General features: G+C 44.8%; 1 long non-coding RNA gene across 1 annotated transcript; it reads right to left on the bottom strand.

Moving 5' to 3' along the window:
- Nucleotides 1-35,873: 35,873 nt before the first annotated feature.
- LOC141094614 (uncharacterized) lies at nt 35,874-106,227 on the bottom strand. The gene is made up of 3 exons (XR_012233127.1): nt 105,973-106,227; nt 88,181-88,218; nt 35,874-36,600 (listed from the first exon to the last, which is right to left on the bottom strand). It is a non-coding gene; the product is annotated as an uncharacterized lncRNA (long non-coding RNA).
- Between the last annotated feature and the right edge of the window lie 37,952 nt (nt 106,228-144,179).

The raw sequence follows: 144,179 nt of genomic DNA, 5'->3' as shown, positions 1-144,179 counted from the left end.
TATTTCCTGAGATAGAAAGATAAACATTTGAGAGCTATATTATGGGGAATAGATGAATACAGACCAATTACATCACATGAAAACCATGTGAAATTAGCCTCCCATTTGAAAGCTTGCATCATAGTAACCACTGCTTTCGTGTCTCGTATGTAGCTGGGAGTCAATGAAACTAGTGGTTGAAGATGTGCATCCACCCACTCACCCAGCCTTTCACCCAGTGCACCAATCCCTGCCACTATGGGTGTCATAGGAGGTGGAAATATATTCTTATGGATCTTTGGTAGGGAATGATACACTGGGATGACAGGATGGTCCAAATAGCAGTATTTTTTTATTTTTTTCATCCAAAGCTCCAATTGTTACACTTTCCTGGAGTAAATTTAGAAGTTCACCATTAAATCTCACAGTGGGATTCTCTTTTAATTCCAAGTAAACATCCGGATTCTCTAGATCTCTAAGGTTTAGAATTTTATACAATCCAGCATTAATCAAAACAACTGCCCCACCTTTGTCCGCATTTCTGATTAATAAATCCTTATTTTGTGTTAATTGGTCTAACGCTATTTTTTCTTGTCTGCTCAGGCTACCAATGGATTTTTTTATATTTTTACTCAATTCATTAAGTTCCAGTTCAATAACCTCCTGAAATGTATCCAGGACTGCTGGCCTTGATTTCAGCGGATAAAAATCCATGTTAGATGTCAGGAACTTAAAAGACTGATCCCCAGGTTCTTTGTCAGTCATTTCCAAATCATACAGATCCTTTAATGTCCTCTGTTCTTTAAACATCAGCAGTTCATCTTTTCTCCAGAAAAATTCCGTATTCAGCTCAGTTTCAGTTATTTCCAGAGTGCTGTTGTCATTAATGTAGTGACATTTTAAAGTTAAATTCTGTGCAAACCTATTAATGTCCGTAATGGTTTGATACAAATTGAAGTCCTTAGTAGGGGAGAAGCCCAATCCCTTACCCGCCCTGAAGCAAAGCTAGAGCGAAACGTACGACGGGGACTCACGCTTTACAAGGTTGTATGTTCTTTATATGTACTCTGCATTTTACTGCTAGTGGTCATGTCCGGCACAGGTCTGTTGGTAAAGGTAACTAGAATGGGTTAATGTTGGCTCCATTAGCTGGGGCATACTATACCTTAGTTATATAAGCCATATTTTGTTACCTTTTAATATACTATACTAGTCTATACACGTCATACTAGATCTGTGTATGTATTTTTGCACTTTCATTGGATATTCTGTATGCTCTATGAGGCTGTATGTCTCTTAGTAATATGCACTTTGCACTTTAAAGGTATATGCGTGCATTTTCTCCTTATGGGCACTGTCTTTATTCATGTAGGGGATATATGTGTCATAGGGCTGCATGTATTTCATTCATATGCACTTTGTATTTTTATTACAAGCGGCCACTCTTGTTTCCTGCCTACTGGCTATGATTATCAGCTAGGGTCATTGTTGACTGCACTTTATGATTTCCTACCTGGGTTGTATGAGTTACACTTTGGTTACACCCCCATATACTATATTGGTTTACATATACCATAACAGCCCTATGTAGGAACTCCCTTATCTTTGCACTATACATGTCTGTTATAACTCTAGTGACACAGCTTTTGCAGTAATATATATATATATATATATATATATATATATATATATATATATATATCTTTTTCTGGTCGTATGTGCAGAGTATGTGTAAGGCAACAATATAGAGCAGGTCACTAGTTTTGTATGGGTATTGTATTGTTATACTGTTTTGCACTTGTATATATGTTTTATGCTCTTGTATAGTGCTTTTCTGTCACATGGCAGTATATTTATATATTTACCTTGCAAGTGATCGTTGGACATGTATCTCCTTTTAAATTGTTTTTATTTTTTTATCATTTTGCAACAATAAAGGCTGCGTATTTTATGGCTTTACTTCTCTTGCCTTGTTGGGTGTTGTCATACATTATATAGAATCATTACAAAAAGGGTGATCTATTTCTAGTGCTAATTTCTGTAAATGCTGACGATTATTGCTTACAGCCAATGTAAAGCCAAAAGTCATTATCTCAGTAAATTAGAATAATTAGCAAACAACACCTGCAAAGACTTCCTAAGCATTTAACAAGTTCCCTTAGTCTGTTTCAGTAGGTTCCATGGGAAAGACTGCTGACTTGACAGATGTCCAGAAGGCAGTCATTGACACACTCCACCAGGAGTGTAAGCCACAAAAGATTATTGCTAAAGAAGCTGACTGTTCACAGAGTGCTGTATCCAAGCGTATTAATAGAAAGTTGAGTGGAAGGAAAAAGTGTGGTAGAAAAAGGTGCACAAGCAACCGGGATAACCATAGCCTTGAAAGGAGTGTTAAGAAAAAGAAAAAGCCATTAAAAAATTTGGGGGAAATTCACAAGGAATGGACTGCTGCTGGAGTCATTGCTTCCAGAGCCACTACACATAGAGGTATCCAGGTAATGGGCTACAAGTGTCGCATTCCTTGTATCTAGCCACTTATGACAAATTGACAATGCCAGAAGCGTCTCAACCGGGCGAAGAAGAAAAAGACCTGGACTGTTGCTCAGTGGTCCAAGGTGTTGTTTTCAGATTAAAGTAAATTTTGCATTTCATTTGGATATCAAGGTCCCAGAGTCTGGAGGAAGAGTGGACAGGCAAACAATCCAAGCTGCTTGAGATCTAGTGTGAAGTTTCCATGATCAGTAATTGTTTGAGGAGCCATGCCATCTCTTGGTGTAGGTCCACTGTGTTTTATCAAGAAAATAGTCAGAGCAGCCATCTACCAGGAAATTTTAGAGCACTTGATACTTCCCTCTGCCGACAAGATTTTTGGAGATGGAAATTTAATTCTCCAGCAGGACTTGACACCTGTCCACACTGCCAAAAGTGCCAGTACCTGGTTTAAAAACAACAGTATCACTATACTTGTATGGCCAGCAAACTTGCCTCACCTTAACCCCATAGAGAATCTATGGGGTATTGTCAAGAGGAAGATGAGAGACATCGGATCCAACAATGCAGACAAGCTGAAGGCTGCTATCAATTGAACATGTTCTTTCATAACACCTCAGCAGCCACAGACTTATCACCTCCATGCCATGCTGCATTTATGCAGAAATTGATGCAAAAGGTGCCCGAACCAAGTATTGAGTGTATTTACACAACAAACATTTCAGTAGACCAACATTTCAGATTTTAAAATCATTTTTCAAGCTGGTGTTATAAAGTATTCTATTTTCCCGAGATAATGACTTTTGTGTTTTCATTGTCTGTAAGTCATAATCATCAACATTAACTGGAATAAACACTTGAAATAGATAAATCTGTTTGTAATGACTGTGTATAATATATGAGTTTCAGTTTTTGTATTGAAGAACTGAAGCAAATTAACTTTTTGATGATATTCTAATTTTGTGAGACGCACATATTTTTCAAAACATCTGTAATGTGATCAAGAATCCACATTGTGGCCATAGTTTTGTCCAACTTTTAATATCAAGATAGGAAGGAGAGGGAGAGACATCAGAAAAGAGCAGAACTTCAGGAAAATAGGGGTCAAATTAAAAAGGTGAGGATAAAATAAAAAAATAAGAGAAAAATGGAGATTGAGAGAATCACCCCAATCCAGGCATCCATTCAAACAAAAACCCAAATGCCAATCAAGTTCGAGAGTCGAGTTGCACAAGGCTTCCACATTCAATAGAGTGCTTGAATTCCATCCAATAGAATCATGTTTTATAGAAGACTTCTTATCTACTTTAGAGAAATGCCATCAAAGCTTCTGTATACAATGATTCATTGACCCTAGAAATCTAGAAGGACAAGCTAGGTAGATGGGCTTTCTTCCATAACAACGGACTACAAGCTGCCATCACAAAGAATCCTAGTGGAGACCATTTCTATGAGGAAACGGAGGTCTCACAGAGGTGTAGAAGGAATAGTTCAGGACCCATTTCAGATGAATTGCCTGTAATCGACCTGACAGTGCTTTTCACTTTAGTCCAGAAGGGTTGTAAAACCCAGAAGATATGAAGGAAATCTCCCTTGCCTGATCCACATCTCTAAAACTTAGGGTCAATAAAGGCAAACATGTTGCTTAACTTAACTGTGACTCTGTACCACCTTCAAAGAAGTTTGAAATTCTCTTCCTAAAGCTGAGAACTTAGGGAAGATTTATGCACCATTGACAACACCTTTCTCTTTTTTCCATGGAAAGATTGATGCCCAATTCCTTTTCCCATTGTGTTAAAAATCTGGGAGGAGGCTGATCAATTGGATTAATTAGCATTGAGTGTACAAATGAAAGTGCATGACAATTCATCCCCTGACCCACAAAAAGAGTTTTAATCACTGGAGGGGATCGTGTATATTGGGAGTAATTTGGAAGGGAACAAACAAAGTGATGGTTTTGGAGAGAACATGATGGGCCTAGTGGTAAAGGGTCAGTAATAGGTTGAAGTGCCTCTAATCAATCATTATCTACACCAATCTGGAAAGCGCAGAACATGCCGTGAGAGATTCAAAGTCTGAAAACAGGGCCTGAGAGACCAGGAGAGAAGTCCTTAGAGATGATAATAGGCTATAAAGGAGATGGTATGGGAAGGAGATATTTGTATATCTCTGGTCAGGAGCAGCAATAGAGTAATGCACTAATTGTGGAATGAGATTTCAACAAAGATTGGGAGATGGAGAATATCCAAGGGAGAGCAACTAGAGTGGCCTCTGAAAAGCTTTGTTCTATTTGTACAAAGGCATGCCTACACTATCTATAGCTCTAGACATATGAGTAGACAAATAGTGTATTGTTACATCTGGGAGGCCCAAGCCATCCTGACTTTTTGGTCTACATAGGAGAGGTAACTGTGCTCTAGCTGGTTTATTAGCCCATAGGAAACCTATTTGCAGTGACACAATAAGTATTTAAAAGAAGCTAGGAACTTTAATGGGGAGAGTTTGAAAGAGATAGAGGGATGCACGCTACATTTCCATGATGGCACTGTGGAAGCTGGGACCCAGTCAGACCCTGGGATGCTACACAGGCTATTGACACCAAGGATGGTGGGCACTGGTTCAGTTAGAGTTTTCCCCATCTTCTACAGTAGTTCCTGCACCTCCTCCTCACCCTCCATCTCAGGAATGTCAGCATCAATCACAAACTGGGAGCACTGCAGCACTGCCACGGCTAAGGGACAACAGGATCTGCTGAAGCTAATCTGTTTAAGTGACAAACTGCATACCACCACAGAGTTCTTGAAAGGTCTAATATACCAGACTGACCTGTGAATGTCTCCCCAGAACCTACAACCAGGCATGGTCGTGTGTGACAGTGGCCGTAACTTAGTGGCAGCTATGAAGAATGGAAACTTTGCACATGTAATATACCTATCCAACATGCTCAACTTAGTGGTTCAGCAGTTTCTTAAAACTTACCTAGATCTGCCTAAGCTACTTGTGAAAGTATGTCACGTGTGTGCCTATTTCCGCAAGTCAGTTATAGCTGCCACCTCCTTGGCAGTCCTACAGCAGCATTTGCAACATCCAGTGTTGTGAATTCTCTTTCTTCTGAGTCGGGGCTCCCTCTGGTGGTTACTGTGGTTAGTGGAGCTGGCCGGATTGACAGTGGTCTGCCACCTGATGATGACTGGAGATCTGGGGTTACTGATTGGGAGTATTTAAGTGAGCAGGCTTCCCTGAATTGTTGTTGGTGATTAGTTCTTCCTGTGCAACTTGAGGTCTGCTGTCTCCTGCCCGATCCTGCATTTTTCAGATAAGTTGTTAATTTGCTAATCCTTTGCTTCTGATCTGGTTTTGCCTCTTTCTACTTTGCTTTGCGGGTTCAGTGTGCTCCCTGCTGGGGAATGTGCTGGACCCTGCTCCATATGTGACAGCTTGTGTCAGTTTGTTCAGTCCCCTGTTATATTAGTCTCTATTGCTTTGCTGCCAGTTTACACCAGAATGTTGATATAGTGGGGGAGAGGTCATGAGACCTCAGGGTTTTTGTACATCAGACGTGTTGGATTTTTTAGGGTTTTTGCGTGATTGCAGACAGCGTCTTTCCTTTCCTGTCCTATCTAGGCAGTTTGGGCCGCATCATTTGCTCAGTCTATTTTCTGCCTGTGTTTGTCCCTCATCTGGTCTCACCGACAATATATGTTTGGGGGCTATCTATTTCTTTGGGGTTGTACTCCGGGGCAGCTTAGATTTCATCTTTCTTGCTTTATGCCTAGTTAGTTCTCCGGCTGTGTCGAGGCATCTAGGGCATTGTAAGTACTCTCCACGGCTATTGTTAGTTGTGTTGTTAGGATTAGGGGTCTGCAATTTGCTAAGTGACCAATCTTTTTGGTTTCCTGGTGGCCTAGCCTATTCTTGCCATCCTCCTCGGTGACCTGTTCATAACATTCCAGCTCACTGACTGATGTGCAGTGACATCACATGATGGAACTCAACATTGCATATGTTGGCAAGGCTTTGTGAGCAGCAGAAGGCAGTAGTTAAATACCAGCTGCACATGCCTATTGTTATTCCAGTAAGACGCCTCACATAAGAGCTGATGAGTGGACATGGATGTCAGCAATCTGTGCAGTTCTCCAAAATGTTGAGGACTCGACCAAGATGGTGAGTGGCGATGACACTATAATCAGTAAAACCATCTAACTTCTCTGTCTACTTAAACTCTCACTGCTCACAATTAAAGAGGAGGCTATGTAGGTGGCGCAAGTTGAAATGGAGCAAGAAACTATAATGGGTGATGCTACAGCCCAGCCTCATCTCATCTCCTCAATGCGAATTGGGCGAAAATGAGGAGGAGGAGGAACAGGAGCTGGTTGCCTGCTACAGACGGTACTGCCCACACCCCCTTCATCCTGTCTGTTCAGTGTGAATGGTCTGTAGACAAGGAGGAGAGGGAGGACAAGGAGGAGGATGAGGTCGAGAAGGATAAGATGGTCAGTCATCTTGTTGGTGGGGACAGAGTAGTCTTGGCTGTTGGCACACATGGATGAGTTTATGTTCCGCTGCTTTTCCTGTGACCCTTGCAGTGTACACATTTTGTCCAACAATAATTAATGGCTGGTCACCATTTTAGACCCATGCTAAAAGGGAACTTTACATTTCCTTCCTGTGGCAGAGAAGTCTAGTAAAATGTTGCAGTAACAAATAACCCTAGTTGAAGATCTGCAATAATACAGATCTTATCTGCAATTGGGCTAGGGTGAGCCATCGCAGTAGCAGTAGCGTATTACAGGCATTTATTCACGGATTGCCTTATAAATTATAATGCTTGCTGCTTTTTACATACACTCATTGGCATATCTTTGTTTTTACAGTGATCTGTACTCAGAAATTCATCAAAGATGGCAGTGCTGCTTGTGTTCATCCAGAGTTTGTTGCTGCTGTGTACAAGAAAAAAATCCTTTCAGGGCTGGTTCCAGTTCCTCCTATATTCTGCAATAATACCACTCTTATATGCCATTCAGCTAAGGTGAGCAGTCACAGTAAGAATAGTTTATTACAGACATCTAGTCAAGTATTATAGCCTTATAGAGTATATTCTAATCCTTGCTGCTGCTACAACCTAAAGTAAAATATCAAGATAACATCTATTCTATTTCCTATTAATACTTCTGGTAGCTGTGTTTAGTTTAGGTGCTAGGTATCATCTGCTGGAAATGAGTGTTCATTCTGGCCACACACATATTTTCTACTTCTCTTGCCATCCACTGATTGACAGATTCATATTTTTTTCAATGATCTGTACTCAGAAATTTATCAAAGCAGGCAAAATTAACAGATTTAATGTGTCCATTCGTAGTTTCACTGTAGCAGCTGTATCAAAGAGGTAGTGGTGGAAGACTTTATTCTGCTGGAGCTGGAATTATCACTTCTGAATGCTCCACTACTTTTTTCCATCAATTTCTGGGTGCTTCTTGAAGTATGTTTGGGATCATTGTCCTTACCATGACCTAGGATGCAAACCAGGATTTCTGACACTGGACTCTACATTGTGACCAAAAAATCCTTTGGTAATAGAACCATCCAAAGTTTGGTTCAGTTCTACAAATGTCCCGATGTTTGCATGTTTGCCGAACAGTTCGACGAACTCACCCGAACCCTGTTAAATTCAATGGGAGGCAAAAAACACACCTTAAGGTGTAAAAAAAAGTCTTCCCAAACAGAAAAAAAATAGGGGCAGAAGCACACTCAGGTGACACAAACATTAGTTTAATGGAGTTCTATTGGTAGAAAAATGTAAGGAAACCATCACAGGTAGTTGACTGATCAATTGACCCACAGTAGAACATTTTATAATGGCACAGAGGCAGTCAGCCTTCGTCCATGCATGAGGTATCAGGTTTTGGGCCAGCAATTAGAGCTTTGAATTGAAGTTTCAATTAAGACCTAGTGATTAATGCAGCAGTGTTACCCTTCTTTGCTGGGAGCATTGATACCTCATTTAACAGCCCATTTTTTTCCCAGCCACATTCAGGTGGCACAAACATCAGTTTAATAGACTACTATTGATAGACAAATGTAATGAAAGTAACACATGTAGTTGACTGATCAATTGACCCACTGTAGAACAATTTATAATGGCACAGAAGCAGTCAGCTATGGACCATGTATGAGGTATCAGGGTCTGGGCCAGCATTTAAGCCCCTGTCACACATAGCGATCTCGCTAGCGAAATCATTGCTGAGTCATAAGTTTTGTGACGCAACAGCGATCTCACCAGCGAGATCGCTGTGTGTGACAGCTATCAGCGACCGGCCCCCCTGCCGGGTATCGCTGATCGCTGTGGAAACTTCTGGACATTTTTGGGGTCGATGGTCTCCCGCTGGCCAGCACGCATCGCTGCGTGTGACAGGCGGGAGACCAGCGAACAGGAGCTGGTAACTAGGGTAAACACAGGGTATCTAAGGGGCGCGCAGCACCTTGAAACCCGATGTGTACCTTAGTTACCAGTGCACCGATGCAGGGAGCTGGTAACCAAGGTACACATCGGGTTTCTAAGTGACACACGCCCCTTAGAAACCCAATGTGTACCTTAGTTACCAGCTCCCTGCATCAGCGCGCTGGTAACTAAAGTACACAGTGGTGCCGCGCGCTCGGCGCCGCTGGTGCTGATCGCTGGTGAAGCTGTCTGTTTGACAGCTCACCAGCGATCCTGACACGTTGATATCGTTGTCGGGATCGCTGGTGAGTCGCTATGTGTGACGGGGCCCTTAGAGCTTTGAATTAAAGTTTCAATTAAATCTTAGTTGTTAACCCCTTAACCCCAAGGGTGGTTTGCACATTAATGACCGGGCCAATTTTTACAATTCTGACCACTGTCCCTTTTTTGAAGTAATAACTCTGGAAAACTTCCATGGATCCCGGTGATTCTGACATTGTTTTCTCGTGACATATTGTACTTCATAACTCCTAATATTAGTGTGCGCTTGGAACACTCATAAAGAAGAGGGAAATCTAAATTAGGTGGCTATAGAAAAGAAAAAAAAAACCTCTTATAAGTGCTCTTTATGTAGCTGGATAATAGCGAGAAAATAGCAATTAGAAATCGACAATTGTAAGACCTCAGAAGAAGTGCTTAAGGAAAAAAAAATATATATATATAGATGCTGGTGGCAATCTTAGTTCCAACCAGAACAATCATTAAAAACTAAAAAGGCATGAGTGAGGGTAAAAACCTGAAATCACTGAACAGGTTATATACTGCAGGGTACTTCTCCCTGATAGCAGCTTAAAAAAAAAAGAAAACAAATGTTATGGTGGCATTTCAGGTCCCCTCTGATCTTAACAACTCTATGTCACTAGCCATTCAAATTGATCAACGTTTACATGAGCGTAAAAATATGTGAAAGGTGGTGCTGCCTTTTGAACAAACTTCTGAGCCCATGCAATGTGATAGGGTTTTGTCTAGGGTGCAACGGCAAGAGTTTAGAAGGTGTAATAAGTTATGCTTCTTTTGTGGGGACGCCTCTCATGATATTTCTGTTTGCCCTAAGCAGGAAAATGTTTTGCCCACTCATTTGCTATGGGCAGTGTACAGCCTAAATTCCTTTTGGTGGTTTCCTTGATCTGCTCCTTGTCTTCATTTTCTGCTAAAGCTTATGTTGATTCAGGAGCAGCTCTGAATCTGATGGATTTTGATTTTGCCAAACATTGTGGGTTTCCCATGATACCCCTGTGGACCCCAATTCCTTTGAGGGGTATTGATGCTACCCCCTTGGCAGAGAATAAACCCCAGTTTTGGACCCAGGTGATAATGTGGGTTGCCCCGGACCACCAAGAGAATTGTAAATTTTTGGTGTTGCATAATTTACATGACATTAAAGTACTGGGTTTTCCTTGGTTACAGACCCATAATCCTGTTTTGGATTGGAAATCTGTGTCTGTGGTGAGTTGGGATTGTCAATGTTTTCTTAATGACACTCCTGTTTTCTCCAACTCCCCAGTCTCATGATGTTCCTGATTATTTGGCTGATTTTTCTGAAGTATTTAGTGAGAGTAAGTCTGCGTCTTTGCCTCCTCATAGGAGTTATGATTGTGTGATTGACTTATTGCCCAGTTGTAAATTTCCCAAGGGTTGGCTTTTCAGCTTATCTGTACCTGAACATGATGCTATGCGATCTTATATCAAAGAGTCATTGGAGAAAGGTCATATCAGACCATCCTCTTCACCTTTAGGTGCTGGTTTTCTTTTGTGGCCAAGAAAGATGTTTCATTAAGGCCATGTATTAATTATCGCTCTCTTGATAAAATCACTGTTCTAAATCAGTATCCATTACCCCTGATTTCTGATTTATTTTGCAGAGTTAAAGGTGCTAGTTCGTTTACCAAGCTTGACCTTAGGGGGGGTGTATAATCTTATTCGCATCAAGCAAGGTGATGAAGACCGCTGTCTGCCATTCATCACCTTGCTTGATGCGAATAAGACACTTGATGGACATTTTGAGTACCTAGTGATGCCTTTTGGGCTCACTAATGCCCCTTTCATGAACGATATTTTCCAGGACTTTGTGGATGAGTTTTTGATCATTTCTTTGGACGATATTTTGATTTTTTCCAGTGATTAGGATTCTCATGTGGAACATGTTCGGGCTGTGTTCCGGATTTTGAGAGAAAACACTCTGTATGTTAAGGGATCGAAATGTGTCTCTTTGGGGTACAAATATTTCATTTTTGGGATTTATTTTGTCCCCATCTGCTATTGAAATGGACCCGGCCAAGGTACAGGCCATTTATGATTGGGTTCAGCCCACTTTCTTGAAAGCCCTCCAGAAGTTTTTGGGTTTTGCTAATTTCTACCATAAATTCAAAAGTCATTTTTCTGGTATTGTAAAACCACTGACGGATTTGACCAAAATGGCGCTGATGTGGTGAATTGGTCTCCAGAGGCAGTCTCGGTGTTCCAGGAGCTTAAGTGGAAATTCACTGCTGCTCCGGTCTTAGGGCAACCTGATGTTTCACTCCCATTTCAGGTGGAGATAGATGCTTCTGAGATTGGTGCAGGAGCCGTTTTGTCTCAAAGAGATCCAGTAACCTCTAAAATGAATCCTTGTGCCTTCTTTTCTCGAAAATTTTCCCCATCTGAACGTAACTATGATGTGGGGAATCGGGAATTGTTGGCCATGAAGTGGGCTTTTGAAGAGTGGAGACATTAGTTGGAGGGAGCCAGACATCAAGCTGTGGTCCTTACCGACCACAAGAACCTGATCTATCTCGAATCAGCCAAGCAATTGAACCCTAGACAGGCTAGGTGGGCCTTGTTTTTCACGCGTTTTAATTTTGTGGTCTCCTTTCTTCCGGGCACTAAGAATGTTAAGGCGGACAACCTCTCTAGGAGTTTCTTTGCTGATTCTCTTGATGTGACCGAACCTACTACCATTCTAAATGAGGGTGTGGTCCTTTCCACCATTTCACCCGATTTGAGACTTCCCCTGGAGGAATTTCAGGAGGACAAACCTGAACGATGCCCTATGGGGAAATTGTATGTCCCTAACCAGTGGAGGAGAAGAGTAATGTCTGAAATTCACTGCTCCGTGTGAGCTGGTCATCCTGGTATTTTTGGTACCAGAGACTTTGTGAGTCAGTTTTTTGGGTGGCCTTCTTTATCTCGTGATGTCAGGACTTTTGTGCAGTCCTGTGGGACTTGTTTTTGGGCCAAACCCTGTTCTCGGTCTAGTGGTTTGTTAAGGCCCCTGCCGGTGCCCAGGAGGCCATGGACCCATATTTCAATGGATTTTACTTCTGATCTCCCTGTTTCTCAGAGAATGACGGCTATCTGGGTGATCTGTGATAGATTTTCTAAGATGGTCCACCTCGTACCACTCCCAAAGTTGCCTTATTCTTCTGAGTTGGTGCCCTTGTTTTTACAACAGGTGGTTCGTTTGCACATTATTCCTGAGAACATTGTGTCGAACAGAGGAGTTCAGTTTGTTTCCAGACTTTGGAGAGCTTTTTGTTCTAAACTGGAAATTCAGTTGTCCTTTTCCTCAGCATTTCATCCTCAGAGCAATGGGCAAATGGAGAGAACAAACCAGACTTTGGAAACCTATTTGAGATGTTTTATATCTGCTGATCAAGATGACTGGGTCTCATTTTTGTCCCTGGCTGAATTTGCTCTAAATAATAGGGCTAGTTCTGCCACTTTGATGTCTCCTTTTTTCTGCAACTTTGGGTTTCATCCTCATTTTTCTTCAGGGCAGGTGGAGGCTTCGGCCTGCCCAGGTGTGGATTCTGTGGTAGAGAAAATGCAGCAGATTTGGGATCAAGTAGTGGATAAGTTGTCTCATTCTCAGGAAAAGGCCCAACGGTTTGCCAACCGGCATAGGACCACTAGTCCCCAGTTTAAAGTGGGTGACATGGTTTGGTTGTCTTCAAAAAATATTCCTGTGAAAATTGCATCTTCAAAATTCAAGCCAAGGTTCATTGGACCTTATAAGATTTTGGGAGTCCTTAATCCTGTTTCTTACCATTTGACTCTTCCAGGAACGTTTAGGCTATGTGCCCACGTCAGTGTTTTTAAATGCTCATGAAACGGGTCTCCTTCCCAGAAAATGCGCATTTTTTCCTCGCGTTTTTACCACTATTTTTGTGTGTGTTTTATGCAAAAAGTGCGCGTTTTTTATGCGTTTTTTGCGTGTTTTCTGGACTATAGGAAATAGCCAAAAACGCGGACCTAAGCGAAAATTAATGAACATGCTGCGTTTTTTACCGCTAAGCGTTTCCTTAGCGGTAAAAAACGCATCCATTGGCACAAAAAGGCCAAAATGCATTAAAATAAATGGGATGCTTCTTTTAAGCGTTTTTGATGCTGTTTGACCCCGAAAAATGCATAAAAAACTGCAACGTGGGCACACAGCCTTAAGGTTCACAAAGTTTTCCATAAATCTTTGCTGAAAAGGTTTGTGGAGCCCCATGATCCTGTATTGGTTGAGGGTAATCTGGAATATGAGGTAGAGAAGATATTGGACTCTCATATGGCTAGACAGAGACTCCAGTACTTGGTCAAATGGAAAGGTTATGGCCAGGAGGATAATTCTTTGGTCTCTGCTTCTGACATTCATGCCAAGAGATTGGTTCGTGCTTTTCATCGGGCCTTTCCTGATGGGCCTGGTGGCGTGGATGAGGGTTCGTGACCCCTCCTCAAGGGGAGGTACTGTTGTGAAATCTCTTGTTCTGACTTTTGAGTCGGGGCTCCCTCTGGTGGTTGCAGCGGGTAGTGGAGCTGGTCGTATTGACAGAAGTCTATCACCTGAAGATGATGATTGGAAGTCAGGGGTTACTGACTGGGAGGATTTAAGTGAGCAAGCTTCCTTCAGTTGCTGCTGGTGATTTGTTTGTCTTCCTGTGTCTGTTTTTTCCCCTCCTTGGTCTTGCATCATTCAGATGTTGTTTGTTTGCTGGAATCTTTTGCATTTGATATAGTTTTTGCATTTCTCTGCTTTCTGCTTTGCTGTGTGAGTTCAGCATTATTCCATGCTGGAATTTGTGCTGGACCCCGCTCATATGTCACAGCTTATGTCATTCTGTTCAGTATTGCTAATCCCCTGTTATATGAGTATCTTTTGCTTTTCTACCAGTTCACATCAGAATGCTGATCTAGCGGGTGAGAGGTTGTGTGGCCTTACTGTTTTTGCATATCAGACGTGTTGGATATTTTAGGGCTTTTGCATGATTGCAGACAGTATCTTTTCTGTCCTGTCATATCTAGACAATTTGGACCCCATCATTTGCTCACTCTATTTTCTGCCTGCGTTTGTGCCTCATCTTGTCTTACTGTCAAAATATGTTTGGGGGCTATTTCTTTGGGGTTCTACTAGTTGTGGGGTTGTGCTAGTTTGATTGTTAGGTTTAGGGGTCTACAATCTGCTAAGTTTTCCAACCTTTCTGGTTTCCTGGTTGCTTAGCTAATTTCCTGTAATCCTCCTCGGTGACCGAATCATAACAGGGGTCTATATGATAGAAAATACCCAAAAGTGAATCCATTCTAAAAACTGCACCCCTCAAGATGCTCAAAACCACATTCAAGAAGTTAACTAACCCTTGAATGTTTTAAAAAAAATGAACATTTAACTTTTTTTTCACAAAAAAATTAATTCAGGTCCAATTATTTTTATTTTACCAAGGGTAACAGGAAAAATTGAACTGCAAAAGATATTGTGCAATTTGTCCTTAGTACGCTGATACCTGATATGCGGGGGGAACCACTGTTTCGACGCATGGCAGCGCTCAGAAGGGAAGGAGCGCCGGTTAATTTTTTCAATGCAAAATTGGCTGGAATTCAAATCGGATGATATGTCAAGTTTAAAAAGCCCCTGATGTGCCAAACAGTGGAAACCCCCCACAAATGACACCATTTTGGAAACTATACTCCCCAAGGAACTTATCTAGATGTGTGGTGCGAACTTTGAACCTCCAAGGGCTTCACAGAAGTTTATAACGTACAGCCGTACAATTAAAAAATCATATTTTTTCCACAAAAATGATCTTTTCACCCCCAATTGCCCGAAAGTTATTATGCAACTTGTTCTGAGTACACTGATACCCCATATGTGGGGGAAAACAACTATTTGGGTGCATGGCAGAGCTCAGAAGGGAAGCAGCGCCAATTTACTTTTTTGGCTGGAATTGAGATCGGACACTTTGATGGAATGGTCTGCGGGTGTCATGTTGCCTTTGGAGAGCCCCTGATGTGCCAAAACATTGGAAACCCTCCACAAATGACCCCATTTTGAAAACCAGACCCCCCCAAGGAACTTATCTAGATGTGTGGTGAGCACTTTGAACCCCCCAGTGCTTCACACAAGTTTATAATGCCTACTGTATGGGCACACGTCAGGGCTCGGAAGGGAAGTAGTGACCTTTTTGGAATACAAACTTTGATGGAATGGCCTGTGGGTGTCATGTTGCCTTTGGAGAGCCCCTGATGTGCCTAAACTGTGGATACACCCCACATGTGACCCGATTTAGGAAACCTGACCCACCCAAGGAACTTATCTAGATGTGTGGTGAGCACTTTGAACCCCCAGTGCTTCACAGAAGTTTATAACGCCCGGGCGTGAAAATAAAAAAAAATCATATTTTTTCCACAAACATGATCTTTTAGTCCCCAATTTCTTTATTCTCCCAATGGTAACAGGAGAAATTGGACCCCAAAATTTGTTGTGCAATTTGTCCTGAGTAGGCTGATACCCCATATGTTGGGGTAAACCACTGTTTGGTCGCATGGCAGAACTTGGAAGGGAAGGGGCACCGCTTGACTTTTTGAACACAGAATTGGCTGGAATTGAGATTAGACGCCATGTTGCATTTGGAGAGCCCCTGATGTGCCCAAACAGTGGAAACCCCCCAATTGTAATTTCAACCCTAACCCCAACACACCCCTAACCCTAATCTCAGCCCTAACCCTAGCCCCAACCCTAAGGGTGTGTGTACATGTTGTGGATTCTGCAGCGGATCCACAGCGGATTTGGCCCTGCGGATCAGCGGCAGTTTCTGCTGCATTGTACACTATCTTTATATTAAATGGCAAATGAAAAACGCAGTGCACATGCTGCGGATTTTTCCACGTGTGTTTGCTGCGGATATAAATCCGCAGCATGACACTTCTTATACGGAATCTGCAGCAGTTTGACACCTGCTCCATTACCAGGTGTCAAAACGCAGGGGAAAACCGCAGGCTAATCCGCACTAAATCTGCAGGTAAAACGCATGTCATTTGACCTGCGGATTTACCTGCGGATTTAGCTAAATCTGCGTGGAAAAATCCACGGCAGAGTCCACATCGTGTGCACACAGCCTTGCCATAGCCCTCACCCTAGCCCTAACCCTAAGCCTAATGGTAAAATGGAAATAAATAATTTTTTTTAATGTTATTATTTTTCCCATACTAAGGGGGTGATAAAGGCGGATTTGATTTACTATTTGTGGCGGGTTTTTATGTTTGGCAGCTGTCGCACGCTAAAAGACGCTTTTTAAAAGTTTTTGCATCACCACATTTTTAGAGCTATAATTTTTCCATATTTTGACCCACAGAGTCATATGAGGTCTTATTTTTCGTGGGACGAGTTGGCGTTTTTGTTGGTAACATTTTCGGGCATGTGACTTTTTCTGATCGCTTTTTATTCTGATTTTTGGGACGCAGAATGAACAAAAACCAGCATTTCATGAATTTCTTTTTTGGGGGTGCTACTACACCGTTCCACGTGTGGTAAAAGTGTTTTTTTCTTTGGGTCAGTACGATTACAGCGATACCTCATTTCTGTCTTTTTTATGTTTTGGCGCTTTTATGCAATGAAAACAATTTTATATAAAAACAATTAGTTTTGCAACGCATTATTCTGTGAGCTATAATATTTTTATTTTTTCGCTGATGATGCTGTGTTGTGGCTCATTTTTTGCGGGACAAGATGATGTTTTCAGCGGTACCATGTTTATTTATATTCATCTTTTTGATCGCGCGTTATTGCACTTTTTGTTCGGCGGTATGATGATAAAACATTGTTTTTTGCTTCATTTTTTTGAAGGGGTTAGCTAAAGGGGTTAACTAGTGGGGCAGTTTTATAGGGCGGGTTATTACGGATGCGGCGATACTAAATATGTGCATTTTTATTTTTTTTATTTACAAAAAAAGAATTTATTGGGGAATTTTTTTTAATTTATTTGGGGATTTTTTATAAATTATTTTTACACTTGTTTTACACTTTTTTTTAACTTTATTATGTTGTCCCAGGTGGGGACATCACTAAGAGATGTCAGATCGCTGATCTGACAGGCGCTGCTGCAGGCTTCCTTGTTCCTGCTCTCAGCAGACACTGTGGAAGCCGCCTCTCTGCAGGCCCCCGAACTCCCCCGTGGCCATATTGGATCTGGGGGCCTGCAGAGAGGAGACCCTCAGAGCGACATAGCACATCACGTTGCTCCGAGGGTCACAAGGAAGCACGGAGGGAGACCCTCCCTGCGCGCTTCTCTCCTATGCCCCGGTACACTGCGATCATGTTTGATCGCAGTGTGCCAGGGGTTAATGTGCTAGGGGCGGTCCGTGACCACCCCTGACACATAGTGCCGGGTGTCAGCTGTGATAATCAGCTGACACCCAGCCGCAATCAGCGGCGCTCCCCCTGGGGGGTGTTGCTGATCTCTATCCCGTCCTTGGGAATTAAGTCCCAGGGCACATGGACGGGATAGTATGTCATATGTCATAAAAAGGGGTTAAGGGAGTGGTGTAATCCTTCTTTGCTGGGAGCCCTGATGCCTCATGAAACAGCCATTTTTTCCCAGCCACACTCAGGTGACACAAACATCAGTTTAGCCCCTTAACCCCCAAGGGTGGTTTGCACATTCATGACCGGGCCAATTTTTACAATTCTGACCACTGTCCCTTTATGAGGTCATAACTCTGGAAAACTTCCATGAATCCCGGTGATTCTGACAATGTTTTCTCGTGACGTATTGTACTTCATGTTAGTGGTAAAAGTTCATTCAAATAACTTGCGTTTATTTGTGAAAGAAATGGGAATTTGGCAAAAATTTTGAAAATTTTGCAATTTTCCAACTTTGAATTTTTATTCCCTTAAATCACAGAGATACGGCACACAAAAAAACTTAATAAGTAACATTTCACATATGTTTACTTTACATCAGCACAATTTTGGAACCAACATTTTTTTTGTTAGGAAGTTATAAGGGTTAAAAGTTGACCAGCGATTTCTCATTTTTGCAACACCATTTTATTTTTACGGACCACATCACATTTGAAGCCACTTTGAGGCATCTATATGATAGAAAATACCCAAAAGTGACACCATTCTAAAAACTGCACCCCTTAAGGTGCTCAAAACCACATTCAAGAAGTTTATTAACCCTTCACGTGCTTCACAGGAATTTTTTAAATATTTTAAAAATATGAACATTTAACTTTTTTTCACAAAAAAAATACTTCAGGTCCAATTTTTTTTATTTTACCAAGGGGAAAATGAGAAATTGGACTGCAAAAGTTATTGAGCAATTTGTCCTGAGTACGCTGATACCGATATGTGGGGGGAACCACTGTTTCGGCGCATGGCAGAGCTCAGAAGGGAAGGAGCGCCGTTTGTCTTTTTCAATGCATAATTGGCTGGAATTCAGATCGGGTGCCGTGTCACGTCTGGAGAGCCTCTGATGTACCAAAACAGTGGCAACCCCTCTCAAATTAAACCATTTTGGAAACTAGACCCCTAAGGAACTTACTTAGATGTGTGGTGAGAACTTTGAACCCCCAAGGGCTTCACAGAAGTTTATAACGTACAGCCGTACAATTAAAAAATCATATTTTTTCCACAAAAATGATCTTTTCACCCTCAATTCTTATTTTTCCAAGTGTAACAGGACCCTAAAAGTTATTGTGCAATTTGTCCTGAGTACGGTGATACCCCACATGTGGGTGTAAATGACTATTTGGGCTCATGACAGAGTTCAGAAGGGAAGCAGGGCCATTTGACTTTTTTGGCTGGAATTGAGATCTGACACCATGTCACGTTTGGAAATCCCCTGATGTACCAAAACAGTGGAAACCCCCCCACAAATGACACCATTTTGGAAACTAGACCCCCCAAGGAACTTACCTAGATGTGTGGTGAGAGCTTTGAACCCCCAAGTGCTTCACAGAAGTTTATAACGTACAGCCGTACAATTAAAAAATCATATTTTTTCCACAAAATTGATCTTTTCACCCTCAATTCTTACTTTTCCAAGGGTAACAGTTATTGTGCAATTTGTCCTGAGTACGCTGATACCCCATATGTGGGAGAAAACTACTGTATGGGCATACGTCGGGCTCGGAAGGGAAGTAGTGACATTTTGGAATGCAGACTTTGATGGAATGGTCAGCGGGTGTCATGTTGCCTTTGGAGAGATCCTGATGTGCCTAAACAGTGGAAACCCCCTCAAGTGACCCCATTTTGGAAACTAGACCCCCTAAGGAACTTATCTAGATGTGTGGTGAGCACTTTGAACCCCCAGTGATTCACAGAAGTTTATTATGCCCGGGCATGAAAATGAAAAAATCGTATTTTTTCCACAAGCATGAGCTTTTAGTCCCCAATTTTTTTATTTTCCCAAGGGTACCAGGAGAAATTGGACCCCGAAAGTTGTTGTCCAATTTGTCCTGAGTACGTTGATACCCCTTATGTGGGAGAAAACTACTGTATGGGCACACGTCGGGGCTTGGAAGGGAAGTAGTGACGTTTTGGAATGTAGACTTTGATGGAATGGTCTGCGGGTGTCATGTCGCGTTTGGAGAGCCTCTGATGTGCCTAAACTATTGAAACTCCCCACAAGTGACCCGATTTTGGAAACTACACCCCCCACGGAACTTATCTAGATGTGTGGTGAGCACTTTGAACCCCCAAGTGCTTCACAGAAGTTTATAACGTCCGGGCGTGAAAAAAAAATCATATTTTTTTCCACAAAAATGATATTTTTGCCCCCATTTTTTTATTTTCCTAAGGGTAACAGGAAAATTGGACCCCAACAGTTGTTTTGCAATTTGTTCTGAGTAGGCTGATACCCCATATGTGGGGGTAAAACACTGTTTGGGTGCATGAAAGAGCTTGGAAGGGAAGGAGCACCATTTGACTTTTTCAACGCAGAATTGGCTGGAATTGAGATCAGACGCCATGGTGCATTTGGAGAGCACCTGATGTGCCCAAACAGTTGAAACCCCCAATTCTAACTCCAACCCTAACCCCAACACACCCCTAACCCTAATCACAGCCCTAACCCTAATCTCAGCCCTAACCCTAGCCCTAGCCCAAACCCTAGCCCTAACCCTAATGGGAAAATGGAAATAAATATTTTTTTTTAATTTTGTTATTTTTCCCTAACTAAGGTGGTGATAAAGGGGGGTTTGATTTACTATTTATAGCAGGTTTTTATGTTTGGCAGCTGTCATACGCTAAAAGACGCTTTTTATTGTAAAAATAGTTTTTGCATCACCACATATTAAGAGCTATAATTTTTCCATATTTTTACCCACTGAGTCATATGAGGTTTTATTTTTTGTGGGACGAGTTGACATTTTTATCGATACCGTTTTCGGGCATGTGACAATTTTTGATTGCTTTTTATTCCGATTTTTGGGACGCAGAATGAACAAAAACCAGCGTTTCATGAATTTCTTTTAAGGGTGCATTTACACCATTCCGCGTGTGGTAAAATTGATTAGGCGGTTTTATTCTTCAGGTCAGTACAGTTACAGTGATACCCCATTTATGTCTTTTTTTATGTTTTGGCGCCTTTATGCAATGAAAACAATTTTATATAAAAAATAATTATTTTTGCAACGCTTTATTCTGCGAGCTATAACTTTTTTTCTGATGACGCTATGTGGCGGCTCGTTTGATGTTTTCAGCAGTTCCATGGATATTTATGTGCGTCTTTTTGATCGCGCGTTATTGCACTTTTAGTTTGGCGGTATGATGATAAATCATTGTTTTTTGCTTTGCTTTTTATTTTTATTTTTTAAGGGGTTCGCTAAAGGGGTTAACTAATGAGACAGTTTTATAGGGTAGGTCGTTACAGACGCGGTGATACCAAATATGTTTACTTTTATTGTTTTTTTATTTTCAAAAAATGATTTTATTAGGGAATATTTTTTTTTTATTTATTTAGAGATTTTTGTAAAAATTATTTTTACACTTTTTTGTAACTTTATTACATTAATCAGGGATCTGTCACAGGCACTGCACAGGTTTTCCTCATGCCTGCGCTTTGCAGGCAGTGAGGAAGCCAGCTCCCTGCAGGCCCCCGAAGGACCCCTTCACCATTTTGGATCCGGGGACCTGCAGGGAAGGCGTCCCCCCGCAGTAGTGCTGCATATTGCGCTGCTGTGGGGGTCTCAGGGAAGCACGGAGGGAGCCCCCTTCCTGCCAATGCTTCCTTTAACCCCCGGTACACCACGATCATGTTTGATCGCGGTGTGCCAGGGGTTAACGTGTAGGGGGCAGTCCGTGACCACCCCTGACACATTGTGCCAGGTGTCAGCTGTGATAATCAGCTGACACCCGGCCGCGATCAGCGGTGCTTACTCTGTGAGCACCGCTGATCGTTGTGACGTACTATCCCGTCCTTGGGGATTAAGTCCCAGGGCACATGGACGGGATAGTACGTCACATGGCAGAAAGGGGTTAATAGAGTACTATTGATAGAAAAATGTAATGAAAGTAACACAGGTAGTTGATTGATCAAATGACTCGCTATAGAACATTTTAAAAAGGCACTTAATCCCAGACTAAGGCATGGTGATCACGCGTGTGCCAGTTCATGTATGTAATAGTCAAATTATTGCAATTTTTGCCTCTACTGAATAGTTTTTTGCAAAGTTAGCAGATAATGTGATTTAGATTATCCTTTTTGGTCTCAAAAAAGGGCAAAGCTATGCAACCCTTGCTGTCCACGAAAAATTGCAACCTCGCGACCGGTGCTTGCAACAGTTGTGGCTCAGGATACAATGCTTATTGTGGTTATATCACTCTGTGTCTGTGCAGGAAGCTGCAACATAACCTCCTCATCTTCCTCCTCCTGATTTTCTCTTCTGAGCTACTCCACTTCATGCCTCTGGTTTCACAACAAGTGCGAGCTACAATCTTATCGTCAAGCTCTCTGTTCTCCCACTGCTCGCCCTGAGAGTCAGCCTCCTCGTCATCCTGCCATGACAGCACAATACAGTCCAAGTTTGCCTCAGATATCTTAGTCTCATCAGTATCCCCTCCACTCCTGGGGGTTAATGTCTGGTGATGAGTTCTGGATTCTGATCGAACTCTACTTTGTCCAGCTCCGAATCCAACAAGAAAAAATTTGGCGCATTGGTGCTTTCCTCCTCTGTATTCTCTTTGAAGCAGGCCTCTGATGCTCATAAAATAGATTGTGTGAAAAGCTCTGCAGATTGGCCCATTTGTGGATTCCGTTTGGAAAATTGTGACGTGAGGGAAACAAGGGTGATTGGGGTGCCATCCATTCTAAGGATTGCACTGTGTGTGATGTTAAGGTGGAGGAAGAGGAGGGTACATTTGATGAAGCACTTGCCATCCACTGGAGCACATCTTTCTGAGCCTCATCTACAAGGTGTATTGCTGTGCGACTGCCAAAGAAAGGGAGTCAAGTAGCTCATCCAGTAACAGATGTTGTCATTTGTTTTTGGATAGATGAGATGGTGATTGTACGGTTGAGCTTTCATTGACATTAACACCTTATTGGGCCTAACGATTTTGATCAGCAAATGGGGTCTCCTGATTCCTGACTGCAATACAGTTTTATCCCAAACTATTTGGATTAGCAAAAAGGGCCTCATGGATGAAGTCCTATGTTAGGACTAATGATTTTGAATACAAATGAGGCCTCCTGATTCCTCATTGCAACACTATTTTATCCCAAATGATATAGGTTAGCAAATAGAGCCTCATGTCTGAACCCCCTATATTAAGAATAACGATTTTGATGAGCAAATGGGGCCTCCTGATTCCTCTCTGCAATACAGTTTTAGCCCAAAAGATTTGGATTATTAAATTGGGCATCCTGACTGCAACACAGGTTAATCCCAAGTGATTTTGATTAGCAAATAGGGCCTCCTGGCTCAACTCAATTATTAAAGGGGGTTTTACACATAGCGATATCGCTAGCAATATCGCTAAAACGTCACTGGTTTTGTGACGTTATAGCGATATCGCTAGCGATATCGCTATGTGTGATACTTACCTCCGACCGGCTCCCCCGCTGTCCATCGCTGATCGCGCGAGAATGTCCGGCTCCATTTCTCGTCGTCAGCTGAGACTTCCTGCTGTGACGACGAGCGACACGTGGAGGCGGACGGGAGGACGCCAGGATCGCTGTGCGTGAAAGGTGAGTATCGTGCGCTGCGTCGCTGCTGCATCGCTGTGAGATCTTTCTGTGTGAAAGCTCACTAGCGATCATTTAGTGATGCACCAGCGATCCTGACCGGGTCGTATCACTGGTCGGATCGCTGGTGCATCGCTAAATGTAAAAGGGCCTAAAGTCTAACAATTTTGATTAACAAATGGGGCCTCCTGATTCCCCACTGCAGCACAGTTTTAACCTCAAATATTTGGATTAGCAAATAGGGTCACCTGGATGATCCCCAACATGGGGCCTAATGATTTTGATTAGCAAATTCCTGACTGCAAAACAGTTTTATCCCAAATGATTTTGATTATCAAAAAGGGCCTCATAGATAAACCTCTATATTAGGACTAATGATTTGGATGAGCAAATTCCTGATTCCTCACTGCAACACAGCTTCTGCTCAAGAAGAGATTTGGATTAGAACATGGGGCCTTCTGGCTGAACATTGGGACAAACGATTTTGATGAGAAAATGGGGCCTCCTGATTCCTCACTACAACACAGTTTTAGCCCAAAAATATTTGGAGTAGCAAATAGGGCCTCCTGGATGAACCTCTATACACTCCCTGTCAGAAGTTATGTTGCTCATCCATGTTATGTAAATAAAAGCTTATAACCTGTCGTTAAATTCATCCATTGGTTGTATAGCTCTAGTGTTAGGGTCGTGACCGACCCGTTTTAGGTTTTAAATGCATACAAATTCTACATACATTTGTTTATTGCATCAAGACTTTTTGACTTATTTTTAAACAAAATACAATAAAATAAAACTATTTTACTAAATTGTAAAATGCTCTTATTAAAATTATAACATTTGTGTTGTTGGGGTCAATTTCGACCCAGGTCTAATATAAGAGTAAAAAAACAATAATAAGTCCCAAAACTGCACTCATAAACACAATATAAACCAACAGCCCACAGCCAGCTCTACCTCCAACAACTTGAGTTAGGGACATGTCCAGGCATGTATGGCCAAATCAGCTTAGAGTTGGTACTTTGCAGAGTATACATCTCCAGTTTACACATGCAACAATGAGGAGAAGATTTGATGTAAGCCAAATTCTGGATTATATCTTAGATGATAATGAATCAGAGGTCACACAGCAGCAAACTGATACAGATGAACAGGTTTCTGAGGAGGAAGATGATGTGGAGTATCAACCGGAAGAGACAGACAGTTCTGATCAGTCTGATGAGGAGGTCACTGGTGCTGAAGCTGCTCCCGCTGAAAGATTCAAATCCAAAAGTGGCAAGATCAGTTGGAGCTCAGTATCTCCAGATGTACATGGCAGGGCAGATGCTGCAAATGTCATAAAAATGACCCCTGGGATCACAAGGTTTGCTGTGACAAGAGTAAGTGAGATCAAGACATGTTTTCATCTGTTTATGCCATTGTCAATAAAAAAGTCATTATTGCTAACCTTGAAGGAAAAAAGTCCATGGCAACATGTGGAATGACCTTCATGATGATGTACTGGATTCCTACATTGGTGTTGTTCTCGTTGCTGGAGTGTACAAATCCTGCAATGAGGCCACTGATAGTCTCTGGGACGCAACGACAGGCAGGAATATTTTCCGGGCAACAATGTCACTTCAAAAGTTTCAAATGATATCAAGAGTCCTCAGATTTGACAATAGAGACACCAGAACAAAATCAGACAAACTTGCTCCCATCAGGGATGGTTGGGAGAAATGGGTGAAGCTCCTTCCACTGATATTCAACCCAGGGCCAGAGGTGACAGTAGACGAACGTTTTCTCCCTTTCCGCGGAAAATGCCCCTTCCAGCAATACATGCCAAGTAAGCCAGGCAAATACGGCATAAAAATCTGGGCAGCCTGTGATGCAAAAACTAGCTATGCATGGAATCTACAGATTTACACTGGCAAGTCTGCAAGCGGCATCCCTGAAAAAAACAAGGAAAACGTGTAGTCCTCGATATGACTACTGGACTGCAGGGTCACAACATTACTTGTGACAATTTTTTTACCAGCTATGACCTTGGACAAGAACTTCTCAGGAGGAAAATCACCATGGTGGGCACAGTGAAAAAAAACAAACCTGAGCTGCCCGCTGAATTGTTGCAGATGAAGGACAGGGCTTCACTTTCCTCAAAGTTTGTTTTTACAGATGCCACCACTGCTGTTTCATACTGCCCCAAAAACGACGGAATGTGGTACTGATGTCCACACTTCACAAAGATGCAGCTGTGTCATCAGGAAGTGACAAAAAGCCCAGAATCATCCTGGACTATAACAAAAACAAAGGAGGAGTGGACAACCTGGACCAGCTGGCTGCCACCTACACTTGCCAGCGAATGACTAGGAGATGGCCAATGGTTGTATTTTACAACATCCTTGATGTGTCAGCATGCAATTCATTTGTGTCGTGGACCCACATTCACCAAGGATGGAATTCAAAGAAAAAAAAAACAAGCGGAGGATGTTTCTTGAGGAACTAGGAAGATCCCTTGTCAAGGCGCACAGTGACCAAATGGAATGAGTGCCCCGAGACCCAGCCGCTGCAGCCTTGGTCCGACAACTCCAGAGCTCAACAAGTGCTTCGTCCACACCCACAGCAACACAAAGAGCATCATCACCAGCAACCTCCTCAACCAGGCCTGCCTCAACATCAACCACAACCCCAGTGAGACCACCTGATTCTAAAAGAAAGAGGTGTCAGGTCTGCCCTAGCAAAAAGGACAGAAAGACAAACACTTCGTGCTTCGCCTGCAAAAAATACCTCTGCAAAGAACACACAAAAAGTGTCACTTTTTGCCACACATGCATCTAAATACTAATGCATCTAAAAACTAGTACTTGATTTCTGTTGATTTGATTTGCTTGATTGATTGTTGTTTGTTTGTGTGACCTAGAAAAGCTACTTTTTATTATTATTGCTATTAATGTTAGTATAATTTTCATCTTTTATTTGTATTAAAGTTCTTTAAAAAAAAAATCTGTTTTTTGCCTTTTTCATAAAGTAGTTAGATATGGGTCAAAATTCACCCGTAACACCATAGATGTTACTAGAGTTAATAATATAAAATATATATATGTATATTTTTTTACATTTAAGAAATGTGTTCTAAAACTCTTCAGTAATAGTCAGGTAATATAGCAAACTTCTTTAAGTTTATATTATTCTCTTGAGGTTCATTTGACAATATTTTTATATTGAAAATGAAGGGTATGCTCTCAAATGAAAGGCCCAGGGGGCCACAACAAAAATATTAAAATCAATCCTTCCATGGATGAGAAACCCTAACAAAGTAACTAAGAGGTAAGAAACAAATTGGATCATAAATAACTGTTTTTAGGGTATCCTAGGGGTGATTTAAGACACGGGTCAAAACCGACCCGTTAACATAAGAAAGAACAACAGAAAGCTAACACTAGAGGAAGGTTAAATTATTCTTTTGAAAACTGAAACCCTCGGAAATGTGGTTTAGGTTAAGAAAATAAATTGCCATCAATGCAGAAATATTGATCATTTAATGGACACAGAATGGTCAGATTTTGGCAAGACAAAAATTTTGTCGGCCACAGAAAGTAATGTGATATTCAAACATATAATTAGCGTAAAATACAAATATATGTTGCATAACATTGGTGAATGAAGTTGTGGTGCTATTAAAGTCATATTTAACCCCTTCACCCCCAAGGGTGGTTTGCACGTTCATGACCGGGCCAATTTTTACAATTCTGACCACTGTACCTTTATGAGGTCATAACTCTGGAACGCTTCCATGGATCCCGGTGATTCTGACATTGTTTTCTCGTGACATATTGTACTTCATGTTAGTGGTAAAATTTCATTCAAATAACTTGCGTTTATTTGTGGGAAAAACGGAAATTTGGCGAAAATTTTGAAAATTTCGCAATTTTCCAACTTTGAATTTTTATGCCCTTAAATCACAGAGATACGGCACACAAAAAACTTGATAACTAACATTTCCCACATGTTTACTTTACATCAGCACAATTTTGGAACCAAAATTTTTTTTTGTTAGGAAGTTATAAGGGTTAAAAGTTGACCAGCGATTTCTCATTTTTACAACACCTTTTTATTTTTAGGACCACATCACATTTGAGGTCACTTTGAGGGGTCTATATGATAGAAAATACCCAAAAGTGACACCATTCTAAAAACTGCACCCCTTAAGGTGCTCAAAACCACATTCAAGAAGTTTATTAACCCTTTAGGTGTGTCACAGGAATTTTTTTGAATATTTAAAAAAAATGAACATCTAACTTTTTTTCACAAAAAAAATACTTCAGGTTCAATTTTTTTTATTTTACCAAGGGTAACAGGAGAAATTGGACTGCAAAATTTATTGTGCAACTTGTCCTGAGTACGCTGATACCTGATATGTGGGGGGAAACGACTGTTTCGGCGCATGGCAGAGCTCAGAATGGAAGGAGCGCCGTTTGACTTTTTCAATGCAAAATTGGCTGGAATTCAGATCGGACGCCATGTCACGTTTGGAGAGTCCCTGATGTACCTAAACAGTGGAAACCCCCTACAAGTGACCCCATTTTGGAAACTAGACCCCCCAAGGAACTTATCTAGATATGTGGTGAGAACTTTGAACCCACAAGGGCTTTACAGAAGTTTATAACGTACAGCGGTACAATTAAAAAATCATATTTTTTCCACAAAAATGATCTTTTCACCCCAATTTTTATTTTCCCAAGGGTAACAGGACCCTAAAAGTTATTGTGCAATTTGTCCTGAGTACGCTGATACCCCACATGTGGGGGTAAACCACTATTTGGGCGCATGGCAGAGCTCGGAAGGGGAGCAGCGCCATTTGACGTTTTTGGCTGGAATTGAGATTGGACACCATGTCGCGATTGGAAAACCCCTGATGTACCTAAACAGTGGAAACCCCCCACAAATGACACCATTTTGGAAACTAGACCCCCCAAGGAACTTATCTAGATGTGTGGTGAGCACTTTGAACCCCCCAGTGCTTCACAGAAGTTTATGACGCCCGGGCGTGAAAATAAAAAATTTGTATTTTTTCCACAAACATGATCAATTAGTCGCCAATTTTTTTATTTTCCCAAGGGTAACAGGAGAAATTGAACCCCAAAAGTTGTTGTCCAATTTGTCCTGAGTACGCTGACACCCCATATGTGGGAGAAAACTACTGTATGGACACACGTCGGGGCTCGGAAGGGAAGCAGTGACATTTTGGAAAGCAGACTTTGATGGAATGGTCTGCGGGTGTCATGTGCATTTGGAGAGCCCCTGATGTACCTAAACTATTGAAACTCCCCACAAGTGACTCCATTTTGGACACTAGACCCCCCACGGAACTTATCTAGATGTGTGGTGAGCACTTTGAACCCCCAAGTGCTTCACAGAAGTTTATAACGCTCGGACGTGAAAATAAAAAAATCATTTTTTTCCACAAAAATGATATTTTTGCCCCCAATTTTTTATTTTCCTAAGGGTAACAGGAGAAATTGGACCCCAAAAATTGTTTTGCAATTTGACCTGAGTAGGCTGATACCCTACATGTGGGGGTAAACCACTGTTTGGGCGCATGGCAGAGCTTGGAAGGGAAGGAGCACCATTTGACTTTTTCAACTCAGAATTGGCTGGAATTGAGATCAGACGCCATGTTGCATTTGGAGAGCCCCTGATGTGCCCAAACAGTGGAAACCCCCAATTCTAACTAAAACCTGAACCCCAACACACCCCTAACCCTAATCTCAGCCCTAACCCTAACCTTAACCCTAGCCCTAACCCTAGCCCTAACCCTAACCCTAGCCCTAACCCTAACCCTAACCCTAATGGAAAAATGGAAATAAATACATTTTTTTTATTTTATTAATTTTCCCTAACTAAGGGGGTGATAACGGGGGGTTTGATTTACTATTTATGGCGGTTTTTATGTTTGGCAGCTGTCACACGCTAAAAGACGCTTTTTATTGTAAAAATAGTTTTTGCATCACCACATATTGAGAGCTCTAATTTTTCCGTATTTTGACCAACAGAGTCATGTGAGGTCTTATTTTTTGCGGGACGAGTTGATGTTTTTATTGGTACCATTTTCGGGCACGTGACATTTTTTGATCACTTTTTATTCCGATTTTTGGGATGCAGAATGAACAAAAACCAGTGTTTCATGAATTTCTTTTGGGGGGGTGCGTTTACACCGTTCCGCGTGCGATAAAATTGATAAAGCGGTTTTATTCTTCGGGTCAGTACGCTTACAGCGATACCTTATTTAGGTTTTTTTTTATGTTTTGTCGGTTTTATGCAATGAAAACTATTTTATATAAAAAATAATTATTTTTGCATCGCTTTATTCTGCGAGCTATAACTTTTTTATTTTTTCGCTGATGATGCTGTGTGGTGGTTCGTTTTTTGCGGGACAAGATGATGTTTTCAGTGGTACCATGGATATTTATATGCGTCTTTTTGATCGCGCGTTATTACACTTTTTGTTTGGCGGTATGATAATAAATCATTATTTTTTGCTTTGTTTTTTATTTTTATTTTTTACGGGGTTCGCTAAAGGGGTTAACTAATGGGACAGTTTTATAGGGCGGGTCGTTATGGACACGGCGATACCTAATATGTGTACTTTTATTTTTTTTTTTTTTTTTATTTCTAAAAAATGGATTTATTTGGGGGAATATTTTTTTTTTTCTAATTTATTTGGCGATTTTTTTTAATTTATTTTAACACTTTTTTTTATTTTTTTTTACTTTATTAAATAGTCCCAGGTGGGACATCACTGTCCTGTGACAGATCGCTGATCTGTCACATCACAGATCACTGTGACAGATCAGCAATCTGTCACAGGCACTGCAGAAGGCTTCCTCATGCCTGCGCTTTGCAGGCACTGAGGAAGCCAGCTTCCTGCAGGCCCCCGTCGCCATCTTGGATTCGGGGGCCTGCAGGAAAGGAGCCCCCCGCAGCAGCGCTGCACATTGCGCTGCCGTGGGGGGCTCAGGGAAGCACGGAGGGAGCCCCCTCCCTGCCGATGCTTCCCTTTAACCCCCGGTACACCGCGATCATGTTTGATCGCGGTGTGCAAGGGGTTAACGTGTTGGGGGCGGTCCGTGACTGCCCCTGACACATTGTGCCAGGTGTCAGCTGTGATAATCAGCTGACACCCGGCCGCGATCAGCGGCGCTCACCACGTGGGCGCCGCTGATCGTGGTAGACGTACTATCCCGTCCATGGGCATAGGGACCCGGGTCCCATGGACAGGATAGTACGTCTCATGTCAGGAAGGGGTTAATATTTTGTGTGACTTCCATGAGCTTGAAAGACTGCATCCAGGCGGTTCAACAATGATTCATACAATTTATTAATGATCTCATCAGGAATAGCAAAGAATGGAGTCTTACATGACTCCCAGAGTTCATCTAGATTATTTTGTTTTGTCTTCCAAGCTTCCTCTTTCATCCTACCCCAAACATGCTCAATGATGTTCATGTCTGGTGACTGGGCTGGCCAGTCCTTGAGCACCTTAATCTTTTTTGCCTGGAGGAACTTTGTTGTAGAGATGGATGTATGAGATGGATCACCATCCTGCTGCAGAATTTGACCCCTTTTATGATTTGGAATATAAGAGGTAGCTAATACTTTTTGATATTTTAGACTATTGATATTGCCTTCCACCTTGCAAATGTTTCGCACACCCCCATACTGAATGTAACCCCTGACCATGATCTTTCCACCACCAAATTTAACTGTTTTTTGGGTGTATTTTGGATCCATACAGGCTCCAGTAGGTCTCCTGCAGTATTTGCGGCAGCTGTGGTGTAATTCTACTGAAGATTCATCAAAGAAATCCACCTTCTGCCACTTTTCCAGCATCCATCTGTTTAGCAGGCTGTGGGACTTTGCAAGTGCCACACGGTTTTTATTTGCCTTTTGATTAGTGCTGGCTTCTGGGCACTGATTCGACCATGGAGGTCATTTCGAGACAGAATCCTACAAACTGTTCTAGTTGACACAGGGACTTGAGGTGACCAGGCCTGTTGAAGCTCTGCTGCAGTGGCAGAGGGGCTTGCTTTGTATTTTCTAACCAACAAACATTTCTCCCGAGCAGTTTTCTTGCGGGGTCTGCCAGACCTGGGCTTGTCAAACACATCTCCAGTCTCTTCAAATCTTTCTTTCTTTGTACATGACGCTGAAACACATTAATTCTTTGTACTTGACGCTAAAACTCATTAAAGGTGCCAGCCATCTCTGCAGTGGATCTCTTGATAATCCAGGCTTTGGTCGCCGGGTGGATTTTTGGCATGTTGTCAGAGCTCAAGTTGCACCTCAAGTGAAGATCTAGGGTACTGGGTTTCTTTTTATACACATCCACTAATTAACCGATCATTTACTGAGCACAGGTGAGGATTAGAGTTGAGCGATACCGTCCGATACTTCAAAGTATCGGATCGGAATGGATCGGCCGATCTTAAAAAAAAGTATCGGTATCGCCGATTCCGATACCGGAAGTCCCATTCAAGTCTATGGGACTTCCGGTATCGGAATAAGAAAAATCCTGTTTTTCCCTTGTACAGCCTCTCTGGGGTCTGTACGGGCCTTTCGGGGGGCTGTGCCAGCCTGCCGGGGGGTCTGTGCAGGCTCCGGTGGTCTGTGCCGGCCTGCCGGGGGGCTGTGCCGGCCTGCCAGGGGGGCTGTGCAGGCTCCGGTGGGCTGTGCAGGCTCCGGGGGGCTGTGCCGGCCTGCCGGGGGGCTGTGCAGGCTTCGGGTGTCTGTGACTACAAGTCCCATCGGGCGATGCCTGCTACCATGACAGTGATTGACACCTTAGCCAATGATGGGACAGTAGTAGTCCCATCATCCGGCTAATGTGTTGAATGTAAAAAAAAAAAATAAAAAAATTACATGCTACATACATACAACATGCATACTACATACATGCTACATTCATACTACATACTACATACATGCTACATTCATACTACATATATACTACATGCAACATACATACTACATACATACTACATGCAACATACATACTACATATATACTACATGCATGCAACATGCATACTGCATATATACTACATGCATGCTACATACATACTACATACATACTACATATATGCTACATACATACTACATGCTACATACATACTACATATATACTACATGCATGCTACATACATACTACATGCTACATACATACTACATATATACTACATGCATGCTACATACATACTACATACATACTACATGCTACATACATACTACATATATACTACATGCATGCTACATACATACTGCATGCTACATGCATGCTACATACATACTACATACATGCTACATTCATACTACATATATACTACATGCAACATACATACTACATACATACTACATGCAACATACATACTACATATATACTACATGCATGCAACATGCATACTACATATATACTACATGCATACTACATATATGCTACATACATACGTGGGAAATTCCCACGCAGCAATGGCATAAAGTGAGACTAGGGACTTTTTTTTTTTTAAGTGGCGGAGGAATACAGTGCGGAAGAATACCTACCTTCCGTCATTGGATTCCTGCAGCCCGTAGAGAACGGCAGCAACAGCTGATGCTGCAGTTCTCTACCAAAGATCGTCGTGGGACACACTCGTGGACTGCTTCGGATCGTGGGTGAGTATTTTTGTGGTTTGTTATGTTAATATTTATTCCGTAAAAGACAATGGCTTCGGGGAACAATGTGACAAGTATTGGTAAGTATGTTACTTTATGTTATATGTACTGTATGTCTATGTATGTATTGTATGAATGTATTGTATGTAGTATGTATGTAGTATATATGTGGTATGTATGTAGCATGTAGTATGTATGTAGTATGTATGTAGCATGCATGTAGCATGCAGTATGTATGTAGCATGCATGTAGTATATATGTAGTATGTATGTAGCATGTAGTATGTATGTAGCATGCATGTAGTATGTATGTAGTATGTATGTAGTATATATGTAGTATGTATGTAGCATGTAGTATGTATGTAGCATGCATGTAGTATATATGTAGTATGTATGTAGCATGTAGTATGTATGTAGCATGCATGTAGTATGTATGTAGTATGTATGTAGTATATATGTAGTATGTATGTAGCATGTAGTATGTATGTAGCATGCATGTAGTATATATGTAGTATGTATGTAGCATGTAGTATGTATGTAGCATGCATGTAGTATGTATGTAGTATGTATGTAGTATGTATGTAGCATGCATGTAGTATGTATGTAGTATGTATGTAGTATATATGTAGTATGTATGTAGCATGTAGTATGTATGTAGCATGCATGTAGTATATATGTAGTATGTATGTAGCATGTAGTATGTATGTAGCATGCATGTAGTATGTATGTAGTATGTATGTAGTATATATGTAGTATGTAGCATGTATTATGTATGTAGCATGCATGTAGTATATATGTAGTATGTATGTAGCATGTAGTATGTATGTAGCATGCATGTAGTATGTATGTAGTATGTATGTAGCATGTAGTATGTATGTAGCATGCATGTAGTAAATATGTAGTATGTATGTAGTATGTATGTAGTATGTATGTAGTATATATGTGGTATGTATGTTGTATGTATGTAGTATGTATGTAGTATGTATGTAGCATGTAGTATGTATGTAGCATGCATGTAGTATGTATGTAGTATTTTTTTTTTATTATTTTTTTTTTTTTTTAACATTTAACACATTAGCCGGATGATGGGACTGCTACTGTCCCATCATTGGCTAATGTGTTAATCACTGTCATGGTAGCAGGCATCACCAGATGGGACTTGTAGTCCCATCGGACGATGCTTGCACAGACCCCCGGACATCAGCACAGCCCCCCGGCAGGCCGGCACAGCCCCCCGGCAGGCCGGGACAGACCCCCACAGGGTGCACAGACCACCGGCAGGCCAGCACAGCCCCCCGGCAGGCCGGTACAGACCCCCACAGGGTGCACAGACCACCGGCAGGCCGGCACAGCCCCCCGGCAGGCCGGTACAGACCCCGGGCAGTCCACACAGCCCCCCGGCAGGCCGGCACAGCCCCCCGGCAGGCCGTCAGAGACCCCCGGAAGGCCCGAAATGACGGCGCATCATGATGCGCACACACCGCGCATCATGATGACGTCAGGCTGTCAATCAACTTTGAACTTCCGATTCCGATGCCGACTTCCGATATTGAAAAAATATCGGAAGTCGGTATCGGAATTCCGATACAGCAAGTATCGGCCGATACCCGATACTTGCGGTATCGGAATGCTCAACACTAGTGAGGATGTAAACTAGGATTGGGTGCATTATATGACCAAGCGACAAAACTTTTGTCTTGCCAAAATCTGACCATACTGTGTCCATTAAATGATCAATATTTCTGCTTTGATTCCAATTTATTTTCTTAACCTAAACCACATTTTGGGAGGGTTTCAGCTTTCAAAAGAATCATTTCAAAATTTCTACAACCAATGGATGAATTTAACGTCAGGTTATAAGCTTTTATTTACATAACATGGATAAGCAACATAACTTCTGTCAGAGAGTGTATTAGGAATTACAATTTTGATTATCAAATGGGGCCTCCTGATTAGCAATTTGCAAAACCGTTTCAACCAAAATGATTTGGATAGCTGAACATCCATATTAGGTCTTACAATTTTGATGAGGAAATGGGGCCTCCTGATTACTGATTGACATACATTTTACCTGAAAGGCTTTGGATTAGAAAATTAGGCAACCTAACTGTAACACAGCTTTATCCCAAGTGATTTGGATTAGCAAATAGGGCCTCCTTGCTTAACCCCTATATTAGAATGAATGATATTCATGAGCATATGGGGACTCATGATTTCTCACTGCAACACAGTTTTAGCCCCAGAATATGGACTAGCAAATGGAGCTTCCTGGCTGAACCACTATATTAGGACTAATGATTTTGATGAGCAAATGGGGCCTCCTGATTACTCACTGCAACAAAGTTTTAGCCCAAAATATTTGGACAATATTGCCCAATATATTTGGAATATCCTGGATGAACCACAATATTGGGCCTAACGATTTTGATTAGCAAATGTGGCTTCCTGATTCCTGACTGTAATACAGTTTTATCCCAAACTATTTGGATTAGCAAAAAGGGCCTCATAGATGAACCTCTATATTAGGACTAACAATTTTGATGAGCAAATGCAGCCTCTTGATTCCACACTGAAATACAGTTTTATCCCAAACGATTTGGATTAGCAATTAGGGCCTCCTTGCTGAACCCCTCTATTAGGACTAATGATTTTGATGAACAGCAGAAAAACCTCGGGAGTCGGCACACAAATTTTGAGGAATTCAATTTTTATTACTCCAAAAATGAAAAAATGGACCAAAAACTGTGTCATACAGATAATCAATAATCAATCAATGTTTTGGCCGTGAGGTCTTTATCAAGATATTATCTGAAATAAATCCAAAAAATAAAAATCATAATGTACAATTTATGCAATATAATGCTCTACTTAATAAGACTAAAGCAATTCTGATAAAATTATTTCAATACATATATCCTGATACAAAGTAAGTACCTTAGTTTTCCACCACAGAGATAAACCATAATCATCTCATATAAAACACTGATTTAGTGCCATACAAAAAACAAAAAAATAATCTGATACCTGTATGAATTATGGTCCTAACACGTCAAGTTTGGAATCCATCATTTGCTCATATCACATGGATGAATGTGGGTAAACTTTTACCAGAAAGATACAAACATGAGTGTCTATATGCTGAAAGATAGAGAACACCACGCTCTCCAGCTGGAAAGACTGCTTTTAAAGGTATACAGAGAAAGGGCAAATAATACATATACCACCAATAAGACTGTCCAAAAGACGCGCCCTTCAAGGGCCAGTGACCGGTGAGGTGTGCTCCGCAGACGCCCTGTAAATACCGGCTTCCTTATATGCCAGTAATGAAAGAAACTTCCGGGGTAAGTGTCGGCGTGCATGGAAACCGACTGCGCATGCACTGCCGAAGGCTGACGGAAACACCAGAGGTGCACAAGCGTCCATGTGAAGCCGCTGCCTGTGTTCAAGAAGATAAGGTGGGCAGACACCATCATCGATTCATGAAAAGAAAGGACTCATTTATCACGGGTGTTTTCAGTTTGTGACTGAAAAGAAGATGAAAAAAAGAGATTATTAGTGAAAGTCTATTAACTCCGATAAAAAAAAAAAATTTTGTCAAAGGAAAAAAAGTAAAAAGTAATAAAAAACATCGATCAGATTATTCATTTATAACAAAAGTATCAAAGTAACATCATACATTGTAGCAAAGCACACATTAGCAGTATACCATGAATAAGGTTGCGTTCACATTGGGCAATACCTAACAATGATAAAAATGCTGTGAAAACAGAAATAAAGGAAAAAGCCAGATATGGGTAACAAAACCTAACAATATACATGGGATCCTTTTATAGGGAAAAGGAATTATCCTACAACTTTAGCTAACCAATAATATCATACTCTCTGTTAAGCCCCAGTGGTGCTAGGGTCTGTAAAGTGTGGATCCAATAGGATTCACGTTCCTTTAATCTTTTTACCCTATCACCTCTTCTCCTAGCCAAAACTTGATCAATAACGTGATACTTCAATTGAGTGACAGAATGGCCGCAAGACACAAAGTGGGCTGGAATGGGCAATATTGTCCGCCCACGCCCAATTGTAGATTTGTGTTGTGAGATGCGGTCGCGGATATGTTGGATAGTTTCCCCAACATATCCGAGACCGCATGGGCACTTAGTAAAGTACACAACAAAAGAGGAATCGCATGTAAAATATCCATTGATTAGATAACGACGGCCCGTGCGGGGATGTGTGAAGGAATCCCCTTTTGTAATGTTAGAACATTGTAAACACCCCAGACACGGAAATGTACCTCTGCGGGAAGTAGCTAGTGTTTTTTGAATAAGCTCTTTCTTATTAGAGCCAACATCAGCCCTAACTAAAAAGTTTTGCGGAGCACACCTCACTGGTCACTGGCCCTTGTCGGCATGTCTTTTGGACTGTCTTATTGGTGGTATGTGTATATTGATTCCTTTGCCCTTTCTCTGTATCCCTTTAAAAGCGGTCTTTCCAGCTGGATCGCCTGGTGTACTCTACCTTTCAGCATATAGACACTCATGTTTGTATCTTTCTGGTGAAAGGTAACCCACATTCATCCTTGTGATATGAGCATATGATGGATTCCAAACTTGACGTGTTAGGACCATAATTCATACAGGTATCAGATTATTTTTTGTTTTTTTGTATGGCACTAAATCAGTGTTTTATATAAGATGGATATGATTTTTCATGAGATGATTATGGTTTATCTCTGTGGTGAAAACTGAGGTACTTACTTTGTATCAGTATATAGGTATTGAAATAATTTTATCAGAATTGCTTTAGTCTTATTAAGTAGAACATTATATTGCATAAATTGTATGTTATGATTTTTATTTTTTGGATTTATTTCAGATAAAATCTTGATAAAGGCCTCACGGCCGAAACGTTGATTGATTGATTATTGATTATCTGAATGACACAGTTTTTGGTCCATTTTTTAATTTATGGAGTAATAAAAATTGAATTAATCAAAATTTGTGTGCTGAGGTTTTTCTACTGTATAATATATGTTTTTTACCTCTGAGCACCTATATTGGCAGTGTGCACCCTGTTCTCTATAGTAACGATTTTGCTGAGCAAATAGGGCCTCCTGATTCCTCACTGCAACACAGTTTTAGCCCAAATGATTTTTATTAGCAAATAGGGCGTCCTCGCTGAACCCAAATATTAGACCTATCAATCTTGATGAGCAAATTGGCCCTCTTCGTTCCTCACTGCAACACAGTTTTAACCCAAACAATGTATTTTAGTAAATGGGGCCTCTTGACTACAACACAGTTTAGTTTTAACACAATCAAGTTACAAGCTGGAAGATCGATTTTGCACAGGACAGGATCCTGTCTAACTAAATGACAAGTTCACTTGCAACAGCAGCAGGAGAGGCCTCTCTGAGCTGTTAAACTGATCAAATGGCACCAGCAAAACAAGATGTATGCTTTTTATTTGGAGAGGGACATGTGACTTCAGCAACCAATCACAGAAGACCTTGTGTCATTACATTGTGGATGGTTTCTTCACCTTGATTGGCTACCAGAATGTACATACATTAAATTCTTGCTGAAAAAAAATTAAATTATGCCGCTTCTCTGACCTAGACACAACCCATCCCCTCAGAAAACTCATCCCCCACTCATCATACAGCACCACTATCCTAGACAAAGTCAAAACAAAAGCATTAGTGGAAACGCAATCATTTACAGATCTGTGACCAAATTTTGCCAATTCGATGAAAAATGCTAAGGAAACCTAACATGAATTTGAATGTGCTACGTTTGTGCCGAATTTGGGAATGTGTTGTGAGTTCATTTTCCCCTTCATTACTGAGGCCCGAGGAACTCCCTCTTCTGTTAAAGAAAGGTAGTGAGCCTGATTATCAAACACCTGAGGCTGATGATGATGACTGGCTGAGTGGAGTTACTGACTGGATATAAGGCTGCCGACGCCCTTCTGCCCTGCGGGTGATTTCTCTGTGGGATCCTTGGAGACCAGTCTGAATTCCTGCTCCTCTAAAGCTAAGTTTGCTGCTCGGCCTTTTGCTTTGGTGCTTTGACTTTGGTTTGCTTTGTTTTTCTGGATTTCTGCCATTCCCTGCTGGGGTGTGCTGAATTCATTTAGCTCTGTCTTCTGAAAATACCTGAGTGCTGATTTAATTTTTGAAGCCTAGCTGCTTCAGGGCCTTTTTCATATCAGCTTGTTGGCTTATGTCTTTGATAGGGTTTTGGCAGATTGCAGACAGCAGCCTTCCTGTCCTTTCCTATCTAGGTAGTTTTGGGCCCCGTCTTTGCTCAGTCTATCTATCTTTCTGTCTGTGTTAGTATTTTCATCTTGCTTCACCGTCATTATATGTTGGGGGCTGCCTATTGCTTTGGGGTCTGCTCTGGGGCAGTTTAGATTTCCCCTTTCTTTCTTTAGGCCTATGTAATTCTCCGGCTGTGATCGAGGGGTCTAGGGCATCGTAGGAACCCCCCATGGCTACTGCTAGTTGTGTTGATAGGTTCAGGGGTCTGCAATCTGATAGTTGCCAACTTCTCTAGTTTTCTGGACTTAGCTTGTATTTCTGCTTTTGCCTCCTACGGTGGCTCATTCATAACAGAATCACCCGCCATACTGCAGATCCTAGGGTACTCAATAGCAGGAAAGAATTGTAAAAAGAAAAAAAAAAAAAAAGTGTGTATATTTTTTCCTCTATATCTCTGAGGCCGTAGGGGGAATTTTTTTTTCTCTCAATGGAGATAAAGCAATTGTCTGATCGTGTGGAGCAGCTCGCTGCGGAAGTGCGGGGAATTTCCGCCTACCTTGCTCATTCACATGCTGCTGAACCAAAGATTCCTACACCTGATGTATTTTTTGGGGATCGGTCTAAATTTTTGAATTTCAAAAATAATTGTAAATTATTTTTTGCCTTGAAGCCTAACTCGTCAGGGAGCTCCGCGCAGCAGGTTAAAATTGTCATCTCTTTGCTGCGTGGCGATCCCCAGGATTGGGCGTTTTCTTTGAAACCAGATGATCCTATTCTGACTAATGTGAACGCATTCTTTCAAGCTTTGGGGTTGTTGTATGACGAACCTAATGCCATTGATCAGGCTGAAAAGACCCTGCTGGCATTGAGCCAGGGTCGTGATTCTGCAGAATTGTACTGTCAAAAATTCCGAAAGTGGGCAGTACTTACTACCTGGAATGATAATGCCTTGGCTGCTCTCTTTCGGAAGGGGTTGTCAGAAGCCGTAAAAGATACTATGGTGGGATTTCCTGTTCCCTCTGGTCTTGACGATTCTATGTCATTAGCCATTCAGGTTGATCGGCGTTTGCGCGAACGCAAAGCTGCACGAGAGGTGTTGCCACCTGTTGAACAAATGTCTGAACCTATGCAATGTGATAGAGTTTTTTCCAGAGAGCAGCGTCAGGAGTTCAGAAGGCGTAATAAGTTGTGTTTTTTCTGTGGAGATGCCTCGCATATTATTTCTGTCTGTCCTAAACGAGAGAAACGCTTTGTACACACGTTTTCTGTTGGGGTTGTTCAACCTAAGATTCTTCTGGCTATTACTCTGATCTGCTCCCTGTCCACATTTTCCGCCAAGGCTTTTGTGGATTCGGGAGCAGCCCTAAACCTAATGGACTTGGATTTTGCTAAACATTGTGGATTTCCGATGACACCTCTGCAGACGCCATTCCCTTTGAGGGGGATTGATGCTACTCCTTTGGCTAAAAATAAACCCCAGTTTTGGACCCAGGTGGTAATGCGGGTCCCCCCAGACCATCAAGAAAATTGCAGATTTTTGGTTTTGCATAATCTGCATGATACTATTGTTCTGGGGTTTCCCTGGTTACAGATTCATAATCCAGTTTTGGATTGGAAATCTGTGTCTGTGGTAAGTTGAGGTTGTCGGTGTGCCTTTAGTGAGGCTCCGGTGTTTTCCACCTCTCCTCAGTCGCATGATGTTCCTGATTATTTGGCGGACTTTGATGATGTATTTAGTGAGAATGAGTCTGCGTCTCTGCCTCCTCATAGGAGTTATGACTGTACAATTGAACTGAGCCCGGGGTGTAAATTTCCCAAGGGTCGGCTCTTCAATTTATCTGTACCCGAGCATGAGGCTATGCGATCCTATATTAAGGAGGCGTTGGAGAAGGGTCGGTCATATTAGACCATCCTCGTCACCCTTAGGTGCCGTTTTTTTTTTGTAGCCAAAAAGGATGGATCATTAAGACCTTGTATTGATTATCATGCCCTCAACAAAATTACTGTTAAATATCAGTATCCGTTACCCCTGATTTCTGATCTATTTTCCAGAGTTAAAGGTGCTTGCTGGTTTACCAAGCTTAACCTCAGGGGGGCGTATAATCTTATTCGCATTAAGCATGGGGATGAATGGAAGACGGCGTTTAATACTCCAGAGGGACATTTTGAGTACCTGGTGATGCCTTTTGGGCTCACTAATGCCCCTTCTGTCTTCCAGTGCTTCATGAACGATATTTTCCGAGATTTTGTCGATAAATTTTTGATTATCTATCTGGATGATATTTTGATCTTCTCCAAGGATTGGGATTCTCATGTGGAACATATTCGGAATGTGTTCCGGATCTTGAGGGAGAATTCCCTGTATGTCAAAGGATCTAAATGCCTTTTTGGAGTACAGAGGATTTCTTTTTTGGGATTTATTTTGTCCCCGTCAACTACTGAAATGGACCCGGCCAAGATACAGGCCATTCACGATTGGGTTCAGCCCACTTCTTTGAAGGCCCTCCAGAAGTTTTTGGGTTTTGCTAACTTTTATCGGAAATTTATAGCAAAATTTTCTAGTATTGCCAAGCCATTGACTGATTTGACTAAAAAGGGTGCTGATGTGTTAAATTGGTCTCCGGAGGCTGTTTCTTCCTTTCAGGAGCTGAAGCGAAGATTCACCTCCGCCCCGGTTTTGCGGCAACCTGATGTCTCACTTCCATTCCAGGTAGAGGTGGATGCTTCTGAGATTGGTTCAGGAGCTGTTTTGTCCCAAAAGGATCCGGTAACATCTAAAATGAATCCCTGTGCTTTCTTTTCCCGAAAGTTCTCTCCATCTGAACGTAACTATGATGTGGGGAATAGGGAACTGTTGGCCATGAAATGGGCATTTGAGGAGTGGAGACATTGGTTGGAGGGAGCTAAGCATCAAGTCGTGGTCCTCACTGACCACAAGAATTTGATTTACCTAGAGTCGGCAAAGCGCTTGAACCCTAGACAGGCTAGGTGGGCCTTGTTTTTTACACGTTTTGATTTTGTGGTTTCTTTTCTTCCTGGAACAAAGAATGTCAAGGCAGACGCCCTCTCTAGGAGCTTCTTTGCTGATTCTCCTGTGGTGACCAAGCCTGCTACCATCTTAGGCGAAGGGGTAGTTCTTTCTGCCATCTCGCCCGATTTAAGACGTGCTCTGGAAGAGTTCCAGGAAGACAAACCTGAGCGTTGTCCCAGTGGAAATTTGTATGTTCCTGACCAGTGGAAGAAGAGAGTGACGTCTGAAGTTCATTGCTCTGCTTTGGCTGGTCATCCAGGTATTTTTGGTACTAGAGATCTGGTGAGTCGGTTTTTTTGGTGGCCCTCCTTGTCTCGTGATGTCAGGAATTTTGTGCAGTCCTGTGGGACTTGCTCCCGGTCTAAATCGTGTTCTCGCTCTAGTGGGTTGTTGATGCCTTTGCCTGTCCCCAAGAGGCCATGGACCCATATTTCAATGGATTTCATCTCTGATATGCCTGTCTCTCAGAGGATGACTGTTATTTGGGTGATTTGTGATAGGTTCTCTAAGATGGTTCATCTTGTACCACTCCCTAAGTTGCCGTCTTCCTCTGAGTTGGTGCTCCTGTTTTTACAACAGGTGGTTCATTTGCATGGGATTCCGGAGAACATTGTATCTGACAGAGGAGTCCAGTTTGTGTCTAGATTTTGGAGAACTTTCTGTTCCAGCCTGGGAATTCAGTTGTCCTTCTCCTCTGCTTTTCACCCTCAGACCAATGGGCAGACAGAGAGAACAAACCAGACCTTGGAGTCATATTTGAGATGTTTTATTTCTGCTGATCAGGATGATTGGGTTTCATTTTTGCCCTTGGCCGAATTTGCTTTAAATAATGGAGCTAGTTCTGCCACTTTGATGTCACCTTTTTTTGTAACTTTGGGTTTCATCCTCGATTTTCTTCAGGGCAGGTGGAGCCCTCTGCCTGCCCAGGTGTTGACACTGTGGTGGAGAGAATGCACCAGATCTGGGACCTAGTGGTGGATAAGTTATCTCTCTCCCAGGAAAAGGCCCAGCGGTTTTCCAACCGACATAGGACCATTGGTCCCCAGTTTAAGGTTGGTGATATGGTGTGGTTATCATCAAAAAATATTGCTATGAAGGTGGCTTCTCCTAAGTTTAAGCTTAGATTTATTGGACCTTACAAGATTGTGGAGATTATTAATCCGGTCTCTTTTCGTTTGGCTCTTCCTGTCACATTTAAAATCCATAATGTGTTCCATAAATCTTTGTTGAAGAGGTTTGTTGAACCTGTTGTTCCGGGGGTGGCACCTCCAGACCCTGTATTGGTTGAAGGTAACATGGAATATGAGGTAGAGAAAGTACTGGATTCCCGTCTGGCTAGACGGAGACTCCAGTATTTGGTTAAGTGGAAGGGTTATGGTCAGGAGGATAATTCCTGGGTCTCTGCCTCTGATATTCATGCCAAAAGATTGGTGCGTGCCTTTCATCGGGGTCACCCTGATCGCCCTGGTGGCGTAGTTGAGGGTTCGGTGACCCCTCCTCAAGGGGGAGGTACTGTTGTGAGTTCATTTTCCCCTTCATTACTGAGGCCCGAGGAACTCCCTCTTCTGGTAAAGAAAGGTAGTGAGCTTGATTATCAAACACCTGAGGCTGATGATGATGACTGGCTGAGTGGAGTTACTGACTGGATATAAGGCTGCCGACGCCCTTCTGCCCTGCGGGTGATTTCTCTGTGGGATCCTTGGAGACCAGTCTGAATTCCTGCTCCTCTAAAGCTAAGTTTGCTGCTCGGCCTTTTGCTTTGGTGCTTTGACTTTGTTTTGCTTTGTTTTTCTGGATTTCTGCCATTCCCTGCTGGGGTGTGCTGAATTCATTTAGCTCTGTCTTCTGAAAATACCTGAGTGCTGATTTAGTTTTTGAAGCCTAGCTGCTTCAGGGCCTTTTTCATATCAGCTTGTTGGCTTATGTCTTTGATAGGGTTTTGGCAGATTGCAGACAGCAGCCTTCCTGTCCTTTCCTATCTAGGTAGTATTGGGCCCCGTCTTTGCTCAGTCTTTCTGTCTGTGTTAGTATTTTCATCTTGCTTCACCGTCATTATATGTTGGGGGCTGCCTATTGCTTTGGGGTCTGCTCTGGGGCAGTTTAGATTTCCCCTTTCTTTCTTTAGGCCTATTTAATTCTCCGGCTGTGATCGAGGAGTCTAGGGCATCGTAGGAACCCCCCACGGCTACTGCTAGTTGTGTTGATAGGTTCAGGGGTCTGCAATCTGATAGTTGCCAACTTCTCTGGTTTTCTGGACTTAGCTTGTATTTCTGCTTTTGCCTCCTACGGTGACTCATTCATAACAGGAATGGCTAATATTTTTCAAACAAGTTCGCTTATCTCTAATCTTCACATTTCATGATGCCTTGCACATCATCAAGGCAACCTGTGCCAGAGGCAGCAAAACAGCCACAAAATATTTTTGACCCTCCACCATATTTAACTGTAACTACTGTGTTCTTTTATTTGGTCTCATCTGTTAACAAGATTATTGCTGCCCATTTAAAAATAGTGGGGGCCGCCTGCTGGCCCTCTATGAATTGTGAGGGTTGGCTGCTGGCCCTCTGCAAACGGAATGAGGGCTGCCTAGTGACCCCCTAACAATAGTGAGGGCTTCTTGCTGATCCTCTAATAATAGTGAGGCCCACCTGATGGTCCTCTACAAATAATGAGTGCCGCCTGATGGCCTGAAAAAAAAATTGTGACTTTGAGAGTCCCACCTTCATAAATTAAACAGGATCTGTCTGATCATGTCTCACACACACCACATGTCTAAATAAGGTAGTGAAATGTTAAAATTACATTTCCTGGTGAATATTTTTTCTACCCTTGAAAGCAATGCAAATGTGCAAAAAAGTAGCAAAAACACTACGTGCGAACATAGCTCAATGTGTGGAGGAGCATTTTTTTCTCTTATTTTGCCTTATATACAAGTCATGATTCTGGAAAGAATGTTTCTTAACATTTTTGTCCAGTGAAATGGATTGTATCTTTGGTTTTGCATATTTTATTGTCAGTCCTTAAAAGTGGCTTAATTTTCTAATAACATTGTTCCCAGCAGCAACCTGAGATTCAGATATGCTTCCATTTTAGCACTGATTACATTGATTTGAGCAACTTTTATACCCCTCCAGACCTCCAGGGGAGGATACGAGGTGCCATAAAAATGCTTGAGTTTCGCATTGACTTTCATTATACTCGTTACTCTGGTCAAGCACTCGAGCATTTTATGGCTCGCTCATCACTATCAGTTACCTAGACAAAAAGAAGGAATCAAAATAAAACAGAAAAGGCACAAAGTGTTTGATTAGTCCTCCCTTGCCTTTTCCACTGATACCAACAAGTCCATCTCTTCCTCACCTTGGAGCTATGCCTCCTGGTTCTAGATTGCCAGTTTTAATTTTGTTAATTCTAGGTTGTTTTAAGTCAGTTCCATAAAGAAAACAGAAATTTTTTTATTAAAACTATGAAAAAAGTGCTCAAAAAATAAAAATATAGTATTGGATTTTTCCTCCCTTGCCTCTTCCATCTATGCAGCCACATACTTCTCTTCCTTCACTTGACCAATGGACCTGCGCCTCATTTTTCTATATTGCTAGTTTTAGTTTAGTTAATTATGGGCTGTTTTAATACAGTCCCATTAAAGAAACACTGAAAAAAGAAAGAAAATATACAAAAAAACAAACAAAAAAACAGTGTTGGATTACTCTTTATACTGACACATTCACCTCGTCCTACACTTGGACCTACGCCTCCTGGTTCTACAGAGTGGACCATTTATATGGATACACCTAAATAAAATGAGAATGGTTGGTGATGTCAACATCCTGTTTGTGGCACATTGGTATATGGGAGGGAAGAGACTTTTCAAGATGGGTGGTGGCTAGTGTTGAGCGATACCGTTCGATACCCAAAAATATCGTATCGGATGGTATCGCCCGATACGAAAAAAATATCGGGTATCGCCGATTCCGATACCGGAAGTCCCATTCAAGTCAATGGGACTTCCGGTATCGGAATTAAAAAAAAGGCCTTTATTTCCTTGTTGGCTAATTCTATATAATTGAAAACAAATAAGAATCATGTAGAATGTATTGTGGGAGGTGGAGGAGACATTAAAAGCATAGTGGTTTATTCAAATCACATGGCATAGCACTAATTACAATTTTTTTTTTCAAGACGTTCGGAGTTAAAAAGATATTGACTATGTTAACTTTTTTATATTTAGTCAGATATGTATGTTTCGCAACTTCCATGCTCTTCACCTTCTTTTGTACTTCTCCCACACTTTCTCCTTCATGATCCGCAGCAGTAGCATTTTTTTCATCAACTTTTTCTTCACCATATTCATCTTCTTCTTCTTCACCTTCTTCCCATTAATTTTTTTTTTCCATTCTTCATATTCTTCTTATTCAGCTATTATTAATTTTCATATGCTATTTCTTCATCTTCTTCCTATTCTTCTTTTTCTTCATTTTCTTATGGTGACAGGCATTCCTGTAGTACTTATCTATAAAAGTTATAAGATAACACCTTACGTTCTGCCTGTCACAAAAGATTTACAACAGGATTTGTCCGCGTTCAGTTTGGCCTGCAGCAGCAGGCATTTTCCAGGGGCACCACGAGAAGGAACGGACTCACCCCCATTTACTGCTTAGTCTTCTTCTGCTTATAATTTTGATTTCTTCTATGCTGATTTTTTGTCTTATGCTTAATGTTCTTCTGCAATCTGTTCTTCTGCTTTTGCTTCTTCTGCTTCTTGTTCTTCTGTCTTTTGTTCTGTATCTTGGTGGTTGTCTTCATGTTCTTTGTCCTCTTGGTCTTATTATTTAGGGTCATATTTCTGGTCTTCTTTGGTGTGGTCTTCAGGGTCGTCATCATCAGGGTCATCGTCATGGAGATCAATAAGGATTACCAAAGACAATTTCAAAAAGCTTGATCTTGGAAATGTAGCAGAAGGTACAAGAAGGCTGAGAAACTGGCGAGAACCAGCAGACAGTGCTGGCACCCGGATGGGTAGCAGAAAGAACAAGAGCCAATGGCACTACCGAGGACCAACTGACGGTGCTGGACCACGGTTACTAAGCAGAAGGTAACTGTGCTAAAAAACAACTACCAAGGACCAGCTGACGGTGCTGGACCTCGGATACCGAGATGGAGGCACCTAGGCCAAAGGCTGTGGCGAGAACCAGCAGACAGTGCTGACACCCGGATGGGTAGCAGAAGGAACAAGAGCCAATGGCATTACCGAGGACCAACTGACGGTGCTGGACCACGGTTACTAAGCAGAAGGTACCTGTGCTAAAAAGCACTACCAAGGACCAGCTGACGGTGCTGGACCTCGGATACCGAGATTGAGGCACCTAGGCCAAAGGCTGTGGCGAGAACCAGTAGACAGTGCTGGCACCCGGATGGGTAGCAGAAGGAACAAGAGCCAATGGCACTACCGAGGACCAACTGACGGTGCTGGACCACGGTTACTAGGCAGGAGGTACCTGTGCTAGAAAGCACTACCAAGGACCAGCTGACGGTGCTGGACCTCGGATACCGAGATGGAGGCACCTAGGCCAAAGGCTCTGGCGAGAACCAGAAGACAGTGCTGGAACCCGGGTGGGTAGCAGAAGGTACCCATTGAAAGCAAAGTAGCCAGGCCGCAAGCCGGCCGCAGTTACCGAAACCCACAGTCCTACAGGGGGTCCATGTCCCATTGGCACTACGGATCCAGCCTTCAGTGCCAGTTCCCGCAGCCCACATAGGAGTCACCTAAACTGCAGGCACCGTAGAGTCGGCTAACCCGGCTGCAAGACGACAGGACAACTGATTGGTGGCATAGTGACCTTGACACTACCCGTAAACAGCAGGCGTGCTGGAACCAGGCTGGGCAACAGGGAGTCCCCGTGCCAAAGACACTTCCGAGAACCAGCTGACGGTGCTGGAACCCAGATGGGTAGCAAAAGCTACAAGAGCCAATGGCACTACCGAGGAACAGCTGACGGTGCTGGACCACAGTTACTAGGCAGGAGGTACCTGTGCTAGAAAGCACTACTAAGGACCAGCTGACGGTGCTGGACCTCGGATACCGAGATGGAGGCACCTAGGCCAAAGGCTCTGGTGAGAACCAGCAGACAGTGCTGGAACCCGGGTGGGCAGCAGAAGGTACCCATTGAAAGCAAAGTAGCCAGGCCGCAAGCCGGCCGCAGTTACCAAAACCCACAGTCCTACAGGGGGTCCATGTCCCATTGGCACTACGGATCCAGCCTTCAGTGCCAGTTCCCGCAGCCCACATAGGAGTCACCTAAACTGCAGGCACCGTAGAGTCGGCTAACCCGGCCGCAAGACGACAGGACAACGGATTGGTGGCATAGTGACCTTGACACTACCCGGAAACAGCAGGCATGCTGGAACGAGGCTGGGAAACAGGGAGTCCCCGTGCCAAAGACACTGCCGAGCACCAACTGGCGTTGTTGGAGCCCAGGGACAATCATGGTGTAGGCCGAGGCCTACTTGGTGGTAGTTTTAGATTGTTTGTAGGCTACAACAGACTGTCAACGTGCTCCAATTAGGCATCTGTCTCCACTCTGTTTCCAGGATTTCACGTGACTACCAACACCGCCAGTTTATGTGTACAGTAGCCGTCTGCCCAATCCACACGTGTTCCTGTGTTACTGGTGTTCTGTAATGTCAGCAGATCCCCTGATGTTTGTCTGCCAATGTCTCCTGCTCTGTCCACATTCCCACCACTTGCAGTGGGAAGGTGGACAGCGCAGGAGACAGTGCCGGACACACATTGGGGGATCAGCTCACGTTACAGAACACCAGGATCACAGGAACAAGTGTGGAATGCGTGGACGGCAACTGTGAGCAGGAACTGGCGGTGTTGGAGGTCAGGGGAAATACTAGAGACAGAGTGGAGACAGAGGCCAAATCAGAGAATGTTTAAATCTGAAGTAGTTACAATTTGGAGGCAGCAGCAGTTTGCCCTCCACACAGCAGGGGATCAGCTGACGTTACCGAACCCCACTTTCACATGAACGAGTGTGTTTTTCTGTGTGGACAGCACTTCCGAGCACCAACTAGCGTTGTTGGAACCCAGGGACAATCATGGTGCAGGCCGTAAATCTGAGGTTGTTTGACTGTGGAGGGAGCAGGACACTTTGCCATACACACAGCAGGGGATCAGCTGACGTTACCAAACCCCACTTACACATGAGCGAGTGTTTTGTCTGTGCGGACAGCACTTCCGAGCACCAACTGGCGTTGTCGGAGCCCAGGGAAAATGAGGTAGTAGGCCGAGGCCTACTTGGAGCCAGGTGTAAATCTGAGGTTGTTTGACTGTGGAGGGAGCAGGACACTTTGCCGTACACACAGCAGGGGATCAGCTGATGTTACCGAACCCCACTTACACATGAGCGAGTGTTTTGTCTGTGCGGACAGCACTTCCGAGCACCAACTGGCGTTGTCGGAGCCCAGGGAAAATGAGGTAGTAGGCCGAGGCCTACTTGGAGCCAGGTGTAAATCTGAGGTTGTTTGACTGTGGAGGGAGCAGGACACTTTGCCATACACACAGCAGGGGATCAGCTGACGTTACCGAACCCCACTTACACATGAGCGAGTGTTTTGTCTGTGCGGACAGCACTTCTGAGCACCAACTGGCGGTGTTGGAGCCCAGGGAAAATCCGGTAGTAGGCCGAGGCCTACTTGGTGGCAGTTTGCGATTGTTTCTAGACTACTACTAACTGTCAAAGTACTCCAATTAGGCCTCTGTCTTCACTCTGTTTCGAGTATTTCCTCTGGCTTCCAACCATGCCAGTTGCTGCTCTGAAATGCCGTCTGCACAACCCACACTTGTTCCTGTGTTATTGGGGTTCTGTAACAGCAGCTTCTCCCTAGAGGTGAGTCAGGCAATGTCTCCTGCTCTGTCCACATTTCCACTACAAGTAGTGGGAATGTAGACAAAGCAGGAGACATTGCCGTGCTCAACTCTGGAGATGAGCAGATGTTACAGGACCCAGGTACCACAGGAACAAGTGTGGATTGTGCAGATGGCACTTGAGAGCAGAAACAGGTGGTGTTGTAGGCCGGAGGAAATACTCAAAACAGAGTGGAGACAGAGGGCAAATCAGAGAAGATATTAAATCAGAGGTAGTCAGAAGTTGTAGGCAGCAGGAGAGTTTGCCGTACACACAGCAGGGGATCAGCTGACGTTACCGAACCCCACTTACACATGAGCGAGTGTTTTGTCTGTGCGGACAGCACTTCTGAGCAACAACGGGCGTTGCTGTAGCCCAGGAAATAAAGTTCAGGTCATAGAAACATGAACACAACAGGAGACCTGGATCCTGTTGCCAGCCAATTATTTATTCTGGAAGAGGACTGGCAAATTCAGGTGAGATCCAGGCCTTGTTCATTTTCACAAAAGTAAGCCGGTCAACATTATCGGCGGATAGTCGCATGCGACGGTCTGTTACCACACCACCTGCAGCACTAAAGACACGTTCCGATAATACACTGGCAGCAGGGCAAGCCAGCACCTCCAATGCATACTGGCTAAGCTCTGGCCATGTATCCAGCTTAGAGACCCAATACTTGAACGGGGAAGAGCCGTCTGGGAGAACACTAACAGGGCACGACAAGTAGTCTGTCACCATCTGACGGAAACGTTGCCTCCTGCTGACTGGAGCCGTCTGTGATGGTGTAGCCGTTTGTGGCGGTCCCACAAAACTTTTCCACATTTGGGCCATACTGGCCTTGCCTTGTCCTGCGGCACTGCCTCTGCTACCTTTTTGTGCAGAGCTTCCTCCACTGCCTCTACCCACATGGCTGGTTTGAAAAGCACTACCAGCAACACTTGTGGGGGGAATGGAGAACATGATGGCCTGCACAAGTGTTTCTTGGTACTCCCGCATTTTTCGCTCCCGGTTCAACTGTGGTATGAGGCTTTGTAAGTTGTCCCGATAGCGAGGATCTAGGAGGGTGTACACCCAATAATCAGCCGTGTGGAGAATGTTGGCGATGCGGCGGTCATTTAACAAGCACTGCAGCATGAAATTAACCATGTGCTGCAGACTGCCAACTGGACCGGAAACGCTGTCCCCAGCTTGAGGCAGCATCTCTGCCTGCTCAGCATCACCCCACCCTCGCTGTACACACTGACTACTAGAGCCTTGTGTACCTCCCTCCTCTGGAGAGATGTGTTCCTCCTCCTCCATTAACTCCTCGTCATCCTCCTCACTAAGTGTCCCCTGCCTGGGCCTTTGTGTGGAAGCACGTTGCGCAGACTTGCCAGAAGCAGATGGCATTTCTGACTGCTCATCCTCGACCTCTTCAAAAACCTCCTCACTAAGTGCTTGTAAGGTTTTTTGAAGCAGACAGATGAGGGGGACAGTCATGCTGATTAGTGCATCATCTGCACTGGCCATCTGCGTGGAGTCATCGAAGGCACGCAAAACTTGGCAGATGTCCCTCATAGTGGCCCACTCAGTGGTGGTGAAGTGTGTCCGACGCACAGTCCGACTTGTTTGCGCCTGATGCAGCTGGTACTCCATTACTGCTGCCTGCTGCTCACACAACCGCTCCAAGATATGTAATGTTGAATTCCACCTGGTGGGGAGGTCACATATGATGCGATGTTCTGGCAGGCGGAATCGGCGTTGCAGAGATGCAATGCGCGATCTTGCCATGCTGGAACGCCGCAAGTGAGCACACTCTAGGCGAACCTTGTGCAGCAGTGCATCAAGATCCGGATAGTCCCTCAGAAAGCTCTGCACGACCAAATTGAGCACGTGTGCCAGACATGGTATGTGAGTGAGGTTGCCTAGGCCCAGAGCTGCCACTAGATTTCGGCCATTGTCACTCACTACCAAACCTGGCTGGAGATTCGCTGGCACAAACCACACATCGCTCTCCTGCTTGATGGCATTCCAGAGCTCCTGTGCTGTGTGGCTCCGATTCCCCAAAGAAATTAATTTAAGGACGGCCTGTTGACGTTTGGCCACACCTGTGCTCATATCTGGCCTAACAGGCTCACGCAGTGCTGATTCCGAGGAACTAGAGTAGGAGGAGGACTCAATATGTACAGACTGCATTCCTGCAATCCTTGGAGTTGGCAGAATACGTACAGAGCCACTCTCCAGATCTGTACCCGGCTCCACAACATTGACCCAATGGGCAGTAAGGGAAAGGTATCGTCCCTGTCCATGGCTACTGGTCCACGCATCGGTGGTCAGGTGGACCTTGCTACTGACGGCATTTAGTAGCGCATTTTTAATTTTTCCCTCCACATGCTTTTGCAGGGCAGGGACAGCTTGCCTGCTGAAATAAAAGCGGCTGGGCACATTGTATTGTGGAACTGCCAATGACATAAAGTTCCGGAAGGTGTCAGTCTCCACCAGCCTGAATGACAGCATCTCAAGGGCCAGTAGTTTGGCAATGCCAGCATTCAGAGCCAGTGCTCGGGGATGGTTTGCCGAGTATGGCCGCTTTTTCTCCCATGCCTGTACTACCGATTGCTGGTGAGTGGCCTGGGAGTGTGCTGATGACTGCGAACGTGGTTCAGTCGGTGGAATTTCACAGGGTCTCTGGACAACAGTGGCAGTGGTTCTTCCATGGCGTTCCAGTGAGGAAGCCGAACCAGCTGTGTGTGAGCTGGAGGAAGAGGCCCCAACACGAGCTGAAGAGGTGGTAGGTGCTGCTGAAGGTTGGCCTACATCTTCAGTGTGTCTGTGTAACTCCACCTAGTGCTTGGTACGCATATGTTTCCACATATTTGTGGTATTGAGGTTGGTCACATTTTTCCCTCGTTTCACTTTCTGATGACACAGCTTGCATTTGACAAAGCAAATGTCATCTGCAACTGTGTCAAAAAAAGACCACGCACTGCAAGACCTGGGAGCGCCCGTTTTGTGTTTTGGAAGAGGATTGCTCCTCACGGGTGCCAAAGTGGAGGCTACAGGCAACCAAGTCTGCCCCCGCCCTCTCCCTCCTCTTTTGGCCGTTCGGGGAATCTCTTCCTCAGAGCTGCTCCCAACACCTTCCTGTGGCTGACGCCATGATGGGTCAAGGACCTCATCATCTCCACTCCCCTCTTCAAGCACCGGCTGGTCCTGGGTTGTCTCGCCAGCACCGTACGCACCAGAAATTGGCAACTGAGTCTCATCATCATCTGATGCATACTGAGGTGTGCTGGCCATAGGCACTGGCCCACCCGCCTCTTCAGATTGAGGGACAAAGCAGTTGCGCATCACTGCATACTCCCTCTTCTTCACGCTCTAGAATGCTGCTTGGCTGGCCACCTCTTTCCAAGCCAACAGATTCTGAGAACAGAAGTAAAGATTGCGATGACTCCTGTCCAGGGCTCTCAGACTGCCTGGGCAATTTGGCAGGTGGTGAAGAGACAGATGGTTGCTCTTCAGTGCTCTGGCCTTGGGAGGATGCGGAAGTCATTGAAGTGGATGCGTTAGCTGCCATCCATCCGACAACGGCTTCAATTTGTTCGTCACGCAGCAGTGGGGTACGGCGAGGTCCTACAAAGCTGCGCATGAAGGACTGTTGCCTGGTAAAAGTGGGGGATGCTGGGTCACTGGTGGCCGCAGCAGATACCGAATCCCCACGTCCTCTCCCTGCTGAATCCCCCCGTCCTCTCCCTGCTGAAACTCCACGGCCACGACCACGTGCCTTACTCCCTGCCTTCTTCATCTTGGTAGACTGAAAAAGATAGGCAGAAAAGTAAAAAAGGGGTGGCTTAGTGTTCTTATTCCTGAACACCTGCTAACCAGTATAAGAAACACTAATTTGGCTAAAAGTGTGTGTACTACACTTTAATATGATCTAATGTGGCCTAGACAACTGTAAAGTGTAGTGTTTGGTGAACTTTATTTCCTTTTTTTTGGGTGGGGGGAAAGGAAAGAATGTGACCAAAGTTTGAAAGCTATAGTATCACAAACTTTTTGGAGCAATTACAATGCAGGAAGCTAACCTACAATGCAATTGATGAGGCTCCAAAAAATAGGGTGATACTAGCCTGGCTGGCCCTGAAGGGCACAAGCCAGCAAAAAGGCTCCTCTATCTAATCCTATATAGTGTTTGCAACCAACCAATGACAATGGATGCGGTTGGAAGCACACTAATATAGGAGCAAAAATCTGGCTAAATTAGCTGCAAAAAAAGGACTATGTATGAGGCAGTGACGCACGCTGAGCGGACTACAGCTAGCGGTGGCTGTAGAACACACTGCAACGTGAGCTGCACTCACACACAGAGAGACCTATCAGACAGCCAAAAACAGTGCAGAGAAATGGGCTATAGCACTGAAAGGCTGCTGAAAGGCTCCGCTGTCCACTCCTTTAGTGTTTGCAACCAACATATATGGATACGTATGGAAGCACACTATACAGGAGAAAAAAAAAGCAGCAATAAAAGAAAAATGTGTATGAGGCAGAGACACACGCTGGCCGGCCTACAAGCAGACGTGCCTGCAGGACACACTACACAGCGTGGGTCTGCACTCACACAGCCCTTGCAGACAGCTGTGAAAACAGCGCTGCTAGGGAAAAGCAAGCTACAGTGGTTTATGTAGCCTGGGTTAAGCACTATATGTTTTGTGGAATCGCTATTTCTAACTGTCCCTCACAGTCTTCAACAGCAGCCTGTCCCTAACTGAATTCACAGCAGAGTGACCAGAAATGGCGGCTGCAGCGCTTTTTATAGTGCATCATGACATCATTTCAGCAGCCAATCACAGCCATGCCAGTAGTTAACATGCCTACATGCCTAACAGGATATGCCCACACTTCTGAGTATCCCCATTGGCTGAATCAAATCGAGCGGGCTCCTAGCATTATGGGAACTTCCGATTCCGGTATTCGATATGAAAAAAGTATCGGAACTAAGTATCGGAATTCCGATACAGCTAATATCGGCCGATACCCGATACTTGCGGTATCCGAATGCTCAACACTAGTGGTGACCATGGCGGCCATTTTGAAGTCAGCCATTTTGGATCCAACTTTATTTATTTAATGGGGAGAAGGCCATGTGACACATCAAACTTATTGAGAATTTCACAAGAAAAATAATGATGTGCTTGGTTTTAACATAACTTTGTTCTTTCATGAGTTATTTACAAGTTTATGACCACTTATAAAATGTGTTCAAAGTGCTGCCCATTGTGTTGAATTCTCAATGCAACCTCTTCTTCCACTCTTGACACACAACAGAAGAAATGCTAGTTTAAGGGGGTAAGATTCCTTGTAGTAATCTAAAGAAAAGTAACCAGCTTAACGGAGATAAAATCTTCAGTATTTATTTTGATCCATTAGAAGTTTAGCATAGTAGAAACTTTGGGTACACAAATTGTCCATTTAATCATGACCCACAAGTGGTCTCTGCAATCATCAATGCATTTATCCTGCATCAAGAAATCTTAATCATAGTGTAAGGGTGCTTGATGCACCAGAAAATACATTGGCATCAGCACATCGACATCAGCACCAGAAGAACTGAAGAGGACCATATAAATTGTGGTAGAGAAGTCGGCAATATCAGGTAAGATATATAGAAAAAATCAGGCAACAAGCCCCAGCCAGCTCACCGACAGCCTGTGGTGCTCGGAACTCCATCTGGACAGCATGTGTAGTATCCATTATCAGGTAAGACTGTAAGACAGGTCCGTGTGAAAATTTTGAGCATTTTGTAGAACATCTGATAAATAATGCACATCAGGATTATAATGTATTGACTTCAGTGTCTCCTACTTTCAATCCAAATTTATGTGCCTTTATTGCATATATTTTATAATCTGTAATGGCAAGCTTGCATTGTATTAAGATTGTGCTAAACAATTGTTGCAACCTGCAGGTGGGTGCTTTATAATTGAAAATCAAAATCTGTAATCTTTTAGGTTAAATGAGTGCTTGGTCGGATCAGTCTATCCTGCAGGTTCTTTAATTGCTTTGCAAATAAAGCAACAGGGCACTTTTTCTGTTCATCTATTGTATGTATGGAAAAAACAATGATTTAACATTTGTTTTACTTGTTATGAAATATGATTATCAATGTCCTTAAGGAAAAGTAAACTCCAAGCAAGAGCATCACACTCAAATCAATAAGAAGTTTTACGTTAATATCTGGGGAAAAAACATGACATTTTTGTCCATTTGAACTAGAATTTCTTTTTTTCAAACATTTTGTGAAGCAATGAACCTGGTGGCCATGCAGTTGAGTTGTTATAAAAAAAAAAAAAAAATAATCATCTCGAAGAAGTTTTCCAGTGATATTTACTTCTACATTAGTAGACAAGCAACACTGATGACAATAATTGGCAGGTATGTGCAGCTGTGACTCTTTAGTGCCACTCAACAATGATGTGACCACAATCTGACAACCACCCTGAAAATAACTCAAAACTTGAATTAGTCCAAAGCCTTCTTGCCATATTGTTCTGCCCTTGAGAGCGGTGGCATAAGGTTAATGAAACACCTAGAGCTGGACATCTGACTCATAGCCTAATGTTGTGCAAATGTCATGACAAAGTTTTTCTAAACACTGTTGAATGTCTTAATCTAGAAACGTGGCATTCAACATCACTTGCATAAATTGAATCAATTGTTGGACCAGTGTTCCGACTATTTCTCTAAAGTGTTCCAGAAGTCATTTTTGAATACAACACAGACTATTATCCCATCAAACATATTTGGAATGACCTTGGACAACAGTTGCAATGGGAGCTGCCAGCAGTGCATGTTGGTATTGAAATCTACAGTGGTATGTAAACGTTGGGCCACCTATGGTCAAAATTTCTGTTATTGCGAGCACTTAAGCAAGTTGAAGTTTAAATGAACTCTAAAAGCCTTAAAGTTAAAGGTGACACATTTCCTTTGTATTTTAGGCAAAAAAAGAATTTATATATATATATATACACACTCACTGGCCACTTTATTAGGTACACCATGCTAGTAACGGGTTGGACCCCCTTTTGCCTTCAGAACTGCCTCAATTCTTCGTGGCAGAGATTCAACAAGGTGCTGGAAGCATTCCTCAGAGATTTTGGACCATATTGACATGATGGCATCACACAGTTGGCGCAGATTTGTCGGCTGCACATCCCTGATGCGAATCTCCCGTTCCACCACATCCCAAAGATGCTCTATTGGATTGAGATCTGGTGACTGAGGAGGCCATTTGAGTACAGTGAACTCATTGTCATGTTCAAGAAACCAATCTGAGATGATTCGAGCTTTATGACATGGCGCATTATCCTGCTGAAAGTAGCCATCAGATGCCTGTTCTTAGCTGAGAGGAGTGGTACCCAGTGTGGTCTTCTGCTGCTGTAGCCCATCTGCCTCAAAGTTCGACGCACTGTGCGTTCAGAGATGCTCTTCTGCCTACCTTGGTTGTAACGGGTGGCAATTTGAGTCACTGTTGCCTTTCTATCAGCTCGAACCAGTATGCCCATTCTCCTCTGACCTCTGGCATCAACAAGGCATTTCCGGCCACAGAACTGCCGCTCACTGGATTTTTTTTCTTTTTCGGACCATTCTCTGTAAACCCTAGAGATGGTTGTGCGTGAAAATCCCAGTAGATCAGCAGTTTCTGAAATACTCAGACCAGCCCTTCTGGCACCAACAATCATGCCACGTTCAAAGGCACTCAAATCACCTTTCTTCCCCATACTGATGCTCGGTTTGAACTGCAGGAGATTGTCTTGACCATGTCTACATGCCTAAATGCACTGAGTTGCCGCCATGTGATTGGCTGATTAGAAATTAAGTCTTAACACACAGTTGGACAGGTGTACCTAATAAAGTGGCCAGTGAGTGTATATTTGTTGTAAGGGATTGGCTCTGTGGTAGGTGTTGGTTCACACACAGAATTCAGATCGATTGAAAACAAACTGGCGGTTTATTAAAAATTCAAAGCTCTACAGGTTTAATAAGATAAAGCAGCCTCTTGCAAGTACAAAAAGATTATAACACAATGAAAAAAGAAAATAACCAGTCCATATAAACAACGGGCTCATGCATTTAAATGACATTTCTTTTCTCTCAGACTCTAGCAGGATCTGAACAGCACATGCAAGGTCTCTTCACCTTGCACACACACAATGACAAGTGAAACAGCACCAGCTGCCTTTAATCACTCAAAGACCTGGACTGGAGGTAAGTGAGAAGCTGACACCACCCAGCTCTTTCAGCTGCTCGTAAAACCTGGACCCACAATCCTGGCCCATTAAAACACCTCTCAGCATTTTGTGTGCTGGAGCCTGCTTCTCCAGGTCCTACATCACCGAGGTACCTCGGGGTTACATACCTCCCTTTTATGACCTATTCAGCTGCCATGTTACTATATTATATATATTATGTGGTGTAATGACCACTGTGTCCGCTAGGGGGCGCTATGTGGAAGTACCAAGAGAGAGTTTGAGTGGCAGAATCCTGAAGGACCGTTATGTATCTCTAGGTGGGTGGCCTTGAGATGGAGACTTATGGGTGTGTGTTCATCAGCAATGATATTGCTGAGGTGTTGTGTTAGGAGTCTGATTTCTTCCTTCCCTATGATGAAATCTACACTCACTGGCCACTTTATTAGGTACACCATGCTAGTAAGGGGTTGGACCCCCTTTTGCCTTCAGAACTGCCTCAATTCTTCGTGGCAGAGATTCAACAAGGTGCTGGAAGCATTCCTCAGAGATTTTGGACCATATTGACATGATGGCATCACACAGTTGGCGCAGATTTGTCGGCTGCACATCCCTGATGCGAATCTCCCGTTCCACCACATCCCAAAGATGCTCTATTGGATTGAGATCTGGTGACTGAGGAGGCCATTTGAGTACAGTAAACTCATTGTCATGTTCAAGAAACCAATCTGAGATGATTCGAGCTTTATGACATGGCGCATTATCCTGCTGAAAGTAGCCATCAGATGTTGGGTACATTGTGGTCATAAAGGGATGGACATGGTCAGCAACAATACTCAGGTAGGCTGTGGCGTTGCAACGATGCTCAATTGGTACCAAGGGGCCCAAAGAGTGCCCAGAAAAAATTCCCCACACCATGACACCACCACCACCAGCCTGAACCGTTGATACAAGGCAGGATGGATCCATGCTTTCATGTTGTTTACACCAAATTCTGACCCTACCATCCGAATGTCGCAGCAGAAATCGAGACTCATCAGACCAGGCAACGTTTTTCCAATCTTCTACTGTCCAATTTCGATGAGCTTGTGCAAATTTTAGCCTCAGTTTCCTGTTCTTAGCTGAGAGGAGTGGTACCCAGTGTGGTCTTCTGCTGCTGTAGCCCATCTGCCTCAAAGTTCGACGCACTGTGCGTTCAGAGATGCTCTTCTGCCTACCTTGGTTGTAACGGGTGGCAATTTGAGTCACTGTTGCCTTTCTATCAGCTCGAACCAGTCTGCCCATTCTCCTCTGACCTCTGGCATCAACATGGCATTTCCGGCCACAGAACTGCCGCTCACTGGATTTTTTTTCTTTTTCGGACCATTCTCTGTAAACCCTAGAGATGGTTGTGCGTGAAAATCCCAGTAGATCAGCAGTTTCTGAAATTCTCAGACCAGCCCTTCTGGCACCAACAATCATGCCACGTTCAAAGGCACTCAAATCACCTTTCTTCCCCATACTGATGCTCGGTTTGAACTGCAGGAGATTGTCTTGACCATGTCTACATGCCTAAATGCACTGAGTTGCCGCCATGTGATTGGCTGATTAGAAATTAAGTCTTAACACACAGTTGGACAGGTGTACCTAATAAAGTGGCCAGTGAGTGTAGACCCTTACATGCTGCAGTCTCCTGCGTTTCATCTGCGGTAGAGGAGATTGCAGAGGAGAGTGCCTTGCGGCAACTCTCTCCAGAGGCTAAGTCCTCTGTTCCCTCCACTGAGCATGCTCATGGGACGAGCTCCCATTGGAGTTCGGGAGTCACATGCTCAGGTCCTGTGTCTAATCCTATTGGCTCCTCCTGGAGCCTTGGAGACGTCCGGAAGGTCCCGTTTGGTATAAAAAGCATGCATGGCTGTTCCGCCATGTGCTAGTATTTCATACTTGCTGCTTTATGTATGGTGATGAATGCTTGGACTGGTGACTGACTTATTAAGAAACCCCTTCCCTCTGATAATACGATTGTGTGAGTGTTTTGGTTCAGCCAGTAGCAGCGCTAGCGCCAGCGCGCATATACTCCATCTTGCTCAGCAGCTTAGCGTCTGCATTGCGCCAGCGTTATTGCAGCGCCTTGCCAGCGGCTCAGTTCTTGCCGCGCTGCAGTTGCAGCTTTCTCTGCGTCCACGGTTGCGACGCTTCGCACCTTATTTGATGGTAGGTCTAGACGGAGTAGTCCTGCTGTTTAAGGCTACTCCTGTGACCGCGAATACCGCGACTATATCGCTGTGTGTCTGTGACTCTGAACAGACTCAGTGTTTAATTTGAGCTTATTTGCCTGCAGCTCTGTGAGTATAACAGAGCTTGCTTTTGTGCACTGGGTGCCATCTAACCCTTGTGCACATTACCGCCTTGTGCTCTGCCTCTCTAGCAGCGGGTTTTCCATCCACCTCACGGTGGACCCCGGGTGGCGAAGGCACTTTATTTATTTTTTATTTAGTGTCTTCTGCCACTCATAACATGTTGTTTCAATGTGTCAGGGAGAAGTCTACAGGTAACTGGGGAGACGGGCGGCCCAGTTACTTACAACCCCACCCAGGGGGTGTGTTTGAGAACGTTGTGATAAAAGTGTCTGTGAATGGTTCAAGGACCTGTGATGAGGTCATAGCCATATGACCCGGAGGGCGTGGCTATGGACCACATATGGTGGCCAGGGTAGGTCACATGTGATGAATGCTGGGACCCGGTTGGTCCAGCGTGGAAGGTCCCGCTGAGATGGGGCTTCCTGGCTAACAGCCTGTGAAGTGCTGTGAGTAATGGCTACATGTGCCTGTTAGTTCCCTGAAGGGAATGAACGTGTGCAGCATGGTGAAGCAGCATGAGGAAACCCTGACGTGGGTGAGATAACTTGAGGCTATGAAGCCTGCCCAGTGAACAGTGCATAACTTAAATGTTTACACGATAACAGAGGGAAACTCTGTAATGGACGCTATGCTGATTATATGCTGTTTTCTGTTGCTGTGATGGTTTATGATGCTGAATAAACCGAAGGGACTATGATTGTTTTACGGAAAACCCGTGCCAGATCTGGTTTTGTGGTGGATAAGTGAGTATTCCCTACTTGAATGACAGTGCTACCTCACAATATAAATATATATATATATATATATACACACACTACCGTTCAAAACTTTAGGGTCATATAGAAATTTCCTTATTTTTGAAAGAAAAGCACAGTTTTTTCCAGTGAAGCAAACATTAAATGATTCAGAAATACACTCTGTACATTGTTAATGTGGTAAATGACTATTCTAGCTGCAAACGTCTGGTTTGTAATGCAATATCTTCATAGGTGTATAGAACCCTATTCCCAACAATCATCACTGTGTAAGAAGGCTAGTGAATCGCTAGAATACCCTTGAAAACCCTTGTTCAAGTATGTTAGCACAGCTGAAAACAGGTTGGCTGATTAGAGAAGGTATAAACCTGACCTTCCTTTGAGCTAGTTGAGAATCTGGAGCTTTACATTTTTTGGGTCCACTAAACTCTCAAAATGGCCAGAAAAAAAGAACTTTCATGTGAAACTCGACAGTCTATTCTTGTTCTTAGAAATTAAGGCTATTCCATGCGAGAAATTGCCAAGAAAATGAAGATTTCCTACAACGGTGTGTACTACTCCCTGCAGAGGACAGCAAAAAAAGGCTCTAACCAGAGTAGAAAGAGAAGTGGGAGACCCCGCTGCACAGCTGAGCAACAAGACAAGTACATTAGAGTCTGTAGGTTGAGAAATCGACACCTCACAGGTCCTCAACTGGTAGCTTCATTAAATAGTACACACAAAACTCCAGTGTCAACGTCTACAGGGAAGAGGCGACTCCGGGATGCTGGCCTTCAGGGCAGAGTGGCAATGAGAAAGCCATATCTGAGACTGGCTAATAAAAGGAAAAAAGATTACTATGGGCTAAAGAACCCAGGCATTGGACAGAGGAAGATTGGTAAAAAGTGTTATGGACAGACGAATCCAAGTTTGAGGTGCTTGGATCACACAGAAGAACATTTGTGAGATGCAGAACAACAGAAAAGATGCTGGAAGTGTGCCTGACGCCATCTGTCAAGCATGGTGGAGGTAAAGTGATGGTCTGGGGTTGCTTTGGTGCTGGTAAAGTGGGAGATTTGTATAAGGTAAAACGGATTTTGAATAAGGAAGGCTATCACTCCATTTTGCAACGCCATACCATACCCTGTGAACAGCACTTGATTGGAGCCAATTTCATCCTACAACAGGACAATGACCCAAAGCACACCTCCAAATTATGCAAGAACTATTTAGGGAAGAATCAGGCAGCTGGTATTCTATCTGTAATGGAGTTGCCAGCGAAGTCACCAGATCTCAACCCCATTGAGCTGTTGTGGGAGCAGCTTGACCCTATGGTACGCAAAAAGTACCCATCAAGCCAAACCAACTTGTGGGAGGGGCTTCTGGAAGCATGGGGTGAAATTTCTCCAGATTACCTCAGCAAATTAACTGCTAGAATGTCAAAGGTCTGCAATGCTGTGATTGCTGCAAAGGGAGCATTCTTTGAGAAAAGCTAAGTTTGAAGGATAAAATTATTATGTCAAATAAAAATCTTTTTTTTGAAACTTGTCAATGTCTGGACTAGATTTTAAATTCATTTGGCAACTGATCTGATTAATAAAAGTATGAGTTTTCATGGAAAACACAAAATTGTGCGGGTGACCCCAAACTGGAACGGTAGTGTATACATCAAATACTTATTTTCACAGAGCATATATATATATATATATATATATATATATATATACACAGAGTGAAATAAGTATTTGATACACTGCTAATTTTGCAAGTTTTCCAACCTACAAAGAATGGAGAGATCTGTAATTTTTAACATAGGTACACTTCAACTGTGAGAGTCAAAATCTGAAAATAAATACCAGAAAGCCCTCCTACTCTGCACTCATTACCTGTATTAATTGCACCTGTTTGAACTTGTTATCTGTATAAAGGAAACCTGTCCACACACTCAATCAATCACATTCCAACAATTTCACCATGGCCAAGACCAAAAAGCTGTCTAAGGACAGCAGGGACAAAATTATAGACCTGCACAAAGCTGGAATGGACTACAGGACAATATGCAAGCAGCTTGGTGAGCAGGCAACAACTGCTGGCACAATTATTAGAAAATGGAAGAAACACAAGATGACTGTCAATTTTCCTTGTTCTGGGGCTCCATGCAACATCTCATCTCTTGGGGGAAGGATTATTCTGAAAAAGGTCAGGAATCAGCCCAAAACTACATTGGAGTATCTGATCACTGACCTGAAGAGAGCTGGGACCACAGTCTCAAACATTACTGTTAGTAACACACTACGTCGTCATGGATTAAAATTCTGCAGTGCACAAAATGTCCACCTATTCCCACCAGCACATGTCCATGCTCATTTGAAGTTCGCCAATGACTATCTGGATGATCCAAAGCAGTGGGAGAAGGTAATGTGGTCAGATGAGATCAAAATAGATCTTTTTGGTATCAACTCCACACGCTAGGTGTGGAGGAAAAAGAAGCATGATTACAGCCCCAATAACACAGTCTCAACCATGAAGCATGGTGGGGGAAACATAATATTTTGGGGTGATTTTTTGCAAAGAGCACACGGTGACTGCACTGTATTAAAGGGACAATGGACTGGGTCATGTATCGCAAGAGTTTGGCACTGAAAATGTGTCACTGTTGGGTCTTCCAGTATGACAATGTCCCAAAACACACAGCCAGGGCAATGAAGGAGTGGCTCTGTAAGAAGCATTCCCAGGTCCTGGAGTGGTCTAGCCAGTCTCCAGACGTGACCCCTATAGAAAATCTTTTGAGGGAGCTGAAACTCAATGTTTCTCAGTGACAGCGCTGAAACCTAAAAGTTCTGGTGAAGATCTGTATGGAGGAATGCACCAAAATCTGTGATGCAGTGTGTCCAAACTTGGTCAAGAACTACACAAAATGTCTGACCTCTGTAATTGCAAACAAAGGTTTCTGCTCCAAATTTTATGATTTGCTTTTCTATTGTATCAAATACTTATTAAATGTAACAAAATTCTAATTATGTAAAAATCATACAATGTGATCTTCTAGATTTTTTTAAGATTCTGCCTCTCACAGTTGAAGTGTACTAATGATAAAATATACAGACCTCTCCATCCTATGTAGGTGGGAAAATTTGTGAAATCGTCAGTGTTTCAAATACTTGTTTTACCCACTGTATATTATTGTCATTTTTTTTTCATTTTAAAAATTACAAAAAGGAAAAATGGAGATTTGTGTGCTCAGATAACTTTGACCAAGTTTCAGACCTTATTAGCCTGTTAGGGTTATGGCTTGTTATCTATCATTGTTAGGAAAGGCAAAGTGATGCAAATTTCCTAACTTTATGAGAACCTAGCTTCCTCTAACCTTGTGCCAAAAAACAGCATCCATGAGTTCTTCCAAGCAGCTGCGTAGCACTCTGAAAATTAAATATGGTGGAGGCCCAGAAAGCAGGAAAAAGCTATAAGAAGATATCAAAGTGTTTTCAAGTTGCCCTTTCCTCATTTTGAAATGTAATTAATAGTAATTAGCAAATACATTCAGCACTATTTGTAACTCACATGATTAGTATGCTATTCGGGCTATTCTCTACTCTGCGAGTAATTTGCTTTTCGCCTCAGTATATTCAAGTGACCCGCTCAACATGTTTCCCGCTTTATTTGCAGCCAATGAACATGCTGGGCTTGCTTGCTGATCACAGTAATGCCGTCACCATCTTTAGTATGGGATTACTGTGATTGGCTGACCTTACAGCATCATAGGGGATATTTAATCCCTGCGGGCCCCACCTTGTGCACATTGCAAAATGACTGCATAGGGAAAGTGAAAGCAGCATATAGGGAGAGTTTTTGATTCCAAAATGGTCTTTCAAAAGCTACTGAGGTTGAAGATTAGTTCTTTGTTATGTGGAGATAGCATAGGGAGAGATTTAATACAGGGAGATTGAAAGGCAGGTACTTAGGTGTTATCAACATTGCAAGTACATGCTGGAGACCTGCTGCTAGTTTGCATTGTACTGTATAGTTTAGGAACAGACAGTGAGATTAGGGAGAGATAAGCAGGGTTTCATCCACAACAATAATATACAAAGTAGCTCTTTTAAAAGATGAATAATATCAGTTACTACCAGCATATACTAAGCCAATTTTTTGGAGAAACATACACACATGGTCAAAACTGTCGGTACCCCTCGTTTAATGACAGAAAAATTCACAATGGTCACAGAAATAACTTGAATCTGACAAAAGTAATAATAAATAACAATTCTATGAAAATGAACAAGTGAAAGTCAGACATTGCTTTCAACCATGCTTCCACAGAATTTTTAAAAACATAAAACGCATGAAATAGGCCTGGACAGAAATGATAATAACCCTGAAAATAATGTGACAAAAGGGACATGTTAAATCAAGGTGTGTCCACTAATTAGCATCACAGGTATCTACAATCTTGGAATCAGTGAGTGGGCCTGTATGCAAGGTTATAGATACTCACTGTGCTGCTTGGTGACATGATGTGTATCACACTCAAAACTGACCAGAGGAAGCAAAGGAAAGAGTTGTCTCAGGAGATTAGAAAGAAAATTATAGACAAACATGTTAAGGGTAAAAGCTCTAAGACCATCTCCAAGCAGCTTTATATTCGTGTGACTGCAGTTGCACATATTATTCAGAAATTTAAGCTCCATGGGACTGTAGCCAACCTCCCTGGACATGGCCACAGGAGGAAATTTGATGACAAATAAAAGAGATGGATAATACGAATGGTAACAAAAGAGCCACAAAAACTTCTAAACAGATAAAAGGTGAACTTGGGTATCATCCTTGATTCTCTTCAGGGCAAGTGGAATCTTCATCCTGCCCAGGTGTGGACACTGTGGTTGTGAGAATGCAGCAGATATGGGACCAAGTGGTGGATAAGTTGTCACTCTCTCAGGAAAAGGCCCAGCATTTTTCCAACCGGCATAGGACCATTGGTCCCCAGTTTAAAGTGGGTGATATGATTTGGTTGTCGTCTAAGAATATTCCTATGAAGGTTGCACCTCCAAAATTTAAGCCCAGATTTATTGGACCTTATAAGATTTTGGAGATTCTTAATCCTGTTTCTTTTCGATTGGCTCTTCCAGTTACGTTCAAAATCCATAACGTATTTCACAAGTCACTGTTGAAGAGGTGGCACCTCCTGACCCTGTATTGGTTAATGGCAATGTGGAATATGAGGTAGAGAAAATATTGGATTCTCGTTTGGTTAGATGGAGACTCCAGTATTTGGTCAAATGGAAGGGTTATGGCCAGGAGGATAATTCTTGGGTCTCTGCCTCTGATATTCATGCTAATAAATTGGTTCGTGCTTTTCTCCTCAAGGGGGGGTACTGTTATAAGCTCATTTTCTGCTCCACCAGTTGAGAGTTCTCCTTCCGTTCTCCCTCTGGTGGTGACAGGAGGTAGTGAGGTTGGTTTAAGTGGTAGTGATCTGCCACCTGATAAGGAGGATAACGATTGGATCTCTGGAGTATCAGGCTGGATATTAGACAGCCGATGCCCTATCCTGGTGCTGGTGATTCAGTCTGCTTCTCAGGTCTTGGACTTCAGCTCTCTTCCAGTCTTCTCAAGTTAAGTTTGTTTTTTGCTAATGTTCACACTTGCGCTTGTTGGTCAATTCAGTTTCTTGTGTGGTCAGCTTGCCCCTGCTGGGGCTATGCTGAACTTCCACTCCTATTTATCTGTATTTGCCAATTTGCCTTTTTGTCCCTTATTAGATTGGCCTCTTTTTGCTCTGTTTCAGAATATTTCAGAGTGCTGATATAGTGGGAGAAGTCTAGTGACTTCAGGGTTAATTTTGCTATCAGACGTGATGGACATTGTTTTGGTAGGGTTTTTTGACAGATTGCAGACAGTGGCTTTCCTTTCCTGACCTTTCTAGTTAGTCGGGTCCCATCGTTTGCTCAGCCTATTTTCCTGCCTGTGCTTGTGTTTTCATCTTGCTTCACTGTCAATACATGTGTGGGGGCTGTCTATTCCTTTGGGGTCTGCTCTGGGGCAGTTAGTTTTCCCTTTTCTTGCTTTAGGTTTGTGTAGTCCTCCGGGGGTGACGAGGCGTCTAGGAACATCGTAGGAACGCTCCACTGCTACTGTTAGTTGTGTGGTTAAGATCAGGGATCTGCAATCTGCATAGTTACCAACCTCTCTGGTTTTCTGGGACTTAGCTTTTTTGTTGTTCCTCCTCGGTGACCCATTCATAACAGGATCCCTCCAATTCTCTTTCTAAATCCCTTAAAATCTGCCTTTCTGAAATCTAACCTTGACGTCTGAGTCTTCACAGGTCTTCCTCCCCTAGTTATCCAAAATTCTAAAATAGCATGGTCGCTACCTCCTAGGGTCCCAGCCACTTTTACCTCCTCAACCATTTCCTCCCTGTTTATAAGGATTAGATCCAAGGTAGCAGATCCCCTTGTTTTATCCCCTAACTTTTGGAAGATAAAGTGGTCAACAAGATAGGATAAGAATTTCCTTGACCTGTTAGTTTTGCCTGAGAGAGATTCCCAACAAATGTCTGGATAGTTGAAATCTCCCATGACAACTATGTCACATTTTTTGGAGATCTTGGCCATTTGATGCATAAAGTGCTCATCCATATCTTCAGCTTGCAGAGGCGGCCTGTAGTAAATGCCTACAATGGTGTCCTTTCCATTGTTCTGTCCTTGTATTCTTACCCAAACAGTTTCCACATAACTCCCAGTCTCTGAAGCTTCAATCTCTGTACAGATATACGCGTTTCTAACATACAATGCGACACCTCCTCCTCGTTTATCAAGTCTGTTTCTTGCAAATAAGTTGAATCCTTCTAGCCTTGTATTCCAATCATGTGTATCGTCCCACCAAGTGTCAGTGATTCCAATGACATCATATTTCTTTTCCCGTGTTAGTAGTTCCAGTTCTCCTTGTTTGTTGCCCATGCATTGTGCATTAGTATAGAAGCATTTTAGTTTGTGATTGGTTTCTCTTTCTCCAATATTTTTATTATTTAGATTCTTTTGTCTTTGTTCTTCCTTTCCCCTTCTAATAGCAGAGTTCTCAATAGCATTTGTCAGGTGTATGGCTTTTTCTGGCCTTTTGCTTCCCTTCCCACATTGTTCTAGTTTAAAGCTCTCCTGATGAGTGTAGCAAGGCAACTTCCAAATTCATGTTTTCCAGTCTTCGCAAGGTGCACCCCATCTCTAGCAAGTAGTCCATCGTATAGGTAATTCACTCCGTGATCCAGAAATCCAAATCCTTGCTGACGGCACCATCGACAGTTATTCACCTGCAGAATCTTATTCCACCTACTTGTTCCATGGCCATCCACTGGGAGGATGAAAGAGAAGACCACCTACGCTCCCAGTTCTTTCACTTTCTTGCCTAAGTTTTCAATGTCACTGCAGATGGTTTCCAGGTCGTTTCTTGCTGTGTCATTTGTCCCCACATGTATTAGCAGGAATGGGTAGTCATCTGTAGGTTTGAAGAGTCCTGATATCCTGTTAGACACATCTTTAATTTTTACACCTGGAAGACAGCACATTTCTCTTGAGGTTATATCCGGTCTGCAGATAGTGGCCTCTGTTCCCCTCAACAGGGAATCCCCCATGACCAACACTCTCCATTTCTTCTTCACAACATTTTTCTTTCCCCATCCAGGAGGATTCTGAAGGCGTACAAGGTTGCTGTTTGTGGGCAAAGTCTTATCCTGATGTATTTCGTCATCGTTCTCCTGCGTGAGAGCCAGGTACTGGTTCCTGAGCAGTATGGATGCTGACTGCCTCCCGATCGTCCTGCTTCTCTGGGTCACGTTCTTCCATTCCTCTGCTTCTTCAGGTGCACTTCGAATTTCTTCTCTTTCTGTAACATGAAGAGATAATTCTTCTCTCCCTAAGAACTCTTTACCTTCCTTAATGATCTTCAATGTAGCTAACCTCTTTTCGAGATTTTGCAACTTTTCCTCCAACAGGGACACCAGCTTGCATTTGTGGCATGTGAAGTTTGGCTTTTCCACTGGTAAATCTGTGAACATGTAGCAAGAAAAGCAGCTCACCAAATGGCTCCTGGCCTCTTCCATATTGTTATACAGTAGTTATAGAGATTTTAAAATGATGAAAAATGAGCCAAAATTCGTGTGTCGATAGGCGCGCGGTTTACCGATTTCCTCTTTTCAGCTGCAATGGTCAAAATCCAGTGATTGTTGAGCTCGCAGAGACTCTTCACATATCCCAGTGTCACGGCCGCCGCTGATACTCACCTGCAGGGTCCTGTGCGCACCTCCCGGCGTGCACCCGCTCCCCAGCGCATCCCCGCTGCTGACCTCCGGCCTCCCCGATGTCGCTCCCACTCTCCTCTGGCCGGAGCTCTGACGGCGCCATGTGACGCGGTGGCTCCGCCCCCAACATTGGCGGCGCCCATCGCCTATTTCTGGCAGGCGTCTCCCCAGGTAAGACGCCTGTGAATCGTTCCCGGGCTGCTGTCCTTTTGGCCAGCGCTCTGTACGCTCTCAGGCCCTGCTACGCTGCATCTCCTAGCACCGTTTAGTTAGGTTTCTTCTGCTGTTCTCTCTCTGGGGTCGCCCCTCTGGCTGTCCTGTTTTCCCTGCCATCTTCCCGGTGTGCTGCGCCCCTGTGAACTCCTTGTCCGTGCCCTCTCTTACTCTCTCTCTCTCTTGCAGCCTCCAGCCCCTACCTGCTTCGAACCCTCCAAGTCTCTGCGTCCTTCTGGCTCCTACCACTGTTCTCCCGTACCGCTGCTCCGCTGACTCTCCACCCTAGTTCCCCTGGTGCTCACCCAGTCGTCCCTTTGGCTCCAGCTGTCACGGTTCCATCCCTTGTGGGCCTGCCCCTAACACTCCCTGTATAGGGGGTGGCTCCACCTGGTCCAGATCGTCCGCAGGGGCTCTGGAGCCGTGACCCAGAGGGTCCACTCCGTGTTGCTCTCTTTAGTTTTGCCATCCGTACCACACTCCGTAACAGATTCACAGGCCATGGACCCCGCTGGAGTCACGGCTACTCAGAAGGAGTTACTTTTTTTACGCGAGAATCAAACGCGCATAATGTCCTTCATGAAATCGATGGACGTGCGTCTCTCCGCTCTCCAAACCTCCGATCCTGGTAATGCGGCCCAGCTGGCTGGCTTACAGCAAGAGTTAGCGCAGCAGCGGGATGCACAAAGTCACATACTCAGTTACATGGCTTCAGTTGATGGCCGCTTACTTGAGCTCCAGGCAGCCACAGCTGCTCCTCCTCCAGTTACTGGTCCTCATCCCCTTCCACGGTTGGCCAAACCACCCCGCTATAACGGTGACGCAAAACTATGCCGAGGTTTCCTGAACCAGTGTCGCCTCCACTTCAAGTTGCAGCCCCAAGCATACCCCACGGATCGCTCTAGAGTGGCCTTCATAATCTTCCACCTCGAGGGGGTCGCTTTGGCATAGGTAAACCCCCTCTGGGAGCGTGATGACCCCCTGGTTGCCCATTTGTCAAATTTTTTGGACACTTTTCGTCGCGTATTCGACGAGCCAGGTCGTCTCGCCTCCACCACCGAATCTCTGTTCAGTTTATGTCAAGGGTCCCTAACCGTGGGGCAGTATGCCATCCAATTCCGGACTCTGTCGTCCGATTTGGGTTGGAACAATGAGGCTTTGGTAGGAGCTTTTTGGAGGGGGCTTTCGGGTCGGATAAAGGACGAGTTGGCAGGCCGCGACACCCCCACGGCTCTTGAGGATCTAATCTCGTTGGCAACCCGAATTGATCTGCGGTTCCAGGAACGAGCTCGTGAAAGAAGACTCGCGCGCCCGCTGCCATCTCCTCGCCGACCACCCAGTCCTCGGTCTAGGGCTTTTCCCTCTGCGTCTGGACCCGAGCCTATGCAAGTAGATCGCTTGAAACTCTCCGAGCAACGATGCAAGGAGAGAAGTTCTCACGGCTTATGTTTCTATTGCGGTAGCGGGTCTCATTTGCTCCGTGCCTGCCCGGATCGTCCGGAAAACTTCTCCGCCTAGGTCAGGTAAGACAGGCCTCCCTAGGTGTGCATGATTCCTCTCAACCCCTTTCTCTATCTGTCCTATTGCATGTAGGTGGCAAGCAGGTCTCCTTGGCAGCCTACGTGGTCTCTGGCGCCGCTGGGAATTTTATTAGACTCGATGTAGTTTCCAAATTTTCGGTCCCGGTGAATGCCCTTGAGAATCCCCAAGTCCTTGCATCCGTAGACGGTAATCCCTTGCAAGAGACCATCAAGTTAGTTACGCACGAGGTCGAGCTTCAGATTGGCGCCTTGCACAAGGAGAAAATCTCTTTTTTGTTTTAGCCGGTATCTCTCATCCTATTCTCCTTGGTCTTCCCTGGTTGCGACTCCATGAACCCACTTTAGATTGGCGTAATGGCAATGTTTTGTGCTGGGGGGACTCTTGTCGGCCTCGGTGTCTGCAGCCGGTGCATCCCGTAGGTGTTCCCCGTCTCCTCCCTGGTCCCTCTAGTTTGCCGCCCACATATCGGGTCTACGCGGATGTCTTCGACAAAAAAGAGGCTGAAGTTCTTCCACCTCACCGACCGTATGACTGCCCTATCGAGCTCATTCCTGGTGCCACTCCTCCCCGCGGCAGAATTTTTCCTCTCTCTTTAGCCGAGACGCAGGCTATGTCAGAGTACATCCAAGAGAAACTAGCCAAAGGCTTCATTCGAAAATCGTCCTCGCCTGCTGGTGCAGGCTTCTTTTTTGTGAAAAAGAAAGACGGGACTCTTCGTCCGTGTATTGATTATTGGGGCCTTAACCGCATCACGGCAAAAAACAAGTACCCGCTTCAATTGATTCCTGAACTCTTCGATCGCCTGAGAGGAGCACGAGTCTTCACCAAGCTGGATCTGCGAGGAGCCTACAATCTAGTTCGTATACGGTCCGGGGATGAATGGAAGACCGCATTCAACACACGGGACGGGCATTACGAGTACTTAGTGATGCCATTTGGACTCTGCAATGCTCCTGCAGTTTTCCAAGAACTCATCAACGACATCTTTCGAGATCTCCTCTATGTCTGTGTAGTGGTCTATCTGGACGACATCTTGATTTTCTCTCCCGACTTGTCTACCCACCGCCGAGATGTCCGTCAGATTCTACATCGTCTCAGGGAGAATTACCTGTTCGCTAAGTTGGAGAAGTGCCTCTTTGAGCAGTCCTCGCTACCGTTCCTTGGCTACATCGTTTCGAGCACTGGCTTGGAGATGGATCCTGAAAAGGTCTCTGCCGTTCTCAAGTGGCCACGTCCCCAAGGAGTGAAGGCAATCCAGCGTTTTTTGGGCTTCGCCAATTTTTACAGGCAATTCATTCCGCATTTTTCCTCCCTAGTCAAGCCTATCTCTGCTCTCACCCGCAAAGGGGTTAATCTCCACTCCTTGCCGCGGGAGGCTGAAGCCGCTTTTAAAGATTTAAAGCAGGAATTCGCTAAAGCCTCAGTACTCCACCGTCCAGATGCCAGTAGGCCATTTTTTCTGGAGGTTGATGCCTCGTCTGTGGGTGCAGAAGCCGTTCTTCTACAAAAAACCTCCTCTGGACGCGTGGTCACATGTGGGTTCTTCTCCAAGGTTTTCTCAGCCCCAGAATGTAATTACGCTATCGGAGACAGAGAACTACTGGCCATTAAACTCGCCCTTGAAGAGTGGAGCCATCTTCTTGAAGGAGCTGTCCATCCATTTACCATATTCACGGATCATAAGAATTTGGCTTATGTTCAGACCGCCCAAAGGCTCAACCCGCGTCAAGCTAGATGGTCCTTGTTCTTCGGGCGCTTTGATTTTCAGCTCCACTTCCGGCCAGGGAATAAGAACGTCAAGGCTGACGCCCTGTCTCGGTCCTTTTCGCCTGTGGACAGTGAAGATGACCCAGCACACATCATCAATCCAGCTAAGATTATCACTGTGGCTCCCCTAAGCGTACTTTCTCCACCACCCGGTAAGACCTTCGTTCCGGGTAGGGACAAGGCTAGGGTCTTACACTGGGGGCACTCATCTAAATTTTCTGGACACGCTGAAATAAGGAAGATTCTCTATCTCGTCTCTCGACATTATTGGTGGCCATCGCTTCGCCAAGACGTCCTGGACTTCATCACTTCCTGTCCTTCGTGTGCCAGGAACAAGGTTCCTCGATCCCGACCTTATGGGCTCCTACACTCATTACCCGTACCCACGACTCCTTGGACCCACATAGCTATGGACTTCATCACTGATCTGCCAGAGTCCTCGAGGTGTTCGGTTATCTTAGTGGTCGTGGATCGGTTTTCAAAAATGGCTCACTTTGTTCCCTTGTCTGGTCTGCCTTCTGCCCCCGAGTTGGCGAAGATTTTCTTGCTCCACGTCTTCCGTCTCCATGGCTTTCCTCAGCACGTTGTCTCGGACAGAGGAGTCCAATTCACCTCTCGATTCTGGCGAGCTCTCTGCGGATTGATGAAGATAACTCTGGATTTTTCATTGGCCTATCATCCCCAGTCTAATGGACAAGTGGAACGGGTCAATCAAGTCCTGACTTCGTACCTTCGGCATTTTTCTAACGCGCACCAAGATGACTGGGTTTCTCTTCTTCCATGGGCTGAATTCGCGTACAATAATCACCCCAGTGAAGCCTCTACCAAGTCCCCCTTTTTTGTGGTTTTTGGTCAACATCCCGGCATTCCCCATCCCGTTTCCCCCACCTCGGGTGTACCGGCGGTGGATGCTGTGTCGATAGATTTCTCCCAGAAGATTTGGAGGGACACCAGGGAGGCCCTTGAGAGAGCCAGTCGCAAAATGAAGGAATACGCCGATAAGAGACGTTTAGATGCTCCTCTGTACTCCCCTGGGGAGATGGTCTGGCTTTCCTCATGGCATATCAGACTAAAGGTTCCTTCCTATAAGTTGGGTCCACGTTTCATCGGTCCTTTTGAGATTCTAAGGCGCGTCAATGACGTGGCCTACAAATTAAAATTGCCTGCCTCACTAAGAATTCCCAATGTTTTTCATGTATCCCTCCTCAAGCCTGCGGTATTTAATCACTACCACTCAACCGCTTCGCAAAATTTCCAACCCAGCAGTTCTGATAATACCTTTGAGGTTAAAGATATACTCGCCACTAAGACTGATAGAGGTCGAACGTTGTTTTTGGTCGATTGGAAGGGTTTTGGCCCTGAGGAGAGGTCCTGGGAACCTCGAGAAAACATTAATGCTCCTCGGATCATGAAACGATTTCTCGACAACCTTAGGAGAGGAGAGAGTAGAGGGAGGGGTACTGTCACGGCCGCCGCTGATACTCACCTGCAGGGTCCTGTGCGCACCTCCCGGCGTGCACCCGCTCCCCGGCGCGTCCCCGCTGCTGACCTCCGGCCTCCTCGACGTCACTCCCACGCTCCTCTGGCCGGAGCTCTGACGGCGCCATGTGACGTGGTGGCTCCGCCCCCAACATGGCGGCGCCCATCGCCTATTTCTGGCAGGCGTCTCCCCAGGTAAGACGCCTGTGAATCGTTCCCGGTCTGCTGTCCTTTTGGCCAGCGCTCTGTATGCTCTCAGGCCCTGCGGCGCTGCATCTCCTAGCACCGTTTAGTTAGGTTTCTTCTGCTGTTCTCTCTCTGGGATAGCTCCTCTGGCTGGCCTGTTTACCTTGCCATCTTCCCAGTGTGCTGCGCCCCTGTGAACTCCTTGTCCGTGCCCTCTCTTACTCTCTCTCTCTTGCAGCCTCCAGCCCCTACCTGCTTTGAACCCTCCAAGTCTCTGCGTCCTTCTGGCTCCTACCACTGTTCTCCCGTACCGCTGCTCCGCTGACTCTCCACCCTAGTTCCCCTGGTGCTCACCCAGTCATCCCTTTGGCTCCGGCTGTCACGGTTCCATCCCTTGTGGGCCTGCCCCTAACACTCCCTGTATAGGGGGTGGCTCCACCTGGTCCAGCCCGTCCGCAGGGGCTCTGGAGCCATGACCCAGAGGGTCCACTCCGTGTTGCTCTCTTTATTTTTGCCATCAGTACCACACTCCGTAACACCCAGAAGGCACTGGGAATATGCAAATGATCTCCTCAGGACTCTTCCCCTGGTTTGTGTATATGTGAGGACATCGTGCTTCCAGCTTTTAAAGTGACAGCAAGTTTAGTGCACACAAATTTCCAGCCACTGACCCCTAAAATTCAAGGTAACAGTTTGAGCTTTTATTTTCATTTAACAGTAGAGTTGAGCGAAACAGGTCGAAAAAATTCAAAAGTCGTCGACTTTCGCCAAAGTCGGGTTTCATGAAACGAAACCCGACCTTAGCGTGAGGTCGGCCACGAGGTCGGCGACCATCGCGCCAAAGTCACGTTTCAAAAGATGATTTAGCGCCCTTTTTCAGCCAATCAGGAAGAACGGACACTGTGGGCAACGTGATGACATAGGCAGCGGTCACCACCATCTTTGAGAAGGGCATGCAAGTGATTGGCTTGCTTTGTGTGGCGTCACAGGGGCTATAAAAGGGCGTGCACGCCGACCGCCATGTTACTTATGCTGATCTCACAATAGGGAGAGCTGCTGCTGCTGATTCTGTAGGGAGAGCGTTAGGAAGGCCAAAAGAAAAAAAATGCTTCTGCTGATAGCGCTTTTCACTGTAGTTAGTGTGCAGTGAAAGGTGAAGATTTTTGCTTTTGTGCAGCAGCGCTGGTGGTGATTAGGCTGCCTTTTAAGGCTACCTGCATTGCTGTGTGCACACTGGTATCCAAACTGCTTTTTTAAAAGCAATCCAAATTTAATTGTTTTGTACTGGTGAGGTACTGAGCGTTCATTTTTTCACACACCGTACAGCGGTGTACGCTCCTCACACAGTACCATGTACCGGCTGTTATCACGGCCAAATTGAAGCTGTGTGTGACTCTGTAAGGAAAAGCCGAGGAGTTTGTCCATTCTTACAGACCTACACCTTAGAGTTTTGTCCGTTTTTCAAACAGTTTCGTATATCTGCTGTTTGATTACATTCAAAACTAGAGAGAGACAGCGTGTGTCAGTCCGTATGCAAAAACATGGAGCTTGACAATTTTACATACACACACCGTACAGCGGTGTACGCTCCTCACACAGTAACATGTAGCGGCTGGTATCACGGCCAAATTGAAGCTACCTGGGTGTGACTCTGTAAGAAAAAGCCGAGGAGTTTGTCCGTTCGTACAGACTTATACTCTAGGGAGATTCCAATTCTGCCCAATTCTATATACCTTGTAGTTTGTCATACATTAGGCAATTTCTGCCTGTTACATTGCGGTGTAATATACATAGGGCCTGACAGAATCCAACTGTGTCCTGAAGTCTGTAGAGAGATTCCATTTCTCCCCAGTCCTCTATACACCTCTTTTACACCATCCAGAATCAGCCTGTTAATTTGAGGTATAATATACCCAGGGCCTGACAGAATCCAACTGTGTCCTGAAGTTTGTAGAGAGATTCCATTTCTCCCCAGTCCTCTATAAACATCTTTTACACCATCCAGAATCAGCCTGTTAATTTGAGGTGTAATATACCCAGGGCCTGACAGAATCCAACTGTGTCCTGAAGTCTGTATAGAGATTCCATTTCTCCCCAGTCCTCTATACCTTTTTTACACCATCCAGAATCAGCCTGTTACTTTGAGGTGTAAAATACACAGGGCCTGAAAGAATACAACTGTGTCCTGAAGTCTGTAGAGACATTCCATTTCTCCCTAGTCCTCTATACACCTTTGTTACACCATCCAGAATCAGCCTGTTACTTTGAGGTGTAATATACACAGGGCCTGACAGAATACAACCAACTGTGTCCTGAAGTCTGTAGAGAGATTCAAATACTCCCCACTACTATATACACCTTGTACCTTGTTTTACAGTACCATATAGTTGGTGGTATTTTGAGTACATTTTCCCCAAAAATGAGGAAGTGTGGTGGAAGGGTCTGTGGAAGTGGGCGGGGGTTGCCAGCTGGTAATGATGGTGTTGGTGGTCGATCTGCTGGTAGTGGCAAAAGCAAAATTGCACCAAATGCAGGAGGTGTTGAGCCTGAGTCATCGTCTGGCTCCACAAGGCCTCGAAGGCTCCCTTTTCTGTGAGTAGGTAAACCGCTTACATTGCTGACTCAGCCTTCAGCTCTATCGCCTCCTCTTCTGAAGTTTTAAAAAATAAAAGCACTGAGTGGTCATTGGTGGCTCATGGTCATGAACCACACCTTTCCTTGTGTCCTTCACCCCAACCAAAATTGAAGGATACGTCAGGCCACACTACAGATTACTCCATGGAGCTGTTTTCACATACCATGCCTGGGTTATCAAGTCAAATCGTGAATTACGCAGGCGAAGATGAATCTGACATGGAGTGCACTGATACACAACCACTGCTAGATTTATCTGCTGGTACATTCACTCAGAGCCCTACATTGTCCTCGCAGTGTACTGAGCCAGAATCTGACCCTGATGAAACACAGCTGCCCCTTCCCGCATACTATACGGTTGTTGACCCAGATTGGCATCCATTGGGGGAAGAGGGTGCCGCTGCCAATAGCTCAGAAGAGGAGGAGCATCCGCAGCAGGCATCGACATCACAACAGCTGTTATCTGGCAGGCCCGGAGCAGTCCAAAAACGGGTTACAAAAACCAAAAGAGTTGCAGGACAGCTTGGCCAGATGGTCAAAATAGCACAGCTTGCAAGTCCTCAAAATGTCTTCCATAGTAGGAAGAGTGCAGTGTGGCACTTTTTTGAACAAAATCCTAATGATCAGGCAATGGTTATCTGTAAGAAGTGCGCAAAGACCTTTAGCCGAGGGAAAAATCTGAGAAATTTGAATACCAGTTGCATGCTTAGACATTTAACCACCATGCACTTGCAAGCGTGGACGGACTACCAAACCTCACATAACACATGTGCAACTGCTCCCAAAGAAGGTAGTCAGCAAAGCTACATTTTTTCCCCCACTGTAAGCCCACCGGTTAGCACACCACCAGCAGCAGCAAATGTTGAGGTGTCGTTGCAAGGCTAGAGCAGTCAGGGAATCACAATGTTATATCAACGAAAGACTGAATCTAGGCCATCAGAAAGAACACCAACTCCATCACCATCATCAACCCTCTTTCAGTCTGCCATGTCCACCGCTAGTTCCACCATATGCAGCTCTCAAGTCCAGCTCACCCTACCAGAGACTATGAGTAGGACAAGAAAGTACTCATCCTCTCATCTGCGTACACTGGGTTTGAACGCCCACATTGCCAAACTAATCTCGTTAGCGATGATGCCCTATCGCTTGGTTGAAAGTGCAGCTTTCCGCGAACTCATGGCCTGCGCAGCACCATGCTATAACCTACCCAGTCGCCACTTCTCTTCTCGCAAAGCCATCCCAGCCCTCCACCTTCATGTGAAAGACCATATTGTCCATGCACTCAAGCAATCAGTGAGTGGGAAGGTGCACCTCACAACTGATGCATGGTCCATTAGGCATGGCCAGGGCCGTTACGTGTCCATCACTGCACACTGGGTTAATGTGGTGGATGCCGGGTCCACAGGGGACAGCGGTGGTGGGACAGTGCTGCCTAGCCCATGGTATAGGAAACAGTTGGGTGTAGGCGTTCGACCCTCCTCCTCCTCCAGAAGCGAAAGCTCATCCACAGAGCGCTGTCGCACGAGCACTCCATCCGCAGCTGCCAGTGTTGCACACGAGGTGTCCCCCTATCGATCAGCTAGTGGAAAGCGTCAGCAGGCTGTGTTGAAGATGATGTGTTTGGTCGACAGACACACCGTGGAGGTACTGGCCGACTACTTTCAGCGACAAACTGAGTCATGGCTGGGCAGTCTTCATCTAGAGGCAAGCAAGGTAGTTAGTGATAACGGCCGGAATTTTGTGACAGGCATAGCCCTTTCAAACCTCAGACACATACCTTGCTTGGCTCACAACTTGAACCTGGTGGTGCAGTGCTTCCTCAATAATTTTCCGGAGTTATCAGGCCTGCTCCATAAGGTTCAAAGACTGTGCTCGCACATCCGCTGGTCGACGGTACGTATGCAGAAGCTGCAGCGATTGCTTCACCTTCCCAAGCACCGCCTAAATATCAATGTTGCAACAAGGTGGAACTCCACCCTGCACATGGTTCAGCGGCTGTGCGAACAGAGGCAGGCCATAATGCATTTGTGGGAGGATACACAGGCAGGGACTTTGAGGGCAGACATGAAGTTGACAGGTGTGCAGTGGTCGAAGCTGAAAGACCTCTGTAAAGTCCTACAGTGTTTTGAGGAATGCACATGGCTGGTAAGCGCAGACGATGCCATCATAAGCATGAGCATCATACTTATGCGTCTGCTCATGCAAACTTTGACGCACATTAAGGAGAAGGCATCTGCAGCCGAGGTTGATGAGGAGGAAGAGGAGGAGGGAAGCCTTGATGACAGTCAGCCATTGTCTGATCCGGGACCTCTCCTGGACGAGGTGGAGGAAGAAGAGGAAGAGGAGGAGGATGATGATGGGAATGATTATTTAGGGGAGGAGGATGCTTCTCGTGGGGCAAGAGAAAATGTTGGCATGGCAAAGTCTGGTACAGGGTTTGTGCATGACTGGAGGGATGTGGATTTGCCAGAAAGTGCTCCTCCACCCAGCACTCGCAGTGCATCATTGACACCGGGAACATTGGCCCACATGTCAGATTATGCCTTGCAGATCCTAAAAAGGGACCCCGCATTGCCAAAATGATGAACGATGATGACTACTGGTTGGCCAGCATCCTGGATCCATGCTATAAAGGCAAGTTCCAAAACATAATGCCACAGGAGAACCTTGACCTAATATTGGCTAACAAACAAGCAACTCTGGTAAACCGGTTGGTTGAGGCATTCCCAGCACACAGCAGAGGTGATGGTTCTCACACGAGTGGTAGGGGCCGGGGGCAGCTTGGAAGAGGTGTTCGTGGTGCACACATCAGAAGTGGCATTAGAGACAGGGGTTTCATGACCATGTTGTGGACTGATTTTTCAAGTCCCGCTCACACGACTGGTAATACTGCATAGATTAAAAGTGACAAGAGACAGCAGTTGTCAACTATGGTTACAAACTACTTCTCGTCCCATATCGATGTTCTCCCTCACAGGTCATTCCCTTTTGACTATTGGCCCGCTAAACTAGACACCTGGCCTGAATTGGCACAATATGCCTTACAGGAGCTCGCTTGCCCAGCTGCAAGTGTGCTATCGGAAAGAGTCTTCAGTGCAGCTGGATCAATCCTGACAGAAAAAAGGACCCATCTGTCGACCCAAAACGTGGATGATCTAACCTTCATTAAAATGAACCATGCATGGGTTTCCAAGGATTTTGTCCTACCTTACCCTGATGACACATAGGTTGCCAGAAAAATGGCTTGCTTTGGTCTTCCTGTTCTTCGGACTTTAAAAATTTTGCCTTTAGCAGCAGCTGAATGTCCCACATCAACATATGCCATTTTGTAAACCTCCCTAACTGGGCTGCCTCCCCCCCATGGGGGGGTCACCACCTAGCACATGTAAACATTCTAGTGCCGTTGCCCTGGACAGGTGGGTGGCCGACTCTTGGGTGCGGGCACTGGCACAGGGTCCCTTAGAGTGCAATCAAGTGTCTCTGACGGTGGAGGTGCACACCCGCGTCAGACACACCACCGTACTATGAGGGGCCCAGTGCCAGTACTGACGCCCACGAGTGTGGCCCCTTTGCTTGGGCAGGGCCACAGCATTTGCAATGTTTACCTCTCCCTGCTCCTCCGCTGTGTAGTCTGGGCTGTCAAATCCTTCACTGGGACTGCCACTACAAAATTGTTGAACTGATAGATGATGGTTAAGACGTAGCTATGCCCTGTCCCGCTGGCCGAGCTCTAGCTTCAGATAATAATAATAATAATAATAATAATAATAATCTTTATTTATATAGCGCCAACATATTCCGCAGCGCTTTACAGTTTAACAGTTTCAAAACACAAGTCATAAGTAACAACGCTAACAATACAATAATTAAAGCAAAATAAGACGAAATAAGACGACCCTGCTCGTGAGAGCGTACAATCTACAATGAGGTGAGGGAGATACAGAGTACAGGTGTGTATTTACAATGGTGTATTTACAATGAAGGTCCAGCCATCTTGCAGGAGTGAAGGATGGATGGAGATAGTGAATGGGCTACGCACGCACACTTACACAGAGAATGACTTTGATTAGTGAATGTGATAGGCCGCTCTGAACAGGTGTGTTTTGAGGGAGCGCCTAAAACTATGCAAATTGTGGATAGTCCTGATTTCTTGGGGTAGAGCATTCCAGAGGATAGGAGCAGCACGGGAGAAGTCTTGGAGTCGGGAGTGGGAGGTACGGATTAGTGCAGAGGTTAGTCGAAAGTCGTTTGCAGAGCGCAGCGATCGGCTAGGCCGATAGACAGAAATGAGAGAAGAGATGTAAGGGGGTGCCGCACTGTGGAGAGCTTTGTGGGTGAGAACAAGTACTTTGAATTGGATCCTATAATGAATGGGCAGCCAATGTAAGGACTGTCGAAGAGCGGACGCGTCCGAGTACCGATTACCCAGATGGACGATCCTGGCTGCTGCATTGAGTATGGACTGGAGAGGGGATAGTCGAGTGACGGGGAGGCCAATTAATAGAGCGTTGCAGTAATCCAGGCGAGAGTGGATCAATGCAACAGTGAGGGTTTTTGTTGTTTCCATAGATGACCAATGGCTTCCATTTCTTATGAATGTCAACTCACAATGACATGCAGTGGTGGTTTATCATCAGCTTTCAAAGTTTTCCTACTCTCAGACGTGTGACATTCCGGCGCACATTTTTAAATGTGCCTTCTCATGCCAATACCATAGAGTCGCCTACGGCCTGTGGCTTCTGTCTTTTGCAATCCAAAGTTACGTGACAGATCATGATAGGCAGTGAGCACCATGTTTACATCTTTCCATGTGATCAAAATTTGATGGAGATGAGTAACGGTGATGGGATCAACGGTACTGCGATACAGTAACACTTTCTTCACAAAGAAATGTTTTCGCTGTCTCCACACACAAATTAATTGAGGGTCAGCATCGCCTCTGAGAATTGTGATGTTGACCTGCACTTACTGGGACATCATCGTTCGCAGGGAATAATTGGAATCCCAGATCCCCATCACTAACGGTGTTCAGCGGGTTATCTGCACCTGTAAGCGACAAAAGCTGGTCCTTTCAGTGTAGCGCGCATGCAGCCCCGGACATGTAAGGCTATGATAGACCTGTTATTTCTCGATCTCGCGTGCCAGAGCCTCGCGTATCCCTCTAGTAAGCTTGACACATACCGCGGGGGCATGCCGGAGTCTCGGTCGTTAACGGAATAAAGCTGAGAAATCGCTAGCACAACTACAAATGGACATACCACACCACACACAGAATCGACAAAGCTTTCAATGTGTGCATCTTTTCTTTAGGTGGCATGGTTGTGGTTTCCCGGGTGGAGTCCAATGAAGCCACAGGCTCCACTCCTGGTGGTGCCCTTTTGGACATTCCTTTAAGGTTCAGCTTTGCAATCATACTGCCCCCGGAAACCAAACACTTTGCCTTCATGGACGCTGTTTGGAGGTTCGTGGGAATAACGCCGCCCGATCGGTAGTTGGCATAATTTATTGGTGGGAAGTCCGATGGTATATGATCGTGTTCGATTTCAGAAATTTTTTTTTGTTGTTTGTGTTTTACATTTTTATTCCAGCCTTTCTTGACTTCATAAGGGCATGACAAGCCTATACCTGTGTCTCCTCCACCTCCTCCTTTTACTCCTCCACCTCTTTTTTAAATGTAGTTGCCCTTTTCCATATGTTATTGTTGTCTTCTGAGCATTTTGTCTGCTTTGGGACACCTTTTAAGGTGTTTTGTAATTGTTTTCTATGTGTTTGTATGTGTTTGTGTTTGCCTGCCATTGTTTTCAATGGGGTTCGACGGTGTTCGACGAACATTCGACGAACTTGCCTCCTGTGCGACGAACCAAAACACTAGCTGGGTGGCTCAACACTACTCCTGATATATAGACGTACATTGTTAATGTTTAAACTATGCTATATATACCTGTTATCTGGTGATACTGTACCCTTTCTGCCAGGAAGTCCTCCTCCAACCAACACTCTAAGTGTATCATTGACAACTGTAACATTGTCCCACATGTGTGATTATTTCTTGCGGATCTTCTTGCTATATTGCGGTGTGATCCATCCTGAGCGTGTGAGTGTCTATGGGTTACTCCTGCAATTTAGATGTACATTTAAAAATTACCCCAACACTGTATACAGCTCTACGCTTTTGATACATTACCCATTTACTGCTTGTTATATTCTAGTCTAATCCAAACTGACCAAGTGAGAGTTATTTTCTGACTGTGGAAATAAATACTGAGATTGACAACAATGACAACTACACTGTGTACAGCTGTACTCTTGAGATCAATTACCGTTTTACAGCTTTTTAGATTGTGTTGTAATCCAATACTGAGCCTGAGAGTGTCTGTGTGTGCCTCCTCAAATATCTATGGAGATTTAGAATGTTTAAACTATACTATACATACCTGCTATCTGATAATACTGTACACTTTGTCTAGTTTTTATATTCTTGTCTAATCCATACTGAACCTGTGAGCGTCTTTGTGTGACTGATGGAATATATAGTGAGATTGACAATTATCCTTTGACTGAATAGAGCTTTACACTTCTGATACAGTGCCATATATCTGATGTTATTTTGGGTCTATTTTCTGCAATTTTCTGCAAAACTATTTAATGGAAGAGGCAGCGGACGTGGGCGTGGGGGGGCCAGCTGGTGCTGATGGTGGTGGTGCATCTGCTGGTAGTGGCAAAAGCACAATAGCAGCTAAGGCAGGAGGTGTTGAGCCTGCGTCATGGTCTGGCTCCGGAACGCCTGGAAGGCTACCTTTTCTGGGAGTAGTTTAACCGCTTTTAAAGGCGGAGCATGAGGAACTGGTTTTTGCTTACATTGCCGAAACAGGCTCCAGCAAATATGCCCTCCTCTTCTGAAGTTTCAAAAAATGCAAGCACTGAGTCATCAAGTGCTGGCTCCTGGTCAGGAAGAACCCCTTTTCTTGTGTCCTTCACCCCTACCAAAAGGGAATGATGCAGCAGGCCACACTTCACATTAGTCCATCATACCATGCCTGGGTTATCATGTCAAATCGTGAATTCCCAAGTCCAAGATGAATCTGACATGGAGTGTGGGTGGCCAGCCAGGGCAGTGGGGTTAATCGGTACCGGGCAGGTGTCTCACAGGGATGTGTCACGGAGGTGGTGACCCGTTCTGTGGCCCTGGGCATCCATGCAAAGGGGTGAATTACGTTTACAGGTGAATGATACGTGACGCCACTTATGGTTTCTGATTAGATTGACCAGCGCTGCAGTGTCGCTTCTCTGGGACAGATATTGTGGTGCAGCTAAGATGTAGAAGTCCTGCACAGGTAGGGCCATAGTCGCAGGGCAGATGAAAGAGTGGGTAGATGGTGTGCAGTGCAGGAAGTTGCAGAGCCGTGTGCCAGGCGCAGGAGAAAGATGACAGACACAGTCGTGCAGTTCCTTTACCTGTACTTGGTAAGTGCCGTCCAGGACCCAGAGTACAGATGGAGAAGGAGTTGGTCAGCCTGGAAACCAATTTGGAACTCTCTTTCTGCAGATAGGTAGTGTGGCCTCCGTTCTAGCGCTTATCTGAGGTACTCGCAGTGCTGAGTTCAATGAAGTTCCCCCTGTTCACTCTCTTTTGGAACTTTGTCGTATGGCAGGCAGCCGTAGCCTTTTCCTTCTGGCTCCCACACGTCGATGCTGGGGCCTCCGAGCCTTAGTTGGGTACAGAGCATTTACAGCTGCTACTTCCTCCGGTTTCTGCTGCAGGAACGTCAGTGTCCCTACAAACTCGGAGACCGGAATCCGGACCATGCGCTCCAGCTAGGAGTGAGCCTTAACTCTGCTCATCTTCCAGCTCCCCTTCTCACGTCCACACACTTCCCCTTCCCTGCACAGAGTGCCCTAATTTACCTCCTCCCGACCACAGACAGCAGCTCCTCAGCAGTGAGGTTCAGAGGTCTCCCTGCTGGCCTGGAGTGGGAAATGTGTTGTGTGTTGGTTTAACTGCTAGAAAGATCCTTCGTTGCTCCCAAGCATGACATCACACTTCATAGGAGGAAGGTAATGCCACTGTGGCGACCGTATTCCTTGGGACACCACAAGTGCACTGATGCCCAGCCACTGTTAGATGATTCTGCTGGTACATTGATCCAGACCACTACATTCCCCTCGCACTCTACACAGCCTGAATCTGACCCTGAGGAAACTCAGGTTCCCCTTCCCGCATACTATACCACCTTACACGATGACAAAGAGGAAGGTGCAGATGAAAGTGCAGGGTCCTTGAGCAGGTGGGGGGGCATACTCATGGGCGACGGCACTGGCATAGGGCCCCTCATAGTACGCAAAAGTGTCTCTGCCGGTGGGAGGGCCCACCCGCCGTCAGACACCGCCACACACCGCCGTACTATGAGGGGCACTGTGCCAGTGCCGTCGCCAACGAGTGGGCCCCCCTGCTTGCTCAGGATCACAGCACTTGCAAAGTTGAAATACTTACCTCTCCCTGCTCCACCGCCATGACGTCTTCCGCGTGTCCTGACAGTGATTTTTTGATCAGAGAGCGCAATGACATCACGTCTGTACGCCCTCTGCCTAAACAGCCAAGTGCAGTGAGATGGAAGATGGGGACGACGAGGAGTCCAGACTAGTACAGGAATTCCCTAGCGAGGACACTAATTTAATTGTTTTCAATGTTGGGACACCAATTTTTTGGGGAGCACTATACTCTGGAGAATGATATATGGGGCCCGCCATACACAGGAGCATTCCAAAGGTGGACATCAGACACTGGAGCAGCATTTACAGGGCCCATTATGCACTGGAGCATTAGAAATGGGGCCCATTATATATGGAGCATTATTTGGGCCCATAAGACAGTGGAGCTTCATCCATGGGACCAACATATACTATAGCATTATGTGGAGCTCATCATATACTGTTTCAAACATTATATGGGACCAATGATTCTGTATGGAGAAATATATGGGCCTCATTACTCTGTATAGCGCACTATGCGGTGGCCATAATACTGTATGGAGTAATATACTGTCCGTTTTTGGAGCTATTGGAGAATTTAAAATCGATATCAGTCATGAGATGTAAAAAGTGAAGTATTTTTCATTGTACTATACCGCTATTTCTGTGCCGGATCGGAGCATCATGAGTTGTGGTATGTGTTAAAGGGGCGCTCTTTGGCCCAGGGCACATGAAAACCTGGAGCCAGCCCTACCCCCCCACAACTTTAGCCAAATAACCCCCATTTTTCAGTGCGTAACTATTATTAGGAAGTAAATTAAGGTTGACAAGCTTCAGTAATAAAAATTGATGCTTTTGGCATTCAAATGGCCACTGTAGGTGTGTTTACTGTCCTCCACTCCCTGCCGACTTTGCTTCCCTTTGACTTGCATTGGGTTTTGTGTTTCAGTCGGCCTTCGACTTTTCACGATAATCGGCCGATTTCGTTCAACCCGACTTTTGAGAAAGTCGGGTTTCATGAAACCCGACTCGACCCGAAAAAAGGCAAAGTCGCTCATCTCTAATTAACAGCATTTATACACATGTGCTGGTAGTCTGGTGTATGTATTGTTTAAATACATGGCGGCCCTGGACATAAGGCACCCAGCTTTCCTGTTAGGATCAGTTCACCCAGCTTCCCTAACAACCTAAATTCTGGTCATTTTTTCAGGATGTTGTATAGAACTACATGCTTATGCATTTGCATCAATCTTTGTGATGTGGTATCTTGACCTATATACACTGCCACTTTTGTGAAATTAAGGATATCCTCTCGCAGTGGGGTTTTAAACTCAGAAGGAGTATTGTTGTATAATTACCACAAAACCTTGCAGGACATATCTTCCCCCCCCCATTTCTGAGCGCTGCTTGGAATATACCTTTATCTTTTTCTACTTTGTCTGACAGCAGGTGGTTACTGTCACCCAAGCTTACCAGCCAGAAACCCAGGAGTTTGTCAAAGCGCCACTGGGCTTTATATATATCTTCCAAGATAATTGTTTCCTTTTATATCATTGTATTAAAGTATATTTGTATCCCAAGCATGCAGACACCATTGAAATTGAGATACTAGGTGGAGATTACCGTCAGGCACTCAGTCCATAGAACTCATGTGCGTCATAGTGGCCACGTGATATGTCGCTATTAACAGAACACCACTGTGCACTACCCATTTTATATCCCTTTTTTTTTTACATTTTACCATTTTTAAATAGCAGCACCTCAAAGACAATCAGATTTTGAATTATTACTAGCATAGTAGGTTACTTATCTTTTTCTGTACTTATGATACCTACGTTTTTTGTCACTCCATAATAGTTAAACCCTTTGGATACCATTCTGTTGAATAGAAAATGTAGATAGCTAAAATTAAAACCTCAATTTAATAGCTCATTTATAAAACTGACACAGAAGACCTCTTAATTGAAATATATTCCTTCCTCTGAAACAAATGGTTGATTGACGTTCCATAACTTAGCATACTAACCTAAAAGATGATTCTTTGTATTCCTGTCTATTTTCAACCTGCAACAAGATTACATTATGTATTCATTAAGTCAAGTCATTTGCATATACAATACCTTCCCAAATTGCTATTAACTTTATTACATGGTCAGATAAAACCCTCATAGAAACTCAATTTTTTTCCTGATTTTAACTTCAAATTTTAATGCGGAGCTTGTATGACTATAGTATCACTACTAAATAAATACCATTAATATTTAAATGCACAAAAATGGATTTCAAGTGATAGCACTCTTTAATAATTACCTGAAGCATCATGATAAGACATGGAAAAGTTGGTGTTCATTTTTTTCATAGAAGGTCATCATTCTGATATTAAATTGTTAACTGTAATGTCATTCTGATGGTTTTCTTATTGTACCCTTTTGAAATGGATAGCATAACACGTGTTTTGTCTATTTTTCATGAATTTATAGTAAATTCATCCTCAAAGGACAAAGTTACACATAGGTGTACACCACCAAGAGACTTAGAATACAATATAGAAAAAAATATTGTGTAGCTAAAATTTTAGTTTTAATCCAAATGTATTAAAATGTTGAATATAAAACGATTATACATACATTCTATACGGATGTATATTGGGTCACATGAGTAATTTATAATGTGACCCACTAGTTTCTATAGATGAAAGGATGTGAGAAATAAAATTAATAAATGGGATTATGACTGCTGTCCCCAAAAAATGAACGGTCAAATAAATCCACCAATATTCAAAGAGGATCAAAAGGGCAGAGTATAATTATTAGTGCTGATAACAAATAACTGCGCTCATCAAATAGTTATATTGCATGATTAGTGAATGATATAATCACATTTTCACCAATGCAGCGCTCATATAAAACCTGTGCTAGAACGGCTGGTATGTTATATGGTAGAAATCACTATTGTTCCATTTGGGATTGCTACAGGTTGTATCAATTGTGTTTCACACCACCAAAAGGGGGTCAATGCTACCTGAGAGCCGCTACTATTGAGCATACTGATAGGGAATATAGATTGTGAGCCCCACCCGGGACAGTGATGAAAATGTGTGCAAACTGTAAAGCGCTGCGGAATATGTTAGCGCTATATAAAAATAAAGATTTATTTATTTATTTATTTATTATCCTGCGTTAATTGCTCTGAATTCTAGGCGCGATTACTCCACCTACATATTACAGCCAATGGAGTATTAATAGCGGGATTAAACACACGTAAGTAGCCGTGTGAAATCTTCACTATTACTCAAGTGTAATTGTGTACTGGGTGAGTTAAATTATCGCTCAGATTATATCAATTGTAAATTCACCACCAAAAGGGGTGATCGCTACCTGAGAGTCGCTGCAAACATTATATGGGACCAATGATTCTGTATGGAGAAATATATGGGCCTCATTACTCTGTATAGCGCACTATGCGGTGCCCATAATACTGTATGGAGTAATATACTGTCCGTTTTTGGAGCTATTGGAGAATTTAAAATGGATATCAGTCATGAGATGTAAGAAGTGAAGTATTTTTCATTGTACTATACCGCTATTTCTCTGCCGTATTAGAGGATCATGAATTATGGCATGTGTTATAGGAGCCCATTGACACTCTTTGGCCCTGTGCCCACGAAAATCTGGAGCCAGCCCCCCCCTCCACAATTTTAGCCAAATAACCCCCAGTTTTCAATGCCTGACTATTATTATAAAGTAAATTAAGGTTGACAAGCTTAAGTAATAAGAATTGATGTTTTGGGCATTAAAATGGGCACTGTACGTGTGTTTCCTGTCCTCCACTCACTGCCGACTTTTCTTCCCCATTGACTTGCACTGGGTTTCGTGTTTCAGTCGACCTTCGACTTTTCACAATAATTGGCCGATTTCATTCAACCCGACATTTGAGAATGTCGGGTTTCATGAAACCCGACTCGACCTGAAAAAAGGCAAAGTCGCTCATCTCTAATACTGACTGCTTCACATCATTCTAAACTATAGGACATGTGTCCCGATGCTTATTTCGCTGGTATACCGGCTTTTTCTAATATGTAGGAAAGACAACGAGGGACCTTAAGGTCCACATTAGAGAGCATATCAGAAGCATAACCAATTTTGAGAAAGATGAGCTCTCATTTTGTGAGCAAAAAAAGACTTTTAACCCCACACCCATTGCCAGACTCTGCCTACATCACCCATTGCATGAACAGGTGATGTAGGCAGGCACAGGTAGGTGCAGACGGGTACAGCTGACATGTCAAGTGCGACTGATATACAGATTGGCACAGTAAGTGCAAGAGGGTCCAGCCGATATATACAGCCTGGCACATCTGGTGCAGGTGGGTTCTGTTGATACACAGGTTGGCACGGAAAGTGCAGGTGGGTCTGGCTGTAATACAGATTGGCACTGCTGCTGCATGTGCCCCCTGAGATGATGTACAGACTGGCATGACAGGTGCTTGCAGATCCAGTTGTAATACAGACTGACAAGGCAAGCAAGAGTTTATGAACAGACTAACAACATTGAACAGGCACCTCAATTCAGGTGCAGGTACCTTAAATAAATAAGTGTCTCCCAGCCATTGGCTGGGGACACTTTAGGATGGCATGCATGGCCCCTTTAAGGAGGAGGGAGCATGCATGCACCCTAAGCACGATGCCCTGGGATGCCTACCATGTCCCCACCCTGGGCAGCAGCACATGAGGAAGGGTGGGACGGGGCACTGATGGTGAGTGACTCGGCATTCCTTGCCGGGGAGAGACACAGCGTTCATGGACGCCAGAGCTACACTCAAGATAGGGTTGAACCAATATCAGATCAGACAAAAAAGGCTCCTTTAACTTATGTGAGAATCATGTGGGAATAGTGGATGAGGGCAGGTATATCTCACCCAGATTCCTTTCCTATGTGGCCTAGTCTGGTCAGTATCGCACCTGCTTACTAATGGATAATGGGAGGTGGATATAAAAGGATGCAAGGTGGTTGTGTGAGTGTCTCAGCCTGGGAACACAGAGAGCCTGTCTGTGTGAGAGACACACGTGAGTGGAAGCAGTGCCCACTGCAACTGTGGTTTGGCTGGACGGGAGAAGCCCGCCAGTTGGTAGTTAGGTTGTCCATTGTTTAGTTAGTGCCGGACAGGCAAGGATTTGTTTTATGTTTTATTTCCTTTTGCATTGCTTTCACCGTTAATAAACCTGACCCAGGGTCAGTTATACACGAATCCCAGCTCTGTGCCTGAGTTTCATGCTGAATGCACGTGACCTTTGACCCCAGCAAAGGCGATCCCGGAGTGTTTTATCACATTGTGGTGGAGAACGTGGGCATCACGTTGCAAGCATGAGCATGGAGGACGTGGTGAAAGCGCTGGTACAGTCCACCGCCGTCCAGCAAGAAGCTAATCGGGTGATGATGGCCCAGTTGAAGGAGTTGGTGGACATGACAGTTACCGATCGTTCGCTTCTCCAGCAGGTGGCGCAGTGCTTGGCAAGCTTACCTGAGCTTAACCTGGAAGCCGAGTCGAGAGTGATTCACGTGAGTCGGTACTGGCAGAAAATGACGACGGAAGATGACGTCGAGGCATACCTGACCACGTTTGAACGGACGGCGGTGAGAGAAAAATGGCCGAAGGCACGATGGGCCGGCCTGATTGCCCTGTTTCTTTCCGGTGAGGCCCAAAAGGCTTATTATGACTTAGAGCCTGAAGCCGCGCAGGACTTTGACAAACTGAAAGCCGAGATCTTGGCCCGGCTGGGAGTGACGACCGCTGTCCGTGCACAGAGAGTGCATCAATGGACTTATCAGCCGGATAAACCACCACGGTCCCAGATGTTCGACCTGATCCACGTGACGAAGAAGTGGTTACAACCCGAGGTGTTGACAGCGCCAGAGATAATCCAGAGAGTCGTCATGGACAAGTACCTGAGAGCTCTACCGCCAGCCCTGAGGAAGTGGGTAAACCATGGAAATCCTACGACGGCAGATCAACTGGTGGATCTGGTTGAACGTTACTCCGTGGCGGAAGGACTCCGAGACGACGCTACCCCACCTCATTCTTCATCATCTCCACGTGGAACCGGTAAGACTGTTCCAGGGAGTAGGGGAGATGGAAAAATCCCTAACACAGTGGGGGAGGAAAACGGGACTGCCCGCACTGCGAGGCAGAGAGTAACGAACTATGGTCTAAGCAAGGGGCCCGTTAGGTGTTTCCGCTGCCAAGAGATGGGCATATTGCTGCGAACTGTCCGGTCACTACTGAACCCATGCAGTGCGACGTCACAGACTCTAAAAACCGCATGTCTATGGTTGCACGGGTAGTGAGTGTGAATGCCGGTCAAAAGGATGTGGAAAAACACTTGTGTGATTTAACTGTTGATGGCAAAAATGTGGTGGCATTGTTAGACTCGGGAAGTGTGGTGACTCTGGTGAAGGCCAGTCTGGTGTCAGCCCCGACTGGACCATCAGACAAATTTTCTGTAACGTGTGTGCATGGAGACACCTGTTCGTACCTCACCACGGTCATATGCATTACTACTTCCTATGGGTCTGTGCAACATAAAGTGGGACTCGTCCCGGCGTTATTGCATGATGTTATCCTGGGCCGGGATTTTCCCAACTTCTGGCAATTGTGGGAGAATCAGTTGATGCCCTCGGGTAATAGTGTACATGATTCTTCTCCCAGGGAGCGTGTGGGTCCCGAACCCCTGGAAGAGGTCTCCCCGGAAGACTCGGGGGAAGAGTCTGTGGGAAATGACCTGCAGTTCCCATTTTCAGTCATGGCGGGTGATAATGAGGAGACCGGGGAAGAGGAGGAGGCTGACAGCCGTCCACCTCCCCGTTTGCCGGATTTAGAAGTTCAGAAAGATGACTTCCAAAGCGAGCAAATAAAGGATCCTACCCTTTCTCAGGCTAGGACAAATGTAAAAGTGATAAATGGGGTACCCGTAGAACCTGGCTCTAGGCTGGCATATCCTTACATGGTTCTGGAGAATGATTTACTCTATCAGATAGAGAAAAAGGGGGAAGATACGGTGCAACTATTAGTCGTGCCAAAACCCTACCGGCGGCAGGTGCTGGACCTGGCCCACGGACATGTGATGGGAGGTCACCTGGGAGTCCAGAAAACCACCGAAAGGATATTACACTGTTTTGTTTGGCCAGGAATGCATCATGATATTCGTGTATATTGCGAGTCTTGTCCTGACTGCCAAGCCTCTGCACCTAAGCCCCGGTTCTGTAGCCCTCTGGTACCCCTACCTATTATTGAAGTCCCGTTTGAGAGGATTGGGATGGATTTAGTTGGGCCCCTTCCACGGTCTGCACGTGGACACCAACATATCCTGGTCATCTTGGATTATGCCACTCGTTACCCGGAGGCCATCCCTTTGCGTAACACGGCCACCAAGACGATTGCCAAGGAGCTGGTGCATGTGTTTAGTTGGGTCGGTATACCAAAACAGATACTCACCGACCAGGGGACCCCCTTTATGTCCAGGATAATGAAGGAGCTCTGCCGATTGTTACAAATCGAACCGTTATGCACATCCATGTATCACCCTCAAACAGACGGGTTGGTTGAACGGTTCAATAAAACTCTGAAGCAGATGCTGAGAAAGGTGATAGACAAGGATGGGAAGAACTGGGACTATTTACTTCCGTATTTGCTTTTTGCCATCAGGGAAGTACCCCAGTCTTCCACGGGATTCTCGCCTTTCGAGTTATTGTACGCCCGACATCCTCGCGGACTGTTAGACGTTGCAAAAGAAACCTGGGAGGGTCAGGTCACTCCATTTAAAACAGTGATAGATCACGTCACACAAATGCAGGACCGTATTGCGGCTGTTATGCCTATCGTCAAAGAACACATGATACAGGCTCAAGGAGCCCAAAAAAGAATCTATGATAGGGGCGCCAAGATCCGTACATTTGCACCCGGAGATAGGGTGTTGATCCTGGTCCCCACGGTGGACAGTAAGTTCCTGGCAAAGTGGCAGGGCCCCTTTGAGATCAAGGAAAGAGTTGGTGAAGTAAACTACAAAGTATACCAGGCAGGTAAACGGAAACCTGAACAGATTTATTATGTAAATCTGATAAAGCCCTGGAAGGATCGGTCTGCCTTGTCAGCGGAGCTGGCCCGTCCTGTCTGCTCGCATACCGTACCGGAGGTACGGGTTGCAGAGACTGTCTCTGAGCGGCAAAAGACGGAAGTCAGGCAGTTTCTACTTCACAACCAAAAGTTTTTCTCAGAAAAACCCGGGCAGACTATGCTAATGAAACATGACATCGTAACGGAACCTGGTGTCACAGTTCACGTAAAGCCCTACCGAATCCCGGAAGCGCGCCGTGAAGCCGTTTCCCGAGAAGTGAAGGCATTGTTAGAGTTAGGAGTCATTGAGGAATCGCACAGTGCATGGTCCAGCCCGATTGTGCTAATTCCTAAACCGGACGGCACCATCCGGTTCTGCAATGACTTCAGGAAACTGAATGCGGTCTCAAAATTTGATGCCTACCCCATGCCCCGGGTCGACGAGTTATTAGATCGGTTAGGAAAAGCCCGGTATATTACGACCCTAGACCTAACAAAGGGGTATTGGCAGATCCCTCTGGTGGAGGCTGCCAGAGAAAAGACGGCATTTGCTACGCCGGAAGGTTTATTTCAGTATGTGTATATGCCGTTTGGACTGCACGGGGCACCGGCGACCTTCCAGAGACTGATGGATCGAGTCTTGAGGCCACATAGGCGGTATGCTTCAGCCTATTTGGATGACATTGTCATTTACAGCTTGGACTGGGAGACTCATCTCCAGAAAGTACAAGCTGTGATTGACGACCTGTGGGAGGCAGGTCTAACCGCGAACCCCAAGAAATGTCACATCGGGCTAGAAGAAGCCCGGTATTTGGGGTATGTAATTGGGAGGTGTGTTGTTAAGCCCCAGGTTGATAAGATTCAGGCGGTTCAGGACTGGCCACAACCTGTCAACAAGAAGCAGGTGCAAGCCTTCCTGGGGATCGCCAGTTATTATCGCCGGTTCATACCCAATTTTGCAGCCATCGCTACCCCCTGACGGATCTTACAAAAGGGAAAGACTCCGTCATGATTAAATGGAGCTTAGCGGCTGAAGAAGCCTTCCATAGCATAAAACGGGCACTTTGCTCTCAGCCCGTACTGGTGACTCCGGACTTCCGCAGTGAGTTTGTGGTACAAACGGATGCCTCTGATACCGGTATCGGGGCTGTACTCTCACAAGTGAGGGACGGAGTGGAACACCCAGTCCTCTATCTCAGCAGGAAGCTGAATAAACATGAGCAAAGGTATGCAGTCGTAGAAAAAGAGTGCCTTGCCATTAAGTGGGCTCTAGAGGCCCTCAAATATTACCTGGTGGGCCGAAAGTTCAGGCTGATCACTGACCATGCCCCTCTCAAGTGGATGCACTTGAACAAGGAACGGAATAGCCGGGTGACCCGGTGGTTCCTTGCCCTGCAGGCCTACACTTTTACCGTGGAGCACCGCCCAGGGGTACAGATGGGAAATGCAGATGCCCTGTCCCGAGTGCACTGTTTGGCGGGTGTCATTGCTCGACCGGAGTGGTCTGAGCAGAAGGGGGGGATATGTGAGAATCATGTGGGAATAGTGGATGAGGGCAGGTATATCTCGCCCAGATTCCTTTCCTATGTGGCCTAGTCTGGTCAGTATCGCACCTGCTTACTAATGGATAATGGGAGGTGGATATAAAAGGATGCAAGGTGGTTGTGTGAGTGTCTCAGCCTGGGAACACAGAGAGCCTGTCTGTGTGAGAGACACACGTGAGTGGAAGCAGTGCCCACTGCAACTGTGGTTTGGCTGGACGGGAGAAGCCCGCCAGTTGGTAGTTAGGTTGTCCATTGTTTAGTTAGTGCCGGACAGGCAAGGATTTCTTTTATGTTTTATTTCCTTTTGCATTGCTTTCACCGTTAAGAAACCTGACCCAGGGTCAGTTATACACGAATCCCAGCTCTGCGCCTGAGTTTCATGCTGAATGCACGTGACCTTTGACCCCAGCAAAGGCGATCCCGGAGTGTTTTATCACACTTAGTAAAGGCACACATTGCCTCAAGCTTCCAATCCAATGAACCACATCTGCCACCTTTGGAAAGGTAACCTTGGCCAGATCTGTGCCTTGCCACAATTCTGTCTGTGAGCTCCTTGGCCAGTTCCTTTGACCTCATGATTCTCATTTGGTCTGACGTGCACTGTGAGCTGTGAGGTCTTATATAGACAGGGGTGTGCCTTTACAAATCATGTCATATCAGTTTAATTAAACACAGTTGAACTCCAATGAAGGAGTAGAACAATCTCAAGGAGGATAACAAGGAAATGGACAGCATGTGACTTAAATGAGTGCTCTGAATACTTAGGACCATGTGGTATTTCAGTTTTTTTAATAAATTTCCAAAAAATTCTACATTTCTGTTTTTTTTCAGTCAAGATGGGGTGGAGAGTGTACAATAATGAGAAAAAAAATGAACTCTTTTGAATTTACCAAATGGCTGCAATGAAACAAAGAGTGAAAAATTTAAAGGGGTCTGAATACTTTCCATAGCCACTGCAGATAGGAAGGCTGAAAAAATACATTTGTCCATCCAGTTCAGCCTATATTCCATCAGAATAAATCCCTAGATCTACGTCCTTCTAAAGAACCTAATAACTGTAAGATACAATATTGTTACACTCCAGGACATCCAGGCCTCTCTTGAACCCCTCGACTGAGTTCACCATCACCACCTCCAGATTCTCACTACCCAAACAGTAAGGAATCCTCTTCTATGTTGGTGGAAAAACCTTCTCTTCTCCAGATGCACAGAATGCCCCCTTGTGACCATCACCTTTCTTGGTATAAACAGATCATCAGAGAGATAATTGTAATGTCCCCTTATACGTATATTTATACATGGTTATTAGATCGCCCCTCAGTCGTCTTTTTTCTAGACTAAATAATCCTAAGTTTGCTAATCTCTTTGGGTATTGTAGTTCCCCCATACCCTTTAACAATTTTGTTGCCCTACTTTGTACTCACTCTATGTAGTTCCATTGTATCCTTCCTGAGCACCAGTGCCCAAAACTGTACACAGTCCTCCATGTGAAGTCTAACCAGGATTTTGTACAGTGGCGGTATAATTCTCTTATCATGTGTATCAAAACCTCTTTTAATACACCCCATGATCATGTTTCCCTGGGCAGCCGCTGCCTGGCACTGGCTGCTCCAGGTAAGTTTATCATTAACTAGGATCCCCAAATCCTTCTCCATGTCAAATTTACCCAGTGGTTTCCTGTTCAGTGTGTAATGATGATATTGATTCCTTCTTCCCACGTGTATAATCTTACATTTATCATGTAAGGTTATACACATTGTGGATCAGAAAGATTATGCATTTTACCTTTGGGGAGATGGGAGTTTGGTACCAGATCAATGTAGCGATTTGAATTTCTGTGTTGGTGGTAAATTTTCAGATTCGAACACAGAAAATAAATAGCAAAACTTCTGAATACATGAGGTAAACCATTGGGTATGACTTTAGACAAATTCACAGATAAAACATACATGTGTTCTGCCATTCAGGGCTCTAGCGCACAATATCACCCTGGTGCCAGTCAATGACCAGGTTATGTTTACGTAACTAAAATATGCCCAGAACCACAGCCGTGGACATATATATTCTTTTTATATTACTTTTCTACACCAGCATGTCGCAGACAACATAACCGTTCCTTGACAAAATCTCTGTCTGCCAGGGTGCATTTCACCACAGACACTTGGAGGAGTATAAATGGCCAAGGGTGGTACATCTCCCTGACTGGGCACTGGGTGACTCTGGTGGCTGTCGGGACAGGTGCTTCTCCACAAGTCTTGGAATACCCAAGGCTTGCAGGACAAACCTCTACATTTAACACTTCCTCCACTGCTTCTGCCTCCTCTATCACCTTTAGGGCCTCTAGCTGTGCCCTCAACCTCAGCCTTAGCAAGACATGTGCTCCAACAGTGCAGAGCGAATCCCCACCACCTCCGTACTGCGCAGCCAGGGCTCACCAAAATTAGGCAGTATTAAAATTGATATGCCTTGGAGACATACAGCTGAAGAGTTGTAGACAGCTCTCCAGGCCAAGTTTTATCAATGGCTTCTCTGCTGAACCTGCATCCAGGGAAGGCCATGTCCTATAACGATGCACACCTGGTGGCATCCCTACGGTGAGAGAAACTCACACACATGCCTTGCATGGCTCACGTCCTCAAACTGATGGTACAGCGTCTTCTCCGCCACTATCCTGGCCTAGGTAAGCTGCTCCAGAAAATACGTAAGCTGTGTGCTCATTTCCACTGTTCGCACCCCTCAGTTCTTTGACTTGCATTGATACAGTAATCTTTGTCCATGCCAGTTAACAGGTTGATATGTGATGTGCCGACACATTGTAATTCCACTCTGCACATGTTGCAGTTACTGTGGCACCAGCAATGAACTCTGATGTAGTATGTCATGTTGTATAGCAAGGGCCAATGCAGTACGGATGAGGTGCATATCACATTTACAGAGTGGGCACATTAAGGACCTCTGCATCCTTCTGCACAGTTTCAAAATGGCTACTAAGATGGTTAGTGCTAAAGATGCCGTCATTAGCATCACGATTCTGGTCATCTATATGCTGGAGCAGAATTTGAATAGACTGCGGGAGGAGATGGTGATCCCAGAAGGATAGGAGGAAGAAGAGGAAGATTCGGAAGGGATAACATTGTCTCTAAGCTCAAGACTGTTGTCATACAGGTAGGTGCCAAGGGAGGGTGGATTACTGTAATCTTGGGGGGCTGGTGATAACAGACAAACTGTTATTGAAGGTGCTAGATCTGAGGAACAAATGTAGGAGGAAAAGGTGTTGGGCGATCAACTGTCAGATGAAGTGGATAATCCTCCTCTCTCAGTTGTTCGTGGTTGGCAGGAGAGGATGGAGGAAACGAGCCTCATTGTTACCCAGCCACAAAGACAGCATGGGCTTGGAAATCATGGTACCTTCTTGCTGCACTATCTGCAACACGATCCCCATATAGTTATGATTATGAATAATGCTGACTACTGGGTTGCCACTCTGTTAGATCCACGTTATAAAACCACATTTTGCAGATGATTCCCGCCCCAGAAAGGGACCCACGAATGCTAGTGTATCGAAACACACTTTTACGCAACCTTAAAAGAGGTTTTCCCCAAGACAGAAGGGAAGCACACAGTTTGCATCACAGTTCTACACTTTCAACCTCTGGCTCAATTTGTCAACATCAAAGGATTAGCAGCAGTGGTGGAAGAGGAAGAAGCCATATCTGTGAGTTCTTTGACACTTTTTTAAGATCAATTCATGCACCAGCACAACAAAGTCCAAGTATTACGCGTGATGAATGAATGAAGAGGATGGTGCAGGAGTATCTCGAACTGAATATAAATACCATCAGGAAGGATTTGGACCCTTTCACATTTTGGTCATCCAGGCTTTCGAGGTTTTATCATGCTCGGCAGCCAGCGTTCTCTCATAACGTGTTTTCAGCGCTGCTGGTGGTGTCCTGATGGATAAGCACAACTAGCTGTCCCCTAAAAGTGTAGACCACCTAACTTTAATCAAGATTAACAAATCATGGATCTCCATGGACTTTTGCACCCGAATTGCAGACTGTACATACTAGGTGATATTGCATTTTTTAGTGTGATGCATTAATATCACGTAACTGCACTCTGTGATATCTTTAGTGTGGCTTCTGTGCCTGCTGTGGTTGCTGCTGCTGCTGCTGCTGGTGGTGTTAACACAAATGTGTGGAAATGTGAACAGTCAAGGTTGGTCTACATCTGCTGGTTTACCTGCAGTGGAAGACATCTCGGTCCCAATAATACTATTTGTATTCTCGTGACAATTATTCCACTTCAGTGTAGTGTCAGGCCCTCATTTTTTAAAATGTGAACACTCCTGGTTGGGTGTCCATCTGTTGGATTGGGTGTAGAGGAAGACCTGTCGGTCCCTATTATACTATTTCTACTCTTGTGAAATTACCGTATATACTCGAATATAGGCCGAGATTTTCTGCCCATTTTTTGGGGCTGAAAGTCCCCCTCTCGACTTATATTCGAGTCATATATGCCAAGGGGTTGGAGGTGGAGCGGGGGGTGTCAGGTCATACTTACCCCTCCTGGTGCAGTCTCTGCAGCCCCCTTCTTGTCCCACAGTCTCCCTTCCTTCAGCGGTCACATAGTACCACTCATTAAACTCATGAATATGCACATATTCATGAGTTTAATGAGCTGTACCACATGACCACTGAAGGCAGGAAGGAAGACAGTGGAAGAACGGAGCTGCAGAGACCACACCAGGATGGGTTAATTATAGCGATATTCATCTGGTCCCGCTACATCGCTGCTTGCTGCTGTCTGATGTGCCCTCTGTCAGTGACATTCAGACAGCAGAGGGCGCAGTGATGTGGTCAGTGTGCGTCATGCCCTCTGCTGCCTGAACGTCACTGACAGATGACGTGGCAGATAGCGGTGAGCAGCAGTGATGGACACAGGACAGGTGAATGTCTCAGGTGCCAGGTCCTGAGCCAGCAGCAACACCGGCACCTGACACCCAGCGATGGAGAGGTGAGTATGTCTTTTTTTTAATTTTTATTTGCAGAAACAGCATATGGGGGCATAATATATGGAGCAGCATATGGGGGCATAATGTATGGAGCAGCATATGGGGGCATAATATATGAAGCAGCATATGGGGGCATAATATATGGAGCAGCATATGGGACATCATCTATGGAGCAGCATATGGGGGCATAATCTATGGGGCAGCATATGGGGGCTAATATATGGAGCAGCATATGGGGTCATAATATATGGAGCAGCATATGGGGGCAGCATATGGGGGCATATTCTATGGAGCAGCATATGGGGGCCTAATCTATGGAGCAGCATATGGGGGTATAATGTATGGAGCATCTTATGGGGGCAGCATATGGGGCATAATAAATACATAGTAACATAGTTATTAAGGTTGAAGGGAGACTTTAAGTCCATCTAGTTCAACCCATATCCTGTCCTCACCTGCCCTAACATGTTGATCCAGAGGAAGGCAAAAAAAAACTCATGTGGCAAACAGTAAGCTTCACATTGGGGAAAAAAAATCCTTCCCGACTCCACATACGGCAATCAGACTAGCTCCCTGGATCAACGCAATATTAAGGAGACTAGCGTATATACCCTGTAATATTATACTTTTCAAGAAAGGCATCCAGTCCCTTCTTAAATTTTAGTAGGGAATCACTCATTACAACATCATATGGCAGAGAGTTCCATAGTCTCACTGCTCTTACAGTAAAGAATCTGCGTCTGTGAGTATGCTTAAACCTTCTTTCCTCCAGACGTAGAGGATGCCCCCTTGTCCCTGTCACAGGTCTAAGAGTAAAAAGATCATTAGAAAGGTCTTTGTACTGTCCCAGCATATATTTATACATTGTAATAAGATCACCCCTAAGCCTTCGATTCTCCAAACTAAATAACCCCAAGTGTAATAACCTGTCTTGGTATTGCAGACCCCCTAGTTCCCTAATAACCTTGGTTGCTCTTCTCTGCACCCACTCCAGTTCAGCTATGTCTTTCTTATACACCGGAGACCAGAACTGTACACAGTATTCTAAGTGTGGTCGCACTAGTGACTTATATAGAGGTAAAATTATGTTCTCCTCATGAGCATCTATGCCTCTTTTAATGCATCCCATTATTTTATTTGCCTTTGCAGCAGCCACCTGACACAGGCCACTAAATGTGAGTTTGTCGTCCACCCATAAACCCAGGTCTTTTTCAGTGACTGTTTTGCCCAGTGTTTTACAATTAAGCACATAATTATACATCTTGTTTGTTCTACCCAAGTGCATGGCCTTGCATTTATCCCCATTAAAGCTCATTGCCATTTATCTGCCCAAGCTTCTAGTTTACATAAATCCTCCTGTAATATAAAATTGTGCTCCTCTGTATTGATTACCCTGCAGAGTTTAGTGTCATCTGCAAATATTGAAATTCTACTCTCTATGCCCCCTACAAGGTCATTAATAAATATGTTAAAAAGAAGCGGGCCCAAAACTGACCCCTGTGGTACCCCACTGCTAACCGTGACCCAGACCAAGTGTGCTCCATTAATAACCACCCTTTTTTTCCTATCCCTGAGTCAGCTCTTAACCCACCTACACATATTTTCCCCTATCCCCATTGTTCTCATTTTATGTATCAACCTTTTGTGTGGCACCGTATCAAAAGCTTTTGAAAAGTCCATGTACACCACATCCACTGCATTCCCTTGGTCCAGTCCGGAACTTACCTCTTCATAAAAGCTTATCAGATTAGTCTGACAGGAACGGTCCCTTGTAAACCCATGTTGATATTGGGTCATGAGGTTATTCTTCTTCAGATACTCCAGTATAGTGTCTCTTAGAAAACCCTCCAGGATTTTACCCACAGTTGAGGTTAAACTTACTGGCCTATAATTTCCGAGTTCAGTTTTTGTCCCCTTTTTGAATCTTGGCACCACATTTGCTATACGCCAGTCCTGTGGTACAGACCCTGTTATTATGGAATCTTTAAAGATTAAAAATAATGGTCTATCTATGACTGTGCTGAATTCCTGCAGTACTCGGGGGTGTATCCCATTCGGGCCTGGGGATTTGTCAATTTTAGTGATTTTTAGACGCCGCCGTACTTCCTGCTGGGTTAAGCAGGTGACATTTAATGGAGAATTTTTATCCCTGATCATGTTATCCGTCATGGGATTTTCTTGTGTAAATACTGTTGAAAAAAAGTCATTTAGCATATTGGCTTTTTCCTCATCCTCATCCACCATTTCACCCAGACTATTTTTAAGGGGACCAACACTATCATTTTTTAGTTTCTTACTATTTATGCAGTTAAAGAATATTTTGGGATTATTTTTCCTTTCTCTGTCAATGAGTCTCTCTGTCTCAATCTTTGCTGTCTTGATTTGCTTTTTACAGAATTTATTTAATCTTCTGTACTTAGTTAATGCCTCATCACTACCTACTTGCTTTAATTCTCTAAATGCTTTATTTTTATCGCTTATTGCACCCCTTACAGGCCTATTTAGCCATAGTGGTTTCCTCCTATTTCTCGCATGTTTATTCCCATACGGTAAATATTGTGCACAGGTCCTATTCAGGATGCTAATAAACGTCTCCCATTTTCATTGTGTATTTTTATGTCTCAGGATATCGTCCCAGTTAATTGCACCAAGATCATCTCTCATCCGTTGGAAATTTGCTTTCCTGAAGCTTAGTGTCCTTTTAACCTCTCTACTACACATCTTATTAAAGGATACATGAAAACTTATTAATTTGTGATCACTATTACCCAAGTGACCCCAACCCTTACATTTGATATGCGGTCTGGCCTGTGGGTTAATATTAAGTCTAGCAGTGCCCCCCTCTTGTTGGGTCCTGAACCAGTTGTGAAAGGTAATTGTCTCTCATAGTTGCAAAAACCTATTGCCTTTGCTGGAACTGAAGGTTTCGGTTCCCTAATGTATTTCAGGGTAGTTGAAGTCCCTCATAATAATGACTTCTCCTTGAGTCGCTGCTTCATCTATTTGCTTTATGAGGATATTCTCTGTTGCTTCCATTATTTTTGGAGACTTATAACAAACCCCTATCAGTAATTTATTATTTTTCCCCCCTCCCCTTATCTCTACCCACAGGGACTCTACATTTTCATTAGATTCATATATATTATCACGAAGGATGGGTTTTAAGGATGATTTTACATATAAACACACGCCTCCCCCTCGTTTATTTGTACGGTCATTTCTGAAAAGACTATAGCCCTGTAAATTAACCTCCCAGTCATGGCTCTCGTCCAGCCATGTCTCAGATATCCCCACCATGTCATAATTATGTTCCAACAACATTAACTCCAATTCCTCCATTTTGTTGGCGAGGCTTCTGGCATTAGTATACATGCACTTTATGTATCTCTCTGTACCTCTATTCTTTCTTAAATTATTAACTGTCTAAGGGGCATAATCTTTGGAGCATTTTATGGGGCCATAACCTTTATAGAGCAGCATATGGGGCATATTATTCTGCGGAGCATCTTATGGGACCATTATTAACCTTTGTGCAGCATTATATGGGGTGTATTTTGTGTGGAGCATCTTATGTGGCCCATCATGAACTGTATGGAGCATTATATGGGGCTCCTGATTCAATATGGCTATTCAAAAACATTTATCCTACTGATGTCTCAATTAATTTTACTTTTATTGGTATCTATTTTTATTTTTGAAATTTGCCAGTAGCTGCTGCATTTTCCACCCTAGGCTTATACTTGAGTCAATAAGGATTCCAAGTTTTTTGTGGCAAAATTAAGGGAGTCGTCTTATACTCGGGTCGGCTTATACTCAAGTATGTACGGTAATACCACTTTTGTGGTGTAAAGCCCTCTCTTGTTTAAATGCGAACACTACTGGTTTGGTGTCCATCTGTTGGATTAGATGTAGTGGAAGACCTGTCGGTCCTTAATATACAATTTTATACTGTAATGAAATTGTTGCCACTTTGTGGTGTCTGCCAGTAATTATTGGAAATGTGACCACTCCTGGTTGTGTGTCCATCTGCTGGATTGGGTGTAGTGGAAGACGTGTCGGTCCCAATTATGCTATTTCTATTCTCGTGACAGTTATTCAATTTCAATGGTGTCAGGCCATTATTTTTTAAAATGTGAAAACTCCAGGTTGGGTATCCATCTGCTTAATTGGGTGTAGTAGAAGACATGTCAGTCCCAGTTATACTATTTCTACTGTGGTGAAATTGATGCCACTTTTGTGGTGTCTGCCACTAATTTTTAGAAATGTGAACACTCCTGGTTGGGTCTCCTTCATTCGTGTTGCCTAAAGCAGTAGGCCTCTGAGACCGTCAGGTCTCCACCTCCTTGGATTCAACTACCTGTTTTACTATCCTTAAATTTTTTAGACAATGGTAGTCTACGAAACTGATGTTTTTGCCACCTGAGTGTGGCTCAGCATGAAAGCAGATAGAGGGATTGCATGTGGTGTCAGGGTTTCCAGTAATGGAGTCCTACACCAATCCCTCACCCACCTCGTATTACTGTGACATTCAATTGAAAGCTGTAAGTTCTGTCCCAGACCATGATTGCTGCAGTGCCATGCTAAAAATTTGTACTGGGGTGAATTAAGGCCACTTTCCTGGTGTCTGCCCCTCATTTGATGTGTTTTGGCAACATTTGGGGCAGTTATAAGATGTTGTGCATGTGTTTTTTTTGCCCCCCATTGACCTGAATGACGTTCAGTAGTGTTCGGCAAATATTCCATCATTTAGGAGTTCTTATCCACATAAGGTGAGACCCTTGCAAGAGCCTCATCAGTCAGGAGATTAATGACGAAAATAACCTTTTTCCTATCACTGGTAAACGAACGGAGAAGGTTGCATCTGGAAATAGGTGCAACATTGATTAAGGAATCCATGATCATGATAATGATAATGATCCCAGCTGAATTTTGTGGGCAGCGGCATGTGTGCATTTGATTCTGAGCCTGAATCCAGAAGTTGTCTCTGCAACTCAATAATTTCCTTTTGCTGACCCAACACCTGTGTTTGCAATTTAGGAAATTTTTCTTGGTATGTGGCACCAAAAATTCTGAAATTCAGCGACTTGTTGCCTCAATTGGGATGAAACAAACTCCATTTTGTGTGGGAGATTATTCTGTTAAGGACTAACCTGAGTTGGAGTAGTGATACTAAAACCACTAAGGACAGCTCTGGCATATAGCCAAAGGTCGGTACACGGAGCAGCAGTAGGATCTTGAGGATAAGAGGAAATCGAAGTCAGGATATAGCCAGAGGTTGGTACACAGAGCAGCAGAATAGTTGGGACGATAAGCTGGTAACTTAATCAGGATATAGCCAGAAGTTGGAACATGGAGCAGCAGTAGCTTCTTGAGATAAGCAGCAGGTGGGAAGAAGCGAGACTAAAGACTGTGAGCTCATTAATCTTGCAATAAAGGAAGTGCAGTGCCAGATATAAGTAGTGCTCAATCAGGAGATCACAGGTGAGCCAATCAGGAACAACAACTCAGATTGGAAATATCAGGAATCACACGGGTATTAGTGTATGATTTAGCAAGAAATTGTCCAGGAAGCTGAATAGCTCAGAGAGAAGAGCTGCAACCTGGTGCACAGGAGCTGCTGGGTTCAAATCCTGACAGGTATCTTCATCAGGTTGAATGTATCAACCAATGGGGACTCTCAAATTTTTTTATATATTGGCTAACACAGTACAATATTTATATTTTTCCTAGAGCCTAATCAGAAATTATATTTCTTAATTTAGGATCCTGGTTTAACAATGAAATGTGTTTCTTAATAATCAAAGTAATTTTATTAAACTGTTGGCTATATTCTGGTGATAAGGTAGGTACCCAATATACTTGTGTATAAGCTGAGTTTTTCAGCACATTTTTTTGTGCTGAAAATGCCCCCTCGGCTTATACATGAGTCATTGTCCTAGAAAGTCGGCGGGGGAGGGGAAGAAGTGCATATTCATTACCTTAATGAGTGGTGCCAGCTGACCGCTCAGCACAGGAAGAGCTGCCAGAAGCCGGCGCCAACGAGATGCTGTGAGGGCACGCTGGAGCAGGGTGAGTAGGATTTTTTTTTGTAATATGAAGCATATATACCTGGATGGGAGGGGGGAAGTCACACATACCAGGACAGCGATGGGGAAGCAGCGCATACCAGGTCAGCGATGTGGGGAAGACATGCATACCAGGACAGCGATGGGGGAAGTCACGCATACCTGGACAACGACGGGGGAAGTCACACATAGCAAGACAGCGACGGAGGAAGCCACGCATACCAGGACAGCGACGCGGGAACCACGCATACCAGGACAGCGATGGGTGAGCCACACATACCAGGACAGCAACACGGGGAGCCACGCATACCAGGGCAGGATGGGCTTATACTCGGGTTGGCTTATACTCGAGCGTATATGGTATATGGTTATTACATTTATGTTTAATGCTATTTTTATTTTTCTGTCCTCTTTTGACCATTATGGTATTACAATCTATTTTATCCACTGCATTTTTGGCTCTAATCAAAGACCAAGAAAGGTAGCCTGTTATGAATGGCTCACTGAGGAGGATGGCAGGAACAGGCTAAGCCACCAGAAAGCCAGAGTGGTTGATAACTAAGCGGATTGCAGACCCCTGATCCTATCAACACAACTAGCAGTTGCCATGGAGCGTTCCTACGATGCCCTAGACGCCTTGGCACAGCCTGAGAACTAACTAAGCCTAAAGCCAGAAAGGTGAAATCTAAACTGCCCTGGAGCAGATCCTCAAAGGAATAGACAGCCCCCAAACATACAGTGGGGAAAAAAAGTATTTAGTCAGTCAACAATAGTGCAAGTTCCACCACTTAAAAAGATGAGAGGCGTCTGTAATTTACATCATAGGTAGACCTCAACTATGGGAGACAAACTGAGAAAAAAAAATCCAGAAAATCACATTGTCTGGTTTTTTTTCATTTTATTTGCATATTATGGTGGAAAATAAGTATTTGGTCAGAAACAAGCAATCAAGATTTCTGGCTCTCACAGACCTGTAACTTATTCTTTAAGAGTCTCCTCTTTCCTCCACTCATTACCTGTAGTAATGGCACCTGTTTAAACTTGTTATCAGTATAAAAAGACACCTGTGCACACCCTCAAACAGTCTGACTCCAAACTCCACTATGGTGAAGACCAAAGAACTGTCAAAGGACACCAGAAACAAAATTGTAGCCCTGCACCAGGCTGGGAAGACTGAATCTGCAATAGCCAACCAGCTTGGAGTGAAGAAATCAACTGTGGGAGCAATAATTAGAAAATGGAAGACATACAAGACCACTGATAATCTCCCTCGATCTGGTGCTCTACGCAAAATCCCACCCCGTGGGGTCAGAATGATCACAAGAACGGTGAGCAAAAATCCCAGAACCACGCGGGGGACCTAGTGAATGAACTGCAGAGAGCTGGGACCAATGTAACAAGGCCTACCATAAGTAACACACTACGCCACCATGGACTCAGATCCTGCAGTGCCAGACGTGTCCCACTGCTTAAGCCTGTACATGTCCGGGCCCGTCTGAAGTTTGCTAGAGAGCATTTGGATGATCCAGAGGAGTTTTGGGAGAATGTCCTATGGTCTGATGAAACCAAACTGGAACTGTTTGGTAGAAACACAACTTGTCGTGTTTGGAGGAAAAAGAATACTGAGTTGCATCCATCAAACACCATACCTACTGTAAAGCATGGTGGTGGAAACATCATGCTTTGGGGCTGTTTCTCTGCAAAGGGGCCAGGACGACTGATCCGGGTACATGAAAGAATGAATGGGGCCATGTATCGTGAGATTTTGAGTGCAAACCTCCTTCCATCAGCAAGGGCATTGAAGGTGAAACGTGGCTGGGTCTTTCAACATGACAATGATCCAAAGCACACCGCCAGGGCAATGAAGGAGTGGCTTCGTAAGAAGCATTTCAAGGTCCTGGAGTGGCCTAGCCAGTCTCCAGATCTCAACCCTATAGAAAACCTTTGGAGGGAGTTGAAAGTCTGTGTTGCCAAGCAAAAAAGCCAAAAACATCACTGCTCTAGAGGAGATCTGCATGGAGGAATGGGCCAACATACCAACAACAGTGTGTGGCAACCTTGTGAAGACTTACAGAAAACGTTTGACCTCTGTCATTGCCAACAAAGGATATATCACAAAGTATTGAGATGAAATTTTGTTTCTGACCAAATACTTATTTTCCACCATAATATGCAAATAAAATGAAAAAAAAACAGACAATGTGATTTTCTGGATTTTTTTTTCTCAGTTTGTCTCCCATAGTTGAGGTCTACCTATAATGTAAATTACAGACGCCTCTCATCTTTTTAAGTGGTGGAACTTGCACTATTGCTGACTGACTAAATACTTTTTTTCCCCACTGTATATTGTCGGTGAGACAAGATGAGACACAAACACAGGCAGAGAACAGACTGAGCAAACGGTGGGGCCCAAGCTGTCTAGACAGGACAGGACAGAAAAGATACTGTCTGCAATCAAGCACAAAACCCTAAAAAAATCCTACACATCTGATATACAAAAAACCTGAGGCCACACGACCTCACCCCCGCTAGATCAGCACTCTGGTATGAACTGGAAGCAAAGCAAAAGATACTAATATAACAGGGGACTGAACAAACTGACACAAGCTGTAATATATGAGCAGGGCCCAGCGCTGCCCCCAGCAGGGAGCATGCTGAACCCTAGCAACAAAGCAGAAAGCAAAAAAAAGGCACAACCAGATTAGATGCAAAGGATTAGCAAAATAATCACTTAACTGAACCATGCAGATCAGGCAGAAGACAAAAGAACTCCAAATGCACAAGGAGGAAATCACCAACAACCATCAAGGGAAGCCTGCTCAATTATATACTCCCAGCCAGTATTCCCAGATTCCCAATTATCATTGTCAGGAACTTCCATCAACCTGGCCAGCTCCTCTACTCCCAGTAATCACCAGAGGGAGCAGAGGGAGCTCTGGCACAGAAGACTGAGCAAGGGAATTCACAACAGTACCCTCCCTTGAGGAGGGGTCACCGAACCCTCATCCACGCCACCAGGCCGATCAGTATGGGCGTGATGAAAGACAAGAATCAATCTCTTGGCATGGATGTCAGAAGCAGAGACCCAAGAATTATCCTCCTGGCCATAACCCTTCCACTTGACCAAGTACTGAAGTCTCCGTCTAGCCAGACGAGAATCCAATATCTTCTCTACCTCATACTCCAAATTACCCTTAACCAGTACAGGGTCAGGTGGCGCCACCATGGAAACTACTGGCTCCACAAACCTTTTCACCAAAGATTTATGAAAAACGTTATGAATCTTAAAAGTTACTGGTAGAGCCAAACGGAAAGAAACTGGGTTAAGGATTTCCAAAATCTTATAAGATCGCATAGCATCATGTTCAGGCACAGATAAGTTGAAAAGCCGACCCTTGGGAAATTTACAACCGGGCATTAACTCAATTGCTCAGTCATAACTCCTATGAGGCATCAAAGATGTGGACTTACTCTCACTAAATACATCAGAAAAATCAGCCAAATAGTCAGGAACATCTTGAGACTGGGGAGAGGTGGAGAAAACAGGAGTATCACTAAGAACACATTGGCATCCCCAACTCACCACGGACACAGATTTCCAATCCAAAACAGGATTATGGGTTTGCAACCAAGGAAAATCCAGTACAATAATATCATGTAAATTGTGCAACACCAAAAATTTACAATTCTCTTGATGGGCCGGGGCGACCCGCATTATTACCTGGGTCCAAAACTGGGGTTTATTCTCTGCCAAAGGGGTAGGATCAATCCCCCTCAAGGGAATAGGGGTCTGCAGGGGCACCATGGGGAAGCCACAATGTTTGGCAAACTCAAGATGCATCAGATTCAAGGCTGCTCCTGAATCAACAAAGGCCTTAGCAGAAAATGTAGACAAGGAGCAGATCAAGTTAACTGCCAACAGGAACTTAGGCTGTACACTGCCCACGGCAAATGAGTGAGCAAAACATTTTTCTCATTTAGGGCAGACAGAAATAACATGAGAGGCGTCCCCACAAAAGAAGCATAACTTATTACTAGAGAGGAGCGACTTTGCCTTTTTTAGGGTCGAGTCGGGTTTCATGAAACCCGACTTTCGCAAAAGTCGGGTCGAACGAAATCGGCCCACTATAGGGAAAAGTCAGAGGCAGCCTGAAACACGAAACCCAATGCAAGTCAATGAGGAAGCAAAGTCGGCAGGGAGTGGAGGACAGTAAACAAACCTACAGTGCCCATTTCAATGCCAAAAACATCAATTGTTATTACTGAAGCTTGTCAACCTTAATTTACTTCATAATAATAGTTACGCATTGAAAACTAGGGGTTATTTGGCTAAAGTTGTGGGGGGGTAGGGCTGGCTCCAGGTTTTCGTGTGCCCTGGGCCAAAGAGTGTCAGTGTGCCCCTTTAAAACATACCACAACTCATGATGCTCCGATATGGCACAGAAATATAGGTATAGTACAGTGACAAATACTTCACTGCTTACATGACATAACTTATCTATTGTAAATTGTACAATAGCTCAAAAAAAAGACAGTATATTACTCCATACAGTATTATGGCCACCACATTGTGCGCCATACAGAATATTGAGCCCCATATATTTCTCCATACAGAATAATTGGTCATGATCATATATAATGTCCCATACAGTATATGATGAGCTCCACATAATGCTACAGTATATGATGGTCCCCATGGATGATGCACCAGTGTATGATGGGCCATAATAATGCTCCCTATATAATGTGCTCCATTTCTAAGGCTCTAGTGTATAATGGACCCCATAAATGCTGCTCCAGTGTCTGATGTCACCCATTTGGAATGCTCCAGTATATAATGTGCCTCATGGATGATGCTCCAGTGTCTTATGGGCCCAATTAATGCTCCAGATATAATGGGCCCCTTGGCTAATGATCCAGTGTATAATGGGCCCCGTAAATGCTGCTTCAGTGTCTGATGTCCCCCATTTGGAATGCTCCAGTATATGATGGGCCTCTTGGATGATGCTACAGTCTCTTATGGGCCCTAACAATGCTCCATATATAATGGGCCCCATTTCTAATGATCCAGTGTATAATGGGCCCCGTAAATGCTGCTCCAGTGTCTTATGTCCCCAATTTGGAATGCTCCAGTATATGTTGGTCCACATGGACGATGCTCCAATGTATGATGGGCCCTAATAATGCTCCATATATAATGGGCCCCATTTCTAATGATCCAGTGTATAATGGGCCCCGTAAATGCTGCTCCAGTGTCTGATGTCCCCAATTTGGAATGCTCCAGTATATGATGATCCCCATGGACGATGCTCCAGTGTATGAAGGGCCCTAATAATGCTCCATATATAATGGGCTCCATTTCTAATGCTCCAGTGTGTAATGGGCCCCGTTAATGTTGCTCCAGTGTCTGCTTTCCCACATTTGGAATGCTCCAGTATATGATGGGCCTCATGGGTGATGCTACAGTGTCTTATGGGCCCTAATAATGCTCCATGTATAATGGGCCCCATATCTAATGATCCAGTGTATAATGGTCCCCGCAAATGCTGCTCCAGTGTCTAATGTCCCACATTTGGAATGCTCCAGTATATGTTGGTCCTCAAGGACGATGCTCCAGTGTATGATGGGCCCTAATAATGCTCCATATATAATGGACTCCATTTCTAATGCTCCAGTGTATAATGGGCCCCGTAAATGCTGCTCCAGTGTCTGATGTCACCCATTTGGAATGCTCCAGTATATGATGGGCCTCATGGATGATGCTCCAGTGTCTTATAGACCCTAATAATGCTCCATATATAATGGGCCCCATTTCTAATGATCCAGTGTATAATGGGCCTCGTAAATGCTGCTCCAGTGTCTGATGTCCCCCATTTGGAATGCTCCAGTATATGATGGGCCCTATTTTTAATTAACAAAGGCATGGTATGTGAAAAGAGCTCCATGGAGTAATCTGAAGTGTGTGCTGCCGCATCCTTCACTTTTGGTGTGGGTGAAGGACACAAGGAAAGGGGTTGCTCCTGACCAGAAGCCTGCACTGACAACTCAGTGCTTGCCTTTTTTGAAAGTTTAGAAGAGGAGGCGATAGAGCTGGAGGCTGTTTCAGCAATGTAAGCCAAAAACAGTTCCTGATGCTCTGGCTTTAAAAGTAGTCTACCTACTCCCAGAAAACTGAGCCAAGTTACTGGCCTTCCAGAGCTACACCATGACGCAGGCTCAACACCTCCTGCCTTAGCTGCTATTGTGTTTTTGGCACTACCAGCAGATACACCACCACCATCAGTACCAGGTGGCCCCCCATGCCCACGTCCGCGTCCTCTTCTACCTTACTTCCTCATGTTTTGGAAAATGGACCCAAAATACCAGCAGAAATATGGTACTGTATCAGAAGCATACAGCTCTATACAGTCTAGGGATAACAGTAAATCTCCGTATATATTTCATGAGTCATACACAGATGCTCACAGGCTCAGTATGGATTACACAATAAAATAAAAAGTTGAAAAAGGGTAAAGTATCACCAGATACAAGGTATATATAGTATAGTGTAAACATTCTAAATATCCATATATATTTCAGGAGGCAGACACAAACGCTCTCAAGCCCAATATGGATTACACAAGAATATTAAAAGCTGTAAATGGGTAATGTAACACAAGCGTACAGCTGTATACAGTGTTGTGGTAACCTTAAATCTCCAAATATATTTCTGGAGTAACAGACAGACGTTCACAGGCTCATTATGGATTACACGAGAATCTAAATAGCAAAAAAGGTAACTGTATCAGAAGTGTACAGCTGTATACAGTGTTGGCCAAATTTGAAATCTTGGTATATATTTCTGGAGTCATCCTCAGACGCTCACTCAGTCTGGGTTTGACCATAATAAAAAATGTTGTAAAAAAGGTACTGGATAACAAGATAGCAAGTATACATATTATAGGGTACAATTGAAATCTCCGTATACATAGTCCCATAGTGTCCCGTAGTCACTCTCAGATGCTTACTCAGTATGGATTTGACCGTAATACTAAATGTCGAACAAAGGTACTGTATAACAAGATACAAGCTGTATCGAGTATAGGGTAAAAATTGGTATCTCCGATTCACCGTATATATAGAAGGCATAAATCACACATGCTCACTCACTATGGATGATACCGTAAAAAAAATTTTGAACAAAGGTACTGTATCAGCACATACCAGGTGTATCCAGTCTAGGGGTAATTGTAAATTTCCATCTATACTTCCAGAGTCAGACACAGACACTCACAGACTCAGTATGTATTACACCAGAATTTAAAAAGTAGAAAAAGGGAAAGGTATTCGAAGCGTACACCAGTATACAGTGTTGTGGTACTTTTAAATCTTCGTATATATTTCAATCTCATTAAGCCAGTCCAGACTCTCCGCTACTGGAAACTACATGGATACAAGTACAGACGGGAAGTCGAGTGTTAGCAGAAATTTGGGAATTACTCATCGTGGGAAAACCTCCCGGTAGATGTTGCAGAGGCGATGCAGACCCTCGATTACTGTGTCTGTGGAGACAGCGAAAATGGTTCTTTGTGAAGAAACGATTGCTTTATCGCAGTAGCGTGGATCATATCACCGTTACTCGTCTCCATCAAATTGTGATCACAGGGAGAGATGTAGACATTGACCTCTCTGCCTATCATGATGTGTCTGGTCATTTTGGAGTGCAAAAGACAGAACCCACAGGCCATAAGCGATTCTATTGGATTGCCATGAGAGGAGACATTGAAAAATGGTGGCAGGAATGTCAGACGTCTGTGACTATCACAACTGTAAAAGGTGATCATAAAGCACCACTGCATTCGCTTGTAAGTAGATGTCCATTACAAATGGTAGCCATTGATCATCTGAAGGTAGAGGCCAGCAGGACAGGCCATAGCTACATATTAACCATCATCGATCAATACACCAAATTTCTAGTGGCCGTCCCTGTGAAGGATTTAACTGCCCAGACTGCACAGCGGTGGAGCAGGGAGAGGTAAGTATTGCAACTTGCAAGTGCTGTGGCCATGACCAAGCAGGAGGGGCACACTCGTGGGCGACGATACTGGAACAGGGCTCCTCATAGCATGCTGGCGTGTCTGACTGCAAGTGGGCCCCACCACCGTCAGAGACACTGTATTGTACTATATGGGGCCCTGTGCCAGTGCCGTCGGCCATCAGTGGGCCCATCCACCTCTTCAGAGCAACGGCACTTGCCCGGGTGCGCCAGGTGTTGACCCCAGCCCTTGGGGTGGTGGGCAGCCCAGTTGTGTGCTGGGAAAGCCTCAAACAAACGGTTTACCAGAGTTGCTTGATTTGTTAGCCAATGTTATCTCTAGGTTCTCCTGTGGCATGATGTTGTGTAATTTGCCTTTGTAGCGTGGATCGAGGATGCTGGCCAGCCAGTACTCATCATCCTTCATCTTCTTGGCAATGCGGGGGTCCCTTTTTAGGACCCGCAAGGCATAATCACACATGTGGGCCAATGTTCCAGGTGTCAATGATGCACTGCCACTGCTGGGTGGAGGAGCACTTTCTGGCAAATCCACATCCCTACAGTCACGCACAAACCCTGTGCCTGACCTTGGAATGCCAACATATTCTCTTACCCCCTGAGAATCATCCTCCTGCCCAATATAATCATCCCCCTCATCCTCTTCCTCTTCTTCCTCCACCACATCCAGGACAGTTCCCTGACCAGACAATGGCTGACTGTCAGCAAGGCTTCCCTCCTCCTCCTCCTGTTCCTCCTCCGCTGCAGACGCCAGATCCTTATCGTGCGTCAAACTTTGCATGAGCAGACGCATAAGTGGGATGCTCGTGCTTATGATGGCGTTGTCTGCGCTTACCAGCCATGTGCATTCCTCAAAACACTGAAGGACTTTACAGAGGTCTTTCAGCTTTGACCACTGCACACCCGACAATTCCATGTCTTCCCTCAAACTGCCTGCCCGTGTATCCTCCCACAAATGCATTACAACCTGCCTCTGTTCACACAGCCTATCAACCATGTGCAGGATGGAGTTCCACCTTGTTGCAACGTCTATGATTAGGCGGTGCTTGGGGAGGTGGAGCAATAGCTGCAGCTTCTGCATACGACTGGAGTGTACGGGCGAGCGACAGACGTGCGAGCACTGTCTTCGCACCTTATGGAGAAGGGATGTTAACTCAGAATAGTTATTAAGGAAGCACTGCACCACCAGGTTCAAAGTGTGAGCAAGGCAAGGTATGTGTGAGAGTGTGCAAGGGCTATGGCTGCCACAAAATTATGGCCGTTATCACTGACTACCTTGCCTGGCTCAAGATGTAGACTGCCCAGCCTTGACTCAGTTTGTCACTGCAAGTAGTCGGCCAGTACCTCCACGGTGTGTCTGTTGTCACCCAAAGACATCATCCGTAACACAGCCTGCTGACGTTTATCACTAGCTGTTTGATAGTGGGACACCTCGTGTGCAATACTGCCAGCTTCGGATGGAGTGCTCGTGCGACTGCGCTCTGTGGACGAGATTTCGCTTATGGAGGAGGAGGAGGGTCGAAAGCCTACAGCCAACTGTTTCCTATACCATGGGCTAGACAGCACTGTTCCACCATCGCTGTCCCCTGTGGAGCTTGCATCCACCACATTAACCCAGTGCGCAGTGATAGGCACGTAAGGGCCCTGGCCATGCCTACTGGACCATGCATCTGTTGTGAGGTGCACATTTCCACTCACTTATTGCTTGAGTGCATGGACAATGTGGTCTTTCACATGCAGGTGGAGGGTTGGGATGGCTTTTCGAGAAAAGAAGTGCCGACTGGGTAGGTCATAGCGTGGGACAGCGTAGACCATGAGCTCGCGGAAAGCTTCGCTTTCAACCAAACGGTAGGGCATCATCTCTAATGAGATTAGTTTGGCAATGTAGACATTCAAACACAGTGTACACGGATGAGAGGATGAATACTTTCTTGTCCTTCTCAGAGTGTCTGGTAGGGTGAGCAGGACTGGAGAGCTGCATATGGGGGAAGTAGCGGTGGACCGGATGGAGTGAGAGAGGGTTGGTGATGGAATTGGTGGTGATGGCCTAGATTCAGTGTTGTGTTGCAAAACCATTGTGATTCCCTGAGTGCTTTGGCCTTGCGATGACACCTCAACATTTAGTGCCGGTGGTGTGCTTAACGGTGGCGGTGGTCTTACAGTGGGGGAAGCGATGGAGCGTTGCTGGCTACCTTCCGTCGGAGCAGGTGCACATGTGCAACCTGAGGTTTTGTAGTCTGTCCACGTTTGCAAGTGCATGTTGATTAAATGTCTACGCATGCAACTGGTATTCAAATTTCTGAGTTGTTTACCTCGGCTAAAGGTCCTTCTGCACTTCTTACAGGTAACCTTTGCCTCATCAGTAGGATTTTGGACAAAGAAGTACCACACTGCACTCTTCCTACTATGGTATACATTTTCTGGCCTTGCACGCTGTGCTAAGTTGACTATCTGGCCAAGCTGTCCTGCAACTCTTTTTTAGTTTTTGGTCCACGTTTTTGGACAGCTACGGGCCTGCCAGATAACCGCTGCTGCGATGTCAGTGCCTGTTGTGGATCCTTCTCCTTATCTGAACTATTGCCAGCGCTACCCTTCTCCCCCAATGGATGCCAATCCGGGTTAAGAACTGGGTCATCCATCACCTCCTCTTCAAAGTCATCTGCACCTTCCTCTTTACCTTCCTCTGTGTCACCGTGTAAGGTGGTATAGTATGTGGGAAGGGGCACCTGAGTTTCATCAGGGTCAGATTATGGCTCAGTAGACTGCGAGGGCAATGTAGTCATCTGGGTCAATGTACCAGCAGAATAATCTAAGAGTGGCTGTGCATCAGTGCACTCCATGTCAGATTCATCTTGGACTGGGGAATTCAGGATTTGACTGGATAACCCAGGCATGGTATGTGAAAAGAGCTCCATAGAGTAAACTGAAGTGTGGGCTGCCACATCCTTAACTTTTGGGGAGGTTGAAGAACGCACTGACGACTCTGTGCTTGCAGGTTTCGAACGTTCAGAAGAGGAGGCAATAGAGCTGGTGGCTGTTTCGGTAATGTACGCCAAAACCTGTTCCTGATGCTCCGGCGGTTTTCCTACTCCAAGAAAAGGGAACCTTACAGGCCTTCTTAGGCTAGACGATGACGCAAGCTCAACACCTCCTGCCCTAGCTGCTATTGTGCTTTTGCCAGAACCAGCCGATGCACCACCACCATCAGTGCCAGCCGCGCCCCCCTGCTCACGTCCACGGCCTCATCCACCATACTTCCTCATGTTTGGGAAAATGAACCAAAAATACCAGCAGAGAGATGGTACTGTATGAGGAGCGTTCAGCTGTGTAAGGTGTATTAAAAAAATTAAATCTACGTATATATTTTGTTAGTCACAGACGCTCTCCCAGTATGTATTTGACCGTAATCCAACAAGCAGATATATGGAACTGTGTTATGATTGGGTCACCGAGGAGGAAAACAAGACCAAGCTAAGCCACAGAAAACCAGAAAAGTTGGTAACTAAGCAGATTGCAGACCCCTGATCCTATCCACACAACTAGCAGTAGCCATGGAGCGTACCTACGATGATTCTAGACACCTCGACACAGCAGAAGGACTAAATAAGCCTAAAGCAAGAAAAGGGGGAAACTAAACTGCCCCAGAGCAGACCCCAAAGGAATAGATAGCCCCCAAACATATATTGTCAGTGAGACAAGATGAAAACACAAACACAGGTAGGAAAATAGGTTGAGCAAACGATGGGGCCACACTAACTAGAAAGGACAGAAAAGGAAAGATACTGTCTGCAATCACTCCCAAAAAAACCCTGCAAAAATGTCCAACACTTCTGATAGCAAAAAAACCCCTGAAGTCATAGACTTCACCCACTATACCAGCACTCTGGCATATTCTGAGAACAGAGAAAAAAGAGGCCAATCTAATAAGGGACAAAAAGCAAACTGGCACAAACAGTAACATAAGGATGGAAATTCAGCACACCCTCAGCCGGGGCTGACTGACCACACAAAACTGAATAGACAAAACCAAATCAAATGTGAACAATAGCAAAGAACACTTAGCTTGAGAATGCAGGGACTGAACTGGAAACAAGACCTCAGGAGGCAGGAAAAATCACCAGCAGGGAGAGAGGGAGTCGGCTGTCTTAAATCCAGTCAGAGACTCCAGATGTCCAATCGTCATCCTCATTATCAGGTGGCAGGTCTCTGTTAATTAGATCAGCTTCATTACCTCCTGCAACCACCAGAGGGAGCCCAGAAAGAGAACTCACGACTCGTCTGTCAATACAACCAGCTCCACCACCCTCACCAACAACCAGAGGTAGACCAGAAAGTGAATTCACAACAGTACTGTATCAGAAGTGTACAGCTGTATACATTCTTTGTGTAACTAATAATCTCCGTATATGTATTTACAGAGTGTCACACACACATGCTGACTCTGTATAGATGTGACTGTAATGCGAACAGCAGATAAACAATACTGTTTGAGAATCGGACAGCTCAATACGGTTTATGGAGAACTGGAAATATCTGTATATGTATTTATGGAGTGTCACACACACACACGCTGACTCTGTATAGATGTGACCATAATGCGAAAGGCAGATATACAATACTGTTTGAGAATCGGACAGCTCTATACGGTGTCTGTATGGAAAATTGCAAATCTCCGTCTATTTTTATACGGAGTGACACAAGCTCTCTCTGTATAGTTTTGACCATAATCAAACAGCAGATATACTAAACTGTTTGAAAAGCGGACAGTTCTATTCGGTGTAGGTCTGGAAAAATGGAAAATCTCAGTTTGTTTTTCCAGAGTCACACACAGATAGCTTGTATTTGTCCGTGATACCAACCAGTACACGGTAGTATGTGAGGAGCGTACACCGCTATACGATGTCTGTATGGAAAATTTTAAATCTCCATCTATTTTTATGCGGAGTGACACACACTGTCCCTGTATAGTTTTGACCATACTCAAACATCAGATATACGAAATAGTTCAATACAGTGTAGGTCTGGAAAAATGGAAAATCTCCTCAGCTTGTTTTTCCAGAGTCACACACAGATAGCTTGTATTTGTCCATGATACCAGCCGGTACACGGTAGTGTGTGAGGAGCGTACACCGCTATACGGTGTGTGAAAAAATGAATGCTCGGTAACTGACCAGAACAAAATAATAAAAGTTGGAGTGCTTTGAAAAAAGCAGTTTGAACAGTAGTGTGCACACAGCAATGCAGCTATCAGGTAGCCTTAAAAGGCAACCTAATCACCACCAGTGCTGCTGCCCACAACAAAAATCCTCCCCTTTCACTACACACTAACTGTACAGTGAAAAGCGCTATCAGCAAAAGTTATTTTTTTTCTTCTTCCCTGCCTTACGCTCTCCCTATTCAGAATCAGCAGCAGCACCTCTCCCTATTCTAAGATCGGCAGAAGTAAGATGGCGGTCGGCGGATATGGCCTTTTATAGCCACTCAGACACCACACAAAGCCAGCCAATCACTTCAATGCCCTTCTCTAAGATGGTGCTGGCCGCTGCCCATGTCATCGCCTTGCCCAAAGGGTGTGTCCTCCATCATTGGCTGAGAAAAGGTGCTGGAAGCATTATTTGAAACGTGACTTTGGCGCGCGGGTCAGCGACTTCATGGTCGACCTCACGCCTTGGGTTTCGATCGGCAAAACCCAACTTTAGCTAAAGTCGGCAACTTTTGAATTTGACCGACCCGTTTCGCTCAACTCTACTAATTGCGCCTTCTAAACTCTTGACGTTGCATCCTAGACAAAACCCTATCACATTTCAAGGGTTCAGAAGTTTGTTCAAAAGGCAGCACCGCCTCTCGCATACTTTTACGTTCACGTAAACATCGATCAATTTGAATGGCTAATGACATGGAGTCGTTAAGACCAGAGGGGACAGGAAATCCCACCATAAAATCTTTTGCTGTTTCTGCCAGACCTTTCCAAAAGAGAGCTGATAGGGCATCATCATTTCATTTAGTAAGGGCCGCCCACTTTCAGAACTTCTGGCAATATAACTCCGCAGCATCCTCACCCTGGTTCAATGCCAATAAGGTTTTCTCAACTTGATCAATAGCATTAGGTTCATCATACAACAACCCCAGGGCCTGAAAAAACGCATCTACATTAGCCAGAATAGGATCTCAAGGTGTCAGAGAAAAAGCCCAATCCTGGGGATCGCAGCACAGCAGGGAGATGACAATTTTAACCTGCTGCACCTGGCTCCCCGATGAATTAGGTTTCAAAGCAAGAAAAAGTTTACAGTTGTTCTTGAATTTCAAAAATTTTGACCGATCCCCCAAAAACACATCAGGAGTAGGGATCTTTGGTTCTACAGCAGATGATTGAGCGAGATAGACAGAAATTCTCCGCACCTCAGCGGCGAGCTGCTCCTACAGCCCCAGAGAAAAATAGGAAAAAATATATAAAAAAAATTATGACACTTTTATTTTTTTACAATTCTTTCCTACTTTTGAGTACCCTAGAGTCTACAGTTTGGCTGGTGATTCTGTTATGAATGGGTCACCGAGGAGGATGTCAGGAACAGGCTTAGCCACCAGAAAACCAGAGAGGTTAGTAACTAAGCGGATTGCAGACCCCTGATCCTATCAACACAACTAGCAGTAGCCGTGGAGCATTCCTACGATGCCCTAGATGCCTCGGCACAGCCTGAGAACTAACTAAGCCTAAAGCCAGAAAGGTGAAATCTAAACTGCCCTGGAGCAGATCCCCAAAGGAATAGACAGCCCCCAAACATGTGTTGTCAGTGAGACAAGATGAGACACAAACACAGGCAGAGAACAGACTGAGCAAATGGTGGGGCCCAAGCTGTCTATACAGGACAGAAAAGATACTGTCTGCAATCACGCATAAAACCCTAAAAAAATCCAACACATCTGATATACAAAAAACCTGAAGCCACACGACCTCACCCCCACTAGATCAGCACTCTGGTATGAACTGAAAGCAAAGCAAAAGATACTAACATAACAGGAGACTGAGCAAACTGACACAAGCTGCAACATATGAGCGGGGCCCAGTGCTGTCCCCAGCAGGGAGTACTCTGAACCCTAGCAACAAAGCAGAAAGCAAAAGAAAGGCACAACCAGATCAGATGCAAAGGATTAGCAAAAGAATCACTTAACTGAACCATGCAGCTCAGGCAGGAGACAAAAGAACTCCAAATGCACAAGGATGAAATCACCAGCAACCACCAAGGGAAGCCTGCTCAAATATATGCTTCCAGCCAGTAATCACAGATTCCTAATTATCGTCACCAGTTGGCAAATTTCCATCAACCTGGCAAACTCCACTACTCCCAGTAACCACCAGAGGGAGCAGAGGGAGCTCCGGCTCAGAAGTCTGAGCAAGGGTAACAGAGATATTCTGGCACATGTTTTGTTTGCTTCCAACTGATAAGTGGTTGCTACAGAGCTATTATATAGCACAGGAGAAGAGGCATTGGTGTAACCCATGGACACTGATTGTGAACCCAGGCTTTTGGCCCACACAGTTGGGAGCTTAGATGGCATGTGCCTGACTATGCTGGTGGTGATCAGTTCCCTTCTGATCTTGCTACAGCACAGGTTGCAAATGACAGTTTTCTTGTCTTCCGCAGTTTCTGTAAAAAAGCGCCAGACTGAGGATCACCAAACCCTTGTCTTGAAATCGTGCTGTGTGGGTGCTCTGAGGAACAGTTGAGTGCCTTTTCTGTCTGGCTACCTCACTGACTCTACCTGCCTTTTGCGGTGCTGTGGATCCCTCCCCCTCTGCACTCCATAGCTCGCTTTGCATGGCACCTTCCCAGGTTTGGTGGGTCATTTCATTGTCAATCACCTTGTCTCCCACTTCTGCATTCTGGTCCTCTTCCCGACTTGTTGACTTAACAACATGAGTTGGTGGCAATTGTGTCTCATCATCAACCACCTCTTGAGATAGTAACTGCAGTTTCCCACCATTGTCTTCTACAGACCATGGGTGCTCAAATATTTGGGCAGCACTATGCACAAGCTCTTCATGTTCCTCTTGAAACATTCAGGATGAAAGGCTAGAAGAAGCAATTAAATGGAAATTTAAAGATCTTAGAGTTTTCATGTGTGGGATCACTTGTCTCCTGGGACTCGCCATGGTAAGAGCAAGGAGGATCAGGGTGAGGATTTTGTGGTCCAGACTCTTGGCTAGTGAGGCTGAAACATGTGGAAGACAGGGTCGTGCTGGTAAACAGACTGGAAACATCTGCCATCCAACCGACTACCTATTTGCACTGTTCTGGATTCCAGAAAGGTGTCCTGTACTTCCTGCAAAGTGGGAGAGGAAGCTAGGTTTTGTGGATGAGCGGGTTTCTTGTGCTCCCACAGCAGGTATGGCTTCACCTGGGCCACAGCCTTGGCATCTGCGTACACCAACAGCAGTATGTCTACTTCCCATACCACATGCATTGGGCATATCACATTAGGTATGCAGCTAAGAGTAATATTAATAGGGTCTTCAAGTGAATAGATGTAGGCCTGATAAGGAGTTTTAGTTTTAGATTGCAGAAGAAAGGACTGTAAGGCAATAACCCCTGCCTAGATTACTCTAGCACAAAACTAGGCCTTCTCTAGAAAGTATCCCTGCACTAAATGCACCTAACAGCAGTATTAATAGGTAATAGAGTAGAAGAGATATAGGCCTGATAAGGACTGTTGGTTTTAGGTTTCTGCAGCAAGAACTGTAAGGCTATAAACCCTGGCTATAGGCCTCTAATGCAGTACTATCCCTTCTCCAGCAGCTATTCCTACACTAAATACAGCTAACAGCTGTATTTATATTGAATAGAATAGATGTAGCCCGGTAAAGGATTGTTGTCTTTAGATTTCTTCAGCAAGGCAATAAACCCTGTCTATAGACCTCTAATCCACTACTATACATTCTCCAGCAGCTATCCCTACACTAAATACAACTAACAATGGTAATTATATTAAATAGAATAGATTTAACCATGAAAAAGACTTTTGGTTATAGATTTCAGCAGAAAAAGCTTGAAGGCAATGTAATCCCTCTCTACATGCCTCTAATGCAAACTTTCTCTTCTCCAGTAACTTTGCCTACTCTGTTTCCAAGGTACAGTGTGGCGAGTATCCTTTCGCTCGATCTTATATAGACCTGATGACGTCATGCGGCCGGTCATTCACAGTAATGCCAGTAGCCAACATGGCTTTGGTGTTACTGTGATTGGAAGGCAATCTATGCATGTCTAGTGGCTGAAAAAAAGCCACAAAACATGCTTGGTGGGACTTGAGCATGTTCTCGAGTACCACGAGATACTCCGCCAAGTAATAAGCATGCGCGAGCACTCCGATGCTGTATCAAATATCGAGCAGTGGTGAGCACGCTCGCTAGTAGCGTAGCTAACAGGGGGCAGAGGGGGTGGTGGCCCCGGGCTCTGAGGGGGCCTACCTGGATCTACCTGCTCTGCCACCTGGCCGCTCTGGGGCCCCTGAGGAGGCGGTGGGCGCCCTGTGCCAGCAGTAGGTCACTGCTCGTCATCGCAGGGTCAACTGTATCGGCTGGATATCGATACAGCTGACCGCATTGATGACAAAAGGAGCATTCCGCTCCCTCTCTCATCATCCCTGTCTCAACGTCTGTCATCAACAATGCTGACACTGACAGGGGGTCGCGATGATGTCACTACTCAGTGCCCACGATCCAGAAATGTGCGGGTGCTCAGAGCACCGCGGGAACAACAAGGAGGAGAGGAAATGTGAGTATTGGATTTATTTTTTTTATCTAGGTGCATTATACTATACAGGCTGCCTATGGGGGTGCATTATACTATACTAGCTACTTATGAGGGTGCATTATACTATAAAGGCTGCCTATGGGGTTGCATTATACTATACAGGCTGCCTATGGGAATACATTATACTATACAAGCTGCCTTGTTATGGGGAATGCATTATACTATTCTGGCTGCCTATGGGGAGTGCATTATACTATACATGCTGCCCATGGGGGGTGCATTATACTATACTGGCTGCCTATAAGGGTGCATTATACTATAGAGGCTGCCTATGAGGGTGCATTATACTATACAGGCTGCCTGTGGGAGTGCATTATACTATACTGGTTGTCTATGAGGGTGCATTATACTATGCAGACTGCCTATGGTGGTACATTATACTATACAGGCTGCTTATGGGGCTACATTATGTTATACAGGCTGCTTATGGGGGTGCATTTTACTATTCAGGCTGCCTATGGGGATTGTCATTATACTATACAAGCCTATCTAGAGTGCAGTATACTATACAGGCCTATGTGGAATACATTATACTATACAGGCGTATGGGTAGTGCGTTATACTATAAAGGCCTATGAGAAGTGCATTATACTATACAGGCCTATGGGGAGTGCATTATACTATACAGGCCTATGGGGAGTGCATTATACTATACAGGCCTATGGGGCATGCATTATACTATACAGGCCTATAGGGAGGGCATTATATTATACAGGCCTATGGGGAGTGCAATATACTATACAGACCTATGAGGAGTGCATTATACTATACAGGCTAGTGGGGAGTGCATTATACTATACAGGACTATGGGGAATGCATTATACTATGCAGGCCTATGGGGAATGCATTATACTATTCAGGCCTATGGGGAATGCATTATACTATGCAGGCCTATAGGGAATGCATTATGCTATACAAGCCTAAGGGGAGTGCATAATACCATATTGAGGACTATCTGGTGCATGATACTGAGCAGGCCTATGGGGAGTGCATTATACTATATTGAAGACTATCTGGTACATTATACTATATGGAGGCTATCTAGGGGGCCATCATACAGTGTGGGGATTACAGTGAAGGGGCTATCACACAGTGTTGTGGCCATCAAGCAGTTTGGGGGCTACTAATGGGTCAGTATACTGTGTGGGGGTACATTACAATGAGGAGGCATCATGTTATGTATAAGAGAGCATCATACTGTGTATAAGGGAGCTGTACAGGGGGAGACAGAACATTATTTAATGTAAAGTGGGCACTTATTGTTATAGGGGAACTCAGATTACTGTGCCTATCAAAGGGGCACACAGGGCACTATTACTTTCTAGGGGGCAAAATGTGGGCACTTTTTTCTAAGGCACTTGCTCTCAGCCTTACTATATTCTAGAGAGTTGCTTTTGAATTTAGAGGGCACAGAGAACAACACAACAGGTGCAGTAATAGGGATACATATGGCAGCAGCATTTGGGTACCAGCAGGATGTGGAGTTTGTGCAGATCGGTAATAGATAGTGACATGCTGTGGTGTAATGACCCCTGTGTCTGCTAGGGGGCGCTGTTTGGATGTCCCAAGAGAGAGGATGAGTGGCAGAATCTTGAAAGACCGATATGTATCTCAAGGTGGGTGGCCTTGAGATGGTGACTGATGTGTGTGTTGATCAGCAGTGATATTGCTGAAGTGCAGTGTCAATGTGTCAGGGAGAAGTCTCCAGGTAGCTGGGGAGACGGGCGAGCCCAGTTACCTACAAACCCACCAAGGGGGTGGGTTTGAGAACGTTGTGATAAAGTGTGTGAATGGTTCAAGGACCTGTGATGAGGTCATAGCCATGTGACCCGGTGGGCATGGCTACTGACCATATATGGTGGCCAGGGTAGGTCACATGTGGTGAATGTAGGGACCTGGTTAGTCCAGTGTGGAAGGTCCCGCTGAGAGATGGGGCTGTTTGCCTGACAGCAAAGAAGTGGCTGTGTGGAATGGCTGCCAGCGTCTAAGAGTTCCCAGAGGAGGGGAGGAACGTCTGCAGCGAGCTGTAGCAGCCATGAGGTAAACCCTGATGGGGTGAGAAATCTGTGAGGCTGGAGAGCCTGAGTACTGGACATTGAGACCCTGTGTGACCACAGGTTTAACAGAGGGAAGCTCTGTAATGGACGCTATGCTGGTGATATGAACTGTATGTTATTGGCCACAGTTTATGCTGCATAATAAACCACAGGGACTGTTATGGTTTTATGGAAAACCTGTGCCGGATGTGATTATTGGGCTGCCAAGCGAGAATCCCCTATCCGAATGACATCGCTACCTCACAGTGCTGAAAATATGAGAAGTGAAATGTGTCTTTGTTGTAATCTCTGCAGATGAGTCCTGGGTGGAAGAAGTTGTGTAGGTCTGGGCGAGATGGAAAAGATTGGAAAAGTGAACAACTCCATACAAAAGAACGTCCGCTGTAAGTCACCATCTGTAAAAGTAGTTTGATCTGTTACATGTTCTGCAGGACTGGTATCTACCACTGACCATATGGCGGTAATATCAATGTAGGTATTTGTATAGAGATTATTTTCAGCAACAGCGTGGTCATCTGCTGAGGTTCTCCTTCACTATTACGGTGCGTCACTCCTTTGTAATAAAGGTTACCTGGTTAGGGGCCCACTCGGAGGCTTCGCCCCCCGGAACCAAAACCCTAGCTACACCACTGACGCTCGCTCATTACTAGTGTGGCGGTATTTGTCCTCTGTATGTGGTATTATTTGTTCACTATGTGGCGGTAATATGTAGACTGGTCATATTGGGATGTTAGCTTGCACATATTTACTGCTGAGGCCAGAGAGTAGTTGCAGCAGAAAGTTGAGGTGACAGATGGACAGAAGGTCATTCTTTACAATTTGAAAAGGGTTCCTTTGGAACTAATTTTCAAAACTTGCAGAAAACCATTAATTTTTCACCATACTAATATGTGACTGACTGTGACTTTGACAATGTGTGCTGGGCAGGAGACAATGAGACTGTAAATGAAGATAGAGGTGGGGTAAGAAGGGTAAGGCGCCTTTACTTTTAGTTGCAGTTATTTGTATTTTGTGGTGTATGAAAATGTGTGTGAGAATGGGCGTGGCTGGCAAAAGGGTGTGTCTTTTATGGATGTAACTTATTTAAGTAAGTGCAGTTTCCAAACACAATCAGGGAATGTAATGTTAAAAATGTAATCCCAACCCTTGTCATATATAAAACCACAAGAGAAAATTATCACTGTATGGCCGGGGTCACACTAGTGATGAATACGGATGAGTGCTATGCGATAAAACATTGCATAGCATTTTGACCAGTATTCTTCATCTATGGGGCAGCTCCCATCAGCGTTTTTTTCCTTGGCTGTATTGTACGTGAGAGTGAAATCGCAGTATGCTGCGATTGTCACCGACACTCGGACAAGTCTCGGCTCACTTGTACCCATATAAGCCTATGGGTGTGATTGACACAGGGCACAGCACTCGGATATCATCCGAGTGCTGTGCGATATACGCTGACCCCGGCACTGGAGGAGATGGAGAAACGCCTTTCTCCGCCTCCTCTGCAGCTGTGCTCTCGCATCGGATGCCATACGCTAGTGTGACCCCAGTCCATTACATGTTTGTGAATCAGTAACAAGCAACTTTGTGCATTTTTTAGTCTCATTATGTATGAAATTGGTAATAAATCTGTACATCTCTGTTTGATTTATCTTGTGGGAAATAAAGCAAATGTTGAACTGGGATCCTTATAAAACTACACCTATTTAACTATTTCATGAACTTGTGATTTTCTGTTTTTGACCTTTTTTTTCTCACCTTCCAAGAGCAATAACTTTTTATTTTTCCATCCTCATAGCTGAGGAAGGTATTTATTTTTGCGGGACAAGTTGTACTTTTGAATGACATTGTTCATTTTATTATGTGATGCACTAAAAAGCAGGAAAAAATTACGAGTGTGTTGAAATTGCAAAAAAAGTGGAATTCCGCATCATTTTTGAGTTTTTCTATTCACAATGTCCACAATATGGTAAAAATTACCTTGCAATATAATTCCCCAGGTCAGTATGATTATGTAGATATCAAACATGTTTAAATTTTTTTTCATTTAAGTAGTGAAAAAAATTAATAAAAATTTGTAAGAAAAAAATATGCGCTTTTGACCGTCACATATTAAATCCATACAAAAAATGGTGGGGGGAACAAGAGGCGCAATAGTGCCCTATCACTAGTGACACTTAAAGTATGAGCGGTATAATACAGTTCCACTCACCTATTCCAGTTGTGTGACCCACAACTGGCTTGAGAGCATGTCACAGAATCAGCTGCTGCAGGACCTCCACCAACCACTCACACGTGGAAAAAACCTTCAGAAAGTTGTGGGAAGCAGGGTGTGTTGCAGTCTGAGGAAGTTGCCAGGAAGGGCGCCGAAACGCGTAGGAGGAAATAAAGGAGTACACTGCTACAACATCTTGTATCCCAGGTGATTTGTGAATCTCGGCTAGCGCGGACTGCAACACACCCTGCTTCCCACAACTTTCTGAACATATTAAATCCAGCAGTCAGTGATTGACAGCAGAATTTAACTGCTTAAGAGAATACCACTCTCCTCCACGGCCATAACAGGTACATGATGGCTGATAAAATAAGTCATCATGCGCAGGGAAAGATGTGGTCTCTGCATTCAAACCTACATCAAAGGCATGGACATGACCTTTGAAGTAAACATGCGTCAAAGGTCATGAAGGGGTTAATGAATGTCTTTCTATTTCTTTGGCTATATAAGAGTTGCAGCGCACTTTATAATCTTTTATTATACTGGCATTGGGGCAGTTAAATAGGACGGGCACTAAAGTGCTAGCATTGCAGTAATTAAAAACTTGTCAGAGTAATTAATGAGTAATGCTTTAGTGCAAATGATTACATATGTTTACATTAAGAAAAGTCCCATGCATGAAACCTTACTATTTTACGATGAGGAACATTTTTGTTTAATTGTTCCACAATTTGACATTTCAATATTGTTTCGCATATTAAAGGACCTCTGAAAATCTTTGTTTTAGAAAGACTATTGTAGCGCCGGTGCTCTTACCCCTACAAGGGTCCCGTCAGGGTCCCCGCTCTCAGTCTGCTCTCCGCTACACAGCCAGCAGGTCTCCGGGTATGACTCTGAGGGTGCACGCTCCCGGTCTTTTAAAGAGACAGTGCACATTTTTCAAATATGCTTCTAACCAATGATGGAACAGTGGGTATTATTTCTGGTTCCTCTGCCATAGAGGAGGCACCGGAGTAACAAGTGTTTCCTGTTGCTAGCTTCCGGTTCCTTATACTGTCGTGCCTGCATTCTGTCTGTGTACCACCAATGTCCAGCCAGTATCCTAGACACTACCGCTGCTGCTGCTCTTTCATACGGGGAACTACACTTCTCTCATACCCCAAGATCAGACAGTAGAGCAGGTGGAGGCGTTGGTCTGCTCCTATCACCAAAATGTACCTTTCAGGTTATCCCTCAACTACCCTCACTAGTCTTCCCTTCTTTTGAGGTCCATGCCATCAGACTCTACACCCCCTTCTCCATGCGAGTGGCGGTGGTGTATCGTCCTCCCGGCCCCTCCCATCAGTTCCTGGATCATTTTGCCACTTGGCTTCCACATTTTCTCTCCTGTGACATCCCTACCCTCATCATGGGAGATTTCAACATCCCCATTGCTCTTCCCCTCTCCCCTTCTGCTACTCACCTTTAATCTCTAACCTCCTCGCTTGGCCTTTCGCAGCTTACTAATTCTCCAAAGCATGAAGACGGAAACTCCCTCGACTTGGTCTTCTCTCGGCTTTGTGCAGTGGATGATTTTGCAAACTCCCCTCTCCCGCTCTCTGACCACAATCTTCTTTCATTCTCTATCAAGAACTGCCAGGCCGCTCAGGTCACCCCCACTGTCCAGACTTATAGAAACATACAGGCCATTAACACTCAGAAACTTATGAAGAACTTGCAGTCTTCATTGGCCCCTATCTCCTCCCTCTCATGTCCTGATTCTGCATTGAAGCATTACAATGAAACACTTCAAAGTGCCCTGGATGAATTTGCACCCCCTATAAATGGAACACCACAACGCAGACGGCGACAGCCCTGGCACACGGTGCAAACACGTTTCCTGCAGCGGTGCTCCAGGTGCGCCGAACGTCTGTGGAGAAAATCCAATCTACACGAAGATTTCATCCATTTTAAGTTTATGCTTAGAACATACAACACTGCTCTTCACCTCTCCAAACAAATCTATTTCAACACCCTCATCACCTCAATGTCCAATAACCTGAAACGTCTCTTTGACACTTTTCATTCTCTACTCAATCCAAGAGTACAGGCCCCAACCACGGAGCTCCGAGCTGACGATCTGGCCAATTACTTCAAAGAAAAAATTGACCAGATTGGACAGGAAATTATCTCCCAATCACCTCATACCATGCACTGTCCCTCCCCACTGCATCAGGCTCACTCTCTGATTTTGAACAAGTCACAGAAGAAGTAAGCAGGCTCCTTGCATCTTCTCGCCCAACTACTTGCACCAGTGACCCATTTCCGTCACATCTCCTCCAGTCCCTGTCCCGTGCTGTCACCCCTCACCTAACTAAAATATTTAACCTCTCTCTCTCTTCTGGTATTTTTCCCTCCTCATTTAAGCATGCCATCATACATCCACTACTTAAAAAACCATCCCTCGACCAAAACTGTGCCGCTAACTATAGACCTGTCTCTAATCTTCCCTTCATCTCTAAACTCCTGGAATGTCTGGTCCACTCCCGTCTTATCCGCTATCTCTCAGAAAACTCTGTTCTCGACCCTCTCCAATCCGGTTTCCGCTCTTTACACTCCACTGAAACTGCCCTCACTAAAGTCTCTAATGATCTGCTAACAGCTAAATCAAATGGTCACTACTCCACGCTAATTCTCTTGGATCTCTCTGCAGCAATCGACACTGTGGATCATCAGCTCCTCCTCACTATGCTCCGTTCCATTGGCCTCAAGGACACCGTTCTCTCCTGGTTCTCCTCCTATCTCTCCGACCGCTCCTTTACTGTATCTTTTGCCGGTTCCTGCTCCTCTCACCTTTCCCTTACTGTTGGGGTCCCCCAAGGATCGGTTCTAGGCCCCCTCCTCTTCTCCTTGGACACTGCCCCTATTGGTCAAACAATCAGTAGATTTGGTTTCCAGTACCATCTCTATGCTGATGACACCCAATTATACGCTTCTTCTCCTGACATCACGCCAGCCTTTCTAGAAAACACCGGCGATTGTCTAAACGCTGTGTCTAACATCATGTCCTCACTATATCTGAAACTGAACCTGTCAAAGACTGAACTCCTGGTGTTTCCTCCCTCTACTAATGTACCTATACCGGACATTGCTATTTCTGTGTGTGGTTCCACTATTACTCCCCAGCAACAGGCCAGCTGTCTTGGGGTCATACTTGATTCCAAGCTTTCCTTTGCCCCCCACATTCGGTCAGTGGCTCGCTCTTGTCATCTGCACCTCAAAAACATTTCTAGAATTCGACCTTTTCTTACTTTTGACTCTGCAAAAACTCTTACTGTTTCTCTTATTCATTCTCGTCTGGACTATTGTAACTCTCTTCTAATCAGTCTCCCTCTTACGAAACTCTCCCCTCTCCAATCTGTCTTGAATGCTCCAGCCAGGATCATATTCCTCACCAATCGTTACACTGATGCCTCTACCTTGTGCCAGTCATTACACTGGCTAGCCATCCACTCCAGAATTCAGTATAAACTTATTACCCTCACCCACAAAGCCCTCCATGGCTCAGCACCACCCTACATCTCCTCCCTTGTTTCAGTATACCACCCTACCCGCGCCCTCCGTTCTGCTGATGACCTGAGGTTAGCATCCTCAATAGTCAGAACCTCCCACTCCCGTCTCCAAGACTTTACACGTGCCTCGCCAATTCTTTGGAATGTACTTCCCAGGTCAATACGATTAGTCCCCAATCCCCAAAATTTTAAGCGTGCCCTGAAAATGCATTTATTCAGACTGGCCTATCGCCTCAACACATTAACCTAATCTATCCCTGTGTGGCACAGCCAAAAGTTTTACCATAACCAGATTTCCCGCATCATGTTCCCACATGCTTTATGCATCCATTAGCCCTCTGTGTCTGTACTGTTACACACTTAACATTATGGCTGGTCCATACAATCAGGGCAACTGTTACCACCCACCTTTCGTGTCTACCTCTTTCCTCATAGACTGTAAGCTTGCGAGCAGGGCCCTCTTTCCTCTTGGTATTTGTTATAATCTACTGTATGTGATTATTGTTATGCTGTAATGTCTATTGTCTGTACAAATCCCCTCTGAAATGTAAAGTGCTGCGGAATATGTCGGCGCTATAAAATTAAAATTTATTATTATTATTATTATCCTGCTAAAACTGTTTTTCTTCTCAGATAATCTGCCGCTCGTTACTCCATTACCCAGGATACCAGTGCTACTTTTGCCAGTTCAGTCTTGCTCAGTCGCTCGTCACTCCGTCACCCAGGATGACATCTGTACTGCCAGTGCCAGTTCTGTCTTGCTCAGCCACTTGCCGTTGGTCAAGTCCAACGCTACATGCTATCTCGGCCAGTCCACCTGTTCTGCTGGGTCAGCTACCACGTGTCCGGGGTCTAACTGGAGGTAGTACCGGCGTCCCTCGACATTCTAGTCTGACCCTGTTTGAGGGGTCTTACTATGGGTGTCTGGGTCTCGCATAGTCATGCCCCCTTCGGAGCCCCCAGACCATGGTACTGTGGTTCCACTAAAATAGCAATAAATGAATGTACACTGCAAAATCTGTGCCTCCGCTTCCATTTGTTACAACTATGCCCCTCTAATGTATTATCTTTAGCTTCTGTCATGTGACTTGATGCTCCAGCTGTTTTTTTAAGCACCACTTACTTTCCTAATCTTTTGCTAACCCTTTTCCAACTTTTTTTTAAATGTTTCTTCCATCATTTTCTAAATTAGTTAATTTTTCAAATAAAATGTCTAAAGGGGGCTTTACACATAGTGATATCGCTAGCGATATTGCTAAAGCATCACCGATTTTGTGACACTCACCTCCGACCGGTTCCCCCGCTGGTTATCGGTGATCACGTGAGATCAGCCTGGTCCATTTCTCGTAGTCGGCTTCCTGCTGGCACTGACGAGTGAGCCATGGACGCAGGCGGAAGACGTCACCCTCGCTGCGTATGACGGTAAGTATAGACCGCTGACCGCTGCTGCATCCCTAGTGAGATCTGCCTGTTTGGCAGCTCACTAGCGACCATTTAGCAATGCACCAGCGATCCTGACCGGGTCATATCGTGGTCGGGATCGCTGGTGCATCGCTAAATGTAGCGGAGCCTTAACTTTTAACTGTTAATATGCGTTCTAATAGTCTATTATGAATAAGATATGACTATTAGAGATTTCTAAATTGCTACATTCTTGTTTTCTTTATCTTTACATCACGTGCCAACTTTTTGAATTTGTGAATGTGATTTTTATGTACACAATTTCTTATAATTCAGCTAAACTAAAGAAACTGAAGTAGTCATGATTTACCAAAAAAAGCAAATATAAATGAAAACAGTATGTACATTAATTAAAACCATGAAACAACTTGAAAGCAGAAAACATCAATTAATCACTTTAGATAAGATATTGACAAAGGCAGTGAAAGATAGATCCAGTCTGCATACACACTTCTACAGTATGCATACAAAGTGTTACTTATTATGTTGACCTGAACCATTTCTTTATGTCTAGTTTTCCTAACATATGAGAATGTATCTTGCTGATTTCAACAAAATAAATATATGTTTGATATTTTCCAATTTAACTGTTTTTATAGTCATATATGTTTCTGTATGCAAGAAAAACATTGACACAGCTTAATACTTAGTTTAAATGCCATGTTTATTATAGTAAAAACAACATTTTCAAAATGAGATAAAAGAGTAATGTTTTTTAGAATAGTGCAAATAAACATTTGTTAGAATATATATATAGTGGTGTAGTGACCACTGTGTCCGCTAGGGGGCGCTGTGTGGGTGTCCCAGGACGAATGGATAGCTTTGTCCAGAGTGGTAACAGGAACAGGGTGCTAAAGGATCGTTATGTATCTCAAGGTGGGTGGCCTTAGGATGGAGGCTTGCTTATGTGCTGAACAGCAGAGCTGATCTTTCATTCCAATGTGTCAGGGAGAAGTCTCCAGGTAGCTGGTGAGATGGGCCGGTCCAGTTACCTACAAACCCACCAAGGGGGTGTGTTTAAGAACGTTATTGTAAAGTGTGTATGAGTGGTTGAAGGACCTGTTATGAGGTCATAGCCATGTGACCCGGTGGGCGTGGCTACGGACCATATAAGGTGGCCAGGGTAGGTCACATGGAGTGAATACAGGGACTCGGTTGGTCCGTTTTGGAAGGTCTCATCTGAGAGAGATGGGGCTGTCTTCCTGATAGCAAGTGAACGCTGTGTTTAATGGCTGCACATGCCTGATAGTTCCCTGGAGGGAATGGACGTCTGCAGTGTGGTGAAGCGGCCGTGAGGTAAACCCGGAGAGAGGATATAACTGTGAGGCTAAGAGAGCCTGCGTATGGCAAAACCTGTGTGACCACAAGGATAACAGAGGGAAGCTCTGTCATGGACGCTATGCTGTTAATATGAACTGTCTATTGCTTTGAGGGTTTATGATGCCTAAATAAACCGCATGAACTGTGATTGTTTTTATGGAAAACCTGTGCCGGATGTGATTTATTGGCTGCCAAGCGAGTATCCCCTACCCGAATGACAGCGCTACCTTACTATATATATATTGTAGGGATGTGACTCGCTCAGGTGCAGCGGGAGACAATCATGAGGCAGGTTCTTCCCAAAGTTCATGAGGTTTATTTGCTCCATAAACCATAACTCAGCATATCACCAAAATAGCCTCTAGCTTAGGCACAAAAGAACATAAACGTCCGTGGCTTCAGACTCGGACCGAGAGTTTCAGCACATGCTGGGAGGTGTAGTCCTCCCCATATACAACTAATATACATAGGCCAGGGCGATGTCCAGAGCAGCGCTCTATCTGCAGCCGCAGACACAGGAAGGCTTCTCCTTCCTTGGAACACAGACCACTCTCTGTAGTGTCCCACCTGGACACATGGAAGTCTGTCCACACTCTGACAGACTCCCTCACACTCTCTCACATGTGCCAAACACCTCAATTACATAGCCCTGTAACCACACCCACAGGTGATCACATGGCTATGACATCACTAAAGGTTGTATAGACACACACAGGCTTCCCTGACACAGTGTAACAGAAAGATCAGCAGTACCTCTGCTGATCAATACACCCTGGAGCCTGCATCCCAAGGCCACCCACCTTGAGACCCATAATGGTCATTTAGGACCCTGCTCCTGTTACCACACTGAATGTGCCTGTACACCCGTCCTGGGACACCCACACAGTGCCCCCTAGCTGACATAGTGGTAACTACACCACATACCTCCCCCCTCTGTTCAAACTTGTGGGGTTGAACACATGACGTCACCCAGGGATCTTGAGACCTGGCACCCATGTCACCTTGCCCTACCAGTCGGGAGGACCATCTCCGTCTGTTTCGGTAGTCATACTGCATATTTACGTTAGGCCTCCCCTGCCCCCAGCGGTCAGTATCTCGGCCTTGGGCTTTGGCCTTCCCGTCAACGTCCGTCAGTGTGACCAGACACTCTTTAGTCTCCACCTGTCTGCAGTGTGCTTCATCACGCGACCTTTCTCTCACTGGCTGGCTCTCCCAGTTCGCACGGTCATGAGTCCCACGTCCAGCTGGGCCAACTGGCTGGTCTGAGTCTGACCCTCTGTCGCTATGTCCACCACCGAGTCTCGTGCCTATGTTACTAAGATTAGAACGGCCACTTGCGGACTCTCGACGTTCTTGCCTTCGACTACCTGTCCTTTCATTCCTTGGAGGATCCCTTCGGGTCCTTACACCATGGGTTGGAGGGGGACGCCACCTGACGTTCTCTATCTGCTCATTCATCTGCAGTCGATCCTGTCTTAGCTGCTCAATCTCCTTCAGGTACGCTACCCGATATTCCAGGAGCATGCAAAGCTTCCCAATGCTTTCCACCGAACCAACCACAATGACAGGAACCATGTCATCTTCAATAACGACTTGGATTTCACCAGCAGGTGGGATCCTCACTCTCTTCACACAGGATCGATTCACCATCTCCTGCATCACCTTTCCAAGTCTGCCAACGACTTTCCCCACCAGATTTCTGGGCACCGGAATTATGTCTTCCACAAAGCCCAGCCGACTTTGTGCTTCCCTTGCAAGCTCCAGACGTCGAGCGGCTTTCCAATTACGCTTCACGAGCATCTGTTTCGTGCGGAGACATTGTAGGTGCATCTCCTTCAGGACAGCCACCCTTCTCTCTGTGTCTTCCGTTTCTGCCAGTATCACCAACTGGTCTGTTTCTGGTGCCCAGCTCACACTATAGGCCTTTACTGCCTTTTTAAAGGTCTCATGCACACCTTCGCTGGCACACGCTTCTCGCACGTCTTCGGGTACCTCCATCACACACTTGAAGGTCATGGACTTGCTCTCATCCTGGACAGATGGCTCTGGGTTCCCCACGGACACTTCCCTCAAGGTATCTGCCAAGACCGGGTGACTGTCTTGTGCAGCTCTTGGCTCACCATCTTCCTGAGATTTACAGTCTTCAGGACCCTTTTCCAAGATGGGCTTTGGCAGTTCTGCCTTGCTATCAGTCGGGCAAGGCCGCTGTACGTCTTCGCCCCTCCACTTCTCCTGCAGAAGACCTTTTACTACTCCACTGAGTTCTTGCAGAACTTTATCTTTCTCCTCTGCCAGGTAGCGACGCTCATCCTCTCTCCTGAGAATCTCCTGTTGATGCTTCTCTTGGGCCTCTCTGAGCACCTCCATATCTTCCAACAGGGTCTTGTTCATGGTTTTACACGCTGACAGGTGACCTCTGAGCTCAGAGACTTCCTTCTCCAGCTCATCCACTCTGTGCTCAGCTGCTTGCCTTAGGACTCTTTCCCGTTCGACATGTTCTGTTACAGTCTCCTTTATCAGCTGTATCTCACGATCTTGTTCTCTTTTGTCCATCACGTGTCTCACTACTACCTCTTTAATTATATCGTTAAAGGGTACCACTGGGTCAGTCACCCCAGTCGAGTGAACCCTCCAGTTACCGTCCAGCACCAATGTGTCTAGTCCAGTCATCTCATCTCCCAGCCCACCATCTGTCTTATCACGAGACGTCAGGTCCGTCAGTTGGGCAGATGTACTTCTTCCTCTGGTCAGTTCTACCTCTGACCTGTCCATGTCAGGAGCCGTCACTGTCTCAGTGTCCGCTTGCCCCACAGTCGAAGCATCTCCATCGTCAGACCAAACGTCATCAAACAAAAGAAAGTCCCGGCCCCTCTCCCAGGCATAGACTAAGTCCCGTGGTATCCCGCTACCTTGGCACTCACCACCTTTGGTCCCCTCAAACACTACTGTGTCTACTGCGTAGTTCACCGTGACCCCGTGTTTACAGCGAACCCTGACGTTTTTCTCGGTCAGAGAGAAAACGAGAGGTGTTCCTGTCAGAGTCACCTGACTCTCTGAGTCCAGCCGACCAAAGGCTCCTTCCCGGTGCAGCATCACTGTACACATCTGTGGCCCATCATTACTCCCCGGAAAGGATATTCCACATTCTGAAAAAGACCTGCACATACACTGCGGTACTCCAGACATACCTACTGAGACACCCAGTGCTGTCACTTCTTCACACTTGGCCCCTTTCTGGACCACCACCCCGCTTTGGGTTGCCACCCCAATTTTGGTCACCGCCCCCATTTGGAACTCCACCCCTTTTTGGGTTACCACTCCAATTTGGGTCACCGCCCCCTTTTGGGACTCCACCCCTTTTTGGGTTACCACTCCAATTTGGGTCACCGCCCCTTTTGGGACTCCACCCCTTTTTGGGTTACCACTTCAATTTGGGTCACCGCCCCCTTTTGGGTTTCCACCCCTTTTTGGGTTACTACTCCAATTTGGGTCACCGCCCCCTTTTGGGTCACCGCCCCCTTTTGGGTCACCGCCCCCTTTTGGGATTTCCCCATGTCCGTCTTGCAGAACCTCTTAGGCCACAGTTCACACAGTACAGTTTGTCTTTTAACGATACCACACAAGTCTTTGCTGGCACCACCACAGCTCCTGCTGTCACTGATCACCGGCACCTCCGGCTGCTGTTCACACACATACACAGCGGCTGGTGTCACTGCAGCTCCTGCTGCGCCATCTTCGTGGACCCACCGGAAGCCGCTTGTCACCTTCGTAACCCCGCCGGGTTACTGGAAGCCGCTTGTCACCCTCAAAGATAAAAAAGCCACAAAAGTGCGCCCATAGGGCCTTACCAGTGCAGGTATAATGGGTTATGCAGCAATAATACAGGGTACTCACCCTTAATAGTTGTGTAAAGCCACAACTACTGTATCCGCTTAGTCACATGCAATAAAGCTGCAGCAGGATGGTGTAGACAGACAGCGTCTGCTACCAATGCTCCCAGGGCAGATCCCTTAAAGAAAACACCAGGTCCTTGTGCTGCGAGACCTTCGTGACCCCACTGAGCCACAGCAAGCACCTTCAGGTTTTGCAGAGGAAAAGAAAAAAAAAAGAAAAAAAACACATGCACAGTCTCTCACATGTCCTGTTCGTGTGCCACTCAGGACGTACCGTCTCCACCTGAGACCGTCCAACATACAGGACACACCGGGTGCTATTCAGGGAGCCGACCCTCCTCCCAGGGTCTCCCAACACACCAGCCTCACCAGGTCCAGGGGCTCAGCGGGTGCTCTTCAGGACATCCGTCTCCGCCTGAGACTGCCCAACACACGCCTCACCAGGTCCAAGGTCATAGCACGTGTTCCAGGGATCCGATTCCTCTCCCAGAACCTCCCAACACTGACCCTCCAGGACCTTGCTCACTGACCCCTCCAGGAACACAGTCTCTCACTGACCCTGGTCAGTGCAACACAGACTCCTGTCTGTTACCTGTGTCGGCCACACAGGTTCCTGGACGCCTCTTCTCCTCCAGAGGTATCCCACAAATATTAATACAGTCACTTTCTCTGACCTCGGTCAGTATTACTCACGGTTGTCAGACCGTCTGCTCTCCTGGCTCAGAATCGCCAGCGCTGCCACACGTGCTTCTGGGAATCGCTGCCCGCAGTCTGTCACCAATTGTAGGGATGTGACTCGCTCAGGTGCAGCGGGAGACAATCATGAGGCAGGTTCTTCCCAAAGTTCATGAGGTTTATTTGCTCCATAAACCATAACTCAGCATATCACCAAAATAGCCTCTAGCTTAGGCACAAAAGAACATAAACGTCCGTGGCTTCAGACTCGGACCGAGAGTTTCAGCACATGCTGGGAGGTGTAGTCCTCCCCATATACAACTAATATACATAGGCCAGGGCGATGTCCAGAGCAGCGCTCTATCTGCAGCCGCAGACACAGGAAGGCTTCTCCTTCCTTGGAACACAGACCACTCTCTGTAGTGTCCCACCTGGACACATGGAAGTCTGTCCACACTCTGACAGACTCCCTCACACTCTCTCACATGTGCCAAACACCTCAATTACATAGCCCTGTAACCACACCCACAGGTGATCACATGGCTATGACATCACTAAAGGTTGTATAGACACACACAGGCTTCCCTGACACAGTGTAACAGAAAGATCAGCAGTACCTCTGCTGATCAATACACCCTGGAGCCTGCATCCCAAGGCCACCCACCTTGAGACCCATAATGGTCATTTAGGACCCTGCTCCTGTTACCACACTGAATGTGCCTGTACACCCGTCCTGGGACACCCACACAGCGCCCCCTAGCTGACATAGTGGTAACTACACCACAATATATATATATATATATATATATATATATATATATATAATGTTAAACATCATAATCAGAAAGAGTAATTTTTTTGAAAGTCTAATGTTTATCTAAGCATGAGTTTTCACTATTTTTAATAAGATTGGTAAAATAGCCAGGCTTATTAATATTACTCTTCAGTTATAAAGCGGATATTAAAATTCTACACATGCCTGCTAAAGTGCCAGGATTTTTACTATCTAAGAAATCATACCAAGAAGATTTATATCAGAATTTTTTTCTACTTTAAGGGTTTGACCAAATTGTCATATATTTTCCCTACAAGAGAATTGGGCCGATTATGCTAAGGACAATATACTCAAACACTGTCAGAGTTTGAGCCAAGTATCCCTGGTTCTTATACCAAATATTATGGTAATACTTAGATAATATAGTCTCATGTTAATTAGTGATCATTGGTGCATAAGTTTATTCATTATTTTGTTTTAAACGATCTGTTTCCATGTCTTATTATAAGCGGTGCGCATGTGTGGCCGCTATTTGTATTCTGAGGGCAGCTTTGTCTGCTTTATGCGGTATTCCATGCACATGCGTGGCCGTTATCATGGCCACTGTAAACAGACTCCCAAGTATGGCCGCGTATTTGTATTATGGAGGCAGCTTTGTTTACCTCACGCGGCATTTCATGCACACTTGTGGCCGTTACCATGGCCACTACAAACAAACTCTTGTGCATGACCGTGAATCTGCAATCTGAAGGCAGCCTTGTCTGCTACAGGTGTCACTTTACGCGTTTGTGCGGCCGTTACTATGGCTGCTGTAACAAACTCTCTGGCCATTGATGCACAGTGCACATGCGCTGTTATTATGAGGACTGATTACTACTTCTGGCAGCGAAGCTGTGACGCCGGCGTGTCAATGAGCTCCAGGTGCCTCTCCTGTGCATCCCTCCACCTTTCTGATTACTGGTACGTGTATTTAAACCTGCTCATTTCAGTTTTGGACTCACTTCCACTGACAAAGCTGCTCTTGCAGCGGCGATATGCTTGGGGCCTTCCCATCTTCCCCTTTTTTATCCCCATTGGGACCTTGATGCTCTGATTTGCGTTCGGCTGTTCTATATTTGATCATTATGCACCAACTGCAATCTTGCATTTCCAGCCATGGTACAGCTACTCTTGGGCGCCTTTTGCATTAGGCAATTCCATTATGTGGTGAGTTCCTCATTGAGTTCCTCATGTTTTAGGGCAGCTAGGAGATATTCTTTCTTTACATTGATTCATTATATGTTTAATACCATGTTTGCATGACTGCCTTATTTTGCCTGTATATGAAAAGGTTTCTTAGCTATACAATACTGTATGATATACCCTTGTCCTGTACTTTCTGATGGGTGGCCATTAATGATCTAACATTGGCTATATTTCAGGTTTATATAACCTTTTTTTTTCGGGGGGGTGGGTTATGGTTCACTGTTTGTATTTTTAATACTTTTAGCTTATTGTGTCCAATATGAAATAAAGGTTTTTCTATTTTTTTTCTGGATTTGCATACCATTATTAGCCCAGTATTTTCTTCCCCTTCTCTTTCCATGACCTCTTTGTAGCAGCCCCATGTTAATCGCTTCCCAGCCACCACCGTTTTTCCCAGTATGCCTTCCCCGCATTACATAAAGCACGTGTTACACAATATCAGCTGTCCTGTGGCAAATGCAGTCACAGGGAAGGCCCACCTAACCACGGGCATGTGGACAAGTTCTTGTTGACATGGACATTACATTTCCCTGATGGCACACTGGGTGAAACTCGTGGAGTCTGGGACAGAGTCAGAGGCTGCTAGGACATCACACATAAAGAATTGCAGGCCAACTTCCATCAGGTTTTCAGTCTCTTTGTATGCCAATTTCTGTCTCTACTCCTCCTCATCCTCAGCTGAACTAGCCTCTCCATCACTCCCCAGCTGGGAGCTTGGCAGCACTGCCTAGGCATAACTGCAGCACGCACTGCTGAAGCTCTTCTGTTTATGTGATAAAGCTCACAACGCAGCTGAGCTGTTGAAAGGGATAAAAGACAAGACCGATCAGTGGCTCTCCTTGCTGAACCTCCAATGAGGTCTGGTTTTGTGTGAAAATGAGTGTATCTTGGTGGCGACTTTAATGTTCAGCAAGCTGGCACACGTTCCATGCATGGCCCATGTGCTGAACTTGGTTGTACAGCAGTTTTTAAAAACATACCCTGACTTGAGGGACCTACTTTCCAAGGTATGCTGTGTCAGCACCCATTTCCAAAAATCATTTTAGGTTGTCACCAGTCTGGCTGCGCTGCAGCAGTGCTTTAATCTACCTAGTCACCGACTGATTTGTGACTTGCGCACATGCTAGAATTTGACCTTTTATACATTGGCAAGGCTTAGTGAGCAGCAGAGGACAGTGTCTGAATTCCAGCTCCTCAATGCCCGTCATAGTAAAATTCAGCCCCCACACATAATAACTGCTGAGTGGGTGTGGATAACTGACATATGTGAGGTTCTTCAAAACTTTGAGTATGGCACCAAGATGGTGAGCACTGATGACACGATTAGCAGCATTTCAATCCCGCTGCTCTGTCTATTAAAAAGTTTGTTGCAAAATCTCAAAGAGGAAGCTTTGAATGCCATGGAGGTGGCAATTGAGCAAGATTTTTAGTTGGCTGATACCACACAACCCAGCCTCAGACAATATTTTAAAGCCACATTGGGTGATGATGAGGAACAGGAGGAGGAGGATGAGGAGGAACAGGAGATTTTGGTCTGCACTACATGGCCGGAAGAGGAGGAAGAGGTGAGATGTCATGAGGAGGAGAGGATGGTTAGTGCTTGTCCTGGTGGGGACACTGAACGTTTGATACTTTGTAGTCTGCCACACATGGCACAGTTCATGTTCAGATGCCTTTCCCAAGATCCTCACATGAAACACATTTTGTCCACCATGAAATAGTGGCTGTGCACCTTTATTGACCAAAGTACAAGGAGAAATTTCCTTCTCTCATGTCGGAGTCAGATGTGCCATTTTCAGTGCAAGCATGCCAGAGGGCTGTTGTTGAAGAGTTGCTGAAATGGTGACACACACACAATGCTGGTGGCAGAGGTACTGTCTCTTTTCACCCACAAGGAATACAGGGTAGGGGCACGCACACCAGGTACAACTCAGGTGGGGGGGAAATGTCCACCAATTTCTGCCATTTTCATGAAACCATCACATCAGTAAAGGCTATCTGTTGGTGTAACTATGACAAGGAGGGAGAAGTTGACCAAGATGGTGAAGGAGTACTTAAGTGACCATACCAGCGTCCTTCCTGTTTCTTCAGTGCCTTTAACAATTGACCCGACCACTCATTGGAAGCCTTGGAGGTGCTGCCATGTACTGCTGCAAGTGTGTTGTCTGAGCGGGTTTTCAGTTCGGCCTGTGAAATTATATCGAATAGGCGCACACGCCTGTCAACCAACTCTTCTAAAATTGAACAAAGGCTGGATTT

The sequence above is a fragment of the Dendrobates tinctorius genome, unplaced genomic scaffold (assembly GCF_039654945.1).
Source record: "Dendrobates tinctorius isolate UK_male_01 unplaced genomic scaffold, ASM3965494v1 ptg000064l, whole genome shotgun sequence".
Lineage (NCBI taxonomy): Eukaryota > Metazoa > Chordata > Amphibia > Anura > Dendrobatidae > Dendrobates > Dendrobates tinctorius.
The sequence above is the reverse complement of the archived record's forward strand: the minus strand, read 5'-3'. Positions and strand labels throughout refer to the sequence as shown.